This window comes from Morus notabilis, unplaced genomic scaffold, assembly GCF_000414095.1.
Source record: "Morus notabilis unplaced genomic scaffold, ASM41409v2 Scaffold139, whole genome shotgun sequence".
Lineage (NCBI taxonomy): Eukaryota > Viridiplantae > Streptophyta > Magnoliopsida > Rosales > Moraceae > Morus > Morus notabilis.
This window is the reverse complement of record NW_010361068.1, coordinates 684,031-826,828: the sequence shown is the minus strand read 5'-3', so window position 1 is coordinate 826,828 and position 142,798 is coordinate 684,031. Positions and strand designations below refer to the sequence as shown.

At 33.9% G+C, this 142,798-nt stretch overlaps 16 protein-coding genes across 17 annotated transcripts in view; 11 read left to right on the top strand and 5 right to left on the bottom strand.

The window, feature by feature from the left end:
• Positions 1-3,172, top strand: part of LOC21408112 — a 13,949-nt gene extending 10,777 nt beyond the window's left edge. The window contains exon 4 of the mRNA XM_010098360.2: positions 2,765-3,172. Within this exon, the coding sequence (XP_010096662.2) occupies positions 2,765-3,172 (408 nt within the window). The remainder of the gene's footprint in view (positions 1-2,764) is intronic.
• A 1,674-nt stretch (positions 3,173-4,846) lies between these two features.
• Positions 4,847-5,649, top strand: LOC21408110. The gene is made up of 2 exons (XM_024165767.1): positions 4,847-5,488; positions 5,581-5,649. The coding sequence occupies exons 1-2, from the start codon at positions 4,847-4,849 to the stop codon at positions 5,647-5,649; spliced, it is 711 nt and encodes a 236-aa protein (XP_024021535.1).
• Positions 5,650-10,802: 5,153 nt separating this feature from the next.
• On the top strand, positions 10,803-12,442 carry LOC112091640. The gene is made up of 2 exons (XM_024165801.1): positions 10,803-11,553; positions 11,670-12,442. Exons 1-2 carry the CDS (start codon positions 10,852-10,854, stop codon positions 11,733-11,735), a joined length of 768 nt encoding a protein of 255 aa, XP_024021569.1. The 5' UTR covers positions 10,803-10,851; the 3' UTR covers positions 11,736-12,442.
• A 12,447-nt stretch (positions 12,443-24,889) lies between these two features.
• Positions 24,890-26,619, top strand: LOC21408108 (60S ribosomal protein L23a). The gene is made up of 4 exons (XM_010098356.2): positions 24,890-24,930; positions 25,047-25,090; positions 25,901-26,264; positions 26,358-26,619. The coding sequence occupies exons 2-4, from the start codon at positions 25,078-25,080 to the stop codon at positions 26,440-26,442; spliced, it is 462 nt and encodes a 153-aa protein (XP_010096658.1). The 5' UTR covers positions 24,890-24,930; positions 25,047-25,077; the 3' UTR covers positions 26,443-26,619.
• A 227-nt stretch (positions 26,620-26,846) lies between these two features.
• Positions 26,847-30,660, bottom strand: LOC21408107 (psbP-like protein 1, chloroplastic). The gene is made up of 8 exons (XM_010098355.2): positions 30,494-30,660; positions 30,278-30,380; positions 28,581-28,661; positions 28,207-28,289; positions 27,975-28,097; positions 27,794-27,865; positions 27,377-27,473; positions 26,847-27,213 (listed from the first exon to the last, which is right to left on the bottom strand). The coding sequence occupies exons 1-8, from the start codon at positions 30,560-30,562 to the stop codon at positions 27,110-27,112; spliced, it is 732 nt and encodes a 243-aa protein (XP_010096657.1). The 5' UTR covers positions 30,563-30,660; the 3' UTR covers positions 26,847-27,109.
• An 8,158-nt stretch (positions 30,661-38,818) lies between these two features.
• LOC21408106 (ABC transporter B family member 20) lies at positions 38,819-47,210 on the top strand. The gene is made up of 12 exons (XM_024165798.1): positions 38,819-38,895; positions 39,004-39,523; positions 40,734-40,788; positions 40,894-41,069; positions 41,196-41,396; positions 41,696-41,955; positions 42,056-42,366; positions 42,487-42,707; positions 42,884-43,224; positions 43,396-44,180; positions 44,267-44,508; positions 45,395-47,210. The coding sequence occupies exons 2-12, from the start codon at positions 39,134-39,136 to the stop codon at positions 46,622-46,624; spliced, it is 4,212 nt and encodes a 1,403-aa protein (XP_024021566.1). The 5' UTR covers positions 38,819-38,895; positions 39,004-39,133; the 3' UTR covers positions 46,625-47,210.
• Positions 47,211-47,678: 468 nt separating this feature from the next.
• LOC112091637 (photosynthetic NDH subunit of lumenal location 1, chloroplastic) lies at positions 47,679-55,911 on the bottom strand. Its single transcript, XM_024165788.1, has 8 exons — positions 55,730-55,911; positions 55,539-55,641; positions 54,560-54,643; positions 54,356-54,429; positions 54,129-54,251; positions 48,364-48,435; positions 48,178-48,274; positions 47,679-47,955 (listed from the first exon to the last, which is right to left on the bottom strand). The coding sequence occupies exons 1-8, from the start codon at positions 55,781-55,783 to the stop codon at positions 47,852-47,854; spliced, it is 711 nt and encodes a 236-aa protein (XP_024021556.1). The 5' UTR covers positions 55,784-55,911; the 3' UTR covers positions 47,679-47,851.
• Positions 55,912-64,063: 8,152 nt separating this feature from the next.
• Positions 64,064-67,055, top strand: LOC21408104 (receptor-like protein kinase THESEUS 1). Its single transcript, XM_010098352.2, has one exon. The coding sequence runs from the start codon at positions 64,254-64,256 to the stop codon at positions 66,777-66,779; it is 2,526 nt and encodes an 841-aa protein (XP_010096654.1). The 5' UTR covers positions 64,064-64,253; the 3' UTR covers positions 66,780-67,055.
• Positions 67,056-69,894: 2,839 nt separating this feature from the next.
• On the top strand, positions 69,895-71,646 carry LOC21408103 (aquaporin TIP1-3). Its single transcript, XM_010098351.2, has 3 exons — positions 69,895-70,133; positions 70,279-70,529; positions 71,041-71,646. The coding sequence occupies exons 1-3, from the start codon at positions 70,001-70,003 to the stop codon at positions 71,413-71,415; spliced, it is 759 nt and encodes a 252-aa protein (XP_010096653.1). The 5' UTR covers positions 69,895-70,000; the 3' UTR covers positions 71,416-71,646.
• Positions 71,647-72,711: 1,065 nt separating this feature from the next.
• LOC21408102 (F-box protein At2g39490) lies at positions 72,712-74,795 on the bottom strand. The gene is made up of 3 exons (XM_010098350.2): positions 73,851-74,795; positions 73,339-73,503; positions 72,712-73,228 (listed from the first exon to the last, which is right to left on the bottom strand). Exons 1-3 carry the CDS (start codon positions 74,652-74,654, stop codon positions 72,977-72,979), a joined length of 1,221 nt encoding a protein of 406 aa, XP_010096652.1. The 5' UTR covers positions 74,655-74,795; the 3' UTR covers positions 72,712-72,976.
• An 8,068-nt stretch (positions 74,796-82,863) lies between these two features.
• On the top strand, positions 82,864-86,181 carry LOC21408100 (nucleolin 2). The gene is made up of 4 exons (XM_010098348.2): positions 82,864-83,400; positions 84,008-84,179; positions 84,794-84,840; positions 84,929-86,181. The coding sequence occupies exons 1-4, from the start codon at positions 82,946-82,948 to the stop codon at positions 85,875-85,877; spliced, it is 1,623 nt and encodes a 540-aa protein (XP_010096650.1). The 5' UTR covers positions 82,864-82,945; the 3' UTR covers positions 85,878-86,181.
• A 1,706-nt stretch (positions 86,182-87,887) lies between these two features.
• Positions 87,888-89,532, top strand: LOC21408099. The gene is made up of 3 exons (XM_010098347.2): positions 87,888-88,215; positions 88,352-88,421; positions 88,876-89,532. Exons 1-3 carry the CDS (start codon positions 87,987-87,989, stop codon positions 89,450-89,452), a joined length of 876 nt encoding a protein of 291 aa, XP_010096649.1. The 5' UTR covers positions 87,888-87,986; the 3' UTR covers positions 89,453-89,532.
• Positions 89,533-97,504: 7,972 nt separating this feature from the next.
• On the top strand, positions 97,505-100,379 carry LOC112091639 (protein ALP1-like). The gene is made up of 2 exons (XM_024165799.1): positions 97,505-97,687; positions 99,326-100,379. Exons 1-2 carry the CDS (start codon positions 97,543-97,545, stop codon positions 100,351-100,353), a joined length of 1,173 nt encoding a protein of 390 aa, XP_024021567.1. The 5' UTR covers positions 97,505-97,542; the 3' UTR covers positions 100,354-100,379.
• Positions 100,380-101,922: 1,543 nt separating this feature from the next.
• On the bottom strand, positions 101,923-103,707 carry LOC21408097 (actin-depolymerizing factor 2). The gene is made up of 3 exons (XM_024165753.1): positions 103,550-103,707; positions 102,381-102,646; positions 101,923-102,281 (listed from the first exon to the last, which is right to left on the bottom strand). The coding sequence occupies exons 1-3, from the start codon at positions 103,550-103,552 to the stop codon at positions 102,131-102,133; spliced, it is 420 nt and encodes a 139-aa protein (XP_024021521.1). The 5' UTR covers positions 103,553-103,707; the 3' UTR covers positions 101,923-102,130.
• Positions 103,708-121,498: 17,791 nt separating this feature from the next.
• On the bottom strand, positions 121,499-123,940 carry LOC21408094. Its single transcript, XM_024165766.1, has 8 exons — positions 123,892-123,940; positions 123,618-123,779; positions 123,321-123,424; positions 122,705-122,911; positions 122,336-122,419; positions 122,114-122,179; positions 121,912-121,977; positions 121,499-121,549 (listed from the first exon to the last, which is right to left on the bottom strand). The coding sequence occupies exons 1-8, from the start codon at positions 123,938-123,940 to the stop codon at positions 121,499-121,501; spliced, it is 789 nt and encodes a 262-aa protein (XP_024021534.1).
• A 9,161-nt stretch (positions 123,941-133,101) lies between these two features.
• LOC21408093 (40S ribosomal protein S15a-1) lies at positions 133,102-135,249 on the top strand. Of its 2 annotated transcripts, none has more exons than XM_024165785.1 (4): positions 133,102-133,176; positions 134,064-134,204; positions 134,286-134,446; positions 134,925-135,249. In XM_024165785.1, the coding sequence occupies exons 2-4, from the start codon at positions 134,072-134,074 to the stop codon at positions 135,021-135,023; spliced, it is 393 nt and encodes a 130-aa protein (XP_024021553.1). In that variant the 5' UTR covers positions 133,102-133,176; positions 134,064-134,071; the 3' UTR covers positions 135,024-135,249. The 2 variants fall into 2 exon arrangements, with proteins under 2 accessions (XP_024021553.1, XP_024021554.1); XM_024165786.1 differs by lacking the exon at positions 133,102-133,176 and adding an exon at positions 133,533-133,589.
• The last annotated feature ends 7,549 nt before the right edge of the window (positions 135,250-142,798 follow it).

The following is a 142,798-nucleotide window of genomic DNA, read 5'->3' as shown; positions in this document are numbered from 1 at the left end:
TGCCAATTGCAAATCTACCTCCGTGGAAAAATCTATTGCAAAACCCTCAATTCTTTCTGGAGTTTTGTTGTGGACCTTAAACAAAAAGAAACACAATAACTAACAAGAAAGAAAAAAATTTACACATTGATGCTAAAATGCATAATAAGAAGTTACAAGAAATCTCATTATTTTTTATTCCTAGAAAGGTTGTGGTCATAACCTGTAAAAGCCCAACGCGAAAATTTATATGCTTAAATTATCTTTTTATCCTCTAAAGTGTTATTGGACTGTTTAAAAAAGCTACTAAATCATCCTTTAATTTCAAACTAACTCAAATATGTATAATTTATTTTCACCTTTTCCTATTCTAGTCTTATTCCACGTTTATGCATCTCAGTTTTATTTTTTTCTTACCTTTGATTGAATCTAAGGTCATTTCAATCACTAAAGAAAAGCAGTGTACAAATTGTGATGACTGGTGCTAACAGAAAAGAATAATCATCCATGTAAAAGTTTAACAATGCTTTGAGAAAAGTTTCTAACAATTAAGAAGACCTCTCTATCTTATTCATTGGAAGATTGTAGGATACTTGGCTTCATGTGCAGATTAGTAAAGGTATCCATCCTGAAAAGCAAAATCTAAAGTCGGACCAAATTTCTCAGATCAAGCACAAATGTATTTAGGGGAAAGAAGTTGACTATTTATGATTAGCTTACCAATCACGTGCACAAGCTCTATCCTTTAAGAACTCAGCCTTTCAAGATTCTCATGATAATGTGTAGGTCACAAACAGCTTAAATATGTTTGGCAAAAACAGTGAACCAGTCCAACTTCATGTGATTTTCAATGTGTTTACATCACATCTATATGAACTCCCGAGCTAAAAGACAAACCTTTAGAAAGACAAAATATGATGGGTACGATATGCAAGTATAATTTGTTGGGAATAGTGTCCTAGAAGCATGAGATGTAATATGATATTTATTATTTATTTAATAAAATAGTTTATTCATTATTTTATGTGCATATATTTATGAATATTTATAAATATCAATGAAAATTTCATGATTATTTATGTAACCTTAAACATTGTATATAAGTGTTATATACGAGAGGATAATGTTTAAGGATAATAATCAAAAAGCAATGTTCATAAAGAATTTAATTAAAGTTCAGAATCTTTAATAAAACATTATTAATACATGTCATTCCCATTTAGAATGGAACGATGTTATCCGCACTGTTAATATGACGAGATATTGAATGAGTGTATTTCGCATAATGAGATTATGTGGAACAAGGACACAGACACAATATGAATTTCTAATAATTCCGTTAAGTATAGAAATTCTAATTGAGTCTACCGATGGTCATATATAGGATGATCTTAATCCTGAGTTCTTAACAGATTCCTATTTATGGATTTGTGTCTTTTGATTTACTCGGTACGGATTCTGAGATCCTGAATCCTATTCCTTGTATTTTAGAGACATGATGAAGTAGGTAGCCGGGAATATTATTACACGAGATGGAATCCATTCCTTCTTAAGAAAGAAGTAGATAAATAATTCTCTTGAGGGTTGATTCGGTACTTGGACCAGTAGGAGTTTCGTATCATGAATGTGTTTTATGAATCACTGTCCGTTAGAGAATCAATGGTACTCAAGAATAAAGAAGTAATTATCTTTGGGAACAGCTATGGGCATACAACCACTTGAATTCAATCGTGGTGAATCTTGGATATCGCAGGGACAAAATCAATGGATCGGTTTAAATTCGTATTATCTTGGATCTAATATTAAAATTATTCAAAATTTCTTTTTAAATTGGGAAATTTCATAGGCTTATCTTGTGTCTTGAAGAAAAATAGTGAAAAGCCATAGCATACAAAGAGGGCGTAGACGAGCCTCTCCAAATCTTTTGATTCGTTTAGTGTTTCGTTTAGTTCAATTTACTTTTTCACAGTTTAATTCTCTTTTCTACACTTGAGAGCTTTGTGGTGAGGAAAATTCCTTGTTGACGAAATTTCAGTGTCAAACAGCACCCACAATTCATACTTTGCCTCAAATCTAAGATCTTCAACTTGAATTTTTGCATTTTTAAGTTTTTTTTTTTTTTAAATAAAAAAATGTTGGGGCACTTCACCTTGGCCTCCTGAAGCATTTAGATTAGGTCGAATTCTGAGCATTATATATAATGATAGCTAATTAAATAGATTAATTAAGAGTCTTAACTAAATCAATGGCGTTTCTAATTGGGATATTTTAGTTTTTTTTTTTTTTTTTTTTTAAGGTCAATTGCTCTTGTTTTTATTTTTGAAAAAATAAATAAATCAGTCGCGCTAAAAGATAAGTTCAATCACTTATTATTAATTTTTTTTTTCTCTTTTTGCCGTCTTTTCCACTTGCATCACATTCACATGCCATAGAATGAGACGAGGTTGAGATCGTTTCAACTTTCATTAGGGGTCAGTACTATGAGGATATTGATAGCGTAAGTTAATTTCGTGGGAAGAATAAGTTGATAAGCTTCTTAATTATTGTCAAATATTTATGAACATATGGTTTAATCAGTGGTAATCGAATAGGAAAAAAAAAACAAGCATTTCCTGCAATTATCATGACCATCATTTCGCCTTTGCCCTTATTATACCAAATGAATGATCATGAGATATATATATATATATATATATATATATATATATATAAACACACACACATACATACATACATAAAAGTCTCATGCATGAAGTTAAACTTATATAATCTGGGACTTCTACAGATATTAAGAAACAGAATGTCGTCCAACTCCAATGTCCGTTTGAAGCTGCTGATCGACAAGAAAAACCAAAAAGTTCTCTTCGCCGAAGCCGGCAAGAATTTCGTGGATTTTCTCTTCACCCTTCTGCCACTGCCCGTCGGCACTGTCATTAGGCTTCTCTCACAAAATTATGGCATGGTAGGAACGCTGGGAAAGATCTACAATAGCGTCGAAAATCTCAGCGACACTTACATGCAACCCAAAGTCAGCAAGGACACTCTTCTGAAACCTAAGATACCAATTAGAGTTGGTGCTGTTTCAACCCTTCCCTCGTTGACAACCAGTACTTCCCCAACGGCGAAAAGGTTTTACGTTTGTAGTTATATACATTGCTCCCGCCGGCATGTCTCCAGAACTACTCGCAAGTAATATGTCTTGGTTGCAAAAACTTTATTCACAAAGAGGCGCCACACGTTGCTTCGCCGGCGGTGGCGGCGGCTGCACAAACTGAAATTTATTTTAAACAAAAGAAATTTATCCTTTTGGATAAACATACTTTATTTGACTTCTAAACACACTTTGAATCTAAAGACAATTATTAAATGGATAACTATCAAAATAGTGATTAAAGATAACTATTAAATTATTGATCTTGATCTTTAAGACTTGGTGAACAATAACGATGCATGAACAGTAATGTACCCGCTTCATGTTAATCCTTATATGGAATTATTTTGATGACTTGGACCAATCTTGGCTCACCATCAGTAGTGACCACACATGCTTCTCTTTTCTGGACCTCTTGGATTAAACCATTAAGTGCCTCATTGAACCGTTTAACCCGAGCTCTTGTGACTGATCCTACCGGAACTTAACGCGGATCTTAGTTCCATGCGTTAGTCTTAACCGTGCTCTCATCACAAATCTCAGGTTGTTGTATCCTGGAATAAACCATCATGAAACCTGTTTTGCACCCAAATATTATCTGAGAGCGGCGAAATCTATCCTTAATGACTGTGCCTAGCACGCCTCAACTTAGATTCCGCCTTCGGCAGCATCTCATTTATAAGCAATATTCCCAACAAGAAATAATAAAAGCAAAACATTAGCATGAGAAAAAATTTTATTTTAACAACAGACCAAGCCGCTATATATAAAATAATAAGAGAAATTGTTGAAGTTACCCTAGAGTGACTTTTTTTTTTATGTTTTTCTTTTTGGGCTCAGGTGAAGTAAGAGGGAAAAACGAGAACTAATTTTAGTGTATACCAACAAAGTTGCGACTCACTAAAAAGAACATTTCACTTTTCCCATCCAATTTATAATATAGATAGAAAATTACGAGAGTTTAAAATAAATAAAATATAAAAACAAGCCCAAAGACTTGAACAAAATAAATATAGCAAAAATTAGGTCCCGTTCATTTCGCTGATTCGAGTTTAGAATTCGAGCTTTGCTACAGTAAAAAGCTCTCACAAACAATCAAATCTAACTTTTTTACTACAGTAAAAAGCTCTCACATAAAATCACATCTCAACTCGAATTAAAAACTCGAATCAGCGAACTAAACGAGCCCATATTTGTTAATCCAGGAAAAAAAATAAAAATAATGTTAAAGATAAAATAAGCTGGCAAAACTCAAAAAGCACAAAGCCATAAGTCAAAGGAATAAAAAGTACTCCCATAAGGCGAAGAAAAAGGCATCATCAATTTCAGTTATTATCCTGTGATGGGATATGAAAAGGAAGCGATACTTGAGATGCCTTAGTATTCAAAAGAATTTTGAACGATTTACAGAAAAAACTATATTTATTCCCTTTTCTCTTTGTGGACCCATAATTTCCACTTTCCATCAATGAAGGATGAAAAAATCAAGTTATTCGGCCTTTCAAATGTTGAATATATATATATATATATATATATATATATATGCGTGCATGCACCAACTTAAATGGTTTTGATTAGAGTCAGTGTATCCGTCATGGGAAAACAAACGATCACTTTAGCAACATTAATTGTCCTTAATCACAAGGATCTATATAAGAAGATCTACTATTCTATATATATTATCTTTTACTAGAACAACAAGATTAATAATTGATAATGGCAAAGTCAAGCTCGGCCGAGTCCAACATAACTCTGAAACTTCTGATCGACTCCAAGGAAAAAAGAGTCCTGTTTGCTGAAGCAGGCAAGGACTTCGCTGATTTTCTCTTCACCCTTTTGTCTTTGCCAGTGGGAACAGTTATCCGGCTCCTATCGACAAATGGCATGGTGGGAACTCTCGGAAAGCTCTACCAGAGCTTCGAAAGCTTGAGCGACACTTACATACAACCAAACGTCAACAAGGACATTCTTTTGAAACCCAACTCATCAATCGCCTCTTCTTCTTCAGCCACCCTTCTCTCGTTGACCAACAGTAGTGACACATCTGTTGGTAAAAAACTGTACATATGCGGGAACTGTCGCAGAAGTGGGTCTGACGAAAGGCCGGGAGCCACATGTACTTATTGCTCTACTAGATCCATCACCACGGAGCTCGTCTACGTGGCTCCCCCACCTCCTAATGCGGGGGTGTCGTCTGCTGAGGGAGGTTTTGTGAAAGGTGTTGTTACGTATATGATAATGGACGATCTAGAAGTCAAGCCCATGTCTACCATATCAAGCATTGCTATGCTCAATAAGTTCAATGTTAAGGAGGTGGGTGCTCTTGAGGAGAAGACTGTTTCGGTTGGCATAAAAGAGGTATATGTGTTTATACTCGTTATGTTTTTCTAGTTATATGATTATATGATTATATAGAAATGTAGACTAAGTGTGCTTATTTCTGTGGATAGGGATTGGAATTGTTGAAGGCTTCGCTGCAGACAAATACTGTTCTCACCAATGTTTTTCTTGGGAAGTAGAATGCCGACGGCTTAGGTAATATGGTCACTTGTGGCCGTTTTTTTTTTTTTTTCTTTTGAAATTAGACCATTGTGCTATCTTTTGAGTTTGGTGTTTGGACCTTTAAGTTACAAATTAAGTGTGTTTGAGTTTTCTTTCCGGTTTAATATTAGTCTGTTTTTCTAGAAGGCTGGCTGGCTTTTGTTTCTAAGACTGAAAGAGTACTACATGTGGCCAAAAACAGGAGACGTATATGTAATTTTTCATTCAATTTAAAATATCGATGGTGGTGTTGATTTGCAGTGTCATAATCTAGAAATGATCTTAATGCATCTTTTTTTTGTTATTATTTTATTATTTCTTTAGAGTAAATTTGTTCCTTATTTGTCATATTTTTTTAATTGGATAAAATCCCTAATTTTGTAATAAGCAGAAAAACTTTATTTGAAAGAAGGAAAAAAAAAAGAATCTTGCAAACTAAAACACATTGGACCTACGCAAAATAAAGAAAAACTCAAATCAAAAGCAAACAAAACAAAATTAAGCAACTAAGAGAAAATCCTAAGATTTTTCAATTTTTAAAACCCTTCCCACTATGAGCTCTAAACTCATAGAATGATTTTTTTTTTCTTTAGCTTTTTGTTCAATTTCTTTCCCAACTTATAAAGTAAGATTGCCGCCCCCACCCCAACTTCTCCTCTTTTTGAAGCATGTGATTATTGATTTTTAGTGCATTATCCGTTTTCAGACTTCAGAAGAGTCCTCCATTATATTCACCCGAGATTGTCTATTCACTTTCAGTAGATCATCCAATTGATAAACTGTAACTACTTTTGAAGGACCAATTAAACTAACCTCCAAATTGAAACCAAGAAAACTCTACATCCACCAGAGTACTAATATTTAAAGACACTGTTCACCCTTCCTGAGTGTTTGACTAAATTTTTAGCATTCTCTTAACAGATTTCTTAGTTGAAGGCAATTTTAAAGTTAGTTTTTAGAAATTGTTTTGCGCAAACGCATTTATGGTAGACTCGTAATAATATATAGTAAAAGATAAAAGACAGTGTATAATTAGCGCATCAACTCAATCGGCGTTAGTCCTACCAGACAGAAGGTCAAATGTGGGCCCCACAGGTGTACCACGCCTATTTGTTTTTGGTGGACCGGCAAGGGTCATGTCTGCTGAATAACTTTCTTCGCATAATTACGCCTTTAATTAGGACAGTAGATGATATGTGACCAAAAGAAAGAAAGATGGTGATAATAGAGATGTAAGAACGGGTCAGGCCGGTCCGGCTTGGCCCGTTCTTCTTAGGCCTATGCGGGTTGTGGGCTGCGCCGGGCCGGCCCACTAATTATGTGGGTCGGGTTGGGTCGGTCCATATACAAATTATCTTAACCCAGTCCAGCCCACGGGTTAATTTTACGTGGGTCAGGTTAGACCGTATCGTGGGTCAGGATGGGCCGTCCCGTGAGTGTTGAATGAGCTAACTCATATTGGCCCATAATGGATTTAAATGGGCTGGCTCATTCAAGGTCTATCTTAGCCCATCATGGGTTTAGATGGGTCAATCCATTTAAGCATGTAATTTTTAATTTTTTTAATTTTTGAATTTTTGAATTTTAAACAAGTTAACAAATATAAAAGTTTGAATAGTCAATGAAAATATGAAAAGATAAATTTTATTTACGATTGTCTCATTAAAAACATTTCTAAGGAAAACTCAGTGGGACAAAACATTAGTAAGGAAAAAAAAGTACAATCAAGATAATTATACATAAGATGTTTACAAAATTACTAAAATAAAGAAAAAAAACATAAAAACATAAAAAACTAGATATTGTTCGTAAATACAATGTATTACTCCCAGTGAGAGTATCAGAAATGTCTAAATTTTCAAAGTCATCAACCCAATCATCTTGAACTTATTGGCTTCTTCTGCGAGCGTCCTCCCAATCTTTGACGCACATTACTGCCTCCAGAATATCATCACTTAAGCGTGCACGTCATTCATCAAGTACTCTACCACTGCAACTAAATACTTGTTCACTTACAACTGTGGACACTGGTATGGTTAGTATATCACGTGCCATTCTAGAGAGCACGGGAAAAGTTCTTGACTGTGATCTCCAAAATGACAAAATATCAAACTTATTGAAATCATGACCACCACCTTGCTCATTGAAAATGAATGCCGCAAAATTTATTTCCATATAGTTTTCCAATTCACTACGTGTTGACGATGTGGATGACACACCGAAACTAAATATGGTGTAGCTAATCATACTTTCCCATGAAGAACCATGTGGTATAGATGTAGTACTCACTAAAAGTGTAGGGGACATTGTTTGGCCTCCTCCATATTTTTCATTATATGCAGTAAATAAAGTGTTAGCTTTTACTTGCACATTTTGAAGGGTTATGATGTCAGAATGCACCTTCAGTTTTTCCCCTATACCCTTAACCAAATATTCAACATCAGCTAATTTAACTCTTGCATCCAATACAATGGCTACGCAATACAAAGGTGGAACACGCTCCTAATATTTTTGAATTTTTGTTCCATGAACTCAACAGAATCCCTAAACATGTCAAAGAAGATTTTAACATTTCAACGTTTTCATCACTCATTATGGGCCTAGACGGTCTCTGCTGAGCTGGCCCATTGTGGGCTTAGACGGGCCCGTCTGGGCCGGGCCATTATAGGCTTAGACGGGCTGGCCCAGCCCGGTCTAAGCCCGGCCTGGCCCATGATTTTTCATGGGCCGTACGGGCCGGCCCATGGGCTGATATATGTTGGCCCCACCCAGCCTACCAATATTTATGGGTTGGGTCGTGCCTTGAATAGTGTCAGACCGTGCCGGCCCGGCTCGTCACTGTGTCAGGATGGGCTTGGGCCGGCCCACGGCCCCCAGTCTATTATTGCATCTCTAGGTGATAAAACAATTAATTAACATTTCACTTAGACACTCGCTCTAAATTGGCCTAAAGTAATGATGGTACTAGCAAACATAATCGTCCTATATGGTGAATTGGACTCCAAAACTGTCCCATAATTTCAAAATCTCTCATGTCAATGTTTCTACTGACTATTAGTGTACATAACTACCATTTTGATTATTGATGCGTAGGTTTGTCAAGTCTTTTAAGAAAAATGTGTAACACACTAAACACCACATTATAAAAAGTGAATTCTATCTTAGAAGCCAATATTATGGAATTCATCTTTTATTAGTAAGTACCCTAGTATTGTTCATTTTCTTTAATCTTTTTGGTAAATTTGTTGTTCCATTCAAAAGAAAACAATACGTAGCATACTTCACGATTCATGGGAACACGCGCTTCAAGTCTTCAACTTCAAAATAAATAAAAAAAGCCGCTGCTTCCAAATGAAGATGTTGACCAAGAAGTTAATATAACTTTCCAGTTTCAGGCAAAATAGTATTTTCATGAAATTTATTTAGGTAGATAGTAAATTCTACAGTTTCTTGGACATTCCTAGATAATTGTTTTTTTTTTTTTTGAAAAGTTAGACATTTAACAAGATTTTACTAATCACGGTCAAATATTAAAAACATCAAATAGTATAGAGATAATAATTACTACGTAATTTTATAGTTTAAAATGTGAATAACTACATAATCTTATTATTCTTAAAATATTTTGGAAAACTTTTGGGTGCGTTTGGAATTGGTTCTAAAACGTTTTTATTTTTTGTATGAAAATGAAAACGAAAACGTTTTTATTTTCATTTTAGAATCATTTTTGAAAATGTGTTTGGTAGTTTTATTCCGAGATTGTTTCAGTTTAAAAAAAAAACTGAAATTGTGTTTGGTGGTTTAATTTTTAAAAATATGTAATAATATTTAAATTAATAATATATTAAATAAATAATAACCCTTAGTTAATAATTATATAAAAAAAATACCCTTAGTTAATACAATCTAAACCCTAATTTGTTGTCACTCTCAATGCGCTTCTCTCTCTCATTTCATCTCGTCGCTCTCTCTCTACCCTCCCTGTCTTCGTCACACTTTCTCTGGTTTCCTCTCTCTTCGTCGTGTCGTGGCTAAAGAAGGCACGCGATCTGACTGGATATCCGGGTAGATCCGGTGCCGTTCATCTCGCTCGTCTCAGATTGAGGACGCTGTGGAGAGCCGGTGCCATTGGTGGATCTCGCCGAGTTCGAGATCCGTGAGGATCGACGTTCAATCCTTCACCGGCGTCAACCGTGGATTCTGCGAGATCTCCCGCTGGGCAGTCGCAGAAGAGTTGGGGGAGGTGGGCGAAGGGAGAAAATGAAAAACGGATTTCATCCGTTTTCAGAAAAATTGAGTTTTTGGGAAAAATCTAAAAAACGTTTTTGTTTTTGGTTTTGGTATGGATTCTTCCCAAACACATTTTCATTTTCCGTTTTCATTTTTTCTTCTCGAGAAACGTGAAAAACGAAAATGAAAATGGAAACAAACGGGCCCAAATTTGTATTTTTCAACTCCATTCTCATAAATGTCATGTAATTTTTCTTTTCCTAAATGACTAGATAATTGAGATACTTTTTTTGATGTAAAGAAAAATGGAGATCGATGGTCATGTCTTCACATTCCAACGTAGCAGTAACTTGACAATCCACTCGGACTACAGAGAGAATGGAAAGTAATTATCTGACTCATAAAAGTTTAAAGTCACATGCAAGCCATATTTGACGGCCGAGAGACATATATATAATTGCAGTCTTCTTGCAAACAATAAAAATAGATCCTTAAGTGTTAGATAAGAGAGCCTCGTAGATTGTCATTCCCTGTTGTACCACCATAATCAGTAGTAAGATAGTTGTAGTACTTTAATTTTTTTCTTCCGGTGAAAGATTGTTCATTGTTGTACGTAATACTTGGCAATTAAGTAATGTAGCTTTGATAGCTAGCCATAAAAGCTTAATGGCCAAGTAAAACAACTCATAAAGGACCTGCAATGTACTATCACACTTTGGCGCAGTCCAATGAGAAGCAAAAAGTTATGATATTGTACCAATCAAAATTAGCAAGCCATTAGTGTACTAAACTTTGTAAAAGCAAGCAATCAAAATTAGCTCATACTATGTAGTATTCCTATAAATAGTTGATCATTAATCTCTGCAGCATTTATGTAATCCAATCACTTGAAATACTAGCAGCTAATAAATTCTCATATAGACAGCTTATACACCAAGACCGAGTCTAGTATGGCAATGTCAAGCTCGGCCGAGTCCAGCATATCTCTAAAACTTCTGATGGACACCAAGGGAAAAAGAGTTCTGTTTGGTGAGGCAGGTAAGGACTTTACTGATTTTCTCTTCAACCTTTTGTCTTTGCCTGTGGGAACAATTGTCAGGCTGCTCTCAACCAATGGCATGGTGGGATCCATCGGTAAGCTCTACAAGAGCTTTGAAAACCTAAGTGACACATATATACAACCTAATGTACTCAACAAGGACACACTTCTCAAACCAAACTCACCAATTGGTGGCTCTACAGCCCTTCTTTCGTTGACTACTACCAACCAAACATCCCCGGCCAAAAGAGTATACATCTGTTCTTGGCCTTCAAATAATTATCAATCTGGTAGCGGTGGTTCTCTTTTTGCTACTGGTTACTCTAATCGCAGTTGCAGCAAACAGCACGCATCTGATGACCCGCGGGCCATTTGTCCCAATTGCAAACGTAACACCTCCATCGAGGTGCCGTATGTCGCCCCGCCGGCTCCTAAAGTTGGGGGGTCATCTTCTGAGGGAGGTTTTGTGAAAGGTGTCGTTACATATATGATAATGGACAACCTCGAAGTCAAGCCCATGTCTACCATATCAAGCATTGCTATGCTGAATAAGTTCAATGTTAAGGAGGTGGGTGCACTTGAGGAAAAGATAGTTTCGGTAGGCATGAAAGAGGTAACAAGTTTGTAGTTTCTTTAGTTTTTTGTCGTGTACTCCATTGATGTATAGACCGTATATATGTTGAATTAATGTTAACGTGATTGTGTTGTGTTTTGTTTCTGTGTGGATAGGGCTTGAAATTGTTGAAGGCTTCGCTGCAGACGAATACTGTTCTCACCGACGTTTTTCTAGATTAGTAACTAATTTGAAAACGTGTCCTGCACGTGTTGCAGTGCCGAAATTACTTGAATAGTTTATTATGTACTACATAATGAGATGCATAGTTTAAGTGTCTTTGAGTTATTTTACAGATAATTGTTTTATAATTTTTGTCGAAACAAAATTTGTTTTGATTTAAACATTTATATTCCGTTTGTTTCCCAGGTTTGAACCATAAAAGCTCAAGGTCGAAAAGATTGAGAAATAGAACCATCTGATTTGATTCGTTCTCAATAGCCATGAGATGATCATCTTAGGGTGATCCTTTTGTTGACGGATGCTCCTATTACACTCGTAGTCTCTGAAGGATGAGAACCAACTATGTAGCATCTACATCGAGAATTCAAGTATTGTATACGTCATTAGTCTTTTTAATTCTAAGACCAGTAGTTCTAGGACTCGACTCGCTTCTTTCAAACTGTTTCTCATTATTAAGAAAGGGTAACAAACATAAAATACGAGCTTGTTTTATAGCAATAGTAATTAATCGTTGTTGTTTTAAGGTCAATCTATTCACCCGTCTAGATAATATCTTTCCTTGTTCACTAATAAATCGACTAATTAAACTCATGTTTCTATAATTAATTTGATCCCCCGATTGTATCGGGGGCAAACGCCTACGAAAAGATCGCTTAGATTTAAGAAAGAGTCGCTTGGATTTATCCATGATTTTTTTATTCCTTGTCCCGAAGCAGCCCGATAAGAACCCATACCTAGAGCCAACATCATATAACCCAATTGAGACATTGTAGAATAGAACGCATAAGAAAACTTATTCACACTTTTCATAAATAAGACATATTTTGTGACAATTATTGCCGTGTACATATAAGAATTAGAACATGTGTAAGCACAAATAATTTTTGGAAATAGTTGAAAAGAAAAAATCTAGTGAAACACATCTTAAAATATAAGATTTCATGGAAAAAAGAATGAAAAAAATGGTATAAGATTATTAAGGGAAAAAAAGATATAAGAACAAGAAGAAAAAAAGGAACAAATGGGTTGAGTCATGTGGAGGAACTAAAGCAATATGCTTTTCTTTGATTTTTATATTTATTAATAGATCATATTCAGTACAAAATCAATATAAAACTAATTAAGGTCCACATATGTGAAGGAGAAAGATATTTAAATAAGAGCATATTTGAAAAGAAAAAAAAACAATAAGTTCGAAAAAGAAGAAAGTATTTTCCTGGATTAATACATTCTTAAAATATAGTATTACGAAGAAAAATGAGGAAAAAAGGTATAAGATAATAAGGGAAAATAGATTAAAAGAAAAAAATAAAATTAAGCAAAAAAAAAAAAAAAACAGAACAAGAAAGAAATATCTGGCTACATGAATGATAAAGATAAAGTGTTAATTTGCACTTTTTATATATACTAGTTGAAAGTTGAAACAAGTGCTGAGTATTTAGTATGTTATATTTTTTAGACACAAATATTTAAAAAAATAAATAAATATTATCAACAAAGAAAAATATTTAGGCAAGCACATACTTGAAGTTATTTAAATAAGAGCATATTAGAGGGTAAAGCTTAATAAGGCACAATTAAAAAAACACAAGATTTAAAATGAACAAAAAATAAAAGGATTAAAATGCACGTGTCAATTAAAACATACATTTCAATTAAATACATGTATGTGTGTGTGTGAAAAAATATTTGAGTGGGAACATATGCGAGAAAAATTATATCAACATAATTATATAACTTATTTGGTATTTATGAGACAAATAGCAGTACGTGTCATTGAAAAAGGAAAAAAAAAATCTTGTGTAAGTAGGAAGATATTTAAAAAGAATTACTTTAATGGGGCAATTAGAAAAAAGAATATTTATCAGGATTACTTTTGAGAAAAAATTATTTATAAGTATCGATCATATAAAATATATAAGTAAAAAGGTATAAGATAATAAGTGAAAAGAGATTAAAAGAAAAAATAAAATTTAGCAAACAAAGAAAAAGAAATACCTGGCTACATGAGTGATAAAGACAAAGTATTATTAGCACTTTTATATATACTAGTTAAAACACGCACTACGCATTTAACTATCAGTATGTTATATTTTTTAAACACAAACATTTATAAAAATAAAAATAAAGAAATATTAGCAACAAAGAAAAACATTTAAGCAAGTACATACTTGAAATTATTTAAATAAGAGCATATTATGGGTAAAGTTTAATAAGGCACAATTAAAAAACACAAGATTTAGAATGAACAAAAAATAAAAAGATCAAAATACACGTTTCAATTAAAACATACATTTCAATTAAATACATGTGTGTGTGAAAAAAATGTTTGAGTGGGAAGATATGTGAGAGAAATTATATCAACAAAGGTAAATAACTTGTTTGGTATCTATGAGACAAATAGCAGTACGTGTCATTGAAAAGGGAAAAAAAAAACATGTGTAAGTAGGAAGATATTTGAAAAGAATTACTTTAGTGGGGCAATTAGAAAAAATATATATTTATGAGGATTACTTTTAAGAAAAAATAATTTAAAGTATCGATCATATGAAATATATAAGTAGGACTCGTTTGAGGAAGAATATTTTGACATCATCAAATTAAGCAAAATGTTTCAATAAGCAATAGATATAGGGTCGGCAATTTCAGACATGACACGATGAAACGACACGAAAATGACACGAGATAAATAGATTTGAACCGCACGATTATTAATTGAGTCATTAACGGGCTGACACGAATAACACGAAAATAAATAGACTAGATTCGTGTTAGTCTGTTTAACACGCTTAACTTGTTTAGTTATATGGGTTATTATCAGGCCGATCCGGACCGACGCCTTTATTAAGCCCATATATTTTTTTAAAGACAAAACCCTAAGCTTCTCTCTCTCATTCTCTTACCCGCCTCACCTGCCGTTTCAGCCTTTCAAGAATTTCCCTTCCCATTTCTTCAAGGTACCAGATTGACGTTTTTGTTCTCAATTTTTCTTTAGCAAAAGTGACAAGAGGTACCAGATTATTGACAATGTATTTTTCTTTTACTCTCTCTTATCTCATATTCTTAACCCATTTTTTCTATGTTTTTCTTCCACACTAGATTATTGACGAGAGGTACCAAATTGCTTTTTGTGGAAAGGAGAGTGGATGACATCTAGTGTGGTCTTCTAGTGTTGTTCCAAGGGAATTTCGCTGTTTGCCTTTCTTCTTGGGGTGGGTTTTGGATTTCTAGTCTATGTTGGTAAGCTTATTTCCTTATGGTGCCGGGTTGTTTCCTTTATTTATAATTATTTTTTTAAGGAAACTTGTTTCTGATTATTATTAAGTAATATCATACAAGACAAACTTGAGATACATAGATGTCTCGTTATGAACTGCTTGAACAAATATAGAGTGAACGCGAGATTAGTTGGGAAAAAAAAAAAAGCAAACAAAAACGAGAATTTTGGTGCTAACTTTTAAGGGTGACTAAAGTGACCTTAATTGGATGAGTAGATGATTTTATCAAAGTTTTAAAATGTTATTGTGAGGCTGAAACTTATACAGTTAATCATTGATATGAATAATAGTCATTGTGGAACATGTAATATGGGCAAAATATTGTTATTTTGTTTGATTTGGTGTTATAGAGTTAATGGATCAGTTATGTTCTTATTGAAATATGTTGCAGTATTACATTGAACATGGGACGAGAAAGAAATTTTGTTCGGTGATGGTTGTTAACAGATACCTAAGACCTGCTTGGTTTAGAGTCATAAGAAGTAAATATGTTCCTATAAATTTTGTTCGGTGAAATATGTTGCATTATTTCTGACTTGCTTGGTTTGGAGTCATGAGAAGTAAATATGTAGCTTCAATTGTGAAATAACCTTTATGATGTCGTTCTGCTTGTTTTTGCTAAGAAACAAGATGATCTTTATTTTTTTCTCCCACTTGTAGATGGATGATTTGCAAGATAGTGTTGGAGTAAATTTAGAATCAGGCAGCGCTACCGCATCTGCCGCTGCTACTAGTGATGCCCTATTGCATTGGAGTTGGAGGAGGATGTTGAGCCTGAAACTAACTCCAAGAATCCTACCAACATTTCCAAACGTAAAAGGAAGCATACTTCTGTTGTCTGGAACCAGTTTGAAAAGCTTTCAGTGGGTGCAGACCAGGAGCTAAAAGCCAAATGCAAGGAGTGCAGTGTGGTGTATATGGATAATAGAAAGAATGGGATTGGAAGCATGCGACGTCACATGCAATCATGTGTACGTAGAGACACGCGTGACGTAGGCTAACTATTGATATCGTAAGACAAAGGGACTTTAGCATTGAGTGCAAAGAGATTTGATGCTGAACACTTTCGTGAATTGATAACAACAGCAATCATTTGCAATGACCTTCCATTCTCCTTTGTTGAATATGAAGTTGTTAGGGCGACTTACCAATATTTGCATCCTGAGATAACTTTGGTAACTAGAAATACTTTAAAGGCAGGTGTCCAAAAAATGTTTTCTCAGGAAAAGGCAAGAATAAAATCTATGTCGGAGTTGAGCCCTGGTAGAATTTGTTTGACATCTGATTTATGGACTTCCATAGTTACAGATGGATATTTGTCATTAAATGCCCATTTTATTGATAAAGACTGGGTATTGCAAAAGAGGATTTTGAATTTTTGCTTCATGCTATCACCACATACAGGTATTGCATTGTTTGAAAAACTTTATGCATTATTGTGTGAGTGGGGAATTGAATACAAGGTTTTCACTCTTACTTTGGACAATGCCTTTGCTAATGATGTGTATGTTAATCTGTTGAAAAATCAGTTGATTAAAAAAAATGCACTTATTTCTGATGGTTCTTTTTTCCATATTCGTTGTTGTGCCCATGTTTTGAACCTTGTAGTGCAAGAGGGGTTGAAAGATATTGATTCAGTGGTTAAAAAGATTCGTGAGAGTGTGAAATATGTAAGAGGGTCCCAAATTAGAAAGAATAAGTTTTTTGAGTGTGTAAATCTTGTGGGTCTTGATTCTAAGAGAGGTTTGAGGCAAGATGTACCTACAAGATGGAACTCAACATTCCTCATGCTTGACAGTGTCTTGTATTATCGACGAGCATTTTGTCATTTAGAATTGAGTGATTCTAATTACAAAGACTGTCCTCATCCATATGAATGGAAAAAGGCCAAGAAAATTTGTGAATTTTTAGAACCCTTTTATAATATCACTTGTGTTTTTTTTAGAGCTAAATACCCCACTGCAAACTTGTACTTTCCAATTGTGTACACATGTTATTTGTCATTGAAGTCATTTGAGAGAAGCGAAGATGCATATTTGTCTACTATGACAAAAGCAATGCTTACCAAGTTTGAAAAGTATTAGAAAGATTTCAGTTTGATATTAGCAATTGTGATAGTGTTTGATCCTCGTTACAAGTTGAATTTTGTAGATTATTGTTTATGGCAATGTTAATGGAATGAAAGGGTCACCTCAGTTTTTAGTGTCGTGTTCGTGTTCACTATAATCGTGTCGTGCGGTAATCGTGTCGGCCCGAACACGACACGCAAACACGAATTGCTAGTCCTAAATAAATATAAATATAAGATTTTTTTTAATAAAGAGATAAACGAAACATTCTTATGTTTTGTCCGTCCTTATTTTAAAATTCATTCACACTCAGTGAATATGCATAAATTATAAATATAGAAAATTAAAGAAATAAAAAGATTTTACTGCTAGGAGAATTTTGGGGAGAGGCAAAATAATAGACAAAACATAAAGAAAAAGTAGAAAACTTAAAAATAATAAAAAAAACCCGACGAACGCACGCACACCAGCACTACCACTGCGCCGACCAAGGGAGATTTTAATTTCCGTTCATTTTGAACTTTTTTTTTTTTTTTTTTTACTTTACATTCCTAACCCAACGTTTTGAGAGGGGTAAATTTTATTGGTTGTGGCCTTGTTCTTAAAGGAAAATAATTATGAAGTTCCTACTTTCTCCGTTGTTCCACAAACCCACTTTCATTAGAGAAGTCAATAAAACACAACAAAACGAAAATCTCATCTCTGTCAACTAAAACTTGTGCAGTACTTTTAAGGTATGAAGTCCTTTAAGGAGAAGAAAAAAAAAAAAAAAAAACCGTTTTTTGGCCGGTTGATTTGCGGCTATGGTCTAACTGTTTTTAAAACGTTTCTCCACATTTTTTGAGGCACGAAAATAAAAACAGTTTGTAAACTGTGTTTATTTAATAAATATTTTGAAAACTAAAACGAAAATAAAAAATTGGTTTTTGTGAAGAAATTAAAAAATAATTAAAAATTATTTTCCCTTTTCTGTTTTTAATTTTTAGTACTTATCAATAATGTTATATTAAATAAATAATTATTAATTGTTAATTATATAATATATTTATTAATGATAAATAAATAAATATACTTAATAATTAATTAAATATTAATTTTTATTATAAAATTTTTTATTTATTAATTTGAATTGGAAATTCCTCCTTTTCGTTCTAGTTACGTGGAGCAATCCAATTATTTACTTGAAGATCAATTGCTAAAAATTGATTATAAATATATTATTAATGGAATAATTAATAATAAACTATTAAATAAATAACTAAGAATTAATATATCAATCAGATAATATATTAATTTTAATTTATTAATTAAGTAAATAGTTGATAAATAACAAATAAATAATAGTTACTTAATTAATGATTAATCTTAAATTGTAATTAATAATTAATTATTATTTAAGAAATAATTACCAAAAATTGATCACATAATATATCAAATAATAGATTATTAAATAAACATTAGGAATTAATAATTCTTTAATTATGTAACTATAGTTAATTATATAATTAGTAAATGGAATACTAATAAATCATTAATATACTAGTTTTTTATTAATACAATAATTAATTACTTATTTATTAATAATTATGTTTAAATTACTTATATATTGGTTATTAATTAGTATTTTTTAATTATTTAGCATATTATTTTATTATATATGTAATTTAATTACAAATGTACTAATTAATAATAATATATTCATTATTATTATTTTACCAATATATTAATTTTTATTTGCTAATTCATCAATTATTGAATTACTTAATATATTCAGTTAAGATTTTTATTTATATGTACTCAAAAATAAAATTTCATAATATAACTAAACACGGTTTTACTTTTTTATTAAACATAAAATAATCTCTTAAAAAACCAATCAAATACAATTTCAGAATCAGTTTCAGAATAATTTTTAAAATGATCTCATTTGCACTATTGGAAATAAAATTATTTTAAAAACGTTGTCAAATAAGATAAAGTTTTTTATTTATGAGACGTTTGGTTCATGGATTAGAATCATGTGATTAGAATTATTTTTAATTTACGTGTATTTTTTATGAGAGAAAATACTGTAGCGAACCATGAACCATGATTCAAATCATGGTTTGAATCCTTCCTTATTTTTCGTTTGGTTGGAGGATTCGTTCTCTGATTCGAATAATGGTTTATAGTTCGCTACAGTAGTTTCTCTCAAAAAATACACGTAAATAAAAAATGATTCTAATCCATAAACTAAACGGATGGGTCCTACAAGCTGCAGCAAATAAATCACTCACACGTCAAAGGCTTATTTTGTGGGTCCCACGGCAAATAAAAGCACTCACAGGGGGAAGTCTCAAAATTCAATTGGACAACCACGTCAGGTGCCACATCAAGTAGTTTTATTCAGAGAAATTTCGCATGTAACTAAAGTAATTATGGCACTGGTATAAACCATCAGATAGCAATTCGGATTCATAATTTGCCTATATAGATACTGCAATAACTGCACAATAGTACTATAATATAGGCTAAAAAACGATCGATTTACCAGCTCCATACGTCTTCCTTGGCCATGCAATCTTCACCTCTAAATCCACCAATAGCACCAATACTGTTTATGAACAGCCACTTTTGATCCTGTCTCATTAGCATATCCCGCACGCACTGCAGTTGATTTTATCGTACTTCAATTAATTAGATTTCAACAATAAGCAAAGTAATAATAATCCGATCTCTTGCCAAAATGATTCCCTCTTTGGTCGCCATAACTAAGCTAGTTAGGAAGAAAAAGTTTACACTTGGCATGCATGCATGCATGGCTCTAATATATATGTCACGCACGGCATAGTGTGTGTGTATATATATATATATATATATACACATTACCATTAAACTTTCCAGTCCATTTAAAGCCAAACTTTCATTATAAAGGTGACTTAGGTTAGTCCTTGATCAATATACGTATAGTACACTATAACAGAATGGCAACGCCAAGCTCGGAGTCGGAGTTCAGCCTTACTCTAATACTCCTCATCGACACAAAGAACCAAAGAGTCCTGTATGCCGAAGCCGAGAAGAACTTTGTGGATTTTCTCTTAACCTTTCTCTCGTTACCAACCAATTGGCACTATCATTAACCTCTTGTCAAAAGTCGACGGAATGGTTGGCACTCTTGGAAAGCTCTATGAGAGCTTCGAAAATCTGGACGACTCTTACATACAGGCTACAGCCTAATGTTAGCAAAGACACAATTTTGAAACCCAATACTAGTGATATTTCACCTTCTATAAACGGCCTCCTATCGCTGATCACCAACGACAATACAAAGTCAACGGCCAGAAGGTTTTTCATCTCTGGGTGGCCAGCGCCTTTCTCATGCAACAAACACCACGCGTCGGACGACCCACGTGCCATTTGTCCCAACTGTTATCGAAACACCTGGAAGGAGGTGTTAGAGAGATTGTAATATATCTCTCGTTTGAAATTACACATTTTTTGAACTGATTTTGAATGCAGTTTGGACAGCAACACCGAACTATAGACAGCACCAATTTGTTTGGGAAAAATATTATCATATTTCTTTTTCAAAGGACTACATGGAAAAATATTTAAATAGAGTTATATTTTGGGAAAAAGACAACACAAGCAATCAAACTACCACTTGTAGTGGAGCATGCAGATTCACATGAAGCAACCAAGCAGACAATATTCTGCGGGGAAAAAAAAAAGCAGATAATATGCAAGATTTCTAGAAGGAAAAGAAAAAAAAAAAAAAAAAAAAAAAAAAAAAAAAAAAAAAAAAAAAACCTAACCAAGCACCCAATGTTGAAGTACAAACTCAAAAAATTTGCCAGCATATCGTCTTTCTATATGTATTTTTTATATTAATTTGTGTGATCGAGACAGTGAGAGTGTGAGGCGTTTGAAGATAAATAAGCCAAATGGAGTAAATTTAAGCTAAGTGCAGAATGAGTAAGTTTGAACTATTGAATTTGGAAAGTTGAAGTACAATTTTTAAACACTTATCCTCTCTTTTTATTAATAGACAGAGAAACGAAATAAGATATGAATTCTTTTTTTTTAATTTATTTATTCAATTTGATTTAGTATTTTTTTTTTATGGGGATTTAGCACTCTTGATAATTAATTTATTCTTGTTTAAAAAATTATCCAACGTATGACTATACCGAAGTTTTTTGCTCAACATATGACTATACCGAAGTTTTATTTGAGCAAGATGGTATGAATCCGCTTCCTTATTTCCTTATTTGATTTATCCGAGTGTATTTCCTTCCCCTGTAGCATGGCTTGCCGTCCACTGATTCACACAAAATTATAAATTTTGAGAAAAATAATGTTAGCGTAATGAGGCATATTAACAAATAGAATTTCGACTCTTGAAGGGGTTTGAATTCTTCACTATAATGATCGATTACAAGGTCAACAAGGTGTATTTTGCCAAACTTCGTCCGCTGGGTCACCTTTGTTGAACGTCAGAATAATCTACTAAATTATCAACTATAATCTACCAGATTTTATTGTTAGACAGTAACCATCGGTCCTTGCCGGCAAATGTTCTCTGGAGAAATCTATTAGATTACCACCGACAACTTACTAAATAATAATGTGCTTTCCATTCAGATGGGACAATTTTTAAAAATACCTGCTGGAGTTCCTTTTTATTTTTGTTCATTAATATTAGTCTATATTTTTACCTCTTAGATTAGAACTAGTCAAAGATAGAGTTTTTTAAAAGAGATACATTTAGTAAGTCATATATTTAAAAGAGGTAGAATTTATAATTTTCTCATTAAATCTCTCGTGCTAGTCACTAGAATCACTAGAGTATCATGAGTGATTACCACCAGTAATCGACCAGTTTAATCTCAAAACAACTCATCACCAGTCGTCAAAGTAATCTTCTAGGTTTACTATATGTAATCCACTGAATTAACTCAAGGAATCAGTTGAAAAACACACACACGCACACACACAAAAGAACTGAATTACAAAAATAAATCTTGTATTATCAAACACCAAAAAATAACAAAAAAAAAAATGATGATTTAGAAGTCATCCACTGGAGTCCTGCAACAACAACAACACAGTATTCTATTAGTAAAATGTTAGTCTCTCAAATAGCCTCGTCTAAGGAAGAGCTTATCGAGGATGAGTAATCAAAGTTTTTGCTTGCTTTGCAATTTTGCATGGTAGATTCGGTGCAACCTTGTCGAATTTGTTCAAGATCTTTCACATAATCTCATCCATGCCAGATTATAATCAGTAGCTCATCAGAGCTTGAGGCCATAGGCAAATCTACACGAAGAAATAATAGAAATAATGCTTTTAGAGAGTTAGAGTTGAAATTTAAATATATATTATTTTGTGAAGAATTCAATAATTTTTACATCCTTTAAAAAAATTAATTTTTACATAACTAGACTTCAAAAACTTAATTTACACGCCAGAGAAATTGTAGTAAATAACAGATTTTTAAAACTAAATTATAAAAATAACATATTATAAAACTATTTGAAGTAAATATCATTTTACCGTGTAAATATTTCATTTACAAATGATAAAAAAATAATTTATGTGGTAAAATTTTTTTTATTTAACTGAAAAAATCTTTTTAGCAGTCGTAAACAAAATTTACCTAAAAAAAAATTTCTAATCGTAAATACATAAATTTCTTTTATTTTAAATAGTTTTAAAATGTTTTATTTATTTAATTTCATTTTATAAATCTCTTATGGTTCGTTTGGTACAAGCATTCAAATCAGAGTGATTATAATCATAATTCTAGAACTAGAACCATGATTCATGATTTTGGGTTCAAATCATGATTCTGAAACCATGATTCATAATCAAGGGTTTGAATCACCTTAAATCAAGAGGAAAGTAGTTTTAGAATCATGAGTGATTATAATTTAAAATATTACATCAGATTTTGAATCATAATTCAGAATCATCCAAACAAAACACTGATTCTGAATCATAATTCAGAATTACTGTAAATAAATATGTATTCTGAACCAGAATCTAAAATTATAATTCTCGATCCATCTATCAAACGCCCACTTATTTACTAAAGAGTAATGGTAGAGGGATTGTGCTACCAAAAGCAAAAAGGAGGGGATTATCTATCCGTGGACCCTACCAAAAATTAACCTTACATATTTAGATGGAAAGGAAGGGAAGAAAATGAGGGATTATCAAAAATTAAGTCAGTGTTTGAAATTTATTCCGTTTTTTTTTCACGATTTTTGAAAAAAAAAATGAAAACGTTTTCAAAACAGCGTTTAGCGCAATAAAGACAAAAAAGGAAATGAAAACTATTTTTTGGTTTATTATAAAATGAAAGAGAAATGAAAAATGACTTTTAGTCGTTTTTTATTTTTTATTTTCGTTTTCTTCTCTCTCAAGCAGAGAGAGATAAAGAGAGCCATTAATTGATTTTTTTTACACTGAAAGTAATCTCTTGATAAAACTACCAAACGTATTTTCAAAAATAATTTATGTCTGAGATTGAAAACGTTTTCATTTTCATTTTCATACAAAAAATAAAATTATTTTAGAACGAGTTCCAAACACACCCTAAAATTACTTAATCTTTCTTTTCTCTCTTTTCTTAGTTTAATATTAATATATAAACTATTTTACGCTTTTTAAATTTTTTTTTGCAACAATTTGTTTTACGTTTCTTTATATATAATATATATATATATATAACTTATTCGCATTTGTATCAAAGGTAACTTTTTTTTATTTTTTTTATTTTTTTTGAATAAAAACATTCGTTGATAAAACTTATATGATTGTGAGGCAATTGTTTTATGACAATAACTATAAGCAATAAGCATTTAACTTAACACTATAAATTATCAATTGAAACATATTTACTATCTAAAGTATGAATTAGTTACATCTAAATTAAATCTTTAAAAAACTAAATATGTGAGATAATTTATTAAACATATGGGTAATATGGTAATTTTATGAATTAAATTCATACTTAGGACTAGCAATCCGGGTAATGACACAACGACACAACTCGAAACCTATACAAAGTTAGTGGGTTTGTGTTTATTATAAATGGGTTTGGGTCATAATCGGGTTAACACGATTAACATGATTAATGAATGAGTTAGGTTAGAGTTGACCTCCTAATATGGAGTGACACAAATTGACACGATTAACTATATGTGTCATCTGCACCTAATGACATGTGATATAACATGAAAATTTATATGACATATTAAATATAAATAATGTGAATTTTAATATTTATAGGTAAAATTCATTTATTTTTCTTAAAAGAAAAGATAAATTGACCAATAAACATATTAAACCTATTACGGTTAAATAAGTCATTATTATATTAGTTATTTATTCAATATATTAATTTAAACTGGTTATACGAGTTGACACGATTAACACAATTAATAAATGGGTCGAGTTTAGGTTGATATTTTTAATACATTTAATAAACAAACCGTGTTTAAGTTAATATTTTTTTACATAATTAATAAATGAGTTGACACGAACATGACAGAAAAGGGTAACAAAAATCATTCCTTCCATCATATCAAATAATTTTTAGAAAAACTACAATCTATCCTTTCTTTCTTACTCTCCTTTCCTCATATCTTATCCATCATTCTACCGATCCATTCCTCTACCCGGGGGCCCAAATTTGAGCTTAACAACCAGAAAGAAGTCCACTCTAGATCGGTTGAGTCAATCCATTCCTGGGCTAAAGTAATCAGGCCCAGGTCTTATCGGGCCCAAAACAGAAACTCTCACATATAAAAGGCCCTCCATCTTCTTGACTGAAAACCCTAGCTGGCCGCGCAGGTTCAGAGGTATTTCATAGCTCTCCCTAACACGAGCTTCATTTCTCATCTTCATTACTCGTTTCCTTTAAATATCGACTCTTTTTCCTCTTTCTATGTGCTAATCGTGTATTTCCTTCGTTTAGGTTGCAGTGCTTAACTCGGAGTTTTACGCAAATGGCTCCCAAAGGTACTTTCGAAGTTCTTATCTCTGTTTCAGGCTTTGGTTTCGCTTTTCCTTTTGAGAAATTAACGAAAGATCGAAATTTACTACGTACTTTTTAGTTAGTTAGTTAGTTTGTTTGTTTGTTTAATCAGTTTGGCTGTTTCATGAACTAATTTTCAGGATGGATTCTTTGGGATTTTTAATGGCTGAATTTTTTGTGGTTATTCTCTGCCTAAGTAGTGCTAAGTGCTGTATTTTAATTTTAAGAGCTAGCTAATGATTTAGGAAGAACCCTAATTGTTTTTGTCCATTCTTTGGCGCCTCGTTTGATGGAAATTGGGAACAGATAAAAAGCATATTTCCGAGTCGTAATTTGAATTTCAGCCATACCTGATCTGATTAATTCTGTTCAGTGTGTAAAATTTTGGCCTCTTTAAACTTCAGAAATGGGCAATGTAATTACTTGTCCAAAACACAAATGTTCTACTGTAAACGTTGTAACTTTTCATGTGGCTGTTGTGGGTTTTACTTTTTTTTTTTTTTTATCGACGGGTGTTACCTTTAATCGAGGAGTTTAATTTGTGCTTTTTCTTTGGCATTGAATGGTTAAACTTGAAATGAGTGTGTATTTGGTTTCCAATAGAGATATTATAAAGATTTTAGAACCTTTGAGTTAGGCTTTTGTTACAAAATTACAACTGTACGCTACCTGGAATTGATTTCTCTTGACAACATGGTTTTTTTGGTTTGTGTTCTGAGATGCATGTCTTTTTCAGTAATTCACTAATTCTCAAAAGAGCTATCAATGTGGATTTACCTTTACACTAAATGCAGCTGACAACACGAAAAAGTCCGACCCAAAGGCGCAAGCCTCAAAGACGGCCAAGGCAGTGAAATCTGGGCCAACATTCAAGAAGAAGGCGAAGAAGATCAGGACATCAGTCACCTTCCATCGCCCGAAGACATTGAAGAAGGAGAGGAACCCCAAGTATCCCCGCATCAGTGCGCCACCAAGACATAAGTTGGACCACTATCAGATTCTCAAGTATCCACTGACTACCGAGTCTGCAATGAAGAAGATCGAGGACAACAACACCCTGGTTTTCATTGTTGACATCCGCGCGGACAAGAAGAAGATCAAGGACGCCGTTAAGAAGATGTACGACATCCAAACCAAGAAAGTCAACACTTTGATCAGGTATTGCTGACCAAATGATAATCAATAATCAATACTGTTTGCTCTTGCAGTTGCACGATTGCTAACTATATGAAAATCTTTTTGTATGTTTAGGCCTGATGGAACGAAGAAGGCCTATGTTAGGTTGACACCGGATTACGATGCTTTGGATGTGGCCAACAAGATTGGAATCATCTAAGCTATTGTATCATCTGTTTGTTTTGAGCGAGTTATTCTTTTCTTGCTGTTACAGTTTTGATAGGAGGGAATGCAGTCTGTTAGAACTCCTACTTTGTTTTGATTTTATGTAGTATGTATTCGAGATTGTTCTCTTTTCATCATTGACAATTGAATATGGATTAGGTTTTACATATCATGATCATATGGTTCTTTTTTACCATGCTTGTTTGCTCTCGAAAGGGTAAACGCGTTGCATTCTTTTATAATTTTCTTTTGAAATGAGATGTTCAGTTAATTTAAGTTTCTTTCTTGATGTATGATGGAATAACCGCTTATTAGTTGAGAAAAAATAAAGTTTAACGGTAGGATTAAATTCACCAGTTTCATGGAAATGCTCATAAAAGAACTCATGTGTATGTTGTTGTTCATTTGTAATCTTTCAGAGGCCAAAATGCTTTCCTCTTCATTGATATAGATAATCTACAAGTTGAATTAACAAATTCATTTCCTGGCTCTACCAAAGAGAGATAAAAAGGGAACCCATAATTCCACGGTGATGGAACACAGTACACACACTAGAGAACTGGGTGTTGCACGAAAATTGCACATCGGTTTGCTCACAATCGAAAACTCGGATCCTCCTCTGTTTAATTCATCATAAAAGAATTTGAAGGAAAAATCAGATGTTAGACATCGATAATCTTGAAGGAATCAATGACAGAGCGCAACTTGTCTTTCATCTTCTCCCACCTCCTTTCATTTGCCCCAGTCGTCAAAGTATAGAACTTCCCTGCAATTGCACGTGACCAAGTGTTTAAGTATTGGTCATTACTCGTTAGTTTCATAATTCTGCATAAGAAATTTTCTTGAATAGTAAATGAAGCTTTGTGTTGAAGGGGAAAAGTAGCATCACAAGCATAATACAAAAGGACGCATTTCGGACTTGTAATTACCGTTGCCTATACAGATAGCGCTGAGAGCATGGCGGGTGTAGTTCGGAGCTTGAGCAATAAACTCAAACGTGTAATATATTTTCCCGTCTACGTCATGCTGCACAACGGATACAATAACGATAAATCGACATGTACAAACTGGCATGATATCAGGAGATTCTAAGTTCAAACTCTAGTAACCATACTATTGAGAAGGTTGCTGCATGTCCGCCTTTTAATACGTTTCTGGTTGATAGTTAAATACGTTGGTTTTAGGCCTTTCCGGTTAATGTTCACCTACACGATTGCCTACCCAATCCACACGAAGGAGTGCTAGAGAAAAAATCTGATGTTTGCTTAATAGCTCAACTTTTGAACAGAAATTGATAAACTAACAATGTGTTCGAATTTAATAGACAAGCATATAGTGGATCAAACCTCTGTTGCCTCAACTAGCTTTGTTTTCTGGTTAGGAGGAGCGAGAACCTTTTTGATCAAAGTTTCCGCAACCTGTCATTGATTAAAGATGAGTGACAGCACAATATCGTTAAACACTGAATAGTGAAAATGGAAATTGATGTGCTAAACATTCCAGTGGTACAGATCTTGCACTACTAACCTGCTGTGGAGGCCCGAAGTCTCGAATGTTTTGCTTGCTCGTTGGAATCAAATTCACGCTCACACTTTCCAGTGGTTCAATTACATCTTTAAATACCTTGTCCTTACCTTCTATGACAACTTCCTGTCCATTCCCAAGCAAATAAAAAAAGGTTATCGTAATGTCTTGACTAGAGCCACCAACGGAAGATCTCATAAGCCACAGACATGGGAGAAAATACAAAGACACAAACCTGCCACCCAAATGGATAAAGAAATGAGTAGCCGTCTTTATTGTCTGATACCGCCAGAAATCCCTTTTTAGTTTCTGCAGCAACTGAGCCATATCAAGGGTTTGTTCTTAGGATATCAGCCACCATGGGAATTAAAGGAAACAAATGCAGGACATAAATAGTATCTGCCACTCACTGCAGAAATGACCCTAATAGCATAAATAGTATCTGCCAATCACTACTGAAATGACCCTAATATGAGATCTCAAAACCGACATCTTTGAAAGGCAAAATCAAAGGTAGAAAAGAAAGAACATAATTTTTATCGGTCAGTGGTCATTATAAAATCCAACAAACATTCCTTTACTAGTGCCACTACTAATACTGAGACTTACATGACGCAGAATTTTGATTAATCAGCGAAACCAACGAGGCAATTACGCCTGCAGCTAGAACACTGCGTCTCCCAGGTCTATCTGCCAAAGAGAAAATAAAAATAAGAAGAAATAGAAGTGATTTACTAACAAAATTGGCATATACTGCAGTAAGTTTACCGACCATGAGGAGAAGATGGCAAACAATATTAGTTCATTCTTAACGAAATTAATTACAGATATGTGCGTGTGAGATCATGAAAGAATGCAATTTTTTAAGAGCTATAAAGAACAACTTTGTAAGAAAACACTAAACCAAAGGATGAGTTTCCTCTTCCTCACGTGATGTTCTTGCGACAATACCGCGGGACATTGGATTTTCTCCATTATGAATGCTTTCTTGTGATATATAACCAAATCAAGATGGCCAATGAAGACAGAAAGAAAACGGCACTTATCACCATATGAGATAGGAGGGCACGCCTATAACAAGGTGATGCCATTTGATCCATGTCATGTTTGATTTGAGGAGTGGTAATCCTAATGTTGGGGGATTAATGGAAGACCGCCTTTAAGACGAGGGATGAGGCTTCTTGAGGATGATGAATCAGGTGCTTCAGTTTGATTACAGAGATGAGGAGAATTTTTTATAGTTTCTTTCAACGACATTCTAATTGTTAGCATGGATGAGAATCAACACCCCAATCGTGTAGAAGCGTTGTTCTTTGTAAGAAAATCATCAATTGTTTTGATGTCTAAGTATTTAAGTAGTTTTTACATGCTGACAAATAGAAACTATATAAAAACATGGCAGTTTTGTCAGCGGCAACAAAAGCATTCCTTTAATGAGTATGCTTGTTCATCTTGGACCACATTTTTAGCATACATAAATTAGCCTCAGGATTCAAGCAGGAAAATGATACTTGCAACAACTGCGTTTCAAAGTAAGTTTCATGAATAATGTTATGTTGAATATGAGCTTGACCATGAACTAGACAAGTGAGGGTTTGTCGTTGTCAGATTCTCATGTATATCCTCGAAAAATTTTTAATCCATAGTCAACGTGAAAAAGTGAATCCAAATTGACAAGAATGAAGAAGCACAAGAACTTCATATAAGGAATAGGTGGTTCAAAGTGTACTCTTGGAATTTTGATTAGAATCTCTATTGTAATACAGGGGAAAACAAATCACAATACTCCATTAGTCCAATGGACAGAACATTACTTTTTATTTTTGGCTTTTGAGAGCATACGGGCTTAACTAAATCCAATCCAGACACTACTTTCTCACAGTTTTGAAGATGCCATTTTTACAAGCAACTATTTATAATGAATGTACATCTAAACTAAATATGGCCCAATTCAGAGGTGAACTCTCTTTCCTAAATGTCAACTAATTTAGCAAAATTCATTGCTCTGCATGAATGCCAATCAACTGCAAAGACAGAAAAGTCCAGTCATATATGAACTGGCTAAAAAAATTTCATTTTTCATCACCCAAAAAAGGGGGGGAAAAAAAAGGAAATGGGCTGATGCTTAAAGTTCCATCATTGATAGCTTTCACTGAATTGCACATGCAAATAAGGAAAACAGCCAGTATAATAATAATAATAATAATAATAATAATAATAATAATAATAAAGCCTAAAGGCAAAGCAAATATTCAAATCCCAAAAGACAACAACAACTAAAAAAATTAAAAAAATTAAAAGGTAACCTTGAGAAGAAGACCAGTTCGGAGAGATTGGTGCCTGCTGGGCCCTGACCATAAGTGAGAGCCTTCTTCTACAACAAGATAAAGCAGTTTGCTGCTTCTGCAACTGAGCCCACCAAATCCAACCCCAAATTACATTTTCATTATTATTACCAGGAAAAAAAAATTAAAAATTAAAAAAAAGAGGAAAAAAAGAAGAAGAAAAGGAGTAGATCAAACCTGAGGGAAAGAGTTGAGAAATAGAGTGTGATAATGATTGATGGAGGGGGAGTTTTGCATGATGGACATGGCTGCCCTGTGCCTGTTGAGTGAGTGTGAACCAGAAAAACTCTTGTTTATGGCTACTTGTGTAGTCCTACACCTTATCTTTTGTTTTTCTTTGTGTAGACAACTACAACACAACTTATCTGTTTACACTCCTTGACACACGTTGTTTATGGGTTTGTAATTGTTAGTTGGATTTGCGTGGGACCCACACTGGTACAGTACCTACACTTGAAAAAAAAAATCAAGTTTTAAATGTTACATGCACATTTCTATAAGAATAAAAGAATGGAAATTACCAATTAAGTTTTTAGCCTTTCTTTTTCAGGGTCTATACCTTTTTTTTTTCTTTTTTCTTTTTTTTTTTGGAAGTCAAACTTATGATATGTTTGGGGTGGAAAATAGAAAGGAAGGAGAATAAGTATATAAAGGTCAGGAAAATATTATTTGATAGAAGAGAAAGAAAAGTTGAAAAGAATTGTCAAATATGGTATATTTTGTAATTATACCCTTATATCCAAATAAAAATATTTGTTTTGTCAAATATGTTCTTTTATATTTTCTTTTTAAATTTGGAAGAATTAAAAAAATAATAGCACCATATATTTACAATTTATTTTCTTCCTAATTTTCTCTCTATCAAGCAACCCAAAATTCTCTTTTTTTCTCCTCCTAAATTCGCTTAATGTCACCATCTTTTTTGCTTCAAAACCACAGTAGGATGAAATATTTCCTTCATATGAATTTTGTTTTAAAATCAAGTTTTAAAAGTACCTGCACATTTTTAAAGGTCAGGTATATGAGTAATGAGAATAGGCGAATTGAAATTACAATTGACTTAAATATTTTCCTTATTTTTTAACTTCTTTTTTAGGGGGGCTACACTTTTTTTTTTTTTTTTTCCTTTTGATAACTACCTGCAAAATCATCAACAGCCACGCCTATGACATTTTATTTTCCTTTTCAGAGACTTATTAATTATTATGACCTATTTTTCTTCTTTTTTTCAATTATTTTTGTCATGCACTGACGAGTGTTACGCCCCTGTGCATTATGGGTTATTCTCTTGTTTCTTTGCTTTGAGCAATTATGTGATTATCCCTTTTACTTTTTGAGGGAACTGATTATTTGTATAGCTATCAAAAGGAAAAAAAAAATAGTGACTATAGTTATCAATATAAATAGTTACTCCACTCCAGTATTTAATTATCGATGACATTTACTTTAATTATAAAATATTAATCTAATGGTTGATAATTGATTAAAAAAATTTATGACAGTCAATAAAATTAAATTATTAACACACTACATTATCATATTTTTATATTTAATTGTAACCACCGATAAAAAGATAAAACTCGTCCATTTAGCACAGACTTATGCATGCGTGGGTCATTAGCAAATCACAAATAAAAAGTTATATTTAAAAAAAATAAATAAAGGGAGATCTACTATCTTGCTGTTGATATAAACATCCCAAATTCCATAGGGTTACATGACCAAAACGTGTGTTCATTAATTTTATCTTCAGGTAAAATTTTTGTGAATTTTCTTGTTTGTACTATTACTTACTTTCAACGGACCTAATTATCATTGTAATAATTTACTTTCTCTAAAAGTGATGAAGTACAAGTCTCATAAAGTACAAAGTTTCAAACTTTTAAACTACAAATGAAAAGAAAAAAAAAAAACATTTAATGTCCAACAACTTCCTCATGAGATTATCTACTTCAGTTAAACGTATGTATACACCAATGACTTCCCATATTCATGTTGGTTGTTATACTATGAAATATTTATTGGAATTATTGAATATAAGTCTGGATGCATGTGACAGAAATTATCTTTCGTGGGATGATAAATGTTTGATGAATAATTGATTGAATGAGCATATATAAACTCATTTCGCAAATCTAAATATTACTCTCCCAATTGAAAATAACTTATTATGTAATTATGCCTAGATAACACTTGTTACGTAATTAGGTACAGTGCAGCTTTTTCCCATGATTCCCAAGCTGTCACCACGATCATATGGATGCATATTTAAATTTTGCATTTAAACCATTTTGGCATCGTTCATTTCACCGATTCGAGTTTTTAATTTTAGGTTTCTACAGTAAAAAGCTCTCAAAAAATGTCACATCTAACTTTTTCTGCTACAGTGAAAAGCTCTCAGAAAATGTAACATCTCAACTTGAATTGAAAGCTCGAATCCGTAAAGTGAACGAGGCCTTTTTATAACTAAGGAAGAAAAAGGGGTTGAAATGGTCCATATCAACTCATCAAATAGACATTCGCTGACGTGTTCTTCCCTTTCTGTTTTGTAGCTTTCGACAAAAAAGACTTCTTTTAAAATTAGTTTGATTTTTTTCTGTTGTAATGAATAATTTGTTGCTAAATATATATACCACATAATACCCACCCATGTAATTGTTGAAATGCATCTATGAATATTGTTTTATGAAATCACTTTCGTTTGTTCATGAGTAATTTGGACTATTCAATGCATGAAAGCAAGGAACCAATGTTTAACTTTTACTTCCTACCAAAAATGAAAAAAAAAAAAATGGAAATTTTGGTAAAACATTCGGTTTTTAACACTACTAAATATCAATATTTAAGTGGTTGCAAACATAATTTAATTATTTGTAATTCAACACTTAACTTTACCTTAATGTGTAGAGTTTAATTTTCCACCTTAAATTCAAAAAGAAAAAAAGAAAGAAAAGAAAACTGAGATTTAAGAGAGTGATTGCTATTTTTCTCGTAAAATATAGTCTAGGATATCAAAAAACATTGGAAAAAACATCATTAAATAGCAGTATTTTATAAAAATTATAAATCATGATAAGAAAAATATAGTGTGATTTACTAACATTTTGTTGATATTTTTAGATAAATACCAGCAAAATTTTGGTTACAAGTGTATATTTATTTACAGATTTGTTCTTACCAATTTTTTTTATGTATATAAATATAAGGTACCTGTATTTAGGCTTTCAGTAATATAACATATTTTTCAATTATTCTAAATAATTTTGTAAATGTATCGATGACATAAATCGTATTACAATAACTTCTTATTAAGCATATTTATTATATAATTAGCATTTGATTGAAAGTTTTATCTACGACTACTCTTTGTCAATAGTAATATATATATTTTTCAAGTTGTAGTAAAATTTAGATATTGATATTTTCATAATTGGTTCACACGTCCTATATATCAAGCTAGATGTTGAATGAGAATACGAGACAATTTTTTGTACGATAAGGGAGAGAAAAAACCCACTGACTAGTAGGCACAATTTTGAATTATTAATTTTTATCGAGTTCTATCATTTTGTTTCTAATCTGATATAATTCTATAATAACTTTGAAAGTTTAAAACTGCGTCTTATTATAAATTTTTGTTTTTCATATAATACCATGGGATTCAATGATTATTTAAACTTCAAAAATATAAGAAAGAAAACACTTTTCTCTAAGGTTGAAAGGCGATGTCAATTTCGCCTAACAGGAGTGAATTTCTTTCGATGCATTTTTGCAACTATCAAACATTCAAACTTATTGGAAAAGAAGGCAACACCAACTTAAAAATAACCCAAAAAAAAAAACCCCCCGTTTTTAACTTGCATACATAATGAGCCAAACACTACTTGTTATCAACAAATTCTATAGACCAACCAAACTAAAGAATCTCTCTTATTAAAGAAAAAAGTAAAAACTTAAAGAACTCTTTATAAAAAAGAAAAAAACAAAATAGAGATTGGCCACATTAATGCAATAAACAAATGGTAGCAGCCTAGCAAGCTCATAAAAGGCAAATGAAAAAAAATAAATAAATAAATAAATAAATAACCTATTTTTTAAAAAATGAAATAAAAAAGTGTTGGGGGAACAGAGCAAATGGACTGGCAGCTAAAAAGCTTGTGCCCTCCGCCCCTCTCTCAATGATGTCCCTGAAACCCCCCAAATTTTCCTTTAATTTAATTTAATTTTATTTAATTTTATTTTTTTGCTATGATTCTTTTAAACTCTAACCTCCCCATGGATAGCATAGAAAAAACACGTGTCAGATACCCAGAGCCCCAACAAGGACATGAAAGTAATTTCAACCACTTCCGTTACAGCTGTCAACACATTTACCAACAAAAAAAAAAGCCCAAAACACATGTCAGTCCAGTCCGGTCCAGGTCGCTCATGGCTGTCCTGTACAAGCCAATTATCACGAATCATCGTCGGCGTCAATAGCCGGCGTTTGACCGTTAACCTAACTCAACGGCCAAAAGATAAAGAAAAATAACATAAATCTAGAAGCGCCAATAGCATTAGCAATAATCAAAAGAAAAGTTTTTTTTTTTTTTTTCCTTTTTAAACATAATAATTAAAGAAAACTTCTTCTGTATTTTTTTTAATTAAAAAACGTGGATTTTACTTTAAAACTTCAAAAAAAAAAAAAAATGCGACACGTTTATATTTCACAAAAGCTTAATTTCATCCATGACTTTTAAAACCCACAGCGAGTTCATAATTTATTAAATTATCTTAAATTAATATTAATTTATCCTTTTAATTTTAAAATCTAATAAAAAGTAAGGTTTTTTTAGAACATTTTCGATACAATACTATAATTGATGTGCTAATTACATATTTAACTTTTAAGTCTAAAAAATACTCTCCAATTCAATGCATTTGTTGTGCTAAGTTTATCATATGCTATATTTTGTGACAAATTTCTTATCAAGTATATCATGTGTGAAATTTAACATTTAATTACTATTGATTGAAATGTTTACTTTTTTATATACTCATTGCAACTATTGCATTTTTTTTAATTATTTTAAAAATAAAAGTTTAATTTTACAACTTTAAAAGCTTAATGATTTATAGAAAAAAAAAGTAAATTTAGCATTTCAAATAGCATTATGCATTGGAGTAAAAATAAAAATAACATATCATATTATACTTTTTGGGTGGTACCTTCTCCAGTACATCAACATATTGATAGGTCAAGTTTTATGTCCGTCGGATCTGCATAAAATCACGTAAAAGTCAAAAAGTACGTAAATCTAACGGTTAGAAAGATCTGGCCACGTATCAAAGAATCTCCCTACTTTTTGATGTTAAATATACAATTGACATTAACATTTACATTGTAGATGGTCTCAGGTCATAATGCAGAAAAAAGAATCTTTACGGTAGAGCAATTTATTTTGCTCCACCAGTGAGGCAAGTATTTTCAGCTGTTTGACTAGTTTTTTAATGATCATATATGTGTGTTGATACCCAATTTTATACCAAGCTCAATTCGAGGGTCTAGGCCCAACCATGACGTCACACGACGTTATTGGGCTCGCTTCGTGGACCCAAGCCACTCTCAGGGAACTTCTGTGAGTTGTGGTTTGGTGGGCCATGTGTTATCAAGTATGCCCATTTGTCGTTTAATTCGATCTAATTTGAATTCCGCTTTTGGAGTTTTCAGAATTAATCGAATTAAATACAAATGGGTAATGGAGAATTCCTAAAAAGCCTTCCTCTCATCCTTTTGGAAGCCCAAAATTCCTAAGTCCAAGCCTTAGAACATCTTCTTCTTCGTCAAGATTGATTCTCAGTGTTTTGACTCCAACGAAGGCTCTACCTGCGCTAGACATGCCTAATGGAGGCTCCCTCCGTGGTAGGCATGTCTCCCGGAGCATCCTTTTCATGTCCAAGTGTGCCTAACAGAGCCTTTTCCGTGTCAGGCATCATTCCTTTAGACTTCTTCTCACCTAGCTCACCATTGGAGCAACCTTCGCTTGGAGCACGGTTACCCTTTGGAGCAGCCTTCGTCATGAGCATGGTCATTGTTGGAGCAACTTTCATGTCAGAGCCAACTTGACAGCTGCTTAGCCAATATCGTATAAACCATCTCTGACAAGGTCTGACATGTGATTAGACCTCTGAAAGAGGAAGTCAACAAAGCACGAAGTTGGGTCAAACATTCTTGAGAATTTCAGACCTTGGAACTTTTCACGCCATCTTTAAATCCAGAGCTTTGCCTCAAAGTCTTTCCATTTTCGAAACTTTTCTTTGTCAATCTGGAAAGTCACCTGGTCACTTTGCTTTAAAGGGAATTGCGTGTGCAGTCTCCATCAGAGCGCTGCCGATTGGGCTTCAGAGCAACCACCATGAACATTTCTTTCCATTTTTGGGCCAGCTCTTTTTCTACCCCGGAAAGCCTTCTGATGACTTTGCTCCTTTGGATCGCGCATGCATGCTTCCTTCAGAGTGCCGTCGATTCATCCCTGGAGCAAGTTCCCATAAGTCTTCATTGCTTTTTCGGCTAATCTCCCCTTCAACTCTGGAAAGGTTTTAGAGAGCTTTGCTCCATCGGGATTGCTAGTCTTTTGCTATAAAGACTTGAGGTTCTTCAAGCTCTTCAAAGTCCTTCAAAGCCTCAAGTATTGACAGCCTTGAAAACCTTTCTAAAACACTGTTCGATCCATTTTTACTACCATCTTAAAACTTTTCGAAGTTTCTTCATACATTTTCTAACAACATCCAACTCTTTATCTTTGGGGCCACTTCCGTTCACAGTCAGAGCAAGTGCTCCAAGAGTTGTTCTCACTTCCAGAGCAATATGCGTTGCTCTTAAAGTTCTTTTCACCAGAGCCTTGTCCACCTCACCAACTTCACTCTCACTCTCCTCCAAGCCTTATCCACCACTCAAGTCACCATCTTCACTTCTGGATTAGCTCATGCTTGTCTCCAGAGCACTGCTCTATCAAGGCACCTTTGGCATCATTTTCTCCATCTCCGTCGACTACTTGGTCGCACCTCTTACCATTCTTCATCTCCGGAGTTCTTTTATTTGTTTTTGCGAATTCTCTAATGTATTTTGCAGGGCATTTTCATCATGCGTCCTTCAACTTAATTTGGGCCTAACCGACCCCACTTCTTCGTCGAAGGTCCCGCCATCATCATCCACATCAAAGCTCGACCATGTCAGATCCACTTCTAACAAACCCTGTGCTTACGCATGTCAACTCTCGACACGTCAACCCTCCAAATCTACCGGATCCTGACAATGTGCAGATTCGTATTAAAAATTTACAGCGGGCCACATAGAACTGCTACTACTGTAGATCTGATGGTTGAAAAATTAATCTTAATGGTAAAAACACTTGCCTCATCGATGGAGCAAAATAGCCTGCTTCACCGTAAAACCTCCCTGTGTTTTTTTTTAGTTGAACAAAAAATACTAATTTGAAAGATTTTGTAAAATGGAAGCTTTTGGAATATTTAAAGTCATTGATCAAAATAAGATTTGGTCCCTTGGTCTTGACTGATTGGAGTTTTCAACTATTGTTAAGGTGATGTTAAAAGAGTCACTTAAGAGCTTAATATTAGCGTGTCTTTCCATTTTCTTATTATGAGAACTAGACGCACATTTTTCACCATTTTATACTTCGTTAGATTGCACTTGTAGAATTGATTTGTTGTTAGAATTAAATATGTGTGTAATAAGATTAGTATTAGTGTATATCTCTTTAATTTGGAATACAATTGCCTATTTAAAAAAAAAAAGAGATTTAAGGCTGTTTAATTTGTTGATTCGAGTTAAGATGTGACTTTATATGAGAGCTTTTTACTATAGTAGAAAAATTAGACGTGACTGTTTGAATTTTAAACTTGAATTGATGAAATGAATGAGACCTAAGTTTTTTTTTCTCATATTAACACAATTTCTAAAAAAACATAGGAAGTAAGTTTTCAACAAAATAATAAACAGAGGTAAGAAATTATTATTTGTTTAAGAAATCATGTATTTAGGGTCTGTTTAATTTACTGATTCGAGTTGAAATGTGATTTTATGTGAGAGTTTTTTACTGTAATAAAAAAGTTAGATGTGATTGTTTCTGAGAACTTTTTACTGCAACAAAACTAAAAATTTTAAACTTGAATCAATGAAATGAACATGACCTTATTTATTTTTTAGAGCTCGTTTAGTTCGCTTATTCGAGTTTTTAATTCAAGTTGAGATGTGACTTTATATTAGAGTTTTTTACTATAATAAAAATATTAAATGTAATTATTTCTGAGAGTTTTTTACTGTAATAAAATTTAAATCGGTAAAATAAACGGGCTTAATTAGTTCTTTATTTTGTTTACGTGTCACTGGAGGTGAGTCAATCCTTCTCTCTCTATCTCCTATCTTTCTCTCTCCGCCTTCTTTGACCCAGTCCCACCCACCTGCGACGACCCTTTTTCTCTGTGCCTTTTACTTGGAGAAGGGAAAAAAAAAAAAAAAAAACAAAAGAGAGAAAAAAGAAAGAACAAGTAAAAAGCACAGAACAACGGACCATGAACAAGTAATAAGCAAAGAAAGTTTTTATTTTCATTTTTAATTTTATTTTTTGCTCTTTCCTCCTTTCATTTCATTTTTGGTCCCATCTTCTGTCTTCTGCCTCTAAATTTAGCAGCAGGCAGATCCCGCTCAATTTAGAGGGAGGAAGAAAACAGGATTTTAGGGTTTTTCAGCTGGGGATAAGAATTTGATTTCTGTGAAATTTCTGCGATTTTCTGGGCGATTCGTCTCTCTCGTCGAAGATGATGATCTCGAGGGGGCTCTTCGGATGGTCCCCTCCTCACATACAGCCGTTGACGCCGGTGTCGGAGGTGTCCGAGCCGCCGGAGTCACCGTCGCCGTACCTTGACGCCAGCGCCGAGACGTCGGGGCAGCCGGTCGAGCCGGAGGAGGAGATCGAGGAGCCCGATGAGATCGAGCCGCCGCCCGCCGCCGTCCCTTTCTCCCGCCTCTTCGCCTGTGCCGACCGCCTCGATTGGTTCCTCATGTTCGTCGGATCCCTCGCTGCCGCCGCCCACGGCGCCGCCCTTGTCGTCTACTTGCACTACTTCGCAAAGATTATCCAGGTCCAATGGATCGACGGCAAGCTTCCGCTTCATTACAGCGATGACCAGCATCAGAAGTTCATCGACGTAAGCTTTAAACTTTGTTTTTTTTTTTTTTTCTTCTTCGAAACCCTAAGTTCTCAAAATTATTTTCCCCTTTTTCTTCTAGTTCCGTTTGGTTACCGAGAAAATGACCCGTCCCGATAAGCTTCGCTGAAGTAAGCTAAAAGCATGAAATTTTGGATTGTTGTTTAGTTGTTGTTGTTAACGCTTCTAGCTCTATATGCTCTGACGATCATCTTCCCTATAGTAATTCCGCGTACTGTTCTATTAAATTTTCCATTTTTGATTGGGTTTTCAGTTTGGTTAGTGTAGAACTGCAAGTGTTATTTTACGGGGTTCAGGTGAAATTATGCTTGTCAAGATTCTTCTTCGTTCTATTAAATTCTCCATTTTTGATAGAATTTTCAGTTTGGTTAGTGTGGAACTGCAAGTGTTATTTTAGTGGGATTCAGGTGATATTATGCTCATCAATCAAGTGTTCAAGTTTTTCTTGTTATACGCTCCTTGAGAGTTGAATTTGCTTTATGTCGCAAGTGTTGCTAAGGAACACTTGGGATGGTTACTCTTTTTAAGTTTAAAGTTGATATTTTTACCCAGTGAAGTTTGGATTGTGGCTCTTCACGGGACTGTCGATGATTGTTTTCTTTTCCACTCTTTAGCTGGATCACTTCGCTACTAAGAATAGTAGGAGGCCTAGTATTAGCATTTATTAAATCATTTATTTCCATTGTTTAGTAATTCTTGGGCCTAGTATTTCGTTTTAATTGCATGTCCCCTAATGTTTTCTAAGTTAATAAGTTATAAGGCATGGAATAATTCATTCTTCTGTCGGGGCGGAGGAAGGGTAATGCTGGCGACACGGAGAAAAGCATGTAAACACCTTATGCTTGTGCGAACTGAAGAAATCACTGTTCCATTTTGGCCTTAATATCGACGTGAAATTGTTTTAAGAAACAGAACATTACTAGAAATTTCCAAAGAGATTCTTAGGAATTGTTTGGTTTTTTGGGGTCTGAAGTTCTGAAGAAATACATCTTTGTCAAATGGTAATCGGAATATAGCATGGCTAATAGATATATCTACAAATAGAAAGGTGGTTGTGCTCCCCTTTGCTGTAATTTTTACTTGTAATCTATGGTCTTCAGTTACTACCTCAGGGTTTCGTTTTACTAGTGATCTGTAATTTGAAGATATGAATCTTGTTTTGATAACTGTCTTATTGTTTTGATGGCAGCTTGCTTTAATCATTGTTTACATTGCTACAGCTGTTTTCTGTGCCGGTTGGATTGGTAAGGTTAAATATTTCAAAAACAACAATTGTTACTGCATCTCTGCCAGTGTACCATAGACTGTACTTATTCCGCACTTACATGAAAACTTCTTTTGCGTTATAGAGGTCTCTTGCTGGATTTTGACTGGGGAACGTCAGACTGCTGTCATCAGGTCAAAATATGTGCAAGTATTATTAAACCAGGATATGAGCTTTTTTGATACTTATGGGAACAACGGAGATATTGTGAGCCAAGTATTGAGTGACGTGCTGCTTATTCAATCTGCTTTGAGTGAAAAAGTATGTTAATATTAATTGATTAGGCTATACCTTTTTTTATTGTTTTGAAATTTGACAGCTTTCCTCTACAAACTATTGATTAATGTGACTCGTTTAATTTTTTTCCTTTGTCCTCTGATAATACAGGTTGGAAATTATGTTCACAACATGGCTACATTTTTCACTGGTCTTGTTATTGGATTTGTTAACTGTTGGCAGATTGCCCTTATAACATTAGCCACAGGTCCGTTTATTGTCGCAGCTGGAGGAATATCAAATATATTTCTCCATAGGCTAGCTGAGAATATTCAAGATGCATATGCTGAAGCAGCTAGCATAGCTGAACAGGTTTGTGTTTTTATATCAAAGGTTTTCATCTATTTAGCAAAAACTGATTTTTTAGCTGACCAAAATGCTCTACCTTCAATAATAAAAAAAGTACGCTCCTTTTTAATTATTAGAGCTTGACAATAAGAGTAGTGAAATGTTCAGTGGTAAGGCATCTGATTTAAAGTTTTTTTTCGTTATAACATGGCACATTGGTGGTTCAAGAGTATTTAAAGGATTTGAATTTATAACAGTTGCTATGTTTCTTGCAAAGCAGTGAAATCCAATGCTGATGAAACGTGAATCCATTGATTATGCAGGCTGTCTCGTATATTAGGACATTGTATGCATTTACAAATGAAACATTGGCCAAGTACTCTTACGCAACATCACTACAAGCAACCCTGAGATATGGTATATTGATCAGTCTTGTTCAAGGACTTGGACTTGGATTTACATATGGGCTTGCAATTTGTTCATGTGCCTTACAACTGTGGGTTGGAAGGATCCTTGTTGTGCATGGAAAAGCTCATGGTGGTGAAATTGTAACAGCCCTGTTTGCTGTAATTTTGAGCGGCCTGTAAGCTTCTTCTATTTTTCCCAATGTTCTATTTTCTTCAGATATGCACTAATATAGTTTCTGCAATTTTCCTTATGCATGATTTCTTGCATCTCTATAGTGGGCTGAATCAAGCAGCAACAAACTTCTATTCATTTGATCAAGGGCGAATTGCTGCTTATAGACTTTTTGAGATGATAAGCCGCTCGTCCTCTACAGTTAATCAAGAGGGAACGACTCTTCCATCTGTTCAAGGAAATATTGAGTTCCGGAATGTATATTTCAGCTATCTTTCCCGTCCTGAGATCCCTATTTTGAGTGGTTTCTACCTCACTGTCCCTGCTAAGAAAGCGGTTGCACTTGTTGGCAGAAATGGATCTGGAAAGAGCAGTATTATTCCTCTCATGGAACGGTTTTATGATCCTACATTAGGTATGATATCCTTGTCTTCTTGCTCTAGAGGGTATTTGTGCCATATTTTTCAAGGTTCTTAGTCATAACTTTCTGCTCAGTGCTCACTCATTTTAACGGGGTCTCCATCTCTTGCTGCAGGGGAAGTTCTTTTGGATGGAGAAAATATAAAAAACTTGAAATTGGAATGGCTTAGAAGCCAGATAGGATTAGTCACACAGGAACCTGCCTTACTGAGTTTGAGTATAAGAGATAATATTGCTTATGGGCGGGATGCTACATTTGATCAAATTGAAGAGGCTGCTAAAATAGCACATGCGCATACATTTATTAGCTCCCTTGAGAAAGGATACGAGACTCAGGTAAATCTTTTAAGACAAGATAAATGTTATTACTTTTGTTTTTCTTGATAACACACACACACACACACAAACACATTTTCCTTGTGTCTTTTTGCATTTGTTTTGTTTTGTTTTGTTTTGTTTTTTTTTTTTAATTTTCTTTTTAAGATTTTCTTTGTTATTGTTATTCATTTCAGGTGGGGAGAGCTGGTTTGCCTCTGACAGAAGAGCAAAAGATAAAACTTTCAATTGCTAGAGCAGTACTTTTAAATCCATCAATTCTTCTACTTGATGAGGTTACTGGCGGACTTGATTTTGAAGCTGAAAGAACTGTCCAAGAGGCTCTGGATCTCCTAATGTTGGGTCGCTCAACTATAATAATTGCTCGACGGCTTAGTCTTATAAGGAATGCTGATTACATAGCTGTAATGGAGGAGGGTCAACTTGTTGAAATGGGTACACATGATGAGTTGTTGAACCTTGATGGTCTATATGCTGAGCTGCTGAAATGTGAAGAAGCTGCTAAACTTCCTCGGAGGTAAGAGAAAACTAAGCTTTTTCCAAGCTTGTTGAGGGTTTTTATTTCACGTGGCAAAGATTATGTCGAGTATTTAGGTTATGTATTGCCGAGTGCATCTTATTAGTTGAGAGGAAAGTTTTGTTTTTCTTGACATCAAGAACATCATTATGGACTACGCTTCTCGTGCAGGATGCCAGTGAGAAATTACAAGGAGACTGCAGCCTTCCAAATTGAAAAAGATTCTTCAGCAAGTCACAGCTTTCAAGAACCATCATCTCCGAAAATGGTCAAATCACCCTCACTACAGAGGGTTCCTGGAATATTTCGGCCAACAGATGGCACCTTTAACTCACAGGAATCACCAAAAGTTCGGAGTCCACCAGCAGAGAAAATAATGGAAAATGGGCAGACGTTGGATGGAGTCGATAAGGAACCGACGATAATAAGGCAGGATAGTTTTGAAATGAGACTACCAGAATTACCCAAAATTGATGTCCATGCTGCACATCGGCAAACATCAAATGGCTCGGATCCTGAATCGCCTGTTTCACCTCTTTTGACATCTGACCCCAAGAATGAACGGTCCCATTCACAGACTTTTAGCCGACCACATAGTCATTCGGATGATATTCCAACAAAAGTGAATGAAGCAAAGGACACCCGGAAGGAGGCCCCATCATTTTGGAGGCTTGCAGAGCTTAGTTTTGCGGAATGGCTTTATGCTGTATTGGGAAGCATTGGTGCTGCCATCTTTGGTTCTTTCAATCCTCTTCTTGCTTATGTCATTGCATTGATTGTGACAGCATACTATAGAGTTGATGAAGCCCATCACTTAAGGAAGGAAGTAGACAAATGGTGTTTGATCATCGCTTGCATGGGTATTGTTACAGTTGTTGCCAACTTTTTGCAGCATTTCTACTTTGGTATCATGGGGGAGAAAATGACCGAACGAGTTAGGAGAATGATGTTCTCAGGTGCACGACTCTTTCTTTATTTTCTTTGCAATATTCTCAAGGTTACTTCTTGGAACTTTACATTATCTGTTTCTGTTATGTGACAGCAATGCTTCGCAATGAAGTTGGGTGGTTTGATGAAGAGGATAATAGTGCTGATACCTTATCCATGCGCCTGGCAAATGACGCTACATTTGTGCGAGCTGCTTTTAGTAACCGGCTCTCCATATTCATACAGGATAGTGCTGCTGTTATTGTGGCTCTTCTTATTGGGATGCTGCTACAATGGCGATATGCACTAGTGGCTTTGGCAACTCTACCATTTCTCACCATCTCTGCTATCGCACAGGTTTTTGTCATATGACCTTATTTTCTGAGAAGTTTGTTGTCCTTTTTTTTTTGGTGGTTAATCTACGATGGATCAACACATATATATTCATTTTTATTTGTGTCCATGCCATATGAATCAACTGGATCCTTTGGTCCTCCCCCCCTCCTTTATAAATTGAGGTTCTTTGACCTTTTATCAATGGGGTGGTTGCCTGTGTATTGGTTAGTTTTGCACAACGGCAATTCTTATGGTTCTCATGTTGTGGATGAGGGCCAACTTATTTGATGTAATTAACTTTAAGGAGCTTAACGTGAATTCGTTTCAGTGTCTCCCTATAGCAACTAAATGCATTCTGGTTTTTGCATTACAAATTTCTTTGATAATTAGTCTTGATTTAATGTAGGATCATAGAAAATTTTGAATTCCCTTTATGTTTCTTTAGATAGTACTTCCACCTACCCTTCTACTTCGTTAATTTTGTTGTTTAGTATATAAAGTAAGGTTATACTTCTTGCTGTTTGGTCTTGTTTGTTTGGCCCCATTATCTTTCTTTTGTTTTGTTTTTGTTTTTTGTTTTTTTGTTTTCATTTTGTTTTTTGTTTTTTTTTTGTTTTTTTTGTTTTTTTTGTTTTTTTTGTTTTTTTTGTTTTTTTTGTTTTCAAAACGAATTAATGTAAACTTCTATTAATTTCTTTAATCAGTAAAACAAATTCCATTCGTTCTCCTGGTTTTGATAAAACTGCCACGATAATATGTTGAATTCTCTAGATATTAAGAATTATGTGGCGACTTGAATTTCACTTGCATGATTTATTTGTATTTTTTTGTTTATATATGAAGCATGATACACTAGCTTTGTCATTTCTTCTCCAATTTGTTAACATCTTCATTGTCAACATGGCAGAAATTATGGCTTGCTGGATTTTCACGGGGCATCCAGGAGATGCATAGGAAGGCATCTTTGGTTCTTGAGGATGCGGTTAGAAATATATACACTGTTGTAGCGTTCTGTGCTGGTAACAAGGTGATGGAGCTCTACAGACTACAGCTAAAGAAAATATTTACGCAGAGTTTCCTCAAAGGAATGGCCATTGGCTTTTTATTTGGTGTTTCACAGTTTCTTCTTTTTGCTAGCAATGCCCTTCTCCTCTGGTATACTGCCTACTCCGTAAAGCATGGGTACATGGAGCTGTCGACTGCTCTCAAGGAATATATGGTTTTCTCATTTGCAACATTTGCTCTGGTGGAGCCTTTTGGATTGGCTCCATACATACTTAAACGCCGTAAGTCTCTCCTTTCGGTGTTTGAAATCATTGATCGAGTGCCTAAGATTGACCCAGATGATAATTCAGCAATGAAGCCACCTAATGTCTATGGAAGCATCGAGTTGAAAAATGTTGATTTTTGTTATCCAACTCGCCCAGAAGTGTTGGTACTCAGTAATTTTAGTCTAAAAGTCAATGGAGGACAAACTGTAGCCGTGGTTGGTGTTTCCGGATCTGGAAAGAGCACTATAATTTCCTTGATCGAGAGATTTTATGATCCTGTTGCAGGTCAGGTGTTACTTGATGGGCGAGATTTGAAGCAATATAATTTGCGATGGTTGAGAAATCACCTTGGTCTTGTCCAGCAGGAGCCCATAATCTTCTCAACAACCATAAGGGAAAATATCATATACGCGAGGCATAATGCAAGTGAAGCCGAGATGAAAGAGGCTGCGAGAATTGCGAACGCCCACCATTTTATTAGCAGCTTGCCTCATGGTTATGACACACATGTTGGGATGAGGGGTGTAGACCTGACTCCTGGACAGAAGCAGAGAATTGCTATTGCTCGTGTTGTGCTGAAGAATGCACCAATCTTATTGTTGGATGAAGCAAGCTCATCAATTGAATCTGAGTCAAGCCGTGTGGTGCAGGAGGCTCTTGATACGTTGATCATGGGGAACAAAACCACCATTTTGATAGCTCATAGAGCTGCAATGATGAGGCATGTTGACAACATCGTAGTTCTTAATGGCGGGCGAATTGTGGAGGAAGGAACTCATGATTCTTTGGTGGCGAAGAATGGTCTATATGTTCAGTTGATGCAACCTCACTTTGGGAAGGGTTTGCGTCAGCATCGACTTGTATAAGATGAGATTGTGATCTTTGGACACTGTTTGATTCATCTGGGTTCTCATTCTCTAATTTTGAAATGCTGGAAATACCTCAACCTGGCGGCTTTGTTCTGGAATTTCAGTTGGTGGGACTTTCCAGAGTGGGCAGAGGAGAATGAGGTTGGTGACACTTGTAACAATGTTTATAATGGCAGGGTGAGTGGGCAGAATGCAAAGGCGGCAACGGTAGCTTTTAGTGTTCAAAATGTAGGGTTTAGAAAGTAGGGTTTTGGAGTTTGGTTCGCTTTGAGGCTCTACACTCAGGGCTGGATGCTTATTCTTTAGGAGACGGGCATCTTTCGGGTGCGGTTGTGCTTAGTCTCCATGGTATATTGATTTATTTTTCAACCAGAAAATGAGGTGGAATTAATTAATTATAGTTCTTCTAGTGAGGTGTGTTTCTAATGAACGTTTGACTTTGCTCCCCCAGCAGTTTGGATGAATTTAATTCTTGTGTAAGATTTTCTTCCCTTTGTGAAAACCGTTTAAAATTAGGAGGAACAGAAAAGCCGTTGTAACTTTTGTAAATATATACAAGATTTAATGCTATCATTTTTGCATATTTGATCCCCATGAGTTGAAATACGTCCCACCATACCATACATAAGTTAATCTTAAAGATTTTTTTTGGCGCCTTGTAATAAACCTATATGCCCTTTTTTTTTATTTCAAGGTCATGCGTGAAGTTTGTATTTACTGCTTTATAACTGGTTAACCATATCATGTATGCTTTATTTTATCTCGTTACATCGTATTAAGCAAGATAAGGTTCTACACAATTTGAACCCCACGAGTTTTTAACTGTTTTTTTTCTCTTTTTTTTTTATTGGGAAAAAAAATTGGGGTTAAGGGATTTGAGCTCTCGATCTCAATATTAAAGGTAAGGGTGTGAATTTACCGCTTGCAATCAGATTTGTTTCTGCCATCCATTGAAAAGGAAGGTCTTGGTATGATTTATGTCACAAAAATGATTTTATCCACGTGATACGCATCATTATGGTGTCCCATCTCATGTCATGACCCAACAAAAGAAAATGTAGGATTGGTGAGAGAACATTAAAGCCTTGAGGAAAAAAAATCCCACGTGTAGGAAGTAGTAATTAAGTTTTTTATAAGATATATACACCAAATATGCATTTCAACAATCAATCAACAGGACAAAAACAAATCACCATCCACTACTGATATCCGGCAAGAAGCTCATTAGATATCCAACACCCTGAAAGAGTCTGCCACCACTTTCAGCTTATTGCGGACTCTTCTCCAGCGTCTTTCATTTGCCACAACTATTTGCGTGTAGTATCTTCCTGTGGAAATGGTTATACGCCAAAGTTAAAGAGTCTTTTTCAACTATGGTGGTTTTCACACAAATGCAATATTCAATTACATTCTGCTCATTCATATTGCTTTCCTGTCTTCTCTAGTTTGAACTTTGTTTGCAAATAAAGTTTCCTTCATATGCATCGAGTGGAATTGACAACTTCGTTGGCTATAGTGATATAATGTTCTTCGTAAGACAGTATACTAACCGTTTGCAATCGCGACAGTTGCAAAGGAAGTGACGGCGAAGTTTGGGGATGTAAGTTGGAATTCAACGGTGTAGTAGTTCTTCCCGTCAATGTTTTTCTGCATGCAAATCGTAACCGGGAGTTACTGAAATATTTTGCAGATTCGAATGAGAGATATCCAATTTAATTGGTGCAAATAGTTGATACCTCTTGCATGTCAAAAATGGTAACTACTTGATTGGGTGCAGCTAATTTATATTTTACCAAATCTGGAACAACCTGCTTGATCCAACACAAAAGCTGGTCACGGATCTGTTGTTGAGACTTATTTGGAAGGACAAAAAATTATAATATGAAAAATGTGGAAATATGAAATTAAACGTCTCAATTAGCAAAACAGATTGTCAATTAGTTAGCTGATTGTTTGTATTTCTTTATTTGTAAATATTTGTTTATTTTTGCTGATTCCTAGGCCTAGAATCAAGGGTGATATCGGATTGTGATTTCCCCTTCTTTTCTATTTAATCTCTGTACATTCACTATGGAAAATTAAGAAATAAGAAAAATAGAATAATTTATCTCCCAAATTTCTTCATGGTATCAGAGCGCCCTCTGAAAAACTAATCAATTTCGCTCCCCGTCGATCTCCTATGGCTTCATTTTTGCCACCTCCGACGGGAAATCAACTCCGATAGGCGTCGCGAATCTCCTCTGGCCATCACCGACGCTGTCAGCCTTCCTCTTAGTCGACGTCGTCAGTCTCTCTCTCAGTCTCTGATCTGTCGTAACCCATCTCCGATTGAAGCCAGCTTCATCGACGGCACCTCTGATTTCTCTTATCGAAGCCGTCAATCGTCAATCACCATCTTCGACGATCCCCGTAGGAAATATCGTGGACGACCCAGCAACTACCGTCGACTATCTCTCTGAGAATTCTTCATCGTCGTTCTGGGCCCTTCATTGTAGTTCTCCATAGAACATCTTCAAAACTTTGTCGTTTGTTGTTTCATTAATAGTGTTCCTCATCAAGCTGCCCATATATTGTCATTCCGTCGTTTTTTCTCATCAAACTGTCTATTGTAGTTCTGTTGTTTCTCTTCAACAAAGGCAGAGAACATTAAAAAAAAAAAAAACAAAATGACAAAATACGGTATGGCTGGAAATAAGGACTCTACTTCCGGAGCATCTTCTGACCAACCAGTTGTTACTCAAGGAGGGCATGAGGGTACACTTCTTCCTATCACTAGGCACAAACTCAACGGCAATAATTATCTCCAATGGACTCAATCTGTTATGATGTTCATTTGTGGGAAAGGTAAAGATGATTATGTAACTGGTGCAACGTCACAACCAAAGAAGGATGATCCCAAATTCAAAATCTGGAAGACAAAAAACAATATGGTAATGTCTTGGCTCAGACTAATGAAATTGGTGAAAATTTCATGTTTTATGGAACAGCCAAAGAGATTTGGGATGCAGTGAAAGAAACCTACTCCAACAATGACAATACGGCAGAAATCTTTGATATAGAGAGCATTCTTCATGATTTGAGACAGGAAGACCTATCTGTCACTCAATATTTCAACACCCTAACACGTTATTGGCAGCAACTAGACATCCTTGAAGAATTGGAATAGGACAGTCTTGGAGATAGCATCAAGTACAAGAAGGTAATCGAAAAGAAACGAATATTCAAGTTCTTACTTGGCCTCAATAAGAATCTTGATGAAGTCAAGGGTCGAATCATGAGTACCAAGCCTCTTCCAACTATCCGTGAGGCATTTTCTGAGGTCCGAAGAGAGGAAAGCAGGAAGAAAGTGATGCTACGGAACCAAGCCAATCTGCCAACAACAACAGAAGGTTCTGCTCTTGTCTCTCACAGTGCCAATCCGCCAAGCCTCGACAACAAAGGAAAAGAGGCTAGACCTTGGTGCGACCATTGCAGAAAACTTGGTCACACCAAAGACACATGCTGGAAGATACATGGCAAACCGGCTGACTAGAAACCTAGAGAAAAACGGGGATTTGCTGTAACTACAGATGAGCCCTCCAACTTAGAAGTCTCTCTATTCAGTAAAGAACAAATCGACCTTCTTCAAAAGATGTTCAACCAAATGCAACCTAGTGGTTCCACTCCAGTCATTGGAACTGGGTCCATAGCCCAAAAAGGTAAATTCTCAAATGCCTTGAGTGTCAAAACAGAGAAACCCAACATGTAGATAATCGACTCAGGCGCCTCCAATCATATGACGGGTGATCCTTCATTATTTCAATCTTATCATCCTTGTTCTGAGAACTACAAAGTTCGCATTGCAGATGGATCCTTATCCTCTGTGACTGGTATTGGGTCCATAATAATCTCACAAGATCTTATTCTAAAATCTGTCCTTTTAGTACCCACTCTGACATGCAACTTGCTGTCCATCAATAAACTCACAAAAGATCATAACTGTGTTACTAAATTTTACCCTTTTCACTGTCAATTTCAGGATTTGGACTCGGGGAAGACGATTGGCAATGCTGAGGATTGTGCGGGGCTCTACCTCTTCAAAGTTGAAATTATTCTTGAGAAACATGCTCGATGCGTATCTGTTCCAGCCAAAGTGGGTCAATCCATTAGGGATCTTTTTTCAGTGTCTGAGTCCAATAATAACAATAGTGCAATCATGTCATGGCACTATAGATTAGGTCATCCTAGCTTTGTGTATTTGTCAAAGTTGTTTCCTTCATTATTCAGAAATAAAAATCCAAGTTTGTTTCAATGTGAAATTTGTCAATTATCAAAACATGTGAGAAACTCCTTCCCTGCTCATGATTACAAAGCATCCCATCCTTTCCATATGATCCACAGTGACATTTGGGGTCCTTCTCGCATCACTAATATCTCAGGGAAAAGGTGGTTTGTCTCCTTTATTGATGATCATACAAGAACAACATGGATATTTCTCATGAAGGAAAAATCAAAGGCAGGTCCTATCTTTAAAAACTTCCATTCCATGATCCAAAACCAATTTCAAGCCAATGTTCAAATCTTTAGAACAGACAATGTAAAAGATTATTTCAATACCATTCTTGGGGAATACTTACTGGAAAAAGGAATAGTGCATCAGAGTTCTTGCATAACTACCCCTCAACAAAATGGCATAGCTGAACGGAAAAACCGACATCTTCTTGAAGTTGCTCGTGCTCTCATGTTTACCTCCAATGTTCCAAAACATTTCTGGGGAGATGCAGTACTTACAACAGCATATCTCATCAACATAATGCCATCTCGGGTACTGAAATTCAAAACTCCATGTCAAACTCTCTCTCAAGCCTATCCTTCAACTCGGTTGATCTATTCTCTTCCTCTCAAAGTGTTCGGATGCTCAGTGTTTGTCCGTATTCCCTCCCATCTGAGAAGCAAATTTGATCCCAAAGCTGTTAAATGTTTATTCCTTGGATACTCATCAAATAAAAAAGGATACAAGTGTTACTCTCCAATCACCAAGAGGATCTACAATTCTATGGATGTTTCTTTCATTGAAGACCAACCATTCTACCTAAAACTCATATTCAGGGGGAGAATTATGCCCCTCAAGAAGAATATAAGTTTTGGTTTGACCTAGATCATCCGACATTCACTGAACCTCTACAAATAGAGTCAACCGAAACTCCACAAATAGAGTCAACCGAACCTCTACAAACAATACAGCTCACTCCTCAAACAACTCAACTTGAAAATCCTTCCATCACAGACACTCTTCTGATCCACAAAACTGGTACAGATTGCAGACAAGTGTACTCAAGAAGGTTGAAGACTAAAAAGGGGATAGAGCATCCAATTCTTCCTAAGCAAAGCCAGGAACCCGATCTGAGTCCAAGTTTAGAAATCAATCCTTCAAGTAACACTGATAATCATTCTGATTCATTGTTGAGTAATGATCTTGATGTCCCTATTGCTAATAGGAAAGGTGTGAGAACATGCACACGTCACCCTATTTCCTCTTTTGTATCTTATGATAGATTATCTCCTAGCCACCAAGTCTTCACCACCAATCTATCAAAAGTTGACATTCCAAATAGCATACAAGAAGCAATTACCCAACCAGAATGGAAGAAAGCTATTGATGAAGAAATCCATGCCCTAGAAAAAAATTGTACTTGGGAGTTGACAGATCTTCCAGAAGGCAAGCGTCCAGTATGGTCCAAATGGATATCTAATGTTAAGTATAAAGCAAATGGAAGCATTGATTGATACAAAGCCCGGTTAGTAGCAAAGGGATTCACTCAGACATATGGAATTGACTATCAAGAGACGTTTGCCCCAGCGGCTAAACTGAATACAGTTCGAGTCTTGCTGTCTTTGGCAGCAAACTTAGATTGGCCTCTTCATCAGTTAGATGTGAAAAATGTTTTCTTGAATGGTGACTTAGAGGATGAAGTCTACATGGATATTCCACCAGGCTTTGATACAGAGAATAACGCCGACAAAGTGTGCAAGCTGAAGAAGTCCCTATATGGCCTTAAACAATCACCTAGAGCTTGGTTTGACAGATTCACAAGGGCAGTCAAGAAACATGAATTTTCACAAGGACAGTCCGATCACACGCTATTTTCAAGCACTCACCAAGCGGGAAGATCACTATTCTTATAGTTTATGTGGATGACATCATCCTTACAGGTGATAATGAGGAAGAAATGGTCTGGTTAAAATCAATCCTTGCAAAGGAGTTTGAAATCAAGGATCTTGGAGCTCTAAGGTATTTTCTTGGCATGGAGATAGCCAGATCAAAGAAGGGCATATCAGTTTCCCAACGAAAGTACACCCTAGACTTACTAAAGGAGACGGGGATGCTTGGGTGCAAACCAGTAGACACTCCTATGGATTCAAACTATAAAATTGGAATGAAAGAGGGAAGTGCTCCGGTTGACAAAGGACGTTATCAACGCCTTGTGGGAAAACTCATCTACTTATCTCACACTAGACCTGACATTGGATTCCCAGTTAGTGTGATTAGCCAATTCATGAATAATCCCACTAAAAAACATCTTCATGCAGTGTACCGGATTCTCATATATCTCAAAATGACGCCAGGAAAGGGACTGTGTTTCAAAAAGGGGCATGATAAGAGCATTAAGATCTTCTCTGATGCAGATTGGGCAAGCTCCGTGACTGATCGAAGATCTACCTCAGGTTATTGTACTTATGTGTGAGAAAACTTGGTTACTTGGAGGAGTAAGAAACAATCAGTGGTAGCTAGAAGCAGTGCTGAAGCTGAATTCAAAGCAATGGCCAATGGTATTAGCGAAGGAATGTGGCTAAAAAGACTCCTAGAAGAACTAAAGAATCCCAGTGAAGGCTCCATGAAGATGTTTTGTGATAATCAGGCCGCGATAAACATTGCAAAGAATCCTGTTCATCATGACAGGACAAAACACGTGGAAATCGACAGGCACTTCATCAAGGAGAAAATTGAAGGAGTAATCAAGATGATTTATACTCCCACGAATCTGCAAACCGCAGACATTCTCACAAAGGCTCTATCATGAGTCACTTTTGAGAATTTGACTTCCAAGCTGGGAATGATTGATATCTACTCACCAGCTTGAGGGAGAGTGTGGAAATATGAAATTAAACGTCTCAATTAGCAAAACAGATTGTCAATCAGTTAGCTGATTGTTTGTATTTCCTTATTTGTAAATATTAGTTTATTTTTGCTGATTTCTAGGCCTAGAATCAAGGGTGATATCGAATTGTGATTCCCCCTTCTTTTCTATTTAATCTCTGTACATTCACTATGGAAAATTAAGAAATAAGAAAAATAGAATAATTTTTCTCCCAAATTTCTTCAAAAAAAAAAAAAATACCCTACTAGTAGAGCACAGTTCTAAACTGTCAATCTTTTATCAAGTTCTGTTAAATTATTGTACTTTTCTCAATCTGATACAATTTTAATGTATTCTCCAAAGTAATATGAATGACTTCCTACCTCTTCCATTGGACCCAAATCATGGATATCCTTCTTATCTGTTGGAATGAATCTGACCCTAACATTTTGCAGCTGTAGATATCTATCCTTAAAAGCAGAATCATGTGCCCTGAAGTCAAAGTCCTAAACAATGGAGAAAAGAATACAGGTTATTATGATTAAGATAGTTGTTTCTTGTTTAACAGCTAAATCTTGACTTAATCATTCATATTAAGTAATTGTTTTACCCTCCAATCTGCCGGGTAGTAATATGAATACCCATCTTCGGTGTCGACAAAAGATCGATAGTTTTCCGGTATCTCTGCCCAATGGTGAAAATTAGTCGAGGCAAAATGAGGATTTTTTATCCATAAAACAACTATGAAGCTATCTTATCTGTGACATAAACAGAACCATCGTCAATTGTTATCCCATCAACAAGATGTATATACCTTCGGCAAAGAGGGAACTTGCACGGAGAAGATTTCCAGTTAGTGCACCTACTCCTAGTAGTAGTGTTATCCTCCTGCAATGGCCTAAATTGCACCAAGGTCATGAACATACAAGAAACATAGAAAACTTTAGTTAGTTTGAATAAACCATCTAATTTACATTTATTAAATCCACTGTTACATATTAGTAAGTAGCACGTCAATCTAGCTAGAAGATATATACGAGTATTTGGCACATCTGTAATTAGTAGAGCTTTTCACTATGGTCAAGGTATCTTTAAACTTTTGATTTTCACAAATTACTATCCTAGTAAATCGATGAGAAGTTAAAATTTAAATGGAAATACCTTCGTACACATTATGGTGAGCTCGTTTAAAGGAAGAGACTGAAATTTTGAATGATAATTGGAACATATCATGTCCACTTGATGATGTTTTCTTATAAATTTTACTATCATCGATCGATTCGTGGGCACTAAGCAACATTTTATTCCATTTACAGGATAATTTACTAGAATTAAACAGGTCATTTGATAACTTGCTAGTTCACTAATTCAATCAAAATTATGGGACAAAACGCTAAAGACTATAAGAAAAGCTCCCAATAATTCAGGGCTAAAGTACGTCTATCAAAAGAGGACAAAACGGGAAATAAATGGATAACAGTCTAACTCATAATAAGCCTTCTCCTATTATCAAAGCACAATTTTGAAGAGCAAACAATATCTGGATATCTCCAGATAGGCATATTGTATAATCTGTAATGAAAAACTAGGTCGCCATGCATAAAAAAGGTCCACTTGGAAAATTCGAATCTGAAGTCGAATTTGACAGAAAACCTATTTCTAGCGTAAATATTAACTCCTGATTTCTAAAGCCAAATTCAAATAAATTTGATGTGGGTGTCTCTAATTTAAGCTAGATAACTACTCATATGCGGAGAATTTGTGAGAGAAACCAGAGATTGTTTCTTTCTTACCTTCTCCATTGGAGGCTTTCTCTCCTGAACATGTGATTCTGTTACACGAATGTAGTGGAGAAATAGCAGCTCTTGATAAGTCATTGTAATGAGGCAAATTCAACTAGAACACATCACAAAGTTTGCATAGATTAATTAGTAAGTTCTGAGAGAATGTGTATTTGACTTGTCAGTATGCACAAAATTCATACCTTGCTATAAATGGTAGTGGAGACCCAGCTCAAAGAGAGTGATGAAACTGCCATACTTGACTAAAAGAAAAATTGGATATAATAGCTTCTCATATATGGTGGGTTTCCAAGTTGGGGAAAGATTGGAGTTTGGTTTTGTGATTGGTTACCTTGGTTTTTTTTTTTTTTTTGGTAGTTTTGTGCCATACATCATGTGTACGTTTCATTCAAAGAAAGTGGATAGATAATACACAATAGTACAATGAGTTGTAGAGATCCTTCACGAGATAGGCACGTGAGTGGCTGGATAACGGCATACATGATACACCGATGCCTAGTTTACTTCACAGATTCGAGTTTTTAATTCGAGATGAGATGTGACATATTTTGAGAGTTTTTTACTGTAACAGAAAAAGTTAGATGTGATATTTTTTAACAGCTTTTTACTGTAAAAATTTAAAACTGAAAACTCGAATCGGTGAAATGAACAAGACCTAAACTTATTTTTGCTTTCTCAACAAAAATTGAAGGGTTCAATAAAAAAAAAGATAATTTGAACCATTGGTCCCTAACCTCTTTAAGGTGATATTTTGGTCCATCTTTTTTTTTTTAAATTTTGACAAAAAGGTCCTTAAACTCTACAAATGTTGGCAATTAAGCCATTTCCTTCTACTTATGTTAAGTTTTTGACGGAACCCGTCAAGTGCACAACGTGTGCTCCAATTTAGAAGGGCATCTTGGTAAAGTAATTTTTAGTTTATAGTTTAATTGAAAGAAATGTTACGGGTCTCAAAAACTTAAAGAAACACAGAATTAGTTAAATACTCATCTCAAAACGTTCATTAACTATATATCAATAGAAAAAAAAATTTTGATCTTTGCCGGCGACGACTAGCTAAGCGGAGGCAAGCAGATTTGATCGGGGGAGGAAATTGACATTCGAGGACGGCGCGGGGGCGATGATGGTGCTGTGAACGAGGAGGGCTTCAGAGAAGACGACGGCATTGGAGGTGAGGACGGCAGGTAACGGCGGCGCTGTGCGAGCGTGGGTTTGGGCAGCGGATGATCGTGGGTTTGAGAGGGCAACGGCGGCGGGGGAACAAAAATTGATCTTTGCCAGCGACGACTAGCTAAGCGGAGGAGAGGGAGAGGGGTGGAGGTGATCGTGGGTCTGAGCAATAAGAATAGAGTTATCAATGGGTTCCTTAATTGAGATTCGTGTTTTGTTGCCTCTTGATCAACAAGCAAGCAAGCTATATGAGTTGATTATTTAAATAATCAGCAATAAGAATTCTGCATAAACTTGAGTAAATTCCATTATTGAAATTTGAAGTTTAAGGATTATGAATTTTCAACTCTAAAAAGCTTGATAAAAAAGTGTATCAGAATGAGCTTTGAAGTTTTTCTCTACTTTATAGGGAAGAAGATTTTTCTATTTTTGATGGAAAAAAGTTAGTAATATTTCAGCTTGTTCAAAAGAAAGAGCCTTTGATGCATTTTCTTGAAGATTCTTTATGTGGGTATGTTTAGATCTATTCTCAATATGCTGGGCAATGGGCGATTGTGCGTCTAGGCATTCTATTCTCATGTTGATTCCTCCCAACCAAACGCCACCTGAGGGGTTTTTTTTTTTTCTTTTTTGGGTGAGGTCAGAGGTATTTTTTGTCTTTTCATAGGAAAAAAGGGAATGTGATGGTCCAGAAAGTAGACGGAAATGGCTTAATTGTCAACATTTGTAGAGTTTAAGGACTTTTTCACCAAAATTAATAAAAGAGATCAAATTGTCACCTATTAAAGAGATTAGGGACTAATGGTGCTAATAACAAAAAAAAAAAATTTAAGGGTTATTTTTCTATTTATTTTTTTGAGTTTTTTTAGAGTTAAATTTTTTTTTTCTTTTTCTTTTTTATTTCTGAATTTGGAGATAGGGAATTCCAACTCAACACTTAAGGTGTAGTTATGACTATGTTATTAAAAAAAAAAATTGTTTGAAATTTTCTATTATTTTTTTCCCTCTTTAGATTATTGTATTAGTCATAGTAATCACCAACGGTCATTATATAGTGCATATTGTAATAACTGTAAAAAATATGATAAAATATTGTGCTAATTAATTACGTGAAAATGCCGAAAAATAAATAATTAAATAAATATGCCTAACATTGTATTAAGATGGGTCTAGACCGGTCACGGGTAGGGCTGGTAATATGGGTCACAACACGATTCGAAAACGACACGAATTTTGCGAATTAGGGTTGAGAAAAAAGATGTTCGGGTCAGAATCGGGTCGACCTGAAATTGACACGAAAAACACGGGTCAATTCGGGTTGGACCCGCCTAACTCGAACACGATACGAAACTCGTAAAAAACTAAAAAATACATATATTTTTCATTTCATATTTTAAATTTTATTATGAACTTGTGATATCATGATAGTTATACTCAAAATCTTATACTATTATTTGCTTAATTTCAATGGATGTTATTGTAATTCAGTGTGTTATGAATTTTAAGTTATTTCTAATATGTAAAAAACTAAATAAAAGTATACAATTTTCGTGTCATTTTCGGATTCACGGGTCAATTTCGTGTCACGGGTCATTTTCAGGTCGTTTCGTGTCAACTCGTAAAGTGGTCGTGTCGTGTTCGTGTTGCAATTTTTAACGTGTCATGGGTCGTGTTCGGGTTGACTACAAATTTTAAAAAAACGATTAAAACACGACACGAACACGACACGTGACACGAATTGCCACCCCTAGCCACGGGCTTAGGTGCATAGTTCCATCTCTAATATATTAGCACACAATTTGTTAATTAATAATCATTATATTTATATTAGAGGCATAAAGAATCCTTGAATTAAATATCATGAAAACAGGGAAGTATATGTCTGTCCGCTCAAAATTTGTGTGACAAAAAATTGCATTATTTCTATTTTTTTGACAATCACATTATTGCTAATTAAGATAACAAAAATTAAAATATTAGTGGTGGCATTATAAAAATTTAATAGTTTAACCCATAGATGGCTGCTAAAAATTTTGCACCTAACTGTATGGACCATACTGTACTATTTCTCCATTCAACTATAGGTACCAAAATTGTGCCTTCAACAAAGCCAAAAATGCATATAAAAGCTGTGAGAGAGAGATAGCAGGATATGATCTTAGTGTATATGCCTGTCATAATATATTATTTGTCATACTTGGATCATATTTTCTTGATTGGTGAAAATGTACACAAAACGCATCCTACACTAATTTTTCAATCTTCTTACTTCCAAAGTGACAAAAATGACCAACAAAAACAAGATGTTGTGATTGCTACACCGTCCCTGACAAGGTCTTGCAAGTTTTCAGCGCTTCTCGATTGAAAATGTTGATGTTTTCCTCTTGTCCATGGCCAATTTGGCACAGGTCCTTTAACTAGAGTGGTCATCATTGCTCCCCAACACCTTTGCCAGTCTACCTCTGCAAAATTTTCAAATAGTTTATTTTTCTAGTATAACTGCTAAATATCACCACTAATGAGTATATGAAAGATTTTGATTTGATCACATACTTTCATATAAGAATGTAAGAATATATCAGACCAACCCAACTCGTACCATTCCCTTTAAGCTTACATGAGTTGTGGACTAGCCTTGCCTAGCCCATTATTTTAGTGGATTAGAGTGGGCCTAACCATATCTAATAACCACTCAGCAAGCCCGCACCGTTGGTCACTTTTTATGAGCTAGGCTGGCCGTACCATAGGTCATAATCAGGCCAACCCATCTTAGCTTGTTTTTTCTTTTTCAAAGTTTTTATTTTTTTATGAATTGCAAAAACATATTTATAACAAAAAACCTATATAGTCAAAGAAAATATGAAAAAAAAGATTATATACGGGGACAAAAAATTAGGTAAGAAAAAAAAGAGTATAGCTAAGATTATTGAACATAAAATGTTTTCAAGATTTCAAAATAAAAACCAAACAAACAAAAACAAAATAAAAAACAAATATTATTCGTAACTACGATGTATTACTCCCGATATAAGTATAATAAAATAATAAGTATAATAAATATCCAAACTTTGAAACTTATTTATATATATATATAAAGTTATAAATATGCGTTTTCAATATCATAATATATATTTTCTAAACATATATTATATATATTCATTGAAAAATATATTTTTTAAGCAATGGGCCTATATGGACTGACTCGTGATTTTCTATGGGCCGGTCCACGGACCCCAACTTATAGTTGGATCTCTACAACATGTCATTTTTTTTCCGTAATAATAGAATAAATAGGTAACTTTTTTTTAGAGTTGAATTAAAATGTGGTTTAGTTTTACAAATATCACTTATATGACTGATTTTTTGAATTAATTTATTGGTACCCTAAAAATACTTTCAATTGATTTTTTTGTGCTTTTATTTATAACCAACTTCCATATTTTCCTCATAATTGAATTGTTAAAAAATATCTAACAGATTCATGTAAATTTTGAATTACTCTTAATATGATTATACTAGATTCTTTTTAAAATTTTAAAATAAAAGATTCGTCTAATTCATCTAACTTTTAACGTCTTTTCAATTACATTACTCCGTGCAGTATTTTTTGAGATTCCTACGAGGTTTTTCTTTTTTTGCCTTTAATTTGCATTTACATATATATATATATATATCATATCATATCTCATATATATTGCCATGTCTTGTTATTGTTTCATTATATATATATATATGTATATATATATATATTTATTGTTATCTCTTGTAACAGTTTTTTTTTTTTGAAATGGATAAATAGTTTTGTATATATAATGATATATGTTTTCCCTTTTTGCTTTTAATTTAGGTGTGGATTGTTTTGTTTAATGATATTGACTTTATTTTAATGATATGGTTTTGTGTACATGTATAACGAAGATTTTTGTTATATCTATGGCTATTTGTATGTTCCTTTGTTGATTTTGCATATATAATTTTTGATTATTTTTATAATGAAATTGCTTGTATATTAATGATATGGGTTAGAAGAATTCATTGTTAGAGATGAGAAAACTAATACTTACAGTGTTTTGGTCGTTTTGATAATGACGGTGCTTATATTTTAATGACATGAGCTATAACAATTGTTTATCACGAACAACAACACTAATATTGCTTTAGATCATATTTATGATGATATTGTTTGTATTTTAATAACGAGCTAGAAAGATTTTGGTAGATTTGAAATATTAAATACTGATATCAATTTGTTTTGTTTTGTTTTGTTTTGTTTTTTTTTTTTTTTGACTTGATTAGTCAGAATCTAGTTAATTAAATTTACTAATGCCAACTATTTGATGGTTTGAATTTTAAAACTTACAAATACTCATATATCGTGAAGAGCAATTTAATTAACTTGTGATTTAATGATATCTTAATTTCTTTATTTTAGGGATTTAAATTTTTTTTAAAAGGTAGATATCCCACAAAAATATGGGGAAAAAGTAGAGCAATATCTAGATTATGTAAAAAATTAATATATCATTATAAGGTCAATAATGTAGTTACATAATACGTTATTTAAATATCATTATACAATTAAGCTATTGATGAGATATTCTTAAACTTAAGCCACATTTCAATTCTAGAGTTGTAATTCAGCCATATGTCTAAATGTTATTTCAAAATGTCATCTGATATTTATTCCAAAAGGACTTAAGGACCAAGTTGGCATTGTTGTGTTGTTGAAAATTTATGTTGTTGTTGTGCTGTTAGTAAGAAGTTGCTGTGACTAAAAACATGTAGGTGTTTGGAAATTTTTTTTTTAAAGTTGCTGTGAATACCAAAAGTAGAAATTTAGGTGTTTGGTAAACTATGTACAAAATTACTGTGAAGATGTATAATGACTAAAATAAACATACTTTAACACACATATTTATAATTAGTTTTATCTCTATTTTTGTAGTCAATATTCATAATATTTATACACTATAATACAAAAAACAATTTTAATTAAAATATCTCTAAAAAATAAATTAGTTTTATTTAATGAGATAAATTATATCTACAAAGAAATTGAATAATGTAAAGAATTGAACGTAAATTATTTTTCAAACTTGTAACATTATAATAAAAATAATTATTAAAATTTAGCATAATATATTTATTAAAGATTTTTAATTTTCAAATAAACATTTAAAATAAAATATACTCTTTAATTTAATTTGAAAGAAATAAAATGAATTAATTAAGAATTAAATTTTATTATTAAGGTCATTTTAGTAAACTCGGATAATGACAACAGAAGTTGCTGTGAAAAATAACTCATAACCTGCTTTTCAAATTATGTTGTGGGGTAGCAAATTTAAAAACTGTTGGACAAAAGTAAATTTTTCCAAACCTACTTCTCAAAATACTGTAACGAATTACGACCTATGATTCGAATCAGGGTACGAATTCACCAACCAAACAATCCACTTTAACTTCTTAAAAAAATCAAAAAATAATGTCCAAAAGTAATGCTAAACGGCCCTAAAACATGTCCCCTTACCCTTTTTTTTTTTTTTTTTTTTTTTCCCTTTTAAAATAGTTTCACGTTTTTTCAAGCAGCAACAATAGTGAAAACGACACGTCGTTTGTACTTCAAAAGTCTGTGTCGTTCGTTGCCATGGCAGAAGTCGGTAGATCGTCCAATATTCATTGATTAGAAATTTTAAGAGATACACCAGCGCAAAGTGAGTTGGGTCCAGCCAGCAGCCAGTTCAAAAATCCAATTCATGAAGATTGAAGATATTAATTACGACAGACTACACACCAAACCAATATTCACGCTCATGCATTTACTTTTCACACGTTACTCAGCTTTTGCATTAAGAAATTTAACAAATGAGTTCTGGGTTAAGCTTCACTAAAATAATAACACTTGGGCTCGCACATTCATAAGCATTGCCATGTGATCAACATTAACACTTCTGTCAGTTATATATTTCCTGCTCGATTGCGTCTTCTTCTTCTTATTTTCTAATAATCTAACAAAAATTAGAATTAAAATGTTTTTTTTTTTTTTTGTTTTTGTTTTTGTTTTTTCACTATATTTTCTTATAGTAAACGTTCTTCACCCTATCAATAGCAAACAATTTTTAATCATTATATATTAAGTCCGAATCAAATCACAGATTTTTTGCTATTAGTTTTTCTTTTTAATGGGATTAAAAGGCTTGATGAGTTTTTCCAAGATTTTCCCAATCAGAGAAAGATTAAAGAATGAAAGTAGCAGGGAGCTCAGAAAATTCAAAATACAGTTGGTCAACAGAGGAATCCAGAATCCACTGACTGTTTGCTTTGAAGAAAGGGAAGGTTTTAAGGTTTTGGAGTTGAAAAAGTTTTTTATAGCCCCAAGAAAGCTACACGCCCTTTCTTTAAAAATAATTAAAAATGAGATTAAAAAAAAATGAAAGCATGCTGGTTAAGTTTGACATGCATATGACTACTAACTTCCGGATTACGTTTTATATCAGCAGAATGCACACATATGATGTAATTGTTTAAGATATATATATATATATACATACATACATGTATTAAAAAAAAACAAGAATGCATACAAAAGAGTCTTGAATGCTAGGCATTGGAAACAGTTGAAAAAAAGGTGCAACCGTCTATTTTCTCTCTCTTGTTTTGTAATGATAAATCAGTTTTATTTCAACTTTCCTTTTAACTGCTGCATGTTACTGTCCATATATTTTTTTTTGTCCTGTTACCACATTATGATACATTATTAAATCGACTTAAATACTAAAAATGAAAAGGTGAATTAAAGAACATTTTAAATCTTTTAATAATAGAGAAATATACTAAAATGATTATCTAATAAAATGAAATTAGTAAAATGATTTTTTTTATTTGTTATGAAGAACGATCATTCGGCCGTTTAAGTAGACACTGAAATTAGTATGATTTGGGTTCCACATCGTCTTGTCTTTATTTATTATTATTGTCTTGGTTATGTTACTAATAAATTGACAGGCTGGAGGCTGGCATGCCCTCTAGGGCCCTTTGCCTTAATTGCATAGTAGATGTGGGAAAAGAAAGAAAGAGCACAAACTCCAGTTAAGTCAGTTGCCCCAACTTCCAAAACTCCTTTATTTTTTACTCTTTAAAGCACTTTAGAGCAATTAGTTGGTCCATTTACACTCACTGAGACCAGACCTTGGAAACTGCGGCTTCACTAATATGATTCCTCCCACACACACTTCTTTTCCCTTTTTCTATTTCATCAGAAAATTCCCCTCTTTTTGTAACTCTCACATTTTTTTTATTCTTTTCCTTTTCCTTTGTTTTGGTAAATTTCAGAAGTTGGGTATTTTTTTTGTTTTTTTTTGTTTATTTCAGTTCCAGTCTAAACTTATACATGAGATATCAGATACCAACATGTGGTATGATATCATTGTATGTTAAATTCTTTCCTTCCTTGTTTTCTGCTATGTTCATTAGCTAAGAGAGAGAGAGAGAGAGAGGGAAGAATAAAGAGAGAGATAGCTTGTTATAAGCAAAACAATGGCTGATTCAAACTGTACACACATTATCTACTTTTTTTGCATTTTACATGTTCCATACATTGTATTTGCTTCTTTTATTCCCCAAGACAGGTTTTTCATTGACTGTGGAGGAAGCGAGCCTTTGGAACTTGAGGATGGCCGGGTTTTTGAGCCTGACTGTGGGAATTCACATGTCAGTGTGTCAAAAAATTCTGTTGTTGTCCTTTCAGAACCTCAGGTGACTGCTTCAAACGATTTGAATCTCTACAATTCAGCTCGGGTTTTCGGAGAAACTTCAGTCTACAACATTGTCACCAAGCAGAGTTCTGGTCAGCATTGGCTGAGACTTCATTTCTACCCTTCTGAGAATCCAAATTACGACTTGCGATCTGCCACTTTCTCTGTTGTGGCCAACGGAATTACTCTGCTTCACAGGTTTTCTTTCTCAAACTCCGGCGATATCACTCCTGTCCTCAAGGAATATGTTGTGAATTTGACCGGAAAAAGCTCGAAAAACTTGGTACTAAAACTGTCTCCATGGAACGGTTCAGTTGCATTCATCAACGGGATTGAGGTTGTGTCAGTTCCCAACAAGCAATTCCCTTCTAGTGCATTGCCTATTCCAATAGAGAGTGAAGTTGAAATTCCTCCGAATGTAGCTTTTGAGACGGTTTATAGAGTGAACATGGGGGGTCCTCTTATAACTCCCAAGAATGACTCACTTTGGAGGACATGGGAACCAGATGAGCCTTTTCTCCTCAATGCTGCTTCTGCAAAGAGTGTTGCTGGCAATCCCAGTTCAGTTAAGTACCTGAGTGGGGTGTCGGTCGAGATTGCTCCGAATTGGGTTTATGCCACGGCTCAAGAGATGGCGGATGCGAATGTCACCAGCCAGAAGTTTAACATCTCATGGGGTTTTGATGTTCAAGATGGTTTCTCCTATCTTATTAGGATGCACTTTTGTGATATTGTTAGCACATCTCTTGAAAGTCTGGTTTTCAATGTGTATGTTAATGAGGAATCTGCTTTAGACACTTTTGACATCTCAAGCAAAACAATGGTTCTATCGGCAGCCTATTACATGGACTTTGTGGCAAATCTTCCGAGCAGATTAGAACGGATTTTGGTCCAAGTGGGTCCTTCTAACTTAGGGGGTTTCCCATCAAATGCAATCTTAAACGGTTTGGAGATCATGAAAATAAGCAATCTCATTGGCAGCCTTGATGGGAACTTCCCAACCGATGAAATTGATTCCAAGTCTTCTAGCAAGAAAAACTGGGTGGTGATTGCATTTACTTCTGCTTCAGTAGCTTTAGTAGTTTTGGTGCTAATTCTAGCAGCTTTGTTCTTCAACTTACAACGAAAAAATCCGAAGAAACCAAAGCGTCAATTCTCATCATGGTTGTCAATTCCTACTCATTTGGGAATTTCTGATTCAAAAGTCTCCATTGGCAGCTCTGCTTCAACAGCACATTCACTTGGTTTAGGCCGCATTCTGGCTTTCTCGGAGATCAAGGAAGCGACGAAGAACTTTGACGAGGGCTTAGTTCTTGGTGTTGGAGGGTTTGGAAAGGTCTATAGGGGTGTTCTAGAGAATGGAACCGTGGTTGCAGTGAAGCGTGGAAACCCAAGATCACAGCAAGGACTCACTGAATTCAGGACAGAAATTCAGATGCTTTCCAAGCTTAGGCACAGACACTTGGTTTCCCTCGTAGGCTATTGTGAGGAGCTCAATGAGATGATCCTTGTTTATGAGTTCATGGCTGGTGGGCCTCTCAGAAAACACTTGTATGGCTCTGATCTCCCACCACTCACTTGGAAACAAAGGCTTGAAATATGCATTGGAGCTGCAAAAGGACTTCACTATCTTCACACAGGAGCAGCAGACATCATAATCCACCGCGATGTCAAAACGACAAACATACTTCTTGATGAAAATCTCACCGCAAAAGTTGCTGATTTTGGTCTCTCCAAATTAGGCCCTACTCTTGATCAAACTCATGTGAGCACCGCAGTAAAGGGCAGCTTTGGATATCTTGATCCCGAGTACTACAGGAGGCAGCAGCTCACGGAGAAATCAGATGTGTATTCTTTTGGAGTAGTACTAATGGAGATCATATGCGCTAGGCCTGCTATAAATCCTTCACTACCTAGAGAGCAGGTTAACATAGCAGAATGGGGTATGAACTGGCAAAAGAAAGGAAAACTGGAGAAGATAATAGACCCTCATCTAATAGGGTCGATAAACCTCGAATCCCTTCGAAAGTTCGGGGAAACAGCGGAGAAATGCCTGGGTGAATATGGGGTTGAGAGGCCAACAATGGGAGACGTTTTGTGGAACTTGGAGTATGCTCTTCAGCTTCAAGAGGCCTCCATTCAAGCAGCCTCGGCCGAGAACAGTGCAAACTACTTTCCTGATATTCCTGAATGGCTTCCACAAAATGAAAATCATAGTGGTGAGTTTGCAGCTATAAGAAGTGACCAAGGATCTGATGCAACATCCAGTGCCGTTTTTTCGCAGTTGATGGATCCAAAGGGAAGGTAGTTTGATCACAGATTTTTTTAGCTATGCTAGCTCTGTTTACTCTTTTTGTGACTTAGAGCTAAGCCTTGATTGAGAATTCACTAGGCTTAATTTATACCAAAAGAGAAAAAAAAACTTGGATTAATAGTGATTAACTTAAATGCAAGTGTTTTTGCTAGTCAATAGTATCATCTTCTCCTGATAAATATGCAGAGAAACCATGAAGAGAATATTGTTGGTTTTATTTTACAGGAAATTTTTGAAAACAATGTGCTTGATGAATGCTACTGCCTCATTTTTTATGCCAGATTAACAAAAATAGGACAAATGAGTTATCTTATTTTAGGCTTTTTTTTTTTTTGAATTTAAAGGCATTATTCTTCTATCCATATCACAGAAAAAAAAAAAAACTATTATCATCTTTCATATCATTTGGAGCTTCTTATTTCAAGCGCAAATATTCCATGGATATCAAAAGCCTGATAAGCACACTTGTCATATTTCAAGTTCATCATAACATACACTACTATGTGTGAGATGGTGTAGGGATTTTACATCATGGTATACTATTATTAGAAAGAATTTTTACAATGGAAACATCTCATCGCACGTCTCTCATAAGGCTTTTTACCTCAACCGTACGATTCAAATCAGACGGCCCTATGACATAGTTTGGATATGAGAGGAGTTTTGAGCGACACCATTACACCTGCTTTATAGGATTGCTTGAAAATGACTGCTTCAGGAAAGATAAGAAGAACTACCTTTATAGTGTTTTTGTTTGTATTTCTCTTTTGCTTTTTCTTTGACATAGGTTTGGATAGTGTTTGTGTTTGTATTTCTCGTTTGCTTTTTCTTTGATATTGCTAATTTCAAGAGCTTGTTTGTTCAAAGCAGATACAAAACACATAACGTCTTGTTTGTGAAGATTTGCCATAACGTCTTGATAAGGACAAACCTCAATCATGCAAATGAGACAATACAATTCAACAAAAAGAAAAAAAAAAAAAAACAACAATAAAAGAAAAATTTTTCCTCCAAGCATCCAATAATTTGGTCGGTCCTATAATAATGGTATTGATGGGAAGTCGGTTCTTTTGTCTCCATGAAACAAAATATATGTAATGAAGTCATTCTCTATGAAAATAAGTGGTACCCAATAAATTTGTTTTTTGGAGTGACCTACAAAAGGAAAATCGTCATCAAAAGTGCATCTTATATATATATATATAAAAGGGTATTACTTTACATGTTTATTTTCAATTTGTTTAAAATATTTTTCTGCCAAATTATAAATGCATCCCCCAGCTTAAATATACAATGCTTGGTAATTAATTAAATGCATATGGGCATGGACCTACTCTAACATCACAAAATAGGACCACTTACAAAGTCCTCGTGATTATTTCATATGATGGACTTGTTTATAAAACCCTTCACCAACCCTATATTCATTATCATATTTCTCTTTCAAGCTTAATTAAGAGCATTGAAGCTTGGAGTATTTGACTAATTCCTTGTATGCTTGCATTGGGTATATTCTGTAGTTGTTTTTTTTTTTTTTTTTTTTTTTTTTTTTTTTTTTTTAAAAAGTGTTCGGGCCAACTTGTGCTCTTTTGGACTAATTCCACATAACCTGTGCATTGTGCCCTCTGAAGGTTCCCTACATTTTCCCTACACAGAGTTGTTCGAAACATGGCGACTTAAACTTTTAGGTCCTGTTTATTTCACCGATTCAAGTTTTTTTACATTTAAAAACTCTAAAAAACAGTTGCATCTAACTCTTGTCCTACAGTAAAAAACTCTCACGTAAAGTTACATCTCAACTCGAATTAAAAACTCAAATCATCGAACTAAACGAGCCCTTATTGTTTAAAATGTAAAGTTCGAAGAATGTTATTTGAACTTTTAGTACAAACCATTGAAGTGCATTCTGAGTTGAAGTTTTTTTAGTTCAAAATGTCAAATTATTGGTTCGAATGCCTAAAAAATATTTATAAGATGCTGATTTATTTGAATTTTTTGGTTAAAACCATTTGAACCAATGAACCAAATAGACTCTAAAAATTTTAGCAAGTGGTTCATTATAAGTTCTTGATAAGTCAACATAATTAGTTCGTTTCAATACATATCTGTTTATTCGTTTTTCTTGAAGAACAGTATCACAAATTATTGTTATTCTTCCTACTAATCATATTCAATATATTAATTTTGAGATCTACGGATTAGCATTATAACACATGATCCCGTACAATTTTACTTGACAAATTTTAAGGAGTTAAAAAGATGTCACTGTCAATCATCAGTAATATTTAGTATTTGCTTTCATGAAATATACTAAACTCCTTGAAAACTTTGCAACAACCAAAAATAATAAGTAAAAGGTGATGATATAAACACAAGGGAGGGAGGAGCCACCTATTGCCGCCGGGGTATAGGAGGCCACTTCACCTGATTTTTTATAGACAATTTTATAAAATTTAGTAATTTGTCTCCTTTATAATAGTCTAACCTAATTTTTATTTATATATTAAATTTTAATAGACGTCCCCGCCTCTCTTAACTTATTTTTCTGTCTCCGCCGCTGTATATTGCCCTTATCACATGATTTTGCCTATATCATGTAACACTCGCATCAGATACTCACATGGAAAACAGTGGTGTAAATGTAAATCTTCTACTCTCTCAATGATCATATTTGGAATTGGGACCCATGAGTTAGGGGCCACCAATAGCCGACCCTATTTAAGCTTCATGGTCCCACTAACACCCTATCAAAAGTTCAAAAAATCTCCCGCCACACAAAAATCCCACGTTTAGAATTCAATATTCAATAAGGTCGGTTCCCTAGTTTCCTCCGATCCAATCACTCACCACAAAACATCAAAGCGGGCCCGCCACGTCACCAGGTCGGCGATCCTAAAGTCCTTCCATCACCGATTCAGCAGCTTGCTACATTGCATCACGGCCACTCACTTGTACCTATTGGACCCACTTGTCAGCTGTAAAGTCACCGACCTGTTACTCTCTAGAAAACCGATTCTCCTATTGGCTGGCTACTCATTGAGCTCTTACCGTCAACTGGCTAAACCGGTTCCTTAGCCGTTATTTCAGGTGTTTAAAGGGAGGGGAAAACACTGCCTAGTTCCAACATCAGAACAAGTTAAAACAAAAGAAGCAAGAAAAAGGGCTTTCGAAATCAAACACAGAGAAAGCCAAATTATTATTATTTTTTTAAGAAAATGGCAATCTACAGAATCGCAATTGGAAACCCCGGCGAGGCAAGGCAACCGGATGCTATTCGGGCAGCATTTGCAGAGTTTTTCTCCATGCTCATCTTCGTTTTTGCAGGAGAAGGCTCTGGCATGGCTTTTAGTACGTTTCTCGCACTTGAATCTAAACGCACATTTTGCTTGTTTTGTCCCAACCTATTTTTCACTTTCTTTCTGTAAGTAGTTGTATTTTAAGCTAAAATACAAAGGGCTAACGAGGATGAATGATTTTGTGTGTGTGTTGGCAGACAAGCTTACTAATAATGGGGCATCGACCCCTTCGGGACTAGTAGCGGCTGCATTGGCTCATGCGTTTGCTCTTTTTGTGGCGGTGTCAGTCGGCGCCAACATCTCCGGTGGCCATGTGAACCCTGCAGTGACTTTTGGTGCGTTCCTTGGTGGGAACATAACGTTGTTGAGGGGCATCTTGTATTGGATCGCACAGCTTTTGGGATCCGTTGTTGCTTGCTTGCTTCTTAAGTTCGCCACTGGAGGATTGGTAAGAATTAATTAAGCTTGGTAAAATATACATACATATTCATGGGATACATAAATAAATATCAACAAGTCTTTTAAGCTAGCTTTTCGCTTACCCTAATATTATTTGGACCCAAATGCTATCTAGCCATATAAATGAAAACACATTAATCTTTTGCATTCTACAATAACTTATAAGTGATAAGAGACAACAAACAATATTACGCATCATGACAAATAATTATGTGATATACTTGTCTAATCAAATACTCAAATATCAATTCTAAAACTCACATGTTACGAAAAATGAGCCAACATAAAATCAGTTTGGATAACCAAAATTAGATCTTCAAAACTATTATGGAATTGTAACTGACCATAGTAATACATACCATTATTGAAATGGTACCATAGTGCAAACATATATATATATATATATATGTGTATGTATGTATTTTTTTGCTAACTACATTTTCGGAGTGGAAGAATTTGAACTCTAAAATCAACTTCTTTCCGCATTTGGCACAATGCAGGAAACATCCGCCTTTGCCCTATCATCAGGAGTGTCCACGTGGAACGCTCTGATTTTCGAGATCGTCATGACTTTCGGCCTGGTGTACACGGTGTACGCGACTGCAGTGGATCCAAAGAAGGGTGATTTAGGGATTGTCGCACCAATTGCAATTGGGTTCATTGTTGGGGCCAACATTCTGGCTGGTGGGGCTTTTGATGGTGCATCCATGAACCCGGCAGTCTCCTTCGGCCCAGCAGTGGTCAGCTGGACCTGGACAAACCACTGGGTTTACTGGGCCGGCCCAATGATCGGTGCTGGAATTGCGGCTATTGTCTACGACAACATCTTTATTGGTGAACCCACCCACGAACCACTTCCCGGCAGTGATTTTTAGGGGCTTGGGGAATTCAGTTGGGTTTCGTTTATAGTTTTATAAGTTGTTTGTTTGTGTTTGTTTCTTTTGCTTTTCTGTCTGTAGGAATATTAGGAAGAGTTGATTGGATGTTTGTTGTTTACTTATTGAAAGTGTATTTGCCGCTTCTTCAATCATTCAAGTGGAGCTACTTTTGGTTTGTTTTGTTTCCTTTGGACAATGAGGAATTGGCAGAAAAGGGTTTTTAGCACAGTTGTTTTAGCAAATTGCTCTTTATAATTTTTATTTTGACAATCAACCCTCTACATTTATAAAAATTATTGTAATGTGTCCTATTATACTAAATTTACTCAAATATTTTATTAAATTTAATGGACTAAAAGTTGAGGTTTCAATTTGTGTTGCATTTGACTCGGGATGTTGGAATTTTTTCGTCAAACGTGCTTTTTAACACTAATTTAACGCAATCATCGGTTAAGTGGGGTATATTACAATAATTTTATAAGTTGAGGAGGTAACTTGTCAAAATTAAAAAATTCAGGGGCAAGTTACAAAAGCCTTATAAGTTCATGAAGCAAATGTGTAAAATACCCTCTAGAAAATTATAACCACATGAAAAAGGATAAAACCAATGTGAAAAAAGATCACAAACATAAATTGGCAAATGTACAAAAATTCGAGTTCCTTTGAATATACAATCACAATGATGTCATCATATATCGTATTATTGTATTATTGTATCATTGTCACATTTGACCATCTATTAATATTAGGGCTACATCAATTTTCAGTCGCTATAAAATTTACTATAATAAAAAAAATATAAAAGAAATCACACAAATCTCAGATTCTAACCTCTCTATTAACTCTAAAAAGAATACCCTTTTTAATATAAAGAGTATAAGACAACCAAATAATAAAGACGATCTGCGTATTGTATTTGCAACAAAGCAATAATTTGCCTACACTAGTCAACATTTTCGACATGTTGAATAGGTTAATTCATTTAGATGATCATGAAATGCTTTTTTGACTCAATCAAATAATTTCAAAGTCTCTGTCTTGAAAAGCTCTTTCCAACCACATGAAAAGATTTGAATTGTAATTTAATTAAACATTACTTCCCAAAGCATGATTGCTCTGCAAATCTCATAATAACTCATGGAAGAAGGCCAACAAGTTATTTGGAAAATTCTACTGTAGGATAGGACCAATTGTATGACACAATTTTAAATTATTAAATTATATCAGAATTGTCTCGAATTAAGAAAAAAAATAACAATCTAATATAAACTTGATGAAAAACGTACGGTCCAGAAATGTGTCTTACTGTTGGGATAATTTTTCAAATCCAACCCTAGAATTCTAATAAATAGATAATTATATCAAATTTTGAACTATTAGCAAAGCTGATAACCACCATCCAGATTTAGCATCCTACCCTTTACATGGCCGCTGTCTGAGAATGAAAGCAAACGAAATTCAAGCATCAAGAGGCAAATCCTAGAGACTTTTTACAAGCTACCCAGAACATAATTCTTAATGGCAATAAACATGTGAAAAATGCGAAAATTAGGTAAAACTAAAGACACATTTGAGCATGTTTAGGAGAGGGTGTTGATGTTAGGAGGTTGCCACAGTTCTCATCTAATGCTGATATTATAAGTGGCTCTACTGTGACTAGCTCTCTTATACGCTTTAGCAAATTAAACTCATCCTCTTGGTTCACAAATCCCTCCAGTTTAACCACTTTGAGATGACCAAGTTCTGTATGCTTAGTAGCTTTCTTCAAGAATGTATTTGTGCTCGGTTCGCAGTAGCTTTTAGGATCAATCTGCATGAAAATTGACAGGGTGAAGATCATTATAGCAAGGATATGAAAACAAACTGATAAAATCCAATTTTACATGCCAATGGTTCAAACAGAACAAGTGAGAAACCTACAGTTATAAATAGCCGCTCCAAGGCGGGGCAGAGTTTCAGAAAGGATATCAAGGCATCTGCTTTGTAGCCCTCCTCCGACTCCGAGTAATCAATCCACCATAATTCTTTCAGTTTATAGAATTGGAAAGTCCCTTTCAGAGGCAAAACTGAGGGCCAAATCAAACTCTGCAAATAAACAAGCAGTTTTAAAACAAAATCTATCCTTGAATAGCTTATGTTTATGTTACTAGTTGAGGCATTTTTTCTTCCTCAGCAAAAAAGAGGGCAACTGGTGTCATCCCGACCCCTATCAGCCTCGTCTATATAAGAAATCCAAGGCCCATCTATGGAGCGGGAAAGGCCTATTCCAATTCTACTCAAAGGATGCATCAGTTTCACGCAAGATCGAACATGGGTCATCCTTGGAGTAGAAGAAGAAAAGACATTCTTACCGCTGTATTAACTCATTGATATTTATTGGTAGAAGAGTTTGAAAACAAAGAAGAAGCTTGCAGGAGTTGGTGTGAACATACCTCAAAAGTCCACCTGCAGAGAGTAACAACTTGAGCATTTTTTATGGTTAACAGAGTTGCGTCAAATTCACTAGCAACAAAACCATCTGTGCCAAGACCTTGTCTGAAATCAAGCATGGCATCAGCCAAGTTAAAGTGATATTCAGGTGAAATCCTAGGGAGCTTCCCTCGGTATCGAAACGATTGAAGTTTGGAAGATTTAAGGTGAAGAGACTCCAAATGTGGACAATCCAAAATGGTTAAGCTAATAAGCTTTGGACTGGACTCAACATGGAGGGATTGCAATCCATAGCACTCAATGATTTTCAAGCTCTCAAGAAACTGAAATCTTGAGACCATGGAAGAAACAGACGCATTGGTGAGAAATCCAACTGATTTGAGATGTAGAGTTTTGACAAAGAAAGTGGAGGGACAAAAGTGATGGACACCGTTTTGGTGACTAAGCTGCAAATGCCAATCAAAATGCCCTGGAACTTCTTGCTCTCCTGTTGAGAACTCCACTTTGAGTTTATTGTTGGCTGCAATTGTAGCCACTAGCACACTGCCTTTGCCAAAGTGGAGTTGCAGCCGCCGGGGGCGCCTCAGCGGATCTAGTTTGTCGAAACCGGCCAAGAATTCGGTGACTTCGGTGGCAATGCCATCGACAGTTGATTGTTGGACTGAGGCCAAGTTCCACAGGCCTCTCCATCTTCGTGAGAGGAAGCTGGTCTCTAGTGCGGTTTCGGAAGGAAGAAAAGAAATGATGCGGCAAAAGATCTCGTCCGGTAAGCAGCCGAACAAATCGTCGGATTTTTGCTCCGCCATGGTCCTGAGCTGGATCTGGATAAGTTTCTAGAGGGTTTTATAGTTTACAAGTTTTGTTTAGGACGAGATGAGATGAGTTTTACATTTGTGGCTAGTTTGAGTTGTTTCACATATCGGGGGGCTTTCCTTGTATTTGTCTTCTTGGATGCTTATCCCATTTTGTATTTCACCGTCATAAAATAGTTGTCAAAGTTTATTAACATAATCTTGATCAAAGTTTCAAACACACATGTTTTGGCTAAAACTTCTCTGACAAAGATCTCTGACTTTTTTCCGTATGTGAATCTCAAAGAAGATTGAATAAAGATACATGTCGTTCATTTTACCAATTTAAGTTTAGAATTTTATTATAGTAAAAAATTATCATAAATAATTACTTAATTTTTTTACTATAGTAAAAAATTTTCACATAAAATTACATCTCAACTTAAATTAAAAACTCGAATCAGCGAACTAAACGGACCCGAAATATATATATATATATATATATATTATATACAGTATTAGGGGAGATACCTACGAAGATATGTGGGGACGGGCCCTCACTCAATCCTTTTCAATTTTGTGATTTTGGCCTATAAATTTACTTAGTTTTTCAAACAGGTCCCTGTTAATTTTTTTCTCAAATGTGATCCCTCTTGATTATTTTTTTAATTATATCCACTATTTTATTTTTTTAATCTACTTTCTTTCTCTACACTTTTTTTTTTTTTTTTTTTTTTTATAGAAAGCATTGGTTGTTTTAGAGATCTATTAATTTCAATAACTAACACCATTTTAATAGAACACGTTCGTGATGATTAATTAATTATATGTGAACTTTACAACTCACTTATACTTTATTTCTTATGTTTTGATACATTATAGGAATGTATAATAGAATAGGCTGTCGAAAATCACTAATATTGTATTATATCAAATAGTTTATTCTTAAAATCTAATTTTTAATGATTATAAGAAAAAAGAAAAAAGTTAAATAATTTATATGCTCTTATTAGTGCCCTATTGATATAAAATCCCGACTCGACCGTTAGGGGGAATTACTTCATAAAATTTTAATTTTAGCGGACTACATTTTTTTTCTCCTTTCTTTCTTTAGACTCCCTAACTAAAATAGGGTTGGAATGTAGACTTTTATCAGTTATCAAAATTGAATGCAGACCACATCAAGAGAAGAGGAAATGACAAGCTTTGACTTTTAATTCATATGCATCTTGGCACGTTAACATTAATTGGATTTTGGAACAATTGAAAATCCTCTGTCACATGGCAATGTTTCCTTCTTCTTGAAGTTATCAAGCAAACAAACTAGAAGAGGTAAATGAAGAAAGGACTAAAAAACAAAAAAAAACAAAAACAAAAGTGTAAAATTTTCATACATTGAGGTAAAGACTAGCAGTTTCTTGGGTTTTTACCTTAATGAACTTTGTTTAGCAACATAAATGCCTAAATACCGTTGCACACTTTAAAAATATCTATAATTTCATTTTATTTAAAACCATCCAAAGTCATATATGTACGTTATTACCCTAATTTTATTCTCATAATGATAAAAAAAAAAAAACTGAAAACTAATTAATAATATTGAATCTTAAATCGTGGTAAAGCTATATACAATATTAAATTTTGTGATTCTATATTTTGGTAGAATTTCAAATTATGTGAGGGAATTTAAAATTTGAAATAGCTGGAACAAATTTCCACCATTATGGCATTGAAAAAAAAAAGAAATTACAGACATCGATAATTATTCTCACTGTAAAAAATTGAAAACGAATGAAAGGAAGATCTTCAACAAAAAAAAAAAAAAAAAAACAACAACAATACGGTCATTATAATAAAAGTTACAATTTTATGATAAAAGTATACACCATCAACAGCATAACACTATTAAAAATTGAAAACGAATAAAAGTTTCTGAACTCGAGTTGAAGGGGAAACTACCCGTTTACTTCGCTGATTCGAGTTGAGATGTGATTTTATGTGAGAGCTTTTTACTGTAGCAAAAAAGTTAAATGTGACCGTGTCTGAGAATTTTTTACTGTAGCAAAACTCGAATTCTAAACTCGAATCGGTGAAGTGAACGGGGCTTTAAACTCGAGTTTTAGTCCCAAACTCGAGTTCAAACTCGAGTTCAAACTTAAAAGAACATAAACTTAAATAAAGTTGTAACTCGAGTTGTTTTTTTGAGTTTTTGACTCAAAAAAGGGACTGCTGAACAGCCCCTTAATCTCTTGAAAAAGTAGCTTTTAACGGAGGAAACCAAAGCGCGCAACTCCCCAAAAGCAACGCACTACCATAATGTTGAATTTTCTTAATTCGTAGTGTGTTGCCTCGTTTGTTTCGCTGATTCGAATTTAGAATTCGAGTTTTGCTACAGTAAAAAGCTCTCACAAACAGTCACATCTAATTTTTTTACTACAGTAAAAAGCTCTCACATAAAATCACATATAAACTCGAATTCTAAACTCAAATCAGCGAAATGAACGAGGCCATCTCAATAACTCCAATATGTTTCATAGTCAAACATTTTACTGCCTGATATTGTTTTATCTTTCAACATCATATATATATATATATATATATATATATTGTTGATATTATCAGATTACACAAGTTGGCAAACGTACACTTAATTTGGTAAATCTTATTAATGAAAACAACACTCCGCCAATATTATGAAGTTCCCCCAAAACTTCTCCAAGTTATATGATTTCATTCGAAAGTTAATTACCATTTTTCTATTTTCAAAACAAGGTGCGTTTTCCAGTGATAAAGATGATCGGTCAAAAACCGTGATCACAAGGAAAAAGAAAAGTGATGACAATCGATTCTGAAATTTTTTGCATGGCTATATACCTTTCCTTTTATCTATTTCCAAAAACAAAGTGCGTTTTGTTAAAAATAAGTCAAAAACCATTACACAAATAATAATAATAATAATAATAATAATAATTGTTGACGGTGAAATCTCGTCAACAGAAATTGGTCGGGTCACCTCTAGGTATCCCGTTGGATTACCGGCTTGATATTGATTGTACACTCAATTTATGCAATGAAGTGTTTGTTGTATTTTTAGAATGGTGAGCAATATGCGAAAAAATGCTTGAAGTAGAAGAACACACAAAATTTATAGTGGTTCACTCTGTTAATGAAGAGCTACATCCACTGCAGTTTTATATTCCTTTTGAGATTGTTACAATTTACATCAACTGTTGTTCTCTCATTTTTTCTCTCTCAGGAAGCGAACCTCTTTCCTGTATGGGGTTTTGTCCCTTTTATAGCCGAGCTTCCTTCATTGGGTGGGTCTCCTTTGTAGGCAGAAGCACTCAAGTGGTCTGCCTTTCTAGGCCCAGATCGTAGCCCACTAATCACTTTGTGAACTATTCACTTAGCCAATTAGTCTCCTATTACGGCTCTGTGCGTACCTGTAACCCTTTTCTGTCCCCCGTAGGGCGGTTTAAGGGTTTACAATTAATGCCTACACTGCAGACATCCCCCATTTCTGCACGCAACTTGCGATGTCAGGCTTTCCCCTTTTGGGACATTCCTCTCGCCGTCTCTGTTTGCTCAGCCTAGTTGTCTTTCTTGGCAATTGATTTTCTCCTAAAGGATTTCCGTCGTAAGGTCGACGGTACGACCTGTCGTCGTCATGAGGAGTCGGCGTCCTAAGTTGGGCTTCCTTTGCAGCTTAAGGAAAGGGAGTCCCCAGCGTCAAGGGTTGTTGCCTTTTGAGGAAAAGCAAGGCCACGTGTCACACTGTTGTTCTTTCACGCGTCATCCACATTTTCCCACACAATAATAATAATAATAATAATAATAATAATAATAATAATAATAAATTATAATAATAATAATAATCATAATAATAATCATAATAATAATCATAATAATAATCATAATAATAATCATAATAATAATAACAAAATGCAGATTGATTTCAGAAAATTTGATCTTGGACCATGCAGACGTATGGACGCATGAATAATATGAAGTGGCAGAACTGTATTTTCTTTCTTTCTTTACTAGGCTTCTATTACATTGCAACTCCTAATTGTGACCACCGGTGAAGTAAGTGTTTTTATCATTAGATTAATTTTTTAAAGCTCAGATGTAGCAGTTTTGTATAGTACGCTGTAAATTTTTAATACGGACTTGCTCAAATTTGACCGTTAAAAAGTTAATCGAACGACTAAAAATACTTGCTCCGCTGATGGGTCACAATTTGGAGTTGCACCATAAAAATTCTCATGTATTTATAATCTTAATTCAATTAATATATCTATTATCTTAATTCGATCATCTATCTATTAAATAATTACCATTATTATTATATTTTAGGAAACCTTGACAGAAGGTGCAACCCTTAATTGTGACCCCTTGGTGGATCACGGTTTTTTAACGGTTAGATCTGTACATATTTTTATTAAAAATTTACAGTACATCACACATAACTGCTCATGCTACAGATGTTAAAAAATTAAACGGTAAAAACACTTGCTCCACTTGCTTCTGTTGTAGATCTGTCGATTTTTGTCGATTCAATCATCGTCCAATAAGGGGTATACAATTGAACATCAACCGGACTGCCATACACGGTCGGTTCGGTTCGGTTTAGCGGTTAACCGACAGTTTTTCGAACTTGATTTTGACACTTACTACACAAAAAGGCAAAAACAAACCTGATTTTAATACATTAAAAACGACACAGTCCATAAAATATAAAAATCCAAATTCTAAAGTTTCAACTTCCAAACATCCAAGTCGAAAGAAGTTCCAAACTTGCAAGTTCTAACTCCCAAACATTTATTAGATGTTTGTTTCCGCATTCGTTCCTAATTCTGAACCAAACGTCCAAGCAAACACATAACAACTAACATAGTCAAATCCAAGAGCATTAGCCTTAGATATGCCCATAAGATGGAACTCCACTGATATAATACTTGAACAATGCATCCCCTATAAAGATGCTATAACAAATTATGTCAGTGCAAAATTAGGACCATGATTTATAGATGAAACTGATTGGCAAGTTGCCGAACTCTTATATAACTTTTTAGGTAGATTTCACGAAGTTACCTTAAAGCTTAGTGGAACTTATTACACAATGTCACCATTAGCGTTAGGAGAACTTTTAAGAATGTCTATTTTATTTAGTAAATTTAGGACACACGAGGTTTTAGGAGTTCCTATCGCCTTTATGGAAAAGAAATTTAAGAAATATTGGTCTAAATTACCCATGTTGTATGGTTTCGGTGATATTTTTGACCCTAGATTAAAATTAGAAGGTTTAGAAAGTGGATTAGATAACTTAGGTGAATTTTTAGCTATCGACACTACTGACCAATTTCCTATTATAAAGGAAAAAATATTTTCTCTCTATATCTCTTACGAAAGTAGGTTTAGAAACACACATCGTGTTGAACAACCGCAACAACGAGACGACAATCCGCATTCATTCTTGAATTTTTTCGGGTTGTCTAAGAAGAAGAAGAAGATGACGACTCAAGGTCAAGAAGAAGATGACGACTCAAGGTCAAGAAGAATCTGGGAGTGGATCTTCATAAAGAGGTGGCGGCAACAGCGGCGGATTCAACGAGTTAATGGCGTCCCTGAGTGAGGGCTTAGTTGTAGATAGTAGTGAAATGTTTGATTTGGTTCAGTGGTGGAGGGCACGGGCATTAACTTAGCCGATCCTAACGCGACTGGCAATATATATTTTTTTGATCCCGGTCTCCACTATTGCAGCCGAACAAGCATTCAGTACAACCGGCCGAATACTTAAAGAACAGAGAAACGCATTGCAACATGATATTGTTGAAGCTTTGGTGTGCATCAAGGATTGGGATCGTTCCGACCAATGCTTACACGATACAATCTCACCGGCAAGCCAAGAATGGATCGACGAGTTTAATAGATTAACGTTTAATTTTCAAGACGATCCTTCTGCTTCAAATTAAATTTTATTATTGTAATTTGTAAATATTTATTTACTTTGTAATTTCTAATTTGTATAGTGCTATTGAAATATTGTATAGACTTTGTAACTTCGTCAAATTTGTAATTCGTCCCACAATGATTGCACTCTTTTTTCCTTATTAAGTTTTTATCCCAATTGGGTTTTTCTTGATAAGGTTTTTAACGAGACAATCATGAATTACAAATTTAAAAATCAATAAAGAAATAATTTTTTTTATATAGTTCGTGTATTTATTTCAAATTTCAAATTGTAATATATATATATATATACACACATTATACAATATAAAAATATAATATAAAAAATATTTGAAAATTCGGACAGCCGGTCGGGCATCGGGCAACCCAATCGGGCACGGGCAGCCAACTCCTGCCCGAAGCCCGTCCATGGTGAAATTCGGGTCGGGTCGGACATCCTGAATTTTTGGACAGTTCGAGTTCGGTAATTGGGCAAAAATTCAGCTTTTCGGTAGTCGCGGGCGGCCCATCTAAAGTTTCAGCACTATTCTCTACAGTATTTTTCTCTCACAAAAAACACACGTAAAACAAGAATGGTTCTAAATCCATGAACCAAACCTCCGAGCAAACACATAGCAACTAACATAGTCAAGTCTCGAATTAAAAGGCCATAGCAAATAACAATAAACAAATGTCCAAACTCAGAAGTTCTAAAAATCCCAAAAGAGTCCTTTTGCCACATTGCAATCCGGAGAGGAGACCCAAAAGCCATCACTTGTCCTCCTCCATAGGAACACTACAAACACAAGTTTGAAACACAACACTAAATTAGCATATAATAAAATCAAATAAATAACATGAAATGAAAGTATAAATCTTATATTTGATTCATTTTCATGGTAACCTACTTAACGAATTCCTTAGGTGGCACATCCGGAGTTGGGTTCAGAGGTTGATTTGTACTAGAGCAACTCGGAGGAACAATAGAGCTATCATCTACAAAGTTGAAAGAAACGTTAGATTGCAAACTAATATAAAAACACAAGCAAAAAAAAGGATGATAATTTTGAAGTTTTAAACTATAATTACCGGCCACAACTTCGTAGCAATCTTCATAACTTTCAACCTCATCCATGTACTGTCGAAGTACTACAGGCTCATATTCCTCGTCCCTAGCATTCAACAAAATTTTCAAACATATTAAAGCTTCGACCATCTTAGGAGCTAAAGAACTCCTAAATCAGCATTTGTATTTCATCACGTTTTCTAGAGAAGGGGGATTGTTGAGTGTCTTGTCATGATTGACTTGAATATCACATGATGAGCTCCTACTTTAGGTGATTCCTCTTGAAAAATGAAGGTTATGTTTAAATTTTTACTCTGCAGCTCTATTTTGCCCTATTTTTCTGGACCATTCGCTTAAATAGCCCCTTAATCCGGTAAGGTTGTGATTTTATATCTACACTTTAACATGGAGTCATATATGAATCATCTCTAAACGATGCTTACAACCACTACGTGTTATTTTTTTAAATATAAAATTTAAAACAAAATGCTAAATGGCTTCGCGGGGCCGCAACTCCTCCTCAAACATATAAGGTGGGCCTCGTACCTCTGTGAGACTCATATGGAGCCCACTCTATGTGTCACCTTATGTGTATAAGGAGCTGAAGAGCTCCACAGAGCCGTTTAGCGATGTTCAATTTAAGACCATTCTTCGAGTTTTATTAGAGGGTGCGTTTGAAACTCGTTCTAAAATAATTTTATTTTTTGTATGAAAATAAAAATGAAAATAATTTTAATCTAAGACAGAAATCATTTTTGAAAATGCGTTTGGTAGTTTTATCAATAGATTATTTTCAGTATAAAAAAACTCATTAATGTCCCTCTCTTTCTCTGCTCTCGAGAGGAGAAAATGAAAATAAAAAATAAAAAACGACTAAAAGTCATTTTTCATTTCTCTCTCGTTTTACACTAAATTAAAAAATTGATTTAATTTTTATTTTTTATCTTTATTACACCAAATACCGTTTAAAAACGTAAAAAATAAAAACTAAATTAATTTCAAACACAGTCATAATTTTCATTAACAATTGATGTCGTTCATATTTTTTGAAGACGACATACAATTTATTCAAAAGTTTGTAAACGCACCGATTAGAAAAATAAAAGAACACGTAGTCGTCGTTTTATAAAACGACATGTCGCGCTTCGCGGAGGATAATCTTGTGCGGCTTTTGTATGGTGCCGTCTAAAACCTCCGTTTCCCAAAACCACATTTCGCAAAACCTGTGTCTTTGAGCGACTCTCGGAGAAGAACCCATTACGGGGAAGAGAAGGAAAAAAAAGCAAAAATGGTTTTATCGAACAAAAAGCTGAAGCAAAAGCTTAGAGCAGAGCTAGCCAAATCTTTATCAGAATCAGTAGCCAAAGCTGATTTGAATACAGAATCACAAACCCAGTCTCTGAAACTGCTTTTGGACTCATCAACTCAGAGACCCAGATTGTCAAAGCGAGAGAAACGCCGAGAAACCTTCTCTTTGCGAGGTTTGGAGCCCGTAAATGGCGATAATCTTGGAGAAGAAGACAAGAAGGAAAGTGGGTCGGAGGGGAAGAAGAGGAAGAGGAAGAGGGAGGGGAACGATGTCGTTTTGGTGTCGGAGGAAAATGGGGTTGTGAAGAAGAGCAAGACAAAGAAGAAAAAGAAGAAAAATAGTAAGAAGAAGAAGGCTAAGAATGAGGAAGGGAAAGAGCTTGGGAATGAAGAGCAAATGGTTGTGGAGCCGAATGAGAAGAATGATGTTAATAGGTACTTTTAGATTATGTTAATTTTCTCAAGTTGAGTTTTTTCGTTTGCTGATTAATTTCCTTAAAATTGGTTTGGTTGTGTTGGTGGTTAGTCTGATTTTCTGATTAGTTTTGATGCTTTTGGATGATATTTGTTGCCTTGAATTTGCTTGTTGAGAGAAACTTATTCCAATTTTAATTAAATCCAATGATTATGTTTTATGGTTTTGTCTTCGATCCTTGACGAATAATCAATCCTACAATATAATATATAACGTGACATTCAGACTACGTAAAATGGTCTTAGGAAAATAATGGTTACATAAAATAAATGTTATGTTACATCTTGTATCACGTAGGAATGTCCTTCGTGATGGACCATGTAGAATGTCCGTTGTGAAGGACTCGAGCCTTTGCCTATGTTTTAATATCTCAGCAGTGTAGATGATTTTGGACTGGCTCTTGAATTTGTTTTGACGAAATTGAATATGAGAAGAAGGGATTACATTGTTCTTTGGTATTCAATTATAATTCGATTTCTCAGTTCGTGAGTTTCTCTATTCCTGCTTTTGTTTATCCCCTAAACTGTGCGATGTGGGCTGATTGTACGTGTTTTTTGTCATTTCTAGTCAAGCAAATGGTAATGTTACCACAAAAGTTTATGTTGGAGGAATTCCTTTCTACTCAACTGAGGATGACATTCGAAGTTATTTTGAAGGATGTGGCACTATAACTGAGGTTGATTGTATGACCTTTCCGGAGAGTGGAAAGTTTAGAGGAATTTCCATTATTAGCTTTAAGGTAAAAACTAAAAATGAGTATTACATTGATTTACATTTGAATTAGGGTGAATCTTATTTTAGTCCCAGAACTATTAACCAAGTCTCATTTTGGTCCATGACTTTTGAAAGATCCCAAAATGACTCCCAAATATATCATGTTGTCCCAAATTAGTCCTTACGTGTGCCTGACTGTTAAAATCTGAACAGAATAAGGAAAGTGAGGGCATGACTGTTAAGAAGGAAGCCATGCCTTGTTCCATTTAGATTTTATCAGTAGGATGATGAACGGAATGAATAATTTGGAACATCTTTGTGGATTGGGGACTTACTTTGAGATGTTTCAAAAGTCAGTGACCAAAATAGGATTTGGCCTATAGTTCGCGGATTTCAAATTATGTAATTTGGAGTCTATTCTTGACTGCATTTATTAGAGATTTTTGCTATAGGCTATAGCCTTTTTCATGATTGAACTTGGGTTCTTTATTTGAGAAACAAACTGAAACTAAAATGTGAAAGTAGCCGAGAATCAAGATGGAGTTTCTAAAACTTTAGTACCTTATTGGATTTGGAATATAGTCTTGCCCAGATAGGTTTTTCTCGCTGCTTTGAGCTGACAATTTCAGTGTTCTACAGACTGAAGCTGCAGCAAAACGAGCCTTGGCTCTGGATGGATCAGACATGTGAGTATGAAAAATGTTCTCCGTGATTGACAAATTTATTGTTGTTGCTCAATTCTCACAGCAAGCATGTGTAACTTTGATATCTCAGGGGTGGGCTGTTTCTGACTATCCAACCTTACAACGCAAACCAAATCAACAAAAAATCTGACTTTGCCCCAGAAATTGTGGAAGGTTACAACAGAATCTATGTTGGAAATTTGGCATGGGATATCACAGAGGATAAACTGAAGAATTTTTTCTCGGACTGCAAAGTATCATCTATACGGTTTGGTATGGACAAGGAAACAGGTGAATTCCGAGGCTATGCTCACGTAGATTTCTCAGATAGTCTTTCTTTGACAATGGCATTGAAGTTGGATCAGAAGGTTGTGTGTGGAAGACCTGCCAGGATTAGATGCGCAGTCCCTCTTAAAAAAATGCAGACCAATACCAGATCTGTGCCTAGAACTACAGAAACTGCTCCAACGACTACAGAAACGACTGATACTAATGCCGTGTCGACCTCTGTTGCTAGTACTGGTAAGATGAAAAGGAGGTCATGTTATGAGTGTGGTGAGAAGGGCCATATTTCTTCTGATTGTCCAAAGAAGAAAACAGCCAGTTCAACGGTTGGTGTAGCAGATTCTTCAAAGCAGCAAATTACTCCTACAACTACAGAAATTGCTCTTACAGCTACAAAAACAGCTGATACCAATAGCGGGTCGACCTCTGTTGTTAGTACTGGTAAGATGAAGAGGAGATCGTGTTATGAGTGTGGTGAGAAGGGCCATATTTCTTCTGATTGTCCAAAGAAGCAAACGGCCGGTTCAACAGATGCTACAGCAGATTGTCCGAAGAACCAAACTGATCCTCCAACTACAGAAACTGCTCTTACAACTGCAGAAGCTGCTCCTACAACTATGAAAACTGCCAATACCATTAGTGGGTCGACCCCTGTTGTTAGTGCTGGTAAGATCAAGAGGAGGACATGTTATGAGTGTGGTGGAAAAGGCCATATTTCTTCTGATTGTCCGAAGAAGCAAACAGCTGGTTCTTGAACTGACGTGCCATCTTTCCAAGGTTTTTCATTATAAATAGGTGGGAAAAAATCTCACCATGTAACAATTTTTTGGGAGCAGTATTGTAGACTCGTTAAGTTGTCATTTGGACAAGCTGAAGAGACACAGCTCTAGGTGCTGTTGGTATTTTCCAAGCAGCCAATTTCGAGCAAAAATTTTGAAGGGCTTTTGTATTTGTCTTTTCTCATTTTATTTCTCTTATAGGAGTTTCCATCGCAAGGGAAGAAAAAAAGAAGAGACTAGCAATGAGTTGTCTATTGCTTAATAATTGAGGTTTTTAGTATGACGCTTTCTTTTTCTGACCTGCAATGTTTCATAGTTTCTCTGGTTTGGTCATCAAAGTTATGTAAGTTGTTTGACACTATCAACAGAGAGAATACTTTAAAATCGGCTACTTGATATAGTTGATATTTAGTTTCATCCTTTTTTTTTTTTTGGATAATTATAACTTCAGTAATTTCCCGAAAATTTCGTTCATATCAAGGCGCATGGGACGAAGGGGCATTGCCATGCAGCGGCAGCAAACTGCATTATGTTGCATTGTCATTTGTTTTTCTTCTTCTTCTTCATATTATTATTATTATTCTTCATATTATTATTATTATTATTATTATTCTTCATATTATTATTATTATTATTCATATTATTATTATTATTATTATTATTATTATTATTAACCAGTCTCTTGACTCTGTGCCACGAGTTCCTATAGTCCTGCTTAACTAAATTCAGCCGGCAGAACAAGGGTTGACTTAGAATCATCTATATAACTCTTGAGTTTTGGTCACTATGTTTGTTTTCTACACAACCACAATATAAAGATTCGATAAACTAAATTTAGTTCTATAAGAATTTAGTATTGCAAATAGTGTGACCGTTTTCTATTTGATATTATACATGAGTTACTTTGGTTATTATTTCTTATTTTATATATTCACAAGATTAAGAAAATTACCACAAGAAATATGGACACAAGTAGAGGCAAAGCAGGCAGTGTCGTAATGTGATGGCATGTAATGGCCGGACTTTTGGAGGGCATGGTATGGTCAATGGCTCAATGCCATGCTCTCTCTCATTTCTGCTTGGAGTTTTGCACATTGTCTACTAGATATTCCCACTTTTTTTTTTTTTTTGGTAAATTAGATATTCCCATATTTTTGTTTGTAACAAGTGAAGAAATTGTCAAAGATATCTCATCTTCCTTATTCGAGTCTTGTGGTTTCACGGGACTGCTTTTTGACTTGGTTTATATCGAAAATGGAACCTTTGTCCTAGTTTCACTTTCATCCGTGAACTTGTATGGTCATAGTCAATATGACTAAAGGGACGTGACATAGTTTGGTCCCAACACCTACTGCCATGGAATATTTACATCTTATTAACATCAATTATACAGGGGAGTGTTGAGATTTAAATACAATGGTATTTAGCACTTATGCGCTTAAACTTTTCACGATTGGAAAATTACTCCATAAACTTTTAATTTTGACAAACCATCTCTTAGAATTTAATAAAGTGGTAGATTGCCTCCACATTCATCATAAATGCTAAAATTTGGTTGAAAACGCAACTGAACACACTATGTTAACATGAGATTGTTTGAAGAAAGACTGAAATTTTAGATGACGATCAAAGCACATCATATCTCATGAAATGCGTTTCTTTCTCAATTTAAGGACATTCTACTAACATTTCCTGAAATTCTGGAATAATTTGTCAAATTTATTAGTTTAAGGGGTAGCTTACCGATTCAATCAAAATTCGGCAGACAAAACCCTAAAACCCCAATTATAATACTCACAAGTCATGACACAGCCACAGAAACAAATGTAGTACTGCCAAGCAAAGGCCTTACTTTCTGTCATTTCCAAGTTCTCTTCCCTCTATAAATTACAAAGTTCCACCCTTTCCTCTCATCTGTTGCTTTCCCACTTCATATTAGTATTTCTAGTCACCTCTTGTTCCTAAATTCATATCTGAGAACTTCATTGACATTTCAGCTTCAGCTTTTATTTGAGTCTCCATTTCTGTTCAGCTTGGAACCAACTTTCCCAGTTCAGTCTCTTTAAATCACTCTGTCTTCAAATAATGGCTGTTAGTTCAGAAGCAAAAGCAGAAATTTCAGTGCCAAGGATATGGAAAGATATGGAAGAAAATGCTGCTAGCCAAAGAAGCAAAGCGTGGATGGAACCCAAGGCAATGAGAAAAACAGATCAAAAAGTTCCAGTGATTTACTATCTTTCCAGGAATGGCCAGCTTGAACATCCTCATTTCATGGTGGTTCCTCTCTCTTCTCCTCAAGGACTCTATCTCAAAGGTAAATTCCCCCCCCAAAAAAAAGACCACTGATGAAGCATATTATGCTGAATATATGATATAATTGTACATTAATATTTATTTATATATTATATAACTTACTGTTGAGTACAATAATTTGTGGTTTCTCCTTTTAGATGTCATAAGTAGGTTGGGTTCTCTCAGAGGACAAGGCCTTGCCAACATGTATTCCTGGTCTTCAAAGCGGTAAGTAAAGTTTCGACAATGCAATTCCTATGTTTTTCTGAGAGAAAAACTAGAGATAACATAGGCAGTGTTATGAATTAGTCGCCCTGAGCAATAATAAAAAGAATGATAAAAAAACACACATAAAATTCATAGTGATTCATACTTAATGTAAGAGTTAACGTCCATTTTCAGCGGCTTCAGAATTTCACTAGAATGGGGGGGAAAAAAAAAAAAGGAATCGAAAGAGAATCACACCTCATACCTCTCACACTCTGTTTCTCTATAACCTAATTCCCAAAACCGACACCCTTTGCTAACTCAACATCAGCAAGATAATAAGGCTCCATCACTTAACAATGACTTCCCTAACTTCTCTTCCCTTTGCTTTTTGCTCTCTCTCTCTCTCTCTCTCTCTCTCTCTTATTTTACCACTCCATTTCTCGTGAACCAAACAGAGTTTTTCATTTTTCAGGAGCTACAAAAACAGCTTTGTGTGGCAGGACTTATCCGAGGACGACTTCATATATCCATGCCAAGGCCATGAATACGTCCTCAAAGGATCACAACTCCTTGAACCTACTTCTTTAAGCTTTAGGTCCTTGGAAAGCACCGGTTCATCATTCTCATCATCATCATCCTCCATGTTTTCGCGGGAAACAAAAAGTCCGGGCGAGGAACATCTCACTGCTCCTCCAACCACGATCACCAGAAGGAAAAATCAGTCATGCGGGTCAGTTGATGACGTCCGTGAGTACCACGTCAACGGGCCTAAAACCTCCAAGAAAGCAGCCAGCGCGTTGATGCAGCAGGCCGACGAAAGGGCGAGGCAGAGAAGAACAAGCATGGCTGAGGCTGCAGAGGTGGATGGTGCTTTTGGTGGGCTGGAGAGTTTGAAAGTGTCAATGGAAGTTGATGACCGGTGTGGAAAGGATTGGACGGCTGAGAATGCTCGTGAATGCGGGAGGACAAAGGCCTCAACGGTTCTGATGCAGCTGATCAAGTGTGGATCTAGGATAAAAGACTGCGAGCCAATAAAGAGTAAGGAGTAGGGATGAAATATTTGATAGAAAATGCTAATTTGTTTAAGGAGACTTTAGTCATGGAAGTAAATTTGTTTCTTGTAATAGAACATGGCTCATTTCATCTATTGTATCGTATGAGGCTAGAAATTTTTTTTTTGATAAACAGAATTTAACAAAATTAGTTCTTCTATTTCGTCTATCAATTTTGAACTTATTTTACAAGGTGATGTTCATGAAATTACTTGTGTTGAATGGTCTTTTCGCTTAGGATTTTCGACAATGATTAAAGGGTTTAGAGAACTTGTAGAGCAATATATGAAAGAGAAAGGGAAATGTAATAAATAACAGATTTATGGAAGTAAATTAAGTAAATAACAATTTATTATGAAAATATTTCATTTACAATTAATAAAAATATTTTTTTCATGTAAATTTTTTTTTATGACCGGTAAAAAAAATTTTCACGTAAATAAATTTTTTTCCCAATCGTTGAAGAAAATATTTACATGTTTTACTGATATTTACTTTTAAAAGTTTTAAAATCTACTATTTTATTAATTTAGTTTCATAAATATACTATTTAATTTCTCAAATAATTAGGTGAGGTTGATGTTTTTATCTATGCTTTTTTAAAATATCAGGTACAATTTTTTTTTTTAAGAAAATACGTTTTTAGTCAATTAATGATTGATCCATAAATCATTGAGTGATATTAATTAAATACTTATTATATCGTTCAGTCAGTTATTGACTATTAAATCACTTAGCCAATTAATCCAATCAATGATAGACCACTTCTTAAAAATGATTATTTTTTTTAATTTTATAAAACTTGGAACAATTATTAAATTGATATGTAAAAAAGAAAAAAAATAAGGACCCATTTAGTAACGTTTTTAAATTTATTTTATTTTTAATATAAAAATAAAAATGAGATTATTTTTAAAATTATTCTGAAACTGATTTTAAAATTACGTTTAATTAAATTTTTAATATATTATTTTGTATATAATAAAAAGGATAATTTGCACAATAATCTCTAACCTTTTTATAAAAAATAACAATTTAATCTCTAATTTTTTTTTTTAACAATTCTACCCCTAACCAATTTAAAAAAGTATAATTTAATCATATTTGTCAAATTTTTAACAGATTCTCGCATATCAGTTGCCTTCTTTTTTCAATTAAAAGACAAAAATGTCATCAAAACCTCACACCCATGGCCTTCTTCTTCCTCCTCTCCGCCTCCGGCGAGCCTCATCCCTGACCAACCCAGACCGACGAGCCCCATCCCCGATGATCTGACCTCCAATGGGTGATTTTTCTTCTTGATGCTCCTTTTGAGCAGCCCACGCGAAAAACCCAACTGAAATAAGAGATTACCAGCATGAACCAGATTCGTAGGTTCCAATTATGGAGTTCTCGGGAACTGTCTCCCAGCTCAGCTTTCTCCTGAGAGGGTTCAACGGCGGCAGTCGTGGCAGGAGCAGAGAATAGATGATATCAGAAGAATTTACCAAAGCAAACAGAAAGGATATGTTGCTGTCAGTATTTATACAAGACTAGAAGATGTTGTAATTCCATTAATAATATACAATACATTACAAGCAACTTTGTATATATACTGTAAGACTTTCCATTGGACGAGAGTCTTGGCGTCAAGGATTTCCTTCATATTCCGGTTAGCCACTGCAACTTCAACTTTTTTCTTTGCCCCAAAATTCCTCTCCTATGGAAATCCTAATCTGTTGAGAGTAACCCAAAAAGGCTCATGTACTTTACCGGAGAAAATGGTTTGGAGAGAGATTAATAGGCGGCTAAAAGCAAAGGCATACAATTTGAGTCTTTTGCGGAGATCGCCGGCGAGTGCTTCAGAATCGGGGGCAACGAGTTCAGATCTGATAGCGGAGTATTCTCCTTAGAGCCCCTCTGCTTCCACGACGGCCGGGGCTTAACTGCGCTAGGGTTGGCGAGGCCGGAGACTTCATGAAGTGCTTCATGGCTGCGAAATCTAGAGAGAGAGACTTCATGAAGTGCTTCATGGCTGTGAAATCTAGAGAGAGAGAGAGACCCTCTTTAACAAGATTACATGCTTTCCGATCATTAATTATGTTAAAAATTTAAGAAAATATGACAGGAATGATGCAGTAAAAAAGTTAAAAGAATTCTAAACTCGAATCAGCGAACGAAGTGAACGAGGTCAAGATTATACTTTTTTACATAGATCGCGGTAGTTTTATTAAAAAAAAATTAAGGATTAAATTGTTATTTTTTTTTTAAAAGTTAAGAATTATTTGTACAAATTACTCTAATAAAAAATGGTATTTCTGTTTAGTTATAATTATTAATTAATGTATTATAACATTAATGATAAATACTAGAAAATAAACATTTTTTACTGTAATAAAACTCAAAGTGTCGCGGCCGTCATCGTCGATAAGGGGAAGGAATCTCGCGTGCAAATCGTGTCAGAGGAGAAAGAGATCGAGCTGCGGTGGAGAATGAGATCACGCCGGAGGAGGAGATCGTGCGGTGGAGGAGACGGCGATCGCGATTTTTGTGATCCATCGCCGTGCTTTGCAGTAGTGGCGGCCTGAGTTACCCGATTTTTCTTAATTTTTTTTTTTTTTTGCTTTTTTCTAATTACATAGAAAAGGTTATATCTGATGTGTTTGAGACCATTTTTAGTTCCATGAAACTGTGATCTAAGAACAATACTTTTCAGTCATATGTCGTTAAAAAAATTCGTTATTAGTAACATACTGTACTGTAGTCCTAAAAAAAAGGCACACACATTTTCAAACATATCTTATATGAAATTAAAAACTAGATAGAAGAGAGAAGAATCAAATTTGAACTAATGATAACAGTTATTAACAGATTTAGGTCTCGTTCATTTCACCGATTCGAGTTTTCAGTTTTAGGTTATTATAGTAAAAAATTCTCAGAAAATGTCACATCTAACTTTTTTTACTACAGTAAAAAGTTCTCATAAAATATCACATTTAAGTTCGAATTGAAAACTCGAATCCGCAAAGTGAACGAAGCCTTAATTTATGGGTTATTAAGGTTTAAAGGTTGAACCCATGAACCTAATTTAAACCTTTATTTGGATCGAAAAAGTAAACGAGTGGTTTGAACTTTGATGGGATAAATCTCCTTCATTTTTATCTAGAGTACGTAGTAAATAATATATTTATGAAATTAATTAATTAAGTAAATAATATATTTTAAAACTATTTTAAGTAAATAATAGTTTATCGCATAAATGTTTCATTTACGATTAGTAAAAAAAAATTTCTATGTAAATTTACGTTTTATGACTGCTAAAAATAGTTTTTCTACGTAAATAAAGATTTTTTATCAGTAATAAATAACACATTTATAGGGCTGTTCATGGGTTGGGTTGGTGCGGGGTAGGATTTTTTTCCCCGCCCCAAAGGGTGCGGGTTGCACATATTTAGGCCCAACGATGTTAGAAAAATTTCACAACCCAACGATGTTCGAGTTGGGTTGGGGCGGTGCGGGGTGGGTTGGGTGGTCGGTTTCAACATTCAAAAAATTAAAGACTTAAAGTTCAATATAATATTCAAACTTCATCATTAAATAGAAATAGTAACCATCCTTATCAGTCCGGCGAGAGAGCACCGGAGAAAGTGGGCAAGACGGCGGCCGAGAGGACTGAGCAATGAGGAGAGAGTTATGAGGGGGTTCACGGGAGGGGAAGAAGAGGGAAAACTGAAAAGGAAGAGGCAAGAAGAGGGGGTTCACGGGAGGGGAGACCGAGAATGAGATTGTGAACCCTAATGTTAGTGAGGTAGAACTTAGGCAGTTCGGCTTAGGCCAAAAGCTTAGGGGTATGTTGTGCGGGTTGGGTTAGGGATTGCGGGTTGTTATGGGCCCAACCTGTAATCCGCCCCAAACACTTCGGGCCAGAGGTATAATGAGCCGCAAATTTAAAAATAATGTTGTGGGTTGCTTTTTTCGGCTTGGGTTGGGGCAGGGTGGGTTGGGTTTGCGGGTTGTTCGGGTTTATGAACAGCCCTACACATTTACACAATAAATTGTTATTTATTTAAAATAGTGTTGAAATCTCCTATTTACTTAATTTAATTTCAAAAATCCCTATTTACTACCATTTCTCATTTTTCCCAATAAAACTTCAAGAAAGACCACTTAAATAAGGAAAAGAAATGGTAAAAACATTTACTTATAGCATTTACCTGTAATGCTTTTTGGAAAGAAAGTATAAATAAATATAGAAACAAATAGGGTGATGGAGGGAAATAGGCCAACATTTGGAAGGAATTAAAATTAATAGGTTAAGTTTTAGAAAAGTTAATAAATATGCCAATATAACGTAAATCTAGATTTATAAACAATAAATTTCCAAAAATACCCTTAAATGAGAATTCCACTCAAAATCCTAATACTTGTCTCTCTCTCTCTCTCTCACCGACCTCTCTCTTCACTCTCTCACTGAAACTATCAGCCTCTCTATCTCTTCCCTCCGCCGCTCTCTCTCTCTCCCCCCTCCGCCACTCTCTCCCTCTTCTGCCGTGCTCTCTCTCTCTCCAAAGCGTTGATCTGCACACCGTCGAGCATCTCATTTGTTGGATGCGAACGCCGCCGTCAGAAGAGAGAAACAAGGAGGAGTGAAACCGGAGAGAGAGAGAGAGCAGAAAGAGAGAAAGTGTAATAGGGAGAGAGAGGGAGGCAAAGATAACAAGAAAATGAGAAAATAAAAAACAAAAAATAAAAATGAAAACTAGGGTAAAACTGGGAAATAAACAATTTAAAACTAAGAATGGCCTATAAATTTCTAATCATTAATAAATGGCCTATTTACTTCGACAGCTTTTTTAAGTTAGCCTATTTAATACAATTTCTCAAACAAATAATACAATAATATGTTGGCATACGACGGAAATATGATTAGATGACAACAACATTAAAAAGACATACTCAGCAAAAATGATAAAAAAAAAAATTAAATGAAAGGTGAAATAACGTCGGCCCCGTTCACTTCACCAATTCGAGTTTAGAATTCTCACAAACAATCACATCTAACTTTTTTACTACAGTAAAAAGCTCTCACATAAAATCACATCTCAACTCGAATTACAAACTCGAATCAGCGAAGTGAACGGGCCCGACATAAAACTCTCACTTTAGGATCCTTCCGAGTTTGTCTCCTGAATTTTAAAAACTCTCATTTTGCTCACTAAATTTTAAATTATTCTCACTTAACCCCTTATGTTAGAATTTGTGTTAAAAATAGATAGAATAATTTAGTCACATAGTATTTCTATTCGAATCTCTATTAAGAGCAAACGGATAAAAATCACATGACTATACTTAACCTTTTTTCAGTCTGATTTTAACAAAAACTCCTACAAAAAGGGCTTAAATGAGACTAATTCAAAATTTAGAGAGTAAAGTCAAAGTTTTTAAAGAAGGCAAATCAGAAATGATTCCAAAATTCAGGGCACAAGTGATAATAATCTAAAAATAATAAATTAGAAAACGACAATCAAACGGAAACAGCAAAATGAGAAAACGCCAACAATAGGAAATACGACACTAAAGGAAAATAAAACTAAAGAAAAAAAGAATGAAAACGATGACAAGACGAAAAGGCAAAAGTATTTTAAAGGCCAATGAACTAAAAGCGACAATTGAAATATGATAAGAAAACAAATGAAAAACGGCAATTGAATTGAAAAATGGCAATAAACTACAAACGACAAAAAGAGTGACACCACTATAAAATGCAAAACAACAAAATAGATAGACAAAAGTCACAAAAAAACATTAATTAAAAAGTCAGCACAGAAAAAACTTATGCAAAAAAAAAAAATGACAATAAATTCTGTAGTAAGATGTACCCGTTCACTTCACTGATTTAAGTTTGTAATTTGAGTTGAGATGTGATTTTATGTGAGAGTTTTTTACTGTAGTAAAAAAGTTAGATGTGATTGTTTGTGAGAGCTTTTTACTGTAGAAAAACTCGAATTCTAAACTCGAATCAGCGAAGTGAACAGTGCAACCTATTGGGAAGACAATTTCTATCCATTGTATATTGGACAAGATTATGTTAAAACACAATGAAACCGAGGAAAAAAAAAAAAAACACACACACACACACACACAAGGGGATAAAAAGGATAAAGAAAGTGTTATTAATGCACAACAACAAAGCGAAAAAAATACAAGAGGAGAAGGAAGAAACGTTCTTTTTAATGTTCACCTGAAAATAATAAAATAAGAGAGTATGTATTTTTGTTGCTATTTTGTGTTTTACTTTCCAATATAAATTGTGCTTGTTTTTAGAGAGAATACTTTGTGCTGGTTTCAAACGGTGAAAAGGTCAAGAACGGAGCTCAGGAGGAGATAGAAGACGATACCCAAAGAAATATAAGAATGAATTGTTAGTTTTCAATAGCTGCATTGAATTTTGAAATGATGAATAAAAATTGAAATAATACTGTGACCATTCCAATGATCTGAGCTCACAAGTTTCACTGTTTTACTATATGTTGAACATCCACAAAACAAATTAGTTTACCTATTATATTGTATGGATTGTTAACGAGTAATGCACTAGTTAATTGCATTGGTTGCTAAATGATGGATCTAAGTTGCTCTTATACCAACAAACATCAAACCAATGTGATTTTGTGGTTAAAGAGAATTTTTAATACAATGTCAAAATAAATATGTTTGACATTGAAAACACTCCATAGTGCAATGTTATTTTGTGCAAAATTTAGCATATGTTGTACTTAGTATCAAGTTGGACAACAAGCATGGCATATACTAATTTTTGGCGTTTAATTGTTATTGCCTTATTGCGTTTAAAAATTAAAAGTATTTTTGCAAGTTCTAAAGTTTAACAGTAATTGAAAAAAAAATAATTATAGCATTTAAAATAACATTATACATTGGAATACAAAATAGAATAGCACATAAAATATGTTATTTTTCACACTTTATAGTGTCAAATATAAAATTGGTATCGGCACTTGTATTTGACATTGTCTAACATATATTTTACTCTCTTTTTTTTTTTTTTGGCTGAATAAAAAAATGCATTAGTGGTGTCCTCATGCCCCTAACTAAACGGTCATATAACAAATAACAAGTCATATTTGATAAACCGATAAGAGACATAATTAATTCAGGTTCACAACAAATAATAGAAATCGATCTTAATAAATCGTGTGTATATATATATATATTTATATGCGCGCGAAGTAAGTACATGTTAACTTGGATGGCTAGCTTCGCATTTGGCCTCCCATTGAAGAAGAAAATTAAAGAAAAACTTGGTTGGCTAATGAAGGAATAAGAATCCATGAAAGCTACAAGCCTGCAATCTTCCCTACTTACTCAATGCATGACTTCTGTAATTTGTTTGAAGAGAGCAATAGAACATCATAAAATATACATTTAAAAAAAAGGTTATTGCCTGTATATTACACATAACACACTTTTGGACTCGTGGTCTTGGTGGACTAGGGATTTTCAATATGTAACAAAATGTTACTATTTTATTTTCTTTTCGTTCCCCTCTAAATATTCATATTACATAGTACACTTACATACATATTCGTATATGTGAGTTTTATTCGATATATGATTTCCCAAATATTACCTATATTCATGATCACACACAATTACATAGACCCAAATACACACACACACACACACACACACACACACACACATATATATATATATATATATATATATATTCTTGGAGTTATTATTTGCATGCGTTGAAATCCAACAAAAAGGAACACTTCGCACACCCAGAATACATACACACACTTTCATTTTCATCTCATATATATTAACCCACCTAAGAAAAAAGAAAGAGAAAAAAAGGCCATTTTCTATTTCTTCCTTCCACATGTATATACATGTTTGTATTCCTTTTGTTAAATCTGAGGCTTACGATTGATGGGTTTTCCATGTCACTCTTTGGAATTCTTTAATTTTCTTGCTTGTTGACGGCACTCCTGGGGTTGGGTCGGTTTCGTTCTTCCTTTCTTTCTTTCTTTCTTTACTTTGCCTTGCCTTGCCTTGCCTTGTGTTCGTTCTGAGTTCTTCAAATGGGACCCACTAGAGGGTTGAAGAGGAAGAAGAAGAATAATAAGGCTGAGAAGAAGGTTGACCAGAATGCGTTTGTTGCTTCTCTTGGCTCGCAACTTCTTCAGCCTCTGGATTGGTGGGACGACTTCTCTCGCAGGATTACTGGTAAAACGCTTTTTATTCACTTCTATGATGTGCATTTTTATGCGGTATTATTGTTTAGTTGGTGGGATTATATATATTGGTTTTGATGAGTATTGGCTTTGTCGTTTGTTGGGATTTCTTTGTTTTTGATGAGATTTTAGGACCTGGGTCAATGCAGTCTTGGTGTTGCCTTCCTATGTGGTGATTTTAGGGGAAAGTCGTTCTTTCTGCGATGTGTTATAATTTATATATCTTTTCTTACCTTCTCTTGATTTGTTTATGGCATACGTTGATATTGTGAATGGTTGGGAATTTGTGGTGACTGGAAGAATGTCTATTCTGGTTTTTCTTGTACTAGGTAAAATTTAGTGTAAAGGGTCTGTCTAAGTTTTTAATATTCGTTGGATTTCCACATATATAAATTCATTTTGAATCATATTTGCTTTTGTGTTTTAATTTCGTATACTCTTGTTATTTCTGGCTTCTGAAACCCCTTATTTCGTGACCTACATAGTGAACGTGTTAGAAAGCAGAGAAAGAAAACCGAGATTGCCTCTGTTATTAGTTACCCTACTGATTTTTGTGATGTGATTGTGTGATATATGTCATGTTCAATCAAGATAAGTTTATACAATAATCCCAAACAAAATGTTTTTTTTTATTTTTCTTAACCTTAATAATTATGTTACAAAGAATTGTACGACAATTTGTATGGGATTCTTTGGATTTGCTTCCATTCATTTGAAGTAATAAGTATATCTCATGTAAGTTTGTTTATGCAGAATTATGCAAATCCTAACATTAAGATACAACTAGTTTTCTTATTGATTTTCAGTAATAATGCTGGATAATTCATACCAGTTCAAATAATCAGATAATGTTGCCTTTGAACACGATCACATTAATTCATGTGTGGGACACTCTACAATGAAAAACTCAGATTATTGTGCTTCCATGGATATTACTAACGTGTTCCTTGTAAGGTGAATACTGGCAGATTTTAGTCGTGTTGGTATTGTTATGCGCAAAAAATGTTAGCCAGAAAATTTTAATCTGCTTATGCTTCTCAACTATGTTTGTCCAGAGATATCTTTATCAGGAAATTGTATCTGATCTGATAAGAGTGGAAGAGAGACATTAAGTACCTACCACGCAGATCTATATTCTTTATGGTCACGCATTTTTAGAGGTTAATGCCAAAAAAGAAATTTTTTAACCAAAGTAGTAGAAGAGAAACAAGATAGTGGTATTATTTGGCTGCAGTTCAGTTTTTATGTTTTAGCTGCTTTTACTATGTCTTTCCGAGTCTACCTACATGCTTATAATTGAATATTGTTACTAATAATTCTAGTTATTAACTGAAAAAGTGATTGTGTAACTACTTTACAGTTTTGACTGAAAAATTTTCATATGCAAATTAGTTGCATTGGAATCTTGATAAAAGTTGTTATAACTACTCTGGTTTATAGTTCTACTCTTATCTTCGTTTGCAAGTTAACTCTCTCTGATTATAGTATGGACTTCATATGAATCTAAGAATTATGTCCTGTGTAGCCGAGGCTTTCCTCGTGTTTAGTTTTGCTATATATTAACATATATATATATATATATGAGAGTTATATTGAAAGAACTATAATATTCTTGTTTTCCTCTCTGCAGGGCCTTTGTCTCAGACAATGACATTTGAATCCATTTTCAAAATTTCAAGGAAGACATTCAGCTACATCTGCTCACTCGTAAAGGATGATATGTTGGCTAAAACCTCGTACTTTGATTATAAAGGGAACCCTTTGTCTTTGAATGACCAAGTAGCTGTTGCTCTTCGGAGGCTAAGCTCAGGCGACTCATTGTCTATTGTTGGTGACTCATTTGGGATGAATCAGTCAACAGTTTCTCAGTTAACCTGGCGGTTTGTGGAAGCAATGGAAGAAAGAGGACTCCACCATCTCTGTTGGCCTTCAACTGAAGCAGAGATGGAAATAATAAAGTCCAAGTTTGAGAAAATCCGCAGTCTTCCAAATTGTTGCGGTGCAATTGATACCACACACATCATGATGACTCTTCCTAATGTGCACCCAGATAATGATGTCTGGATTGACTATGAAAAGAACAGCAGCATGATCTTACAGGCAATCGTTGATCCGGAAATGAGATTCCGCAACGTAATTGCTGGATGGCCAGGAAGTTTGAGTGATGCCATTGTGCTCCAAAGCTCGGGTTTTTTCAAATTGTCCGAAGATGGGGAGAGGTTGAATGGGAAGAAGATAGTTCTCTCGGAAGGAACAGAGTTAAGAGAATACATAGTAGGAGATGCAGGTTTTCCTCTTTTGCCATGGCTGCTAACCCCATACCCTAGACGAGGCCTATCAGATTTTCAGGCCGAGTTTAATAAACGGCATTATGCCACACGAATGGTGGCACAGAGGGCATTGGCAAGGTTGAAGGAGATGTGGAGGATAATTCATGGAGTCATGTGGAAGCCTGATAGGCATAGATTGCCAAGGATCATTCTTGTGTGCTGCATACTCCACAACATCATTATCGACATGGAAGATGAGATGCAAGATGAAATGCCCTTCTCACACCATCATGATTCTGGTTACCGACAACAATGTTGTGAATCCGTCGACAAGTCTGCCTCGATTCTGAGAGAGAAGCTTTCTCTACACTTGGCTGGAACCACTTGAGAAAGATGCCTCAGTCTCGGGAAATGGTCATCTTTGATTTCTTTCACTCATGAACTGCTATGTCTTCTTGAATTGAGACTATACATAGTGCAGTAATTCGTTTACAGAAATAGTTTTGTCTATTTTAAACATAAATCTCTGATAGATAAGAATATTTTTTGGCCTTTCCTTTGTGCCTCAGAAATCAGTCTTTTACATGCACAAAGGTGATTTCGCTGCTTCATTTTCCTTGATAAAGTAGGTTGAAGAGTCTGATTATCTCAGTACAAGATACGAACCCAAAATGGATCACCAACAAACACCTATTAGTTGATCATTTATACATAGTGGTCGCACCTTACAAATAACGAATCTTTTCCTGTGTCCGGATTAAATTCCAGAGTTTTGTAGCCCGAATAAATTGGAAGACAAAAAAATCAAGCTCGGTGGAAGATTTTAATTGGTGTATGTTTCATTTTCACATGACCATTGTAAAAGGAAAAAATAGTCAGTTCTTCAACGAAAACATATTTGTCAACAATCCACCAAGGTACTGTACTATAAAGAGAACAATCTTTAAGGCTTCATCGCTTTTTTCTCACTTCTTTCTTTAGATTTTCCCGTTTCCTCATATACCTTCCAGTCTATAATAATAATAATAATAATAAAGACCTTGAATATTCCGCGAAGATTTAAAATCGCTTCTTTGTGTTTAAGATGCAACTGCATGTACGTTTAAACAGAGAGGAAAGCAAACTAAAGGAAGCAAAAACAGAGAAAATAACAGCAAGTTTAAAAAAGACCATATTATTTCTCATTAAACCAGACTTGTAAGGAGGGAATTGGATAATACTTGGCTGATACATGGAAAGGAAAAGGTTTTGCATACGCCAGAAGTAAATACATCAAAAGACTGACAATCCGGATAGTGACACGACTCGAAACCCGCACGAAATTAATGAGTTTGAGTTTATCATAAATAAGTACGGATCAAAATCAGGTCGAACCCGTGAAACACGATTAAATAACGTATCATTTTCAGGTTGACCCACCATAACCCATTTATTAAACGTGTCATATTTAGGTACACAACCCGTTTATTACCCATTTTATAAACGTTTAAAAATAGATTCAAAAATAGCCTAACACGACTCATTTATCACCTATTTTATAAATAGGTTCAAAAATAAATTCAAAAATAGATTAACAAGACCCATTTATCACCAATTTTATAAACGGGTTGACACAACACGTTTATGACCTGTTTAATAAACAGGTTATTCGTATCGTGTCAACCCGCCAATATACAAATCGTGTTTGGATTTTGTATTTCGACACGATTAATAAACGGATCGTGTTCGTGTCAACTGAGAGGGTCAACACAACACGAACACAACCCGCCAACACGAATTGCCACCCCTATCATAGCCCCACAAAATGGTTTGAAATAGAAGCAAAGCATAAAACTTCGAAATCTTTATGCAAAACTACATTGGGAGGTTTTCTTCAACAATAAACGGATTCCATCCAATTTTCAAGCAAAAACCACAAATGATTTCTAACGAGGAAGAAAAGTTAGATTTCAACCTCTTACAAACAGTAAACTATAACAAAGCACCATATGATATTAGTTTGTATATGACACCAAAATCAGGTACCAATAAATCCACATTACAAATCACGTCATAAACCAATATTATAGGAAGATAAATTCATGTTTCCATAAAGTATGGATATTTCACATAAGAAACCCAGATAGTAGGGAGGATTCTCCATTGCATAGTTTCACGCTTTACATTCAGTTAGAGCGGCTTCTAAAAACATCAAGGCCCATCTCAGTTGGATCAGTAGCCTGCAACTCTACCTGAATTCCGTCCAACTCTCTCTTAAACCTGTCTTTCGAGCTCGCGTAAATCATCTTGCTTCTCACCCTTGATGTGTCAGGAGACCTTAAACAAGTATAACAATCAAAGAAAACTTTGTTGAGCCCCGCCAAAAATATATATATTTGGAATAGAACAATGCTAGAAACCACAAAAACCGGTTACCAGGCGATGAAAATAATCTTGCTCTTCTGGACATTCTCTTCAGTGATGAAATCATAGTCATAGACAGCATAGCGGCACTCATTGTCAGGAAGGCTTGCGGTAAAATCTTCATAGCTCTGAGTTGGTTCACCAAGCTTTTCCACTATAACCTGCTTTTGCTTCTCTTCAATCTTGAAAACTATGAAGCGGTATGTTCTTTTCGCCTTTAATTCTAAAAACTTAAGCTTGCAGTCATCATGCACAGCCATCCCTGATGCTGCGTTTGCCTACAAATGTATATTAAAACAAAAAAAAAGAGGGGGGGGGGGGGGGGGGCTCAATAACCAAATAAAGTCCAAATCCAATTATAAGCATTATATTCTCCGCCAAGTACAAATAAATTCATCCCCAGTTATTGCATAAACAAAAGTAACCCATCAACGGAGGCAGAAAAAAAAATCGAACAACACTCAAAAGGAAGTTGAATTTTTCTTTTTGTCATCAATCACTAGTGGTTTTAATAAGTAGTTGATAGTTGTGGTCAAATCCCGATTCAGAATGAATATTTTTCCTCATATCATGTTGCTACTTAAAATCAAATATTTGACTTGTCCCACTTAGATCAAATTCTTTTCATATAAAGCCCCAAACCTGGTATCATTCCCAATCTAAATAATCAAAATGCCCAATTAGTCACAGCAAAATCAAGCAAAATCCCGTTTTTCAAAAATATCTATACAATAATAGCGGAGTCATAAGCATAAATAATCTACTTACACAACAACATCCGCAAAAAACACATAAATTGCAAACCCTAAAATAGACGGAAAAACTAACTCAAATCAACATGCAAAGCACAATTGGCCGAACAATTGAGGTCCAACACAATTCATACGTTAGACGATCAATCCGGTGAGCAAATACCGAACCATCGGACGGTTGGGATTGAAAATCAAGAGATTCGTGGACAAAATCCCTATCTTCCATGCCCGAAAACAAAAGAAAAAGAAAAAACCACATTGATCAAGCAAAAGAAACCTAGATCGAATGCAACAAATTTCATAGATCGAATACCAAAACATCACGGATTAAACATAAAATCAAAATCAACAGAACAGAAAATTTTTTTAAAAAGAAAAAAAAAAAGACAGAACAGAAAATAGAGAGTAAGATAGTGAAAAACCGCTCACCATTTTTGTCGAACAAATATCGGATGACAAATAGAGAAGAAAGTGCGAGAAAGGCTGAGAAAATCTAGGGCTCAAACACTAGAGAGAGAAGGAGAGGAGAGAGAAGTAGAGGAGATGATAGGCTTTAGACTTTAGTTGAAAGAAGAGGGCTGCGACTTGAAATTGTGGAGGCCCTTTCTTCGCATTTGGTGGCGAGCTAATCTGACGGTGACGGCTCGCTAAGATAGGGTACTGATCTCATCATCTCGCGCCACGTGGTAGGTGGACCAAGAAACGGTGTCACCGCAGGGTGAGATAGAGAAGGTGGCATGAACTTCACGCAAAGGCGCTTTTGTGAATTCATTCGGCGTCGTTTCGGTACCAATTGGCTTCGGCCCAACTTGGCGTCCGGTTTCTCTGTCCACATGTATTTAACCAACCCAAAAAAAAAAAAAAATCAGCATTCAGCACAACAAAGAAGGAGGATTTTTTTATAAAAAAAAAATTATTCTATTCTATTAAGAATAAGGAGGGCGACTACACAAAACGGACAATAACAATACAATAACAAATCTGAAATACTCTCCTAAAAAAATTAATCTGAAATGCTAATAACGTCCTTATAGTATCACAGCCTGGTGGTGGTAGTCTACTAAATTACTGACGGTAGCATATTGCTACATTGGAGACAGTCTATCTCTGTGTCCATCTATCTACATGTAAGAAGTGGCAATCGCCACTTCACTTTTTCGACCAAAACGTCGCCGTTTTGACCATTTTGTTCGAAAAAGTGACCCCCTCTCCTTTTTCCTTTTTAAGTCTTTTTTTATTATTTTTTAAATTTTTAACCTAAAACTTATTTTTTTTTTCATTTTAGTCCTTTTTTACTATGTTTTCTTTTTCCTGAATTTTACTTTATTTTTACCTTACAACTTATTTATTTCTTCATTTTGTTTTTATCTTTTTTTATTTTTATCATGAAACTTTATTTTTTTATTTTATTTTTTACCTTAAAACTCATTTATTTCTTCATTTTAGTCTTTTTTTAGTCTTTTCTATTTTTATCTTGAAATTTCATTTTTTTCTTTTTACTTTATTTTTACCCTAAAACTTATTTTTTTTTATTTTAGCCCTTTTTAGACTTTTTTTTTATTTTTACCTTGAAATTTTATTTTATTTTTCATTATAATCTTTTTGTCTTAAAATTTTTTTATTTCTTCATTTTGACCATTTTTTATTTTTTCCATGATAGTTTATTTTTTTCGTTCTCATTTTTTTTGCTTTAAAACTCCTTTATTTCTTCATATATGTCTTTTTTACCCTTTTTATTTTGTCTTGAAATTTCACTTAGGGCTTGTTTGGTTCAACGATTCAAATTGTTGATTTGGTTTTAGTTGTGGTGATTTGAATAGTGGTGAATTGAATTGTGATTCAAACTGGGGTTTAGATATAAAAATAAATTGTAATTTGAATTGGAAATAAAATTCGAACTGTATTTGGATAAAATGTTGAAAATTGTCACTAGAATTTTGTAACAAATCTTATAAAATCTCGTTGTAAATGACATCTAAAAATATGCAATATGGATGAAGATTTGTTCCTCTCTATATTATGAACACATTAAAAAAAATCATCTCAATCGAATTAAAATAAAGAAGTTATGACATTTTTTAACCTTGGAATTGAAGATAGGGAAAAAGTAGAATCAGAATTGTTTTCATTATAGAAAATAATTAGGATTGTTAGAATTTAAGGGTGATCGTGAATTCTAAAATCAAGGGTTTGAACCATTATTAATTGTTTAAATTGTCCTTGAATTTTCCTCTCCTAAACATCAATTTGAATCCTAAACAACAGTTTGAATTGTTGAAACAAACAGAGACTTAGTTATTTCTTCATTTTGGTCTATTTTTACTCTTTTTTTTATTTTTGGCCTAAAAGTTAATTTTTTCATTTTTGTCCCTTTACACTTATTTTTATTTATTTATTCATTTTAGACTTTTATTTTTTTTTTTTTTTTGGCTTCTTGTCTAAAACTCTCTTTTTTTTCCCTTATTGTGATTTTATATTCAAATTTTATATATTTTTAATAATGATACAATGATTAAATATTTTCATAAATACTCCCAAAGTATCTACCTTGTTTCAAAGTCTTGATTTTTCGAAACAGTTCAAAATATTCCTGATCTATAAAAAAACATATCAAATTACTCATTTTGTCTAATTCCATCAATGATTCAAACCGAATGTTGACAGGTTATGTGATTAAAACTTAATTAAAAAGTGCTAAACTTTAATTAAATCAATAGTAATAACCATTTTATTAAAAAATAATAAAAATTAAGCAAATGGAGAATTTAATCAAAACCTCTGCAAAGATTGGTACAACCCTTTAGAACAAAGGACTTGTTCGGTTGTATTTTTGAGTTATGATAACTTGAGTGTAGATCTTGAGTTAAATTTAAGTTATAATTTGAGTTGAAGTTGTAACTTGAGTTTGTGTTTGAATGTGCACATTTGAGTTATGATTTGAATTGAGAATCTATTTGAGTTTGTGTTTGAGTGGGTCAAAACTTGAATTTGTATTTAGATAGTATTTTAATAAAAACTCAATAGTGATAAAAATTTTTAATAGGGTATATGAGTGGAGTTTTATTCGTCCTTTTGTTGTAAAAACGCATAAAAAAATAATCTTAATCGAAATTAAAATTAAAAAGTCATGACGTTTTTAAGAATAGAAAAAACATTATTCATTAACTTGAGTTTGAATTTAAGAACTTGAGTTGAAGGAGAAACTTGAACTCAAATTTTATGAACTTAAATAAAGTTGTCACTAGTGCTGGAACTTTGGACGAACCGCCCGAAAAAGTTGATTTTTTGCCCGAGCCCGAACCCGCCTGGCCTGATTTTTTCAGGCCGCCCACACGAGCCCGAGAAGGCCCATGGATGGGCCGCGGGCCTGTGTTTGGCTGCCCGAGCCCGCCCGAGTGGCCAAAAAAAAAAATATTTTATTATATTTTTAAAATTTTTATTATTGTATATATATATATGTATATTATATAATATACTATTATTAGTAATTGTATTTGTCTAGAGCACCATCAGCCTCTGCACCAAGAAAATAATGCAAGCATATAGTAATAGAGAAAGCAATGTTATTAAATAATTAAAGAGCAACGAACTAGCTAAAGTGTTGCACTTCAAAAATTTCTTGACGAATGGGCACAATAAAATGTTTTATTGTTTCTCTATTCCTGTCTGTTGTTTCTTTGAAAATAAACATATTTATTTTTGCTTAAAAACTCGAAGGATGGTTTCAACAAGTACACGGAACATGACAAGCAGAATTCATGAGCAAAAGAAAAAAAAATCTAAAAGATACTATCAATATGCACAGATAATAGTGTCAGGTTATAGATTATTATTAGTCCACAACACTTTCACTTACAAAGAAACTACTAAAGATTGATTACAAAAAGTTCCACGAGATACAAAAATTCTCACTTTGAATAATATGCAATGTAAGTCTTTTTCAGCTCACCTCTTAAATCACAAGACATCCTAATCCAAACAAAGCATCATAACTCTGACATCCAATAAATTATTCATTTTACCCTTTTTTCACTAAATGCAAATTATTAATAATATTAACAACAACAACATACGAAATTTCTCACTTTAAATAATATATAAAACAAGTCTTCTTCAGTTCACCTCTTAAATCTCAAGACATCTTGATCAAAACTTTTGACTGTTAACAATAACAATCGCATGACCTCGTCATTAATCTGTATATGCAATATTTAATTGACCAATTTTCAGTCAGTGAAGAGAAACCAAAACATATAACTAACAGTTGTATTTCAATATCATGTTTTGTTTATGCTATAGTACTTTACCTAAAAAAAAGGACATCTTACGCTTAGAGATGGATATAAATAAACATGATGACTGTGGTTGAGAATCTTCAAATAGATTGTGACTTACTCATCATATTCAACTTGTCATGATAGTTTTAGGATATTGTGATAATTTTTTGAAAAATTGTGAGAGAGATTTGAGAGATTGAGAGAATTTGAAAGAGATTGAGAGAAATTGAGAGGGATTGAGAGAGTTTTTGTGAGGAAAATGTATGAGGGATAGAGGGTATTTATAGGAAAATTTTTGAGTTAAAAATTGATTTTTTTTCCCCAAATTCAAATTTAACGGTCACTTTTTGTCTCGGTGGGTCAGGTTCGGCTGAAATTTGGGCAACGGTCAATTCGGGCAATTTTTGGGCTTCGGGTGCGGGCAATTCGGGCAACTTTCGGGCTTCAGGTTCGGGCAATTTTTGAGCTTCGGGTTCGGGCAATTTTCGGGCTTCGGATTCGGGCAATTTTCGAGCTTCGGGTTCAGGCAATTTTCGGGCTTCAGGTTCGGGCAATTCAGGCAATTTTCGAGCTTCGGGTTCAGACAATTTTCAGGCTGGAGTGAAAAAATTTTAAAAAAATTCCGGCGGACGATGGTTGACGGCTTTCCATCAACGGCGGGCTCCGACGACTCCGTTCATTTTCGGACAGCCCAAGCCCGAGCCCAAATTTTTACTTGGACGGGCAGCCTTATGGGCCTGCCCGCTGAGCCCGAAAAATTTGGGTCTCGGGCAGGCCCGCCAACCTAAAGTTTTAAGATTAGTTGTAACTTAAATTCAAACTTTTTTTAAGTTTTACACTAAAAGAAGAAGCCGAAAATTTAACAAGAATTGATATCTCAATAATGGTCTGGTGCTTGAGCTTATGCAAAAACTATGTTCATCTTTGAGCGAATGTAAAAAATCCCAGAAATTATCCTATGTATAACAAAAAATTTCCATTTTTCTCCTTTTTGCTTCTGTGAATGGCCACAAATTAGAAAAAGTCGTCTAACATCTCCACCAAGCACTAAAGCTACTTTTTAACGTTGTTGAAACAAAAGAAAGAGACTTCTTGTGTTTTTGAAAGCTATAGAGGGAAGAACATTTCAAGGAGGACTAGTGATCCAAATTCAGGGGAAGGTTAGGGATCAGAAGCTTCTACAAGAGCTTCAACCATGTTCATGATTTCAGAACAACGCGCATAAAATTCAGCCAACAATCTAGTGGAAACAAAAATCAAACCAACGATTGGCAAGAAAAAGAAGAATTCGAATTATCCACATTTCTCAAGGCAGTATCAGCGAGAAAAGCTGCAGATCATCCGCGTCAATCTTCGAAACCGCCTCCGCCACCGTCACCTTTGGCTTCTTCGCCACCGTCGCCGCATCACCGCCATTCTGAACAGTGAAAACTCCCTCATTGTTGTCACAATAGTCGTCACCATAGTCGTCATCGAAAACCTCCTCATCCCAACACTGTTTTGAGCTACGTCCACCCCATTGAATATGCCTCATGAACACGTCCTTCACGAATCCAACCGTCCCGCACAAGCTCAGGTCGAAGAGATCCAAAGAATGAAGATGAAATGGGGGAGGCCGCTAAGGAAGAAAAGAGTTGGGGCTTTTTTTTTTTTTAAGGGAGAAAGGGAATCCATATTGTTTTTTTTTCTGCATAATTTTTTTGAAATCAAGTTTTTCATTTATTCTTTTTTATCTTTTCAATATTTGATTATTCTAAACATTTTAATGGCTTCAATTAATGAAAAATATTTAATGATATCATTAGTGTTAAACACGATCATCTAATAGAATGTGGGTCTTACTTATAGATCTCACATTGCGGGACCTACCTTCTATTAAATAGTAAGGCTTAAGACTATCGGTTCCTTTTAGTTAATTTTCAATACACATGCCATGTCAATAATTAATTGTTAATGGTAAGCCATGTTAGCGAAGCCGTTAAAATTATAGATTGAATTAGATGGAAGTGGCAATTTAATCTGTTTTCGATAGATTGAGGTGTTTTGAATTGTTTTAAAAAATCAGGGAGTACTTTCATACAAGGTAAATACTTCAGGGGGCATTTAAAAAAATAATCCAATATAATACACATATTAAATGCACGTGGAGAAAAACTAATGATAATTAAAAATTATGATGACTGATATGCTAATAGTGGTAGCTAGGATTGTACAAAAAAAACTGTAAAACTGAAACCGACCGCTCAAAAATAAAAAATGACGGTGCCACGTAGAACCGAATACAATCGGTTCGGTTAACCGACCGAACTGCCTTATCGGTGGTTCGGTTTCGATTTTATTTTTAGAGGTTCGGTTAAAAACCGAACCGACCGAGCTAGAGATTTTCTTTTTATGTTGTCGTTTTGTTTGTTCTTTTAATTTTATGTTGTCGTTTTTCACTCATAGACAAGAGTCACAAGACACAAACTCACTCTCTCTTCTTCATTTCATCTCTAATCTCTTTGCCTCTCTCACTCACGGTGAAAGAAGCCTTTGCCGCTGGCTGCACTCCGCCCCTCTCCTCAGTCCTCCTCGCACGTCCGCCTTCGCCAAGCTCCTCAGTCTTCCTCGCACGTCCGCCTCCACCAAGCTCCTCAGTCCTCAGTCCTCCTCGCACCTCTGCCCTCCACCAGCCGCCGCTCCAACTATCTCCTCAGTCGGTCAGTCTAGCTATTCCCAGCCTTAGATCAGGCCGATCGGCGTACAAAGAGGTTTGGCTTTCTTATAATTTATTTCTCCACTTTCTTTTTGCATCAAGCTTGGCTGATCCATCTGTTTTATGCTGATTTAGCTTTACAAATTTTGTGTTTCATGTATTGTTGTTGTTGATTTCCTAAGTTGTCTCTAGGTTGTATTTCAATATAGAGAATGTTATGTATGTATATCCTAATGTCGGTGTTTTTTAGGCTGATCTTGTGTCCTTAAATTATACTAAATATTATGCTTAGTACGTCGGTCACGGTGAACGGGTGAAGGATTACTTTTGAACTCATTTTTTATTAGAGAATTATGTATATGTAGTAAAGTATGAAAAAAAACTGGTAATGGTAAACATAGTTACGGGCTTGATGATATAAGGTTGTTAAGTTATGTACAAATTGGAAATAGACAAGAAATTATTATGCTCTACTTGTACACTTTCCAATGTTGAACTTGAATATAAAACTTGACTTGTTTGGGTCGTGGCATTCTATATTTGTGATCTTTTGGCCCCGTTTGTTAATTAGCCTGTCTCATCGATGTCTTGGAATGGTTTTAAGTTTGACTAAATTGGATCTTGGAATGGTTTGGCTTCTTAATTCTTATAGATGTCTTCATCGGAAAAGCAAACAGAGGTAGAGTCTCAGTTTAGTAAAAAAGAAACCGAAACTACTAAAACACAAAAGACAACTGAGGAAGAAGGGAAAGGTACTAAGAAAAGGAAAAAAGCTCGACAAGTAAGCCCAGTTTGGCAGCATTTCACGAGGGATGAAAAAACTAAGAGGGTTACTTGCAAGCATTGTGGTGTGTAACGACCCTACTGAGTGGTCATCACTGAAACTAACTTTAACATATACTTTCTGAAACTCTCCAAAATTTGCGGGACACTTTTTTTTTTTAAATCATGTAGCATTTTTTTCTAAAATTTTATATAGAATGTTGTAGCATTTTTCTTTAAAGAAAATATAAAATGCTATAACAAATGCTGTAAAATTCTGAACATAAGTTTCTTTCTCTTAAAAAGCTATATCATTTTTTTAACTAACTGTAACGACAAAAATTCTAGTTTCCACTTTTGAACATAGCAAAGTGTTTATACTTCAAAAACAATTCCTTTTTCTAAAGCATAAATTTACACATAGGTATATTTTTGCTTCTCAAAATCCTGCTAGCTTACACATACTTAACAATCATACTACAAACTTCCAAAACACATGTTCATAGACATATTCAACAAAATCTATTTAAAACTTTAAACTATTGCGGAAATAATTGCGTGCGGTATCCATTCCCCGACCTCCACTTCGCTCGTCTACTGCCTCGCCATCAGTCTAGCAGGCATTATGTGCATGTTGCTTACCTACAGTACAAATACTCTGAAATGAGCTTTCGCTCAGTAAGCAGGAGCTATTACTCACAAAATAACTGAAAGTTCACATGAATGATATGCATGAAGTGATTATGCTGAATTATGATTTCTTATCATAGATTTTTTAGCTGATCTTCTTTCTTACTGATGGGCCCGAGTGCTTGTACCATTGCACGCGATATACGGGACATGAAGGTTCATAAGGCTCCCATCGACTCCGTAATTAAAACTGAACTGAATGGCTCACTTGGGCCAGAGTACCTCTCATCCAGGAGGCTCTGAATTACCTCTCAACTAGGAGGTTCTCAAACTGGATTACCTCTCAACTAAGAGGCTGGTATGGCACTCAATTGAGATTATTCTTATAAGTTCCTCTTGACTTATTAAGGTGTATGCAGTATGACATGGCATATCATACTACAACTTGAAATGTACTATAACACATATAATTCATATGTACTAGTTATTTTAAAATCTATTTATACTGTATGTGAGATTCCTACTTATCTGTTTTAGGAAGTGGAATCCTCTACTTGCTAAAGGTTTGTTCTCTTTCTCTCTTGTTTCTAAGAATAAACACCCACTAAGAGTGCGAGCTTAACTGTCACTTGCTATTCTATTTTAGCAATCTTCTAAGAAAGTCTAATTTTTCTATTTATGGCTTACCTTCTCTTTTCCTATCTTAAAGGATTATAAAACCTTGTTTCTAATATAAAGATTAAGTTTATTGAATCCTGATAACCTTACTTTTTATTAGCAAAGACTGAAATCAACATACTTTCCTGAGATTATACTTCGAGTTCTTCAACGAACTCATCTGTTCAACACCAAAACTGTTTTAACAGTTATCCAGTGTTTTCTAGGAAAATAGTTTAAAGCTTCTACCTAGAACTAAAACGAAGTTTAGCCTCAAATTGTACAACTAAAACTACGTTTAACTTCAAATTCTCACACTAAATTTTGGCGGAGTTTCACCTTATTTACTGTGTTTCCCGAGCTATCCTTAGCTTATTTTATCTGTTACTTTATCTTCTAATCATAACTAACAATCTTTCTCATACAATTTAATCAACTTAGGAACCATAATCTAGGGTTCCATCCAATTTCTCACAAAGATTTTCATATCCAAAAGTTGCTAGAAACATAATCTAATAACCAAAAATTCATCCTTTAATCACTAAGCTTTTAATTCCTTCATCAATTGAAATTCAATCATCAACTTAGCAAACTCTCTCTATACTCTCTACCACATCCAATGTTGGTTTCTGAATCGAATTCGGATGCGGAAGCGTAGGGATAGCGGATCAAGTATAACAAAAATTTTCATAAAACCTTTGAAATACTCTATAGATTATATTAATTTATACACGAATAAATTAATCACATTAATTTATTTATTAAGAACTCAATTAGGAATAATACCTGGCGGCCGATTAGGATAATAACTTGAGTTTTTTGACCTTTAACAATCCTTGCTCCAAAGCCTTGTGTTTAGAAAACTAATGTCTTCCACGTCAATTCCTAGAATCCACGAAGATGTGTGTGTGGGCACACCTGAGACAAAACGGGTTAGAATAAACACTTGAATTTCCACAAACACCAACGCATGCACGATGTGGAATTCTTTCGGAGACAAATTTTTCCTTCCCACAATAAGAGAATTTCGGCCACCCTTTAAAAATTAGGTCCAAAATTGTTTTCAAAAATTATTTTTACAATTTTCTATCATTCTCTTATTTATATAGTAGAAGTCAAACTTCTAGAAGGAATCCAATCTCTATCTCCAAGATAAAGCTTGTTAATTATCTCATATTTGAATTTGAAACAAAATATGCTCTTTTATTTTATCCATTATGGCCGGCCAAGTGTAGAGGATTTTATCCCTGTGTGGCGCCAAAAACAAATAGGGAAGGAAGAGAAAATCATCCTTTATCCTGCAGTCTAATTTGGACTCAAATTCAAATTCCAATTTAAGTCACACTTAAATTAATTTGAATTCTAAATTGAACAACTTATCAAATAAGTTTAAATGGATAAATCTAGATGTGTTCAAATTCAAATTTAAATAATCACATTATTTCAATAATAATTAATTCTCAATTAATTATTTCTGAGCGTTTAATTTTAGAATTCTGTAATTCTAAAATTCTCATTTTGCCCTTAGTGTCCGGCAGAATTACTAGGACGACGCGAGCACTAATGGACCTATAATCCCGAGCTCCAATGAAATTAATAATTAATTAAACACTTTAATTAATAAATTAATTCCATTAATTCTAATAGTTACTCCACTATAAACTTGGAATTGCACTCTCAAAATTATAGACATAAATTACTTCTAAACTGTGAAGTGTCCATTTGATATAGTCACTGCACATAGGTCAATCCTCCATAAATAATTCATAATTAGAGCTAGGTAGAATCCGTTAACCTCTCTAATTATATCTTCATCCTTGAGTACCATTGATTCTCTAATGGATAGTGATTGATAAAACACATTCATGAACCAGAGCGCTCTTACTAATCCAAGTACCAAATCAACACTCAAGAGAATTACTTATCTGCTTCTTTCTCAATAAGGAATGGATTTCATCTCGTATAATAACATTCCCGGCTACCTATTTCATTATGTCTCCAAAATACAAGGAATAGGCTTCAGGGGCTCAGAATCCGTACCGCGTAAATCAAAAGACACAAATCCATAAATAGGAGTTTGTTAAGAACTCAGGATTAAGATCATTCTATATATGACCATCGGTAGACTCAATTAGAATTTCTATACTTAACGAAAATTTTTAGAAATTCATATTGTGTTTGTGTCCCTGTTCCACATAATCTCATTATGCGTAATACACTCATTCAATATCTCTCTATATTAATAGTGCGGATAACACCGTTCTATTCGAAATAGGAATGACATGTGTTAGTAATGTTTTAATTAAAGATTCTGAACTTTAATTAAATTCATTATGAACATCGCTTTTTGATTATTATCCTTAAACATTATCCTCTCGCATATAACTCTTATATATAATGTTTAAGGTCACATAAATAATCATAAAATTTTCATTGATATTCATAAAATATTCACAAATATATATACACATAAAATGATGAATAAACTCTTTTATTAAATAAATAATAAATGTCCTATTACATCTCATGCTTCTAGGACACCATTCTCAAGATCTAAACCATTCGGCCAAGGTAAGAAAAGGGAAAGGAAACCTAAATTCACACCTTAAAAGTATGAAGAACAAACTCTGAAGTCACTAATCCTCGGCAGTTCGATCGATTCCCGCTTAAAACTTGCTTTTCTTCACTTTTGATCATTTTTCTTCTTCTCACTCTTAGATGAACACTCTCTAGTTTTTGGCATGAAAAAGAGAGTGTTTAATTATGTTTTTTTTTTACATTTAAACACGTTGAAGGAAGAAAAGGAGGGGTCTAAATGTAATTTCCTAACTTTTGGGGTCTTTTTTGCAAAAGTCCACCAAAAATATCTCTTTTTGGCTTTTTGTGCAAGCTTGGCCGGCCACCTCACTAAGCAAATGGCATGATCTCAGCCCTCCATCCAAAGGGTTACTTTAAATCTCAACCATTCATATTTAATGGTTATCCCTTTTTCAGTTTAGTTAAATTCCTAACCGATACGCATTTTATCAGTGTTTTCTAGACAGTTAGTCAACTTGGTAAACTTTACTAAACCTTAACTAACTTTTCAAGGGTGATGTTTTGGTCAACTTTTGGTTAACAAATTTGGACTCGGTCGACTTAAAATCAGTCGAAACCCCAATTTACGCGATTCGGCCTTTCGAACTAATTTTTCCGTCCATTTTTCATTCTGACTGTTTCTAAAACCCTAGAATTGATGTCTTTCAACACTTTTCCATTTCTTAACCTTAATATTCACGTGTTACCCACTTATGGGTTTAACACAGCATTCTGCACATCCTTCCTTATTGCAGTCTGAAAGTCAGTAACAGTATCTTACCTAACTTAAATTTCTAATTGCTTACTTTCTGTCATCTTGCTTACATAAGCAAGGTTTAGTGAACACTTGATAATCACCCACTAATGTTCTATTCTTATAGCTATTCTTATTACTTCATAATGACTTTTAGCAATTTACTTAGTTAACAAGAAATTTCAGTTCCCGACTTTGTCAACTTCTAAACTCATATTGCATATGAATTTCTTTACTGAAACACTACCCCTTTAATTTCCTCTTATCTGTTTAGAAATTAAGGGTTTTCTCTTTAAATATCATAGTGTTTCTCTATACGCTACTAACATTATACTGCACTAAGAGATTCTTGAGATTAGGATTCTCAAACTGTATATGCACGGAGAATTCTTCTGCCTTAATTACGGTGAGAATTTATCAACTGAATTTATTTGCTCTTAAAATATGAACTCATCATAAAACTTTCTACAAAATTTAGGAATACTGATATTAATTCCATAAATCATTAAGTCACAAAATATGACAATATATTCTTGAGAAAAATTCTTGACTTAAATAAATAAATTTATAATATTTAATTCTAGGATTTTCTCAGTCATTACATGGTGTCACTTATGTTGTTGATTTGAAAAAGAATGGCAGGTCTACAATGAAGAGTCATATAGAAAGTTGCTTGATGAATCCGGAGAATGAAAACAAACAAAAGACCACCCAATTTAGTAGGAAGACCAGCGCACATTAGAAGGACACTGCTACTAGTATTATGACACTAAGAGCTTAGTCCAATGAGGGTTATAAGAGAGCCATTTCGGAGTATATCGTATTGGATGAGTTACCATTCCGACACGTGGAATGCAAAGGGTTTAAGTGCTATTCGGCGTACTTGAATCCTAGAGTGTTTGACATTTCAAGGATAACAATTGCGAGGGATGTTTATCAGATGTTTTTGGAGGAGAAGAAGAAGTTGAAGAAGGTTTTGGGAAAGCAACGAGTGTGTTTGATGACTGAAACTTGGACATCAATTTAGAACATAAATTATATGTGTTTGACCGCATATTGGATTGATGAAGATTGAAATGTGTAGAAAAGGATCATTAATTTCATCCAAGTTTCGAATCATAAAGGAGAAACAGTTGCACTGGAGATTTTGGTTTGCCTAAATGAATGGGGAATAACTACATTGTTCACAGTTACAATGGACAATGCATCGTCCAATGATATGGTTATGGACAAGTTGAAGAGAAAAGTCAAAGATATTCAAAATTTTCTCGTCTTAGATGGCCAGGTGCTACATATGCAGTGTGTATGTCACATTCTAAACTTGATTGTTAATGAAAGAAGAAAACATTAACTCAATTGCCCTATTGTGTTTGGATGTGAAGACGAAGTGGAACTCTACATACCTTATGTTGGAGACTTCTTTCAAGTTTGTCCCCGTTTTTTAGAGGTTGCTTTTGGATCAAAACTATTGTGCTTACTTTGATGAAGTTATAAAAGACAAAAAGGTGGAGGGTCCACCAAATGAGACAGATTAGGACAATGCAAGGGTGGAAAGTTTTACACTTTGACGAATAAGTTTAGTGGTTCATATTATGTCACTTCAAACTTCTATTTCAAAGATATTTATGCTATCAAACAAGAGTTGATTAAGTTAGAGGACTGTGATGATCCTCTCTTGAATGAAATGGCAACGATGATGAATAAGAAATTTGATAAGTATTGGGGAAATGGCGAGAAAATGAATCGCATGATGTTTCTTGGCTTGGTTCTTGATCCAAGATATAAGTTGGATTATCTTGCTCTTGCCTTCAAGTGTATCTATGATGATTTGACATCTGACACGTTGTTAAGTGGGGTTGAGGACACATTGCGTAGATTGTATATGGAATATCATGATCGGGCTCATCCCCCACCTTTAGCTCCTCATCGTCCCCCCCTAACCCTACTATTAAGCAACTGCAATTATCACAGTTGGCTAAACCTCGATTTAGAAATACAAGGTCAGCTCACTCATCAGAAACTTATTTTGGTTCTAATTTAAATCACTCAACAATTACGACATCTAGTGAACCCACCTCAATGCCGGTTATTGATGAGATAGAGGCCATGTTTAGAAAGCAAAAGATGAGCGGGGATGGTGTAAATGTGCAGAAGAATGATGTTGATAAGTATTTATTTGAGCAATGCGAAGAGCTAGTGGATGACAGTTTTGACATCCTTGGTTGGTAGAAAGTTAATGCTCCTAGGTATAAGGTCTTGTCCCAAATTTCTAGAGATGTGCTTGCAATTTCGGTTTCGACAGTTGCATCTGAATTAGCTTTTTCTACCGGTCGTCGTATTCTTGATCCTTTTAAGAGTTCATTGGCTCCTAGGATGGTTGAAGCACTTATTTGCTTGAAAATTGGTTGAACGCGAAGGATGAAGAATATGAACCCGTGGTTCTTAGGCAATGTATGGATGAGGTTGAATCCTTTGTAGATTGCTATCATGTTTTCTCAGGTAATATTAATCATGATTGTACATACTACACATATTTGTAATTATATCTTTTTTAGGCATTTCATGTATTAGGTAAATTAATTTATAATTTTCTTGTAGATGATGGTGAGGTTGTTTCTACTCCAACATGTTCAAAGGACGAAAGCGCTTAAGTAAATGATGCAGAATCTTCTAAAAGACCCAAGTAAGATAATTAGAATTATATCTATTTATTCTTTTTTTTCCATCATCTATTCAATTTCATTTACTTAATTTTAATTTTCTGTTGTAGTGATACATATGACGATATAATGGATTTGAATTCGGATGAAGATGAAGGGGAATAGGAGGTTTATGAGAAGTTCGAAATGAACTTCACTATTTAAAGTTGAACTTTTTAATTATGCTTTGGACTTCTTAATTTCTTATGCCACTTTAGATATTTTTTACACTTGTGTTGTTGACCTTGACTTTATATGTGGACTTTGAATATTAGTATTAGTATTGTTTGTTGTAACTTTCTAGTTTCTATTTTCTACTTTGTACTTTGGATTTGGATATCTTATGTTTGTGCAATTATCAATTTGGATGTTGTGCTTTGTATTCATTTGTTGTGATTACATGTTTGCATTGAAGGAAAGTTTTACATTTTTTTCATATTTTCTGGTAAAAAAATGCAACTAAAGATGTTGGTAACCTGATGGTTAACTGAGGTCACCTTCCTGATTACCAAAACTGAAAAACCGACTTAAACCGAACCGAAATCGAAGTTCGGTTAACCGAACCAAATAATACTGCATGCGGTTCGGTTTCAGTGCCCACTTTCAGAAAACTGACATGGTCGGTTCAGCCACCGAACCGACCAAAATCGACGGTTTTTAACCGCTGAACACCCCTAGTGGTAGCCTACTATTTCTTACTGATATCTTGAGTAGCAAAAATAAATAAATAGGGAAGAGCACTATCGACGGTGAGGGAGATCACACCTCAACAACCCTGACATAAAAGGTCTTGTTTTGATGATTTTGGAGTTGGGGTTGTTGCTAGGATTTGGATTGGAGCCATGGTTGAGCTCAGGACTAGGGTTTAGGTAGTAATCAATGTTGGGGTTGGGTTCAGGGTTGAAGATAATATGAATGTTGAGACTTATCGCCGAAATACTAATAAAAAAATAAAAAAAAATCTTATTTGCAGTTTTTTCATCAAGATTTTTTTTCATAGTCCCTGTAAAAATGATCTACTGGTAGTTCCTTATTTTTCGGCCGTTAGATCTGTATTTTAAATCTGTCTATTTTACATCTTTTTTAATTTAATATGATTTTATCTAAATCTGATGGTCAAAATTTAAAACAACCAGTAGGACGGACTATCGGAAAAACTAAAAAAAAAGTGTCAAATTTATAAACACTTGCTAATTAGTCCGTTTTTTCCTCGGGTAAACCAACTCGAATTCCTTCGCGTGCATGGTATGAGCCGTCACTCATGATAATTTTCAAATTTGATACTCCAGAGTCCAGAAGCAGTTTTACTATTTCCAAAAAAAAAAAAAAATGCTCCAACCAGATTTGTACTCTTTTTACGTTTATTAATTACATTTACATGGTATTTATTTATTATGGATGGGTTTAATTACTAGATTGGAGCATAAATTCTTTTCTTTTTTTTTTTCTTATTGTTAGCTTTTTCTTCCTTTTTTTTTTGGTTCTTCGCGATTTTCTTGTCTGGGAAATACAGTTTGACGTACGCTCTTCATCTTTCTATTCATTGGTGAAATTTGATTTGTTTTGGTAAAGACTGTGTTTTGCTTAATTGCATTCTTGTTTTGCTGCACTTTCTTGTTTTTTCTGGATTTATGGAGACACGTAATGGGCACCAAAGAATTAATAATCTATGTAAATTCTTTTTTCCTTTAATGGAATCTATGTAAGTTTTCTGGTAATATCCTTTTATTATTATTTGGTTTGATTGTCGTTTCTCTATTCTTAAGGGTTATATATATTGGTTTTTTCCCCCGCACATAGACTGTGTTTCCCTTACCTTATGAAGTTTTGGGTTTGTTTTGTTTATTTCAGTTATCGAGACTAAGGAGATATTTGGTTGGAGGATTCAAATTATGATTCTCTCATAATTTGTTACAGTATTTTCTCTCATAAAAAATACACGTAAATCGAAAATGATTCTAATCACATTATTCTAATCTATGAACCAAACATCTCTTAAGATAAAGATTGCATAGGATTTAATTTCTATAGTAAATAGGAATTGGTTAGATAATTGATATAGCATATTTGCAAGACTTAATAGAAAGATTTTATTTGATAGGAAAGAAAATATGTAAGGGATCTAATTGCATGAGAGATTTTAAATATATTGAAAAATCTAAATCTAATTTTATTTCTCTTGATATGAAAAGATCAGTGAACAGTGAAGACAATTCATGCCAAATATAATAACGAGATTTTTACGATGTATCTTAAAAAAATGAACTACTGATACGTAGTTCTTTAATTTTAACTGTCACATCTTGATTAATAATTACTTGTTATGAATATTTCTTCTATTTACTTAATTTTAACTAAATGTAACGTTAAGAAAGAGACACTATAAATAAGTGACATTACTGTAGGACAGTCATACGATAAAAGTTATAGGCTTAACCCAACTGTTGTACGTTTGTCTTTAATATTATATACACTAATTTTCTTTCTCTGTCTTCACTACTTTTCTTGATAATCTCCAAGCACATTGTAATTTTGAATCATGTTTTCTAGTTAAGATCAGGTCCTACTAAAGTGTACTACTACTCTTTCCTCTTTTTTTTTTTTTTTTTTTTTTCTCTTTTCTTTTACATGGAAACTTCTAATATTTTCATTTAACTTCATTCTCAGATTGCAGCATGGAAAAACCAATTATTAAGTTGAAGATCAAACATAAAAAGGCGAGGAGCTACTTTGATTCACTTGCAAGCGATCTTGCACTTGACATTGCCTTACGACTACCGACAATCTCAATCCGCTCTCTCAAATGCACCTGCAATTTTTCTAGTTTCCTATTGACATTTTTAATTTGCAAATGAAAAAGGTTAGTTAGTAAGGGATTATCAACCAAAAAAAAAAAAACTGGAGTTCGTCGATTCATGAATCATCCCCAATGCACATTTCTAATTATGTGCAGGTTCTTATAACAAATTTACGAGACACAGAATAGACATGTGCATTTGTAATTGGTTGAGACGGTACTGTAAAGATATGATTAATGAGATACTCTTTTAATTACCCTAGCTTGAACCAAAAAGCAAATTAGAAACTGTGTATTACTCCAGATTTCCAATTTTGTAGCTTAACTTTCAAAAAATATATATATATATATATATATATCAGCTTTTATGTTATGAGGATCAACATTAGTTTAACTAATCAAAAGGTTTTAATAGCTTGAATCAACTTCCTCCTTAAATACATAAAATCTACCATATTGTAGAGCAGTGCATAAATATATAACTAGCATTTGAGATATCTATTCATATAGTGGTTTTCCTTGGAAGCTAGCTAGTAACGTTGATATTTGTGATCAATTCGCTCTTGATCAATTGTCACTTTCTGTGTAAATGATATTGGAACCAAGCATTAGTAAGCAAAAGGGCAAGTAATAGATCGATGGTTCTCCAAAAAAAAAAATCATTTGAGATTGTCAAAGAAAATAGTAAAAGTACACCACATGGGTTATATTTAACAAGAGTGAAACTGAAATACAACATTTTTTTTCCTAAAATATTTTGATTGTTACTTCTATGCTACATAATTATGTGGTAGTTACTAAATGATTATAGTTTCTGCTATTTGTATAATGTTTCTGCTATTTGTATAATGTTACTTTTTGTTATATTTCAACATGACTAGTCAAATTATACTACATGTCGAAATTTTCTAAGATAAATATGTACCTTAAATTGTAATAATACCTGTGAGTGAGGCAGGCTTCTAACACTACTATCATATGAGCTGCTCAGCATCCGAAACAGATTCTGCTTCAAGAAGAAAAAGAAGGAAATATATGTCAGCCAAATAAAAATTAATTATAAAAGAAACGCAGAGATATATATTTCTTAAAGATATGTGTAAGTTAAAGGGCACATTAGAAGAGTTAATATGATATACAAATACCTGAATTTGTTCCTGAAGAAGCTTGATATAAAGAGAAGCCTCTTGAAGAACTGATGCAGTGTCAGTCTGCAATTTGGTTAACAATTAAACCAGTTCAATTATTTTTTCGAAATAGATAGCCAACCGTCTTATATCAAATTGCCGATTCAAATTTTAACTCATCAAAATTCAAAGAAGAATATTGAAAAAAAAAAAAAAAAAAAAAAAGAAGAAATTACAGACCTTGCCATAGGGGGAAACCAGCTTTTGAAGAGCAGTGATTTTGTCAGTGAGCTTTTGGCTTCTCCTTACAGGCAGTTCCTGCACCTACATATATAATGTGCAAAAACAATGTCAAGCACCTTATAGCTAGCTGACAGAAATACACAACCTGTAAGTACATTATATATTCCATTTTTAACTGATGTTCCCTATTAATTCTCAATGGCAAAACCAGTCAAACCTTCTTCACAAAAGATCATCCATAATTTGTTCAAAATTGGACAAAAATAGGCCTAGTTACAAGGTTGCAATTACTATACATGATTAATATACATATATATATATATATATACATACACGGGTATGTATGTATGTATATGTAATGTATACCTTGTGCTCGTGCATTCCTGTTAATGTTTCTCTCATCACTTGGTGTTGCCATTGTTGGTTATTTCCTGTCACTTTGCTTCTTTTGTTTTTTCCCCACTCATTCAAAGTTGTCCTGTCACTGAGCAGCTCGCTAATGCCACTTTTAGCGAAGATGTCATTATTAACTTCAATTGGACGTTTCCTTGCATTTCGAATAGCCTGAATTTCCTTTGAAAAAAAAAAGTTAGGAAATTGATGCTTTCATTGGATAATCAAATTTTTGCTCTCTTTTCTAATCGTACGATGATAATCTGAGTGTGTCGCTTTTCAAATTATTATTCATTGCTAACTTTTGACTGTTCACCAATTTGCTCAACCTCAACAGAACTACATCTAACAATGCTGTTTAAGGTGAAAGACTAAATCATCATATACTATTTTCTCCGCTATCATTTCTAGTCGTTTTCACTTTATCTTTATTCTCTTGTACTTCTGGTACACCCTAATGTATCTACTTATAAAAGTCAAGATCAACTACTGATCAAGATACTCAAAAGATAAAATAAAATAAAAGTACAAAGAAATTATCACCAAATAAATAAATAAATAAATGATGGATAAAGATTAACATATATACCATATCAAGTTGTGAAGCCAAAATCTTCTTGCCAAGCAACATTGACTGGTGGTGGGAGGTATTGTCAAGATCACACGAGCTAAAGACACTTGATGGAAAAACTGCTGTTTAACAATGTGAGAAAACAGTGGTCATTTTTGTCTTTTAATGGTTGTCAAATATGGGAGAGTGGGCTAAAATACAAATTTCAGGAAAGGGATGGTTGAAAAAGAGAAGAAAAGATATGTGGAAATTAGGCAAAAGTTGAGAAAAGTTGTTCCCCATAAATTATATATTAGATAGTGAAATGCAGCAAACCTGGTTGATAGGTGACAAGTGATGACTGAAAGCTGGGAAATGAGTAGTTTTCAACTCTTTGTTGGTTTTCATGATTGTCCAAGAACTTGGGCTCCAAGCAAAAGCCAGAACTCATGTTGTGGAGATTTTCATTCCACGTTTGGAGCTCGTAATTAATGTTACCTGAAACATATGGTAAGAAATTAAACACATAAAAAAATCATCAAGTTATGTCTGAATAACTTGAAGTTTATGTTAAAAAAATGAATAATTAGAATTTCAAAAGGATCGTTACCGAATTCATAATTAGGCGATACAAATGGAAGAATGGCGGGATTCCTCATGTTGACCAAATGATTGAGATCGATCTTCTGGTTGAAATGGCCTTGTTCTGAACAGTGTCAAAAGCCCTTTGAAGATCAGAGCCGGCCAGTGGCGTAAGGATACATAAATAATTGAAACTTGGGAGGAAAATTATAGTCTATGCTTATGATGAAAGAAATATAATTTTCAAAGAATTATCTTCCATATATGTAGGCCATATTTATACAGACATACGCATACATATATGACGAAAAACGCTCAAAACAAATGGCATTAATGAAAATGAATATAAGTTTTTTGTGATCAATACCAGAAAGATTTAAAAGTTTATATTGAAGAAAGGATTATGCCCTCACACAAAATAATATTATGAATTTCTTTGATATACATATATATATATATGTGACAAAATATACATACAATAAAACTTTCAAACGCAGCTAAATAAGCTCAACATCCTTAACAAAATGTGATTGGCATATGAACCTCACCTTCAATTAAAAAACGTCAGAGAACACAAGGTTTTGCTCTTTCCTCAGTCTATATATAAGCTCTAGATATTTGCAAATGAACAATTAAGCGAGGAATACAGAGGGACATATACGTGTATATATATATATATATATATATGTGTGTGTGTGTGTGTGCACGCGCATATATACATATACTTGTAAAAGAGGGGTATATATATTTTTGAGTGTAACAAACGGTTGTTTCCTTTTGGAGAGAGTTCTCTTGTCACAAGGCGCTATTTATTGCTGACTGAAACGAATTAAGGGAATATAAAACGTTCAAGTGACGCAGAAAGTCAGAACCTAATTATAATAACACTAGGACCAGGGCGGCTAATTATCTCTCTCTCTCTCTCTACACTAGGCAATATGTTATCTATCTGTTTTATTTCGCTATCACTTAATTTGACTTGCTTTTTAATATTATTTCACTGAAAGTGATTTTTCTTTTCTTCCTTTTTCTTATTTGCATTACTTTGTACGGTTACAGAAAGGAATATTAGTCCAAACTATACAATTACTTCAATGTGGGGGTTTTTATATACTTTTTTTTAGCATAGAAGCATATATATATATATATATTAAAACAGTCTATATACCTAAACTATAACTAGTCCATTTATTTAAGTCATTGTTCTAGCTAGTTATTTTGAGTCATGCGTTTTATGGGTTAGGAAAAGGATGTGTTTTAAATAGCTAGAAACAAATTAAAATTAAAATGACACAAAAGGCAATATATATACATTTCGTATTTTGTGACAAAGCAAGACTATAAATATGCGTCGTTAGGCTTTATTCACTTTGTTGATTCGAGTTTAGAATTCGAGTTGAGATGTGATTTTATGTGAGAGCTTTTTACTGTAATAAAAAAAGTTAGATGTGATTGTTTGTGAGAGCTTTTTACTGTAGAAAAACTCGAATTCTAAAATCGAATCAGCGAAGTGAACAGGACCTAAATGTCTGGACACATAATTTTCTTTTTGCTGAGAATGTATATATTGTCACATTTGTAGTATTGGCATATATAGTATTTCTTCGCCATACCTGCATATTTGTAGAAACCTCTCTTTTAGTATAAAAAATTCTTATTTTCATGTATAAGCTGTGAAGACAATTAGACAAAACGGTAAAAGCTTGTTCAAATAGGGTACATCTTTGGACCTTATAACCATATCACGTAAGAAACACAATCACGCAAAACATATATGAATTATAATGGAAATCCCTTCAATAATAAGCCTCGTTCATTTCACCGATTCAAGTTTAGAATTTGAGTTTTGCTATAGTAAAAAATCCTCAGAAACAGTCACATCTAACTTTTTTACTACAGTAAAAAGCTTTCACATAAAGTCACACCTCAACTCGAATTAAAAACTCGAATCAGCAAACTAAACAGGCATATATATATATATATATAATGGAACTCTACCATTTATGACAAAAAGAATACTGAGAATAGTAAATATATAATAAGGGATAGGGATAGTATAGTAATTAGCAGTAGCAAGAAGTAAAGCAGTTGTATAAGAATTATATTTACTGACAAAATTATCAAAGTAACAATTCATGCAATGCAATAATTATAAATCATATATATATATATAGTTATGTTAATTATATGGTATTATAAATAATGTGACTGTTGTAATTTAAAATGAACTTATTATATTACAAACATATATACACGTTGTCATGACTTGATCTGTCTTTCACTGCCTGGTTTTTATAGCTTGTCTCCACATGTGCCACCCGTTCAATAGTTAAGCATTTGACCTATTCCCACTATAGTTGACCAACATTATTAGGCTTATAATATTAATGTTATTATATTCTGATTTATATATCATCAGACACTATTAACCCGGCCAAAAGTTTTTTCATCTTTATGGGAAAATTGTAAAGATACCCTCAAGACTAGAGAAAGCGGCAATAAAAATAAAAATGTATGCCCTTCTTTAGACATTTTTAAATTCATGTCCTTCTTTTCTCCTTTTAAATTCAAGTTAAGAGAGAACAAAAATAATTAGAAGAGAAATTCTTAAATTCATGTCCTTTTCTCCTTTTAAATTCAAGTTAAGAGAGCACAAAAATAATTAGAAGAGAAATATAGCATTACTTTTTTTGTCATTTTTTTTGTCACATACTGCCTTTATTGTTTGACACTCTACTATCTCATTTTTTATTTAAATAGTAATATATAATATTAACGGAGTTCACATGTCAAACAGTGAATGCAGAGAACGATAGAAAGAGGATGCTAGCATTAGGCCTTCATATTTCTTACATTTCTCTATTTTTAATTCTACTTTTACCTCCTTTATATCTAATAATACTATTTGTGCCCTGCTCCACTTTTCTTTGTTGAATTAATTAATAAAACCGATCACCGATAGTAATGTAACAAAGTCCGGCAAATCTACAATCCTATACTAGCTAGTCCAATCAAATATGTCAATGCCGAAAGTTTAATAACTATCAAGCAATTGAATTTGAACACTATTATATTATCATATTCATAATTTAATTCCGTCAAATAAGTAGATAAGAAGCTAGCGGGCGTAGTCATTGACGCAGTACTAATCATTTATTAAACATTGATTAGAATATAAAATTCGGTTGACCAAGTTTGAACGCAAAAGTCAATATATAGGCAATCGTTTTATTATGGAACAATTATTCTTTCAGAACAATGATTATATAAACATAAGCAAAGATTAGACGTGTCTTTCTTCTACGTACTCTATTATGTATTGCATTTGCACTATTGTACTTCTTTAATTTTATATAAAATAAAAAAAGTACCCTTTATTTCGATCAATGATACGTCATGAGCCTGAAAGTTTATTGTATAAATTAATATTGAACTTCATGTCACAAAATAATGACATGTGGAGATCTTGAGTATATGCCCTAAAACTTCCAGCAAAATACCAAACAATAGAAGCTACATTATTTTATACTAGTGTTGCCAAACAATGTGGCACATATATTATGTTTATTAAATTTATAAATTAATTACGTGGTTGATATTATGTGTTTGTTTTATAGGTTTGAATTACTATTCAAACTTTTTTTATGCAGAGTTTTCTATCACAAATTTAAATTTATATCTAAACTTTTTTATTCAAACATATAAACCAAACGTACCCATAATTTTTTTTAAAACAAATTTAGTATGAGAAATTTACTGATGCATGAGCATATTTAGACTTCAGTGGCCTACATAACTTCGGCCATGAAGAAGTAGCTGAGCCCGTTTGTTGGGTGTCCACGGTTTTATAAGAGACTTCTTCGAAACGAATAGTGTTTGGAGTAAATTTCTGAGTCTGGTTTTGAGTGGTATTTAAAAATTTTGATTACTTTTTTTTATCATTTGCAACTTTTAAGAGAAATAATTGTGTCACCTTTATATCATTTACACTAGTCTTTTTCCACCCTTAAAATTAAGAGTAGTAATATTACTGAGATGAAACTTCATCGTGTATTAGCAATATAAATATATTGACATATGTAATATACACATACAATATTGTGTGTGAGTCGAACGGATATTAGCTAGCCATCTCGAATATTGTTTCAGTTTGTTTTAATTAGCTATGGAGAAAGAATCAGAATAGGCGCGAGATTAGAGAATTCTTAAAATTGAACGACGTATATTGTATTGCATGGCTGACCTACCAATTGATCGATAGAATAATATACATCCTTGAGGCTTGAAGTTGAAAATATTCCTGTGGGTATGTTTGCTAGCACATCATCATGAAGTCCCCACGAGGCCATCACCTTAATAATTTTGATCAATAGAAAATATTACAAAATTAAAAATTTATTGACACTTTCTCTTTGTCGTGTCTTCTGATTTTTTTTTTCTCTAATTAATGACGTGTTTAATTTCTGGCCAAAGAACATGTAAAAGTAAATGAAAAATACGAGAAAATCGAGCCCAACAAAAAACCAAGAAATAAGTGAGGAGAGGCGGATTTAGAAAATATGAGACAAATAATTTTTAAAATGTATGAGTATTATATTTTTACTTTTTATTTTTTATTAATATTTTTTAGTTAAAGAATTATATTAGTCAAAAAGATATTAATTAAGAGCTGAAAGTAAATATCTTAAAATAATACATTAAAATTGTGAGTTCACTAATTTTTTGTACAAAAACATAATTTTAAATTTTTTTAAAAAATGATGTGTTCGTGTGTGATTTTGGGGTTGTTTGGCAGCCTCATTCTTGAATTAAAAATTAAAAAAAAAAAGCAACTCGAGTTACAACTTTATTCAAATTTATGTTCTTTTAAGTTTGAACTCGAGTTTGGGACTAAAACTCGAGTTCAAGTTTCCCCTTCAACTCGAGTTCAGAAACTCGAATTCAAATTAATGACCAGTATTTTTTCTATTCTTAAAAATGTTATAACTTTTTCGTTTTAATTCTGATTGAGATGATTTTTTTTCTATGCGTTGACAACGAAAAGACAAATAAAACCTCACCCATATACCCTATTAAAATTTTCCATCAGCATTGAGTTTTTATTAAAATACTATCTGAACACAAATTCAAGTTTTGACTCACTCAAACACAAACTCAAAAAGATTATTATCTCAAACCATAACTTAAATGTACACAACCAAACACAAACTCAAGTTACAACTTCAACTCAAATTATAACTCAAACTCAACTCAAAATCTACACTCAAATCACCTAACGAAAAAACAACAAAAGAACAGCCCCTTTATTTTTTTAAGGAAACATTTACAATCAAAACTAAAAGAACAAAAAAAAAAAAAAAAGATTAGGTGAGTCGGTTGTGTGCTGTTGCCAATGTGTTGTTACGCAGCTGTAAATAAAATTATACATATTTTAAGTAAATGTCAAAATTTAGGAGCGCAACTATTAAATTTTAACTTAAGAGACGTTTGGTTCATGAATTAGAATTATGAGATTAGAACTATTTTTTATTTATGTGTATTTTTTGTGAGAGAAAATACTGTAGCGAACCATGAATTATAATTCGAATCAGGGTACGAATCCCCTTACTAAACGTCCCTTTAGTTTTGTATTTGGAAAGAAAATGAGATGGAAAGAAAAACTATAAAGGATAGAAAATCAAAATTAAAGGAAAAAAAAAGTTTATGGTTTTCTCTTTAATTGTTTGGTATGATAGCAGAAAATGAATTTATCTTTTCTTATAACAAAAATATTAGAAGAATTATTTTAGAGACAATTACCATTTTATCCAAGTAGTATTAACTAGATTTCTTTTTAATTCTAAAAAAGTAATAAAAAATTTATTATTTTTTGTCATTAATGTTCGAGAGGTCCCTGCTTTCTTTTCTTTCTAGATTTAGTCTTTATAGTAAAAATTGTTCTATCTTGAACCTTAAACTCTTTAAGTGTCTCAACTTTAGTCCTTCAGTTAAAATTTTATTAAAATTTGGGTGGAAATTTATGACAATCTTGTAATTTCACCTTAAATAATGAACAATCTTGTAATTTTGTAATATCCTTTTTTTTTTCTTTATGTGTTTTTACTAAATATGCTTTATTATTATTTTTTAGATTAAACACAAACACTTAAACAGTAGAACTTTTTTTTCTGTTTATGTTTAATTTTCTCTGATATGTTTCTTTGTACTTTATTGTTGTTGGCGTGTATTAGATTTTTTTTTTTTTTTTTTTGCTTTACAGTTTGAGATTAATGAGTTTTAAGATACGAAAATTACTAATTACTTTTCTATGTAAAATGTAAATTAAAGCCATTATAACTTTTTTTTCTTATGTATGAATTTAAACAAAGAGATTCCATTTACACATGATCTATAACTTAAATTGGACTTTTTCCTCCCACCAACTTTAAAAAGCTGCCTCCAAGAAAAAAAAAAAAAAAGTTATATGTTAGTTTCACGGTCAGATTGTTTAGCCTTTTTTATTTTTAAGAAAAGTCTGATTATGAACAAATTTATAAAAATTTATTTGTTACTAATTTATTTTGGCGCTTCATTGTTGCTATGAGCAAAAATTTTGTTTAGTATCTGTTAACCATCTTATTCTAAAATCACGGTCAGCTTCACCCTAAGTAATTCTTCCTTCTCTTTTTTCCCCATTAATTGCAACTTTTTCTATTCAAAATTTAACGGAATTTTAACTGAGAGACTACATTTGAGACACTTAGAGTATGTTTATTTATATAACTCAAGTTATAAATTAAGTTGTGTATGTGAGAGAAAAATACAATACAAAAAAGTTAAATTTAAATTTTTATGAGAAAAATAACTGTAATAATATGACTTGAATCATTTTAAGAACAAGACTTTAAATGAGACTTTAAATAGTTTAGTAACCCTGCTCAATTTACTTTACTGTCAGCATTTTGCATTTCATTTTCCACCAATTTGTGGAAGGACAAACTATAATGGGACCCACTCTCTAGTTTTTCCAATAAAATTTCATTTCCATCCAAACTTCCCTCCTACCAAACATCTCAAATTACCAATTTCTATTCCAAAATCCCTCCTTACTTCCAACTTTCACTTATACTAAACGGAATATAAGAGTCTCACATGGATTGGATGGTGATGGTTTATAACAAACCTTTGCCTTATTATAAATAGTCTAAGCTCTCCAAGTTTTAGTATCCAAAAGACAGAATCAATTGGTACTTTGTGTTTTAACATAATTATCTTTTAGTACTTTACATTTTTAGTAATTTTAAATTAATATTTTTACGTTTTATAACATTATTTTTTAGTACCTTGAAGTTATTTTTTAAGATATAAAATGTTAAATTTACCATTCTCATTACTTTACCAAAAATTAATAAATTTAGAAAAAAATTTGAAAAAGTTATTTTAAATTTAAAGCATTATTTGTATTTTTAATTTTTAAATCTTTAAAAAAAATTTAGAATTTTTCTAAATTTATTATTAATTTTTTTGGTTAATTAATAAGAAAGGTAACTTTGACATTTTACATTTTAAAAATGCTAGACGACAACAAAACTATGTAGAACCACTGTTGTTAGTGGTAGTGATTAGTATAAGATTCATCTTGCGGTGTTAGGTTGGATACGTGGTATCACTCGTTCTCTTTAAAATGTTAGGGAAACAAAAACTAGTTCTTTTTTATTACTTTATGTTTTAGAAATAATATTTTTAGGATTATGAAGTTTGATTAATTTTAGACTGTAATAGAATGTACCTCAATTAGACAAAAAAAAGAGTGAGAAAATTGGTTAACTCACCATGTACGTGAGATTTTTATTCTTTATTCTTAATTAATACCCTATTAATTAATATAATTTTTTGACTAAAGACTATTAATTAAGATTAATGGGTGAAAATTTAAGACTCATGCATTTTAAAAGATATTTGTCTCATTTTCTCAATAAAAAAAAAATCTTTCACCTTAAAATGGTTACGTAATAAAAAATAATTTACATTTTTTATTACAAAGTTCACTTTTTACAAATAAAAGGGGGGAGGAAGTAATGATTTTTATGGGAGAATCTAGCAATTTCATTCCCTTAAAAAAATGAGAAAGAAGTAAATAGCATATTTATAGTAAATAATTAAAGTAAAGAGTATATTTTAAAATTATTTAAAGTTACTGTGTAAATTTTATTTTCACGACTAGTAAAATGATTCTTTTCCACATAAATTTTTTCTTACAACTGGTAAAAAAGATTTTTTCACAGAAATAAAATTTTTTTTTACTATGTAAATTATTTTTTTATCAATCATAAATAGAAAATTACACGATAAATTACTATTTACTTAAAATAATTTTAAAAATTGCTATGCACTTAATTTAGTTTCATAAATCTGTTATTTACAACAAATTTCTATAAAAAAAAGTAATTATAATAAATGGCATGACCAATAGAAAGTGATCTTTCTCTAATTACCTAGTTGTCATCCCTTGATGTAGTAAATAACATATTTATGAGACTAAATTAAGTAAATAGCTTATTTTAAAACTAGTTAAATTAAACAAAAATTTACCGCGTAAATGTTTCATTTAAGACTAATAAATTCTTTTCCACGTAAATTTTCTTTTTAAGAATGCTAAAAGAATTTTTTTCCACGTGAATACAGTTTTTTTACCATATAAATTATTTTTTATCAGTGATAATGACTCATCTACATGATAAACTAACATTTACTTCAAATAATTTTAAAATATGCTATTTACTTAATTTAGTTTAAAAAATTTACTATTTACTATAATTTTCCTTTCAGAGTGATAACATCAAAAATATATGAGTAATCTTGACAAATATTTTATGAAAGTGCACGGGTCAAGATTTTTACTCTTTGTTATTAATTCATAACATTTTTAATCAAATAATTACACTAATAAAATAATATTTATCAAAAATAAAAAATAAAAGTCACTCATACATTCTTAAAAAATATATATATATATTTTTTCAAAATATATATATAGTCACGGTTATCCTGGACTTCTTTCCGGAAAAAGTAGCCTGTTTGAAAGAAAGGGCGGGTAATTGTGGGGCTTCCTACAATGATCGTTTTTGGGCTACATCCTAGTATAGTCCGGTCCGTCTTTAGCGCTCCAAACTTCAAGAATTCGAAGCCCAACAAGGAGAGAAGGGCGAAGCAGTAATTTTACCTCCATTTCGATCAAATATATTCCAGATTAGGGTTTCACATCCATCCCTTCAAAATCAGGAAGAAACCCTAGTAGCTCTTAGAGATAAGAGGCGCCTCTGAACATTCGACGGTACGAAATACTCGGTTTTTTTTGGGTTCGCTTTAGGCTAATAGCAACGTCTCTCTTTTTTTTTTTTTTTTTTTTTTTTTTTTTTTTAAATAATAATAAGCTTTGTATGTGATATGACTGAGTTTTGTTCTGTTTTTGACTATTGTTTGCTCGCCGAGAAAATTTGAGGGTAAAAAAAGTTAACAATCACCTTTTGTCGTCTGATGTTGCCTCGTAATTTAGCTGCCTTTTTATTGTATGCGTCTTCTTCTTCCTTTTTTTTTTCTTGGTTAATTTTAAAATTTGGTTTTTATTAGTACTTTATTTCTATTTTGTGGATCTAGGCCCCATTGCAAGATTTATGTGTATATATACACGCACACATCGTATATATTTCTCTCTTAGAAATCAACCCTAGCCGCATCTTGTTCCAGGTGCCTCTCTGTTACGCTCACCTCTGCCCCTCTCTCTCATTCATTCCCTCAGTCTCTCACTCTAATTTTCTTAAACTCTAGTTTTAGGTTTTTCTTTGTTTCAAAATCAGAATTCTCATATAATTTTTTTTTTTTGGCACAAAAATCGTTTTTTGGACTTTGGGGTTTTGTTATTTTCTGGTCATTTTTCTAATCTGGTTTGTGATACTGAAAATATTGTGATTTGCGAACGTGTGATGGCAGAGTTTGTTTTATTTTAGTTTTAGGTTAGATTAAAAAAATTTGCGAATGTGTAATATTTTGCTAAAAATTCAAGATAACTTGTTAATGTCTTCTTTTTGTTGTTATGATTTGTTTGTAATTTAAGTTGGTAAATTCGGCTTATTCAATAAGTTTATTTCTGAAATATAGTGTTTTATCCCATTTCATTTGAGCATTTGAGGATCTCATTTGTAAGTGTACAATTATATGCAGAAGCTACAATGGTGAGAATCAGTGTTCTCAATGATGCTCTCAAGAGCATGTACAATGCAGAGAAAAGGGGGAAGCGCCAGGTCATGATCAGACCATCCTCGAAGGTGATCATCAAGTTTCTTTTGGTGATGCAGAAGCATGGTGAGGTTCCATTCTTTTATATGTAATATGAATGGAGTCGTTTTACTTTGTGTTTACCCCCGTTGTTTTTGTCTATGATAGGATACATCGGTGAGTTCGAGTATGTTGATGATCACAGGGCTGGTAAAATTGTGGTCGAACTGAATGGAAGGCTGAATAAGTGTGGAGTTATTAGTCCGCGCTTTGATATTGGTGTTAAGGAGATTGAGGGTTGGACTGCGAGATTGCTTCCTTCAAGACAGGTTAGCCCAACTACCAAATCTTTTGGGTTTGATTTTGTGCTGAGAATATTCAAAGCCTTGAAACAGGATAAACTGTTTCATTTGCTTGTCCATGTTTAAGAATGAATCGACCGTGGTTCACAAAATAACTATACTACAAGAATGAACAAAATAACTTTGGTTCAGGGCACACAAATATATATGGTTTTTTGTCTCTGATCTCCTTTAGGTTTTCATAGTCTTATTGGTATGTAGCTGAGGGTCCTCTTGCTAAAAGTATTTCTCAACTAAGGGGTTGTTTGGTAATATACTCAAAACTCAAACCGTGGTTCTGCTATAATGTTTTTCTCTCACAAAGAATTTGAATAACAAAAATTCCCTCCAATAATTCTCTCACAAAGAATTTGAATCAAAACCCAAATCATGGTTCAACTTCACTCCAAACGGGCCCTAAGATTATTTTGCAATTTTGCTTACCGCTATTATCAAAATATTGCAGTTTGGTTACATTGTATTGACAACTTCAGCTGGCATCATGGATCATGAAGAGGCTCGTAGAAAGAATGTCGGTGGTAAAGTGCTCGGTTTCTTTTATTAGTTCAAGCTTGCTTAAAGAACGAGGGTAGAATTTTTTCAGTCCGAGGAGCATTTTGGTGTATTCCGAAACATGCGTAGATTAGGTCTATGTTCTGTTTGATTTTGTGCTGTTTTGAATGCGAGTTTATCAAATTGTTATTTGCATTCTTTAAAGAGACAAGAATTTTGTTTTTGCAAGTTGCACTTTCCCTATAAGCAATTCATGCTTCTTATCTTGTTTCTCGTCACTAGTATCTTAACTAAATTCCAACGATCACAAAGTGACATGTTAGAAAAAATGAAACTTACTGTATGGCTTCAAGAGTGGCTCCAAATGTATTCATTATATGAATATCTTGTTAAATGCTGTTCAACTAACCAACTACCTCCGTTGACAATGCTCTTGAACGTCTGTAAGGAGCTTGTATCCCTGCCTTTGAATCAAAGCAAACACCCTCAGTTTAGAATACTTTTGGCACCTCTCTTGGGAGATAAACGACACTGGTTTTGTGAGTTGCTATGCAGAGCACCCTCAAACAACGCCAGTTTAGTCTAAATGGGCATAGGTTCGAAATTATTGAAGTTGGTTATCGGTTTGAACTGTTCAGGGTTTTTCCCCACAAAAATTTGAAAGTTTATCCTAAACTTACAAACTAAACGCCTATTGATTTGTTGGCGTTTGGTGACTCGTTGCAATCGTGATCGCAATTAATTTTTTGATAATTATGGTATTTGTCGCACCACAACTTTTCAATCAAGTAAAGAATGAGAAAGAGGTAAAAAGCTATGTTTGTTTCAACGGTTTAAACTGTTAGAGGATTTAAATTGTGTTTGAGAGAGAAAAGTTCAAGGGCAATTCAAACTATTAACAATTATTTAAGGATAATTTAAATTGTTGATTTTATAATTCATCTCCCCTTAAATTCAAATAATCTAATGTCTCGTTCACTTTGTAGATTTGAGTTTTCAATTCGAGCTGAGATGTGATATTTTTTGAGAGTTTTTTACTGTAGCAGAAAAAATTAGATGTGATATTTTTTGAGTTTTACTGTAGAAACTTAAAATTAAAAACTCGAATTGGTGAAATGAACGAGTCGTAAATTATTGTCAATAATTCAATAGTTTCATATTTTACTTTTTCTCTCTTTAATTTTAATTTTAAAAATATCATAATTTATTCGTTTTAATTTTGATTGAAATGATTTTTTTTAATGTGCTCATAATGAAGAGGAATAAATCTCTACTCATATTGCATATCTTTTAATGTCATTTATAATGGGGTTTTATAAGATTTGTTATAAAACTCTAATGACAGTTTTCAAGACTTTATCTAAACACAGTTTTAATTTTATTCTCAATTCAAATTATAATTTATTTACCTATTCAAACAACAATTCAGATCACAGTTTAAATTGTCACAGTTTAAAATTTACAATTTTAACTAAAAAGGTTTAAATCTCCGCTATTTGAGTTGTTAAACTAAACAAGCCCAAAATTAAAAAGCATTGGGCTTGTTTGGTAGGGTTCTCTTAGTCCAACTTGAGCATAGCATGAACGGTAAATTATTTCTAACATGTTGGTATAGTTACAATATTACTAGTTACTTTCAAGTTTCAACTATTAGTCAGCTGATGAGGTTGGTAAGAACTCGTTTCGAGTCCATTCTATTGCGGTGTTTAAAAAGAATGAGAAATGAGATAAATATCCATTTAGATTACATAAATCATGATTTTTATTTTTTATTCTTAATTAGTATTTTTTTAATTAGATATTATATTAATTAAAAGAGTATTAATAAAGAATAAGTGATAAAAATCTAAACTTTTATCTTTTATTCTTAATTAGTATCATTTTAATTAGATATTATATTAATTAAAAAAGTATTAATAAAAAATAAGTGGTAAAGATCTAAACTTATATACTTCAAAAGATAAGCTCAGTATTTTTTCTTGAAAAATGTGATTTTGTTGGGGACTATATGCCATACAAGATATCTCATCTGCCCTTGCTCCTTTTCTTATATATATATAATATAATATATGTAAATCTCTTATCTCAGGTTACAGAGTTATTTTTCAACAAAACAAAACAAAAAGTACGTGTATAATAGACGAAGAAGTTGAGAAATTATGTCGACATTTTGTCAAAACGGACCACTCGTTCAATGACTTGTTATTTCCCTACCTTTAGCTAATTAAGAGATTGCAAATTCAGAAAGATTTGGTGTGGTATGGTCCAATAGAATTACACATATATTAGAAACATGACTCATAAATTAGTACTAGATGTAAAACACTACTAAACCTAATTATGATAAAGGAAACAGAAACAGAAAAACAAAAAGAAAGCGGATACAAAAAATAAAAGATAAAAAAGAGCCCTCAACTCAACATAGAATGGATGTAATTGGGTCTTGGCTACGATCACTAGAAAAAGGAGGAAAAGAAAAACAAAACACTCAGTTCTCGAAGCATAATTACCAAGCCAAAAATAAAAATAAAAAACAGCATGGTTGTAACTTATAAGACATTGCCAAAGGTTGAAGTTGCCCTAGTTTTGCTTTTGATCTTCTTGATCAACCCATTTCATCGTTTTCCTCGTCTTTGATACCGATGTTGTCGACACTATTAAGAAGAAAAAGAAGAAGAAGAGGAACACCACAAGCCTTGAATTCCATTGGCTTCACCCGAAGAAGAAGTTTTAGTGATATTCTTTCTAGGACGAGGAAGAGCAATTGAGCTTTCTGAGCGTTGGAAAGTTGATGAACATGGACATTTTGGTGGCCTTTTGTAAATGTAGGGAAGGTGGGGAGAGGATCTTCTCAGCATATACTTGTGAGCACAATTTTTTTTTTTTTCCTCCCATTCACTTTTTGCTAACTTAACTTTAGTGTTTCCTTTTGTCATGTTTTTTATTATTAGTTTTTTGACATGTATTATATTTCACGTGGTGCTCCATAAGAATATCCAATATATGAATGACAATTTTAAGTGACGCTATTCAATATCGACATCTTAGTGATTCTTAAGTGTTCATTTTTAATTTTCTTGCTTTTAATGATTAGATTAGATTAGATTAGATTACTCAATTTATTTTCACGATTAACTTTTTACTTGAAATGTGAAATGTACTAAAAATTTTCTGAATTGTCTTGATTTAGATTGTGACTTGTTAAGAATAACTCAAACAAACTTCTTTTGGGCCAAAAAAAGAAAAAAAGAAAGGAAAAAAAATTAAAAACCCCAACGGCAGTGAGAATAATATATCTAAATGATTTAGGGACCAACGTGTGACGTGCACCTAAAATGCATCCAACCTTTTGTTTAAGCAAATAATTTTGATTCGTCCCATGTAGCAATTTGCATTATTTTATTCTCTCATCTTGTTTTTGATATATATTATAGGCTTTTATCTAGGGAATATACAGTTTGTTAACCCCTTTTTATCACTCCCACAATTTTTTTCTAATAAAAAAAGAGTTTTCCAAGCATGTATTTTTTTTTTTTTTTGAAGGCTTCAAAGCAAGTATTTTATGTTTATGTTTTATACGATATTATATCACCACGCGAAAAAATAAAATAAAGGAAAAGGGCCCGAACTTGTTCCTAGACGCAAATGCAAACCGAAATGCAATAGCATTAGCTTGAGAAAATACACCATATAACATATTTCATTCCTTTGAAGTAAATAATATATTTTTTAAATAATAATAAATTATAACATATTTTCATTTTATTTTTAGAATATATATTTTATTTCCACATTTACCCATTTTCAGATCTAATCCCAAAACCAAACCCTAATCTCATATTTTCTCTCACATCCGTATCTCTTTCCCTCTCGTATCTCATTCCCGTCGCCGAAAAAGAAGAGAAATCGGTGGGCGCGACGGGATGACGATCACTAATCTCAAGATTGTCGCGTTGTGGTGGAGTTCGATCGCGATCTCTGTCGCAATCTCCGCCTCATGGCCGATCTCTATTTTTTTTGCTCTTTGTTTACAGGCTCGCCGGCGTTTGGTTGCCGATTTGTTGTCACTGTTGCTTCCCATAGCTGGAGAAGGAAGATTCGCGAGCAGATCCGTGGTAGGGCGAAGTCACGCTGGTACTCCGAATTAAAGCCGGAGAATTGCAGGATCAGAGGTCTTTGGAGCCGGATCTGGTCGAATCAGAGCGCCGGCGAGGTCGTGGACGACGACTTTAAGGTCGGTGGCTTTTTGCAGATCGGTGGTGTGATTTGAATTTTTTTTATCTGAGTTTGTGATTGAGATCTGAGAAATTGTGGATTTTTGTTAGTTTGCAACAGTGTATATATAGGTTGGTCAACAAGGGATGTCGTTTGACAATATGGTTTGATTAATATATATACATTGATATTTTGTAATTGTCTTAATGTTCGCGATATATACACAAAAATTGGAAAGAAGCCTGACAAATGAACAAAATATTATGATATGAACAGTATTCTTATTGGATTTTGGTACATAGCTAGGATTTTGTTGTTCTTAGGAAACCACATTTTGATCCTTATTTGATTAAAAAAAATTTGAATTTAAAAAGGGGTTGCTTTTATTTATACATGAACCATCTGTCACTATTTATTTATCTTATGATCTCTCAATTTACCGGTAAATACAGTATTTATCATTATATACATTGTTAAACAGTCGTCAAAATTGATGTCAGATATTTATATTAATACGATATTTATTGATAAATACGGTATTTACCAGTAAATATAGTGTTAAACGGTCGCCGGAGTCGGTGACTAAATTTTCAGATAAATAGGATATTTACTTGTGAACATGTCAGATATTTATATTAATACGATATTTATTGATAAATACGGTATTTATCAGTAAATATAGTGTTAAACGGTCGCCGGAGTCGGTGACTAAATTTTCAGATAAATAGGATATTTACTTGTGAATACGGTATTTAATAGTAAATATGGTATTTACCGGTAAAACGGTGCTTACCGAAAAGACAGTATTAAACGATTGCTGGAGTCAACGTCAATTTTTGGATAAATATGATATTTATAGGTAAATACGGTATTTATCTGTAAATATAGTATTAAACAGTCGTCAAAGTCGGTGACTGGATTTTTAAATAAATATGATATTTATTAGTAAATACGACATTTATCGGTAAATACAGTGTTAAACGGTTGCCGGAGTCAGTGGTCAAATTTTTAGATAAATATGATACTAATAAATACAATATTTATTGGTAAATACAGTGTTAAATGGTCGCCTAAATTGATGGTTGGATTTTTAGATGAATTATGATATTTACTAGTAAATACAATATTTACCGGTAAATACAGTGTTAAACGGTCATCGGAATCAGTGGCCGGATCTTTAGATAAATATGATATTTATTAATAAATACGGTAATTACTGGTAAATACAGTATTAAACGGTCATTGGAGTTGGCGGCTGGATTTTTGAGTAAAAATGATAATGATTGGTAAATACGGTATTTATTAGTAAATTCGGTATTTACCGGTAAATACAGTGTTAAACGCTCACCGGAAAAATGATTGCCGAATTTTTAGATAAATATGATATTTACTAGTAAATACAGTGTTAAACGGTCGTCAAAAAATGATAGTAGGAGCTGGTCGCCAAAGCCGGCAGTTGGTCCCAACTATAGTGGACTTGATTATAATCTACCTATTTTAAAAATATACTATAATTTACTATTTTTTTAAAAAAATATATGTTTAGGGTAGAGGAGTGAAGTGGAAGAGGATCAGTGTTGCAAGTTCAGGCGGCGGGCATACCCGATCTCTGAAAATTTTCGGGCATAGCGGGTAGGTGCCATTCGCCGCCCGTCCATGGTATTTTTCAGGCACGGGCTTAGGCAGCTCGAAAATATTCATTTCCCTGACTGCCCGCGGCCGTGGAGAAGTCGTTTTTTTTTTTAATTTTTCGGCGTAACCCGAATGTGCCCGAATTTTGCCCGAATTTTTTTTACCGTTGCCCGAATTTTACCCGTGCCCGAAAAATGCCTGAATTTTTTTGACCGTTAGCCTGAAATTCGCCTGAATTTTGAACCCAACGGATCTTTTTGTCCGAACCTGACCCGTCGCCCGATTTTTGCCCAACAATTTGATCCTAACGGCTATATTTTTGACCATTGCCCGACTTGCCCGAATTCTGCCCGACCCGCCCGATTGCGCGAAAATGTTACTAGCCATTGGACCTGAATTTTTGGGGGAAATTTTTTTTTTTCAAGCCAACAATTTTCCTATAAATACCCCCCTTCCCCCAACCATTTTCCTTACCCAAAAACTCTCATTCTCTCTCAATTTGTCTTAATCTCTCTTAGTCTCTCTCAAATCTCTCTTAATCTCACTTAAATCTCTCTCAATCTCTCTTAATCTCTCTCAAAGCGTTCTCAATCTCTCTTATTTTTCATAATGGCTTCTTCTGGTTATGGTGGTGATATTCCCATTGATGCCCAATTCAACATCGAAGAAGGGCAATTTCTTAATATTTTTCAAACGCAGGAATCGCAAACTACAGAAAGAGTTGCTGAGGAAACTGCAAATCTGACCCCTGGTAGACATACTAGAGGTCGGGGACGTAATGGTGGTGGCACTGATGGCCGTGGAGGAGAGGCAAATGGTAGTGCTAGTGCAAGTGTTGCTAGTTCTAAGAAGAAATGGAAGCGCACTTCAGCAGTTTGGGAGCACTTCAACACATTTGAGGAGGTCGACAATAACGGTAACATTAAATACATAGCTCAATGTAAATATTGTGGTGAGAAATTACAATGTAACACTATTCACGACACTACACACTTAAGAAAACACTCTGAAAAGTGTCTTCAAAAGCAAGGAGACGGAGCTGATCTCCGCTAAACGCAATTATCGTTTGACCGCCAAACCGGCGGTCTAAGCACATGGAAATACGATCCGCAAGTTGATCGTATGGAAATGTCACGATTAATAGCCACATTAAATCAACCACTAAGTTTTACTGAATAAAGAAATTGGCAGCGTTATATTAAAATTGTACATAATCCTGATGCACAATTTTTTTCTAGAACTACTCTTAAGAAAGATGCATTAAAATTATATAAACAAGAAAATGAAGCATTAATCAACCTTCTACACTCTACTAGTGGTTGCGTTGCGTTAACGGCGGATATTTGGTCTGTCGTTGCCAACAAAGATTATTTAGCTGTAACCGGACATTATTATAAAGGTTTTGATTTGGATAAGAGAATCTTAAGTTTTAAATGTGTTAGAGGGTCACATACTGCCAATTTAATATATAACACAATTTTATCTGTTATTGATGAATATAATTTAAGAGACAGAATAATGGCCATAACATTAGATAATGCAACTGCAAATACTAAAGCAATAGAACTTTTTGAAAATGATTTAAGTTTATTCGGTAATAATGATATATTTCACCAACGTTGTGCATGTCATATAATTAATTTAATAGTAAAATTCGGTTTAAAATCAATGTCATGTCATATTAAAAGAATTAGAGATAACATTGTTTAGATTCAAGGTAGTAATCAAAGAATACAAGATTGGTTTAGATTTCTACAAGCATGTAATCAAAATCCTAGAGCATTAGCCTTAGATATACCCATAAGATGGAACTCCACTTATATAATGCTTGAACAATGTATCCCCTATAAAGATGTTATAACAAATTATGTTAGTGCAAAATTAGGACCGGGATTTATAGATGAAACTGATTGGCAAGTTGCTGAACTCTTGTATAACTGTTTAGGTAGATTTCACGAAGTTACCTTAAAGCTTAGTAAA

Coding starts and splice junctions, on each gene's coding strand:
- LOC21408110 (XM_024165767.1), top strand. CDS start 4,847: ATGGCAAAGTCAAGCTCGGCCGAGTCCAACATAACTCTGAAACTTCTG. Junction 5,489..5,580: donor TTTCGGTTGGCATAAAAGAG/GTATATGTGTTT, acceptor TTCTGTGGATAG/GGATTGGAATTGTTGAAGGC.
- LOC112091640 (XM_024165801.1), top strand. CDS start 10,852: ATGGCAATGTCAAGCTCGGCCGAGTCCAGCATATCTCTAAAACTTCTG. Junction 11,554..11,669: donor TTTCGGTAGGCATGAAAGAG/GTAACAAGTTTG, acceptor CTGTGTGGATAG/GGCTTGAAATTGTTGAAGGC.
- LOC21408108 (XM_010098356.2), top strand. Junction 26,265..26,357: donor AAAGTCAACACTTTGATCAG/GTATTGCTGACC, acceptor TTGTATGTTTAG/GCCTGATGGAACGAAGAAGG.
- LOC21408107 (XM_010098355.2), bottom strand. CDS start 30,562: ATGTCCATCATGCAAAACTCCCCCTCCATCAATCATTATCACACTCTA. Junction 30,381..30,493: donor TTCTCAACTCTTTCCCTCAG/GTTTGATCTACT, acceptor TGGTGGGCTCAG/TTGCAGAAGCAGCAAACTGC. Junction 28,290..28,580: donor TAATCAAAATTCTGCGTCAT/GTAAGTCTCAGT, acceptor GATATGGCTCAG/TTGCTGCAGAAACTAAAAAG.
- LOC21408106 (XM_024165798.1), top strand. CDS start 39,134: ATGATGATCTCGAGGGGGCTCTTCGGATGGTCCCCTCCTCACATACAG. Junction 41,397..41,695: donor CAGCTAGCATAGCTGAACAG/GTTTGTGTTTTT, acceptor TTGATTATGCAG/GCTGTCTCGTATATTAGGAC. Junction 43,225..43,395: donor GCTGCTAAACTTCCTCGGAG/GTAAGAGAAAAC, acceptor CTTCTCGTGCAG/GATGCCAGTGAGAAATTACA.
- LOC112091637 (XM_024165788.1), bottom strand. CDS start 55,783: ATGGCAGTTTCATCACTCTCTTTGAGCTGGGTCTCCACTACCATTTAT. Junction 55,642..55,729: donor CCACTACCATTTATAGCAAG/GTATGAATTTTG, acceptor GATGTGTTCTAG/TTGAATTTGCCTCATTACAA. Junction 54,644..55,538: donor GAAAGCCTCCAATGGAGAAG/GTAAGAAAGAAA, acceptor GGTGCAATTTAG/GCCATTGCAGGAGGATAACA.
- LOC21408104 (XM_010098352.2), top strand. CDS start 64,254: ATGGCTGATTCAAACTGTACACACATTATCTACTTTTTTTGCATTTTA.
- LOC21408103 (XM_010098351.2), top strand. CDS start 70,001: ATGGCAATCTACAGAATCGCAATTGGAAACCCCGGCGAGGCAAGGCAA. Junction 70,134..70,278: donor AGGCTCTGGCATGGCTTTTA/GTACGTTTCTCG, acceptor GTGTGTTGGCAG/ACAAGCTTACTAATAATGGG. Junction 70,530..71,040: donor AGTTCGCCACTGGAGGATTG/GTAAGAATTAAT, acceptor GGCACAATGCAG/GAAACATCCGCCTTTGCCCT.
- LOC21408102 (XM_010098350.2), bottom strand. CDS start 74,654: ATGGCGGAGCAAAAATCCGACGATTTGTTCGGCTGCTTACCGGACGAG. Junction 73,504..73,850: donor TCTGCAGGTGGACTTTTGAG/GTATGTTCACAC, acceptor GTTTATTTGCAG/AGTTTGATTTGGCCCTCAGT. Junction 73,229..73,338: donor TGGAGCGGCTATTTATAACT/GTAGGTTTCTCA, acceptor ATTTTCATGCAG/ATTGATCCTAAAAGCTACTG.
- LOC21408100 (XM_010098348.2), top strand. CDS start 82,946: ATGGTTTTATCGAACAAAAAGCTGAAGCAAAAGCTTAGAGCAGAGCTA. Junction 84,180..84,793: donor TTTCCATTATTAGCTTTAAG/GTAAAAACTAAA, acceptor AGTGTTCTACAG/ACTGAAGCTGCAGCAAAACG. Junction 84,841..84,928: donor GCTCTGGATGGATCAGACAT/GTGAGTATGAAA, acceptor TTGATATCTCAG/GGGTGGGCTGTTTCTGACTA.
- LOC21408099 (XM_010098347.2), top strand. CDS start 87,987: ATGGCTGTTAGTTCAGAAGCAAAAGCAGAAATTTCAGTGCCAAGGATA. Junction 88,216..88,351: donor TCAAGGACTCTATCTCAAAG/GTAAATTCCCCC, acceptor TTCTCCTTTTAG/ATGTCATAAGTAGGTTGGGT. Junction 88,422..88,875: donor TATTCCTGGTCTTCAAAGCG/GTAAGTAAAGTT, acceptor TTCATTTTTCAG/GAGCTACAAAAACAGCTTTG.
- LOC112091639 (XM_024165799.1), top strand. CDS start 97,543: ATGGGACCCACTAGAGGGTTGAAGAGGAAGAAGAAGAATAATAAGGCT. Junction 97,688..99,325: donor CTTCTCTCGCAGGATTACTG/GTAAAACGCTTT, acceptor TCCTCTCTGCAG/GGCCTTTGTCTCAGACAATG.
- LOC21408097 (XM_024165753.1), bottom strand. Junction 102,282..102,380: donor AAGATTATTTTCATCGCCTG/GTAACCGGTTTT, acceptor TACTTGTTTAAG/GTCTCCTGACACATCAAGGG.
- LOC21408094 (XM_024165766.1), bottom strand. CDS start 123,940: ATGAGGAATCCCGCCATTCTTCCATTTGTATCGCCTAATTATGAATTC. Junction 122,180..122,335: donor TGGTTTCCCCCTATGGCAAG/GTCTGTAATTTC, acceptor ACCAAATTGCAG/ACTGACACTGCATCAGTTCT. Junction 121,550..121,911: donor GAAGCCTGCCTCACTCACAG/GTATTATTACAA, acceptor TCATTTACACAG/AAAGTGACAATTGATCAAGA.
- LOC21408093 (XM_024165785.1), top strand. CDS start 134,072: ATGGTGAGAATCAGTGTTCTCAATGATGCTCTCAAGAGCATGTACAAT. Junction 134,205..134,285: donor TTTGGTGATGCAGAAGCATG/GTGAGGTTCCAT, acceptor TGTCTATGATAG/GATACATCGGTGAGTTCGAG. Junction 134,447..134,924: donor GATTGCTTCCTTCAAGACAG/GTTAGCCCAACT, acceptor AAAATATTGCAG/TTTGGTTACATTGTATTGAC.